The sequence below is a fragment of the Perognathus longimembris genome, chromosome 1 (genome assembly GCF_023159225.1).
Source record: "Perognathus longimembris pacificus isolate PPM17 chromosome 1, ASM2315922v1, whole genome shotgun sequence".
In the NCBI taxonomy this organism is placed as follows: Eukaryota; Metazoa; Chordata; class Mammalia; order Rodentia; family Heteromyidae; genus Perognathus; species Perognathus longimembris.
In genome coordinates this window covers 65,908,857-66,030,752 of record NC_063161.1, presented here as the reverse complement: position 1 = coordinate 66,030,752, position 121,896 = coordinate 65,908,857, and the positions used below count along the sequence as shown (strand labels likewise).

The 121,896-nt window shown below is 42.4% G+C and overlaps 2 protein-coding genes across 2 annotated transcripts; one reads left to right on the top strand and one right to left on the bottom strand.

The window, feature by feature from the left end:
• The first annotated feature begins 694 nt into the window (after nucleotides 1-694).
• On the top strand, nucleotides 695-39,496 carry Ergic2 (ERGIC and golgi 2). Its single transcript, XM_048366894.1, has 14 exons — nucleotides 695-791; nucleotides 6,502-6,644; nucleotides 8,615-8,723; nucleotides 9,850-9,896; nucleotides 12,089-12,159; nucleotides 14,278-14,318; nucleotides 17,175-17,276; nucleotides 18,273-18,368; nucleotides 22,316-22,371; nucleotides 30,251-30,349; nucleotides 32,772-32,869; nucleotides 36,372-36,534; nucleotides 38,552-38,634; nucleotides 38,749-39,496. Exons 2-14 carry the CDS (start codon nucleotides 6,539-6,541, stop codon nucleotides 38,809-38,811), a joined length of 1,134 nt encoding a protein of 377 aa, XP_048222851.1. The 5' UTR covers nucleotides 695-791; nucleotides 6,502-6,538; the 3' UTR covers nucleotides 38,812-39,496.
• Nucleotides 39,497-46,417: 6,921 nt separating this feature from the next.
• On the bottom strand, nucleotides 46,418-71,948 carry Far2 (fatty acyl-CoA reductase 2). The gene is made up of 11 exons (XM_048366884.1): nucleotides 71,736-71,948; nucleotides 66,322-66,497; nucleotides 65,167-65,346; nucleotides 63,841-64,018; nucleotides 62,399-62,443; nucleotides 61,118-61,236; nucleotides 59,451-59,518; nucleotides 58,118-58,289; nucleotides 53,117-53,246; nucleotides 48,953-49,080; nucleotides 46,418-47,742 (listed from the first exon to the last, which is right to left on the bottom strand). Exons 1-11 carry the CDS (start codon nucleotides 71,922-71,924, stop codon nucleotides 47,580-47,582), a joined length of 1,548 nt encoding a protein of 515 aa, XP_048222841.1. The 5' UTR covers nucleotides 71,925-71,948; the 3' UTR covers nucleotides 46,418-47,579.
• Between the last annotated feature and the right edge of the window lie 49,948 nt (nucleotides 71,949-121,896).

The window sequence follows — 121,896 nt, the reverse complement described above, 5'->3', positions numbered from 1 at the left end:
TGAGGCCCTGAACTCATATTCTAGTAACTGAAAAAATGTGAGGAAACTTTGATCCTCTTATTGCTTAGAATCAAGTATCGTTTTGTGTGTGTGTGTGTGTGTGTGTGTGTGTGTGTGTGTGTACCAGCATCGTGGCTTGAACTCAGGACTTCACCCTCTTCCTTGGCTTTAAAAAACAATTAAGGCTGGTATTCTACCACTTGAGTTGCAGCTCCATTTCCTGCTTTTTGGTAGTAGTTTTATTAAGTCTTTATTAAGCCTTTCTTGCCCGGGCCGGTTTAGAAGCATGATCCTCAGATCTCAGACTCATGATTAGCTAGGATTGCAGGCGTGAGCCACTGGCGCCTGGCTGTTCTTCATAGGAAAAAATGAGATGGCAAAGGCAGAGGACCGAGGTGTGCAGGCCCTGAGGTGGCATTTCTGTGCCCAAAGCTCTCACCTGTGTGGGGAGCTGAGTTTGATTCCGTTCCTTTTTCTGCTCCTGTCACCGGGAGGGAAACTTTCACATCCCAGTACCAGTGTGTGACTCTGGACCATAGTCGAAACTTCACGGCCACACAGCTCCGCCCACATCCATACTGGCCACGCCCTTCCAGCACTGACCACGCCCACTTAAAAATAGGGCTACGCCTCTGGCTCAGTAACCCTTACGTCAGCACAAAAAATACCGCGAGAGCCACTCCGCCGCTCCGTGATAGCCTCTTCATTATCGCGAGATTTCCAGGTACACGGGAGCCCTGGCGACCCGGGCTCCTCTGAAACATGGCGGTCGGCTGGGGCCGCACCACAAGGTAGGAGGACAGGAGCCCCTGCTAGGCGCGGCCCGGCCTTCCTGAGCTCCTGGGGCGGGGAGTGGCGGCTCAGGGTCTGGCTGGCCTTCCCGTCCCACTGTGGTCCCGAGTGGCGGCGGACTGCGGAGAGCGGACCCTGGCCTTCGCCGGCGGCGTGAACCGGCGGGGCGGGCAGCGTGTCCACGGCCGGCCCCGCCCCGCTCCGCCCCGGGCTCGGGTCTCCGTCCCTCTCGTGCCCGGAGGTGTTCCTCCATCGCCCAGTGCCCGATGTGGGGTCTGGTGGCGGTGGCAGTCCGGTCCCCCCAGGTGTCTGACTCGCGTCTGGCCTCGGACGGACACCGCCGTGTGGGAGCGCCGTGCTCCTCTTCGCGAGAAAGACCCGGTCCCCTCGGGCCTTGCTGCGTGGTCTCCATCTGGCTAGGGCTCGGGAGACGCCGTAGGGACAGCCGGCCCCTGCGGCCCACCTACCCTCGCAGCGGACGAGCTGTCCCCAGGCCGCCGCTGTGCACGAAGTCCGTGGATATGGTGGGAGGGAGACGAGTGTAGTGTGTGCGTGTGTGAGGCTGTGTGTTTGCTGGGTGTGCGCGTGCGTGTGTTTGCCAGTACTGGGGCTTGAACTCGGCCCGGGCGCTGTTCCGTGGCATCCTCGCCAGCGCTCCACCACTTGAGCTGCAGCTCCGTTTCTGGGTTTTGCTGCCCGTGACTCCCCAGATCTCAGCCTCTTGAGTAACTAGGATGACAGACGTGAGCCCGGCAATATCTCTTAACCTGTATATTTAGACTTTAATGCCCTTAGAGACGGAAGACCAAGTAACATATGTTGCAATATTGCAAGATTGGCTTTCGGGAGCAAAGAAAGATACAGTTACAAGTAGTCTCTCAGTTGAAGTTGTTCAGTTACTTAGCCTGCCTGATAGTGTCTTCACTGAAGAAGGGCTCATAGTTATTTACCTAAATTTGTATATGGCTATTTTGGAATTAATGTATTCCATCTCTGATAGGAAATAGAAACGAAATTACAAGTGCAAATGGAAGTTGTGAGGTCTTTTCCTTTTTGTCAGCTTTGGCTCACAGTTAAGTTGTGATGACAATAACTTCATGCTACAGATTCTTTTTTAAAATATTTGTATTGTTATTGTTAAGGTTTACCGAAGGGTTACTATTTCGTAAGCCAGGTAATGAGTACACTTTTGCTTTCCCTCAGCTTCTCCTGTCTCTTCCCACCAGTTGCACAGTTCATATTCCACATAGTGTATACTGAATTCTAATTCTTAAGTTATACAAAGTTAAAAATATCTACTTACTTATGTATTTATTTGCTTATTTTGCTGGTACTTGGGGTTGAAATAAGAGCTTCATGCTCTTGATTCACTTTGCTCAAGGTTGGCACTCCACCACTTGAACCACATATCCACTTCTGGCTTTTGGTAGTTAAAAGGAGATAAGAGTCTCTCAGGTTTATGTACTCAGGCTGGGTTCAAGCCAAAATCCCCAGATCTTAGCCTCCTGAGTAGCTAGGGTTACAGGTGTGAGCCACTGGCACCAGCATTTAAAAGATGTATTGAAGGAAATTAGACCTCTGGTGAAACAAAACAGCCACAGGCTTCAGAATTGTCCATCTCCCATTGTTCCCCTCTCCTCCTCTGAGGTTACTTTTTTGTTTTTGAGGATTTTTTTTTTTTTTGGTATGTTATAAGGCTTGAACTCAAGGCCAGGTTGCTGTCCCCTGAGCTTCTTAGGCTAACCTCTTAGCCACAGCTCCACTTCTGGTTTTCTGGTGGTTAATTGGAGATAAGAGCTTCCCGGACATTTTCCCCTGGGCTATCTTCTGAGCTGAAATCCTTGGATCTCAGCCTCCTGGGAAGCTAGGATTACAGACCCGAGTCACCAGTGCCTAGCTAGGTGTTGCTAATTTATCTTGAAGAAAATGATGGAATTTATTTATTTATTTATTTATTTGCTGGTCCTGGGATTTGAACTTAGGGCCTGGGCACTGTCCCTGAGCTTCTTTTTGCCCAAGGCTAGCACTTTACCAACTTGAGCCACAGCACCACTCCCGCCTTTTTCTGTTTATGTGGTACTGAGGAATTGAACCCAGGGCTTTATGCATGCAAGGCAAGCACTCTACTACTAAGCTACATACCTAGCCCAGAATTTATTTTGAATAGAAATCACTTTCAATCTATGTGTGTGATATATTTTATTGAATAGTTCTTCAGTATATATTTCAATTCTTCCCTTTAATATCAAAATGGACAATTATTATTTAATCCCTTTGTGCCTTTGCTCCCTCACTTATAATAATTATATAATAATATTTACTTGCCAGGTAGGTTGTAAGATTAGATGCTTTAAACCATATGAAGCATTTAGTACAGTGCCTGTTAATAAGCACTGGGAAAGTGTTTGTTAGATGATGCATGGCTGGAGAGAAGGGCTGAACCACCTCTGGGCCATGACTTATCTAGGGCAAGGGCGGGAGGTATGGCCCAGTAGACTGGATGTGATCTCAGAGAAGGGGGAGATAATTGCTTCCAGGTATGCCACCTAGGAAATGCAGGTACTGGGCGCAGACTTAAACAGGTGTGGGGGGGTGGTATCTGCATGGAGCCCTCCCGGGGTGGACCTTACAATCCACTGAATCACAATAATTTAGTAGAATTCCATCATAACCAATTAATTTGTGTAGCCCTACAGGTCCAAGTAAGGCCCATTCACATATACCAGGCGTCAGAGCTTCAGTGTTATCTTTTAGTTCAGCCTACAACATGCATATATCAAAGATTTCTCATGGGCAGATATATAGGTAGAAGTTGACGTAATAAACTTGTGTGGTAGAAGGTAGATTGTGCTTTTTTTTTTTTTTGGTGCCAATTCTAGGTGTGTCTCAGCTTTTTCATTCAAGGCTAGTGCTCTATCACTTGAGCCATAGCTCCACTTCTAGCCCATTATAAAAATATAAACAAGCTTTAGACGTAGAATTCATTATTTTTATTTATTCATTGTGTCAATGCTGAGGCTTAACCTCAGAGCTTTACACTCATACTTGACTTTTGATGCTTTGTCACTTAAGTCACAGTTTCACTAATGACTTTTTGCTGGTTCACTGGAGATAAGAGTCTCATGAACTTTTTTGCCTGGTTTGGCTTTGAACTTCGATTCTCAGATCTTAGTCTCTTGACTAGCCAGATGTGAGCCACCAGGGCCTGGCACACTATTTTATTTCTCAGCAGTGCTGTTCTAGCTGTACCATCCAGTCATTGTCTAGGTGCTTGGATATTCTTGTGAGTAGACAGAACACCTTTCCTGGGGAGCTCATGTGTTTACTTATGGTAGTATGAAACTGTTCTGTGTGTTTCTGGGGACATTTCCTGCCCTTAATAAACATTTGTGAAGACCTGCTGTGCCAGGTATTGGGGACACAAAGATCAAGGTAGATACACAGTTCCCACTCTACCAATCTAGTGGAGAAAATAGAAAATGAAACAAACTATAAGAAATAGTATGATAAGCTAGGCTGGTGGCTCACCCCTGCAGTTGTAGCTACTCAGGAGGCTGAGCTCTGAGGATTATGATTCAAAGCCAGCCCAGGCAGGAAAGTCTGTGAGACTCTGGTTCAACTATGTGAAAACCTGAAGTGGTGCTATGGCTCAAAGTGATTGAGTGCCAGCCTTGAGTGGAAAAAGCTCAGGGACAGAACCCCAGGCCCAGAGTTCAAGCCCCAGGACATCCACCACACACAAAGAAATAGTGTAATAATGGTACTGTATTCCAGTAGCAAATAGGTTTTGAGGGCTAAAGCCCAGAGATGAGTAAACAGGGGACTAGAATACAATTGGGATTAAATGAGAAAAAAGAAAGTGAGTGGAAAATGAGGTTGGGGAGGGAGAAATAGTTTCTCTCTAGAAAAGTAGAAAATATTTCTGGCATATTGGAAAAAAATTGAAGTTTTTAAATTATTTTTTTCCTTGTTACTGGGGTTTGAGCTCAAGGCCTTGCTTTCTTCTTTGGCTTTTTTGCCCAAGACTGGTGCTTGCTTTACACCAGAAGTTTCACTTCTGGCTTTTTTTGTTTGGTTTTGTTTTATTGCCAGTCCTGGGTCTTGAACTCAGGGCCTGAGCACTGTCCCTGGCTTCTTTTTGCTTAAGGATAGCACTCTGCCACTTGAGCCACAGCGCCACTTCACGCTTTTTCTATATATGTGGTGCTGAGCAATCGAACCCAGGGCTTCATGTATACGAGATGAGCACTTTACCACTAGGCCATATTCCCAGCCCCCACTACTGGCTTTTTGATAGCTAATTGGAGATTAACCATCTCATAGACTTTTTTTCCCCCCCATCTGGCTTTGAGCCATGAACCTCAGATCTCCTTAATAGCTAGGATTTCAGCCATGAGCCACTGTACCTGGCAGAGGACTAGTTTTCATAGGTGAGTTTAAATTGTCTTTGGCTCATCTAAAATGCAAATGGAATAGAAGCAAAGAGATAAATGTGTTTGCAGAGAGAATTGGGCTGACCTTGTAGATTTGGGGGAAATCCACGTGCAGACCTAAGCTGAATGAATGGGGAACTGCTTGGAGAGTGAAGGTTGGTAGGAGGGTGAGTGTGCAGTTTGAGAGCCCTTGAGTCTAAAGGAGGTGAGGAAGGTCTTAGAGGCAGGAGGAAAGCCAGGGGAGTATGCTGCAGGCTGAAAAGGTCTTATCTGAATGTTTGGGACTGGAAGTTTTAGATTTTGTCGATTTTCTAGTTTTAAAATACTTGTATAGACATTTCTAATCTGGAAATCCAAAATCCAAAACTTGAGCATTACATGTCTAAGCTTAAAAGTCTTATATATAAAGCTTTTAAAAATATATAATTTTATTGTCAATAAGTGTTATATAGAGGGGTTACCATTTTATAAGTTAGGTCATGGGTACATTTCTTTTTGGACAGTGTCATTCTTTCCTTCACTTTTTCTCATTTTCTCTCCCTTCCTTCCCTGTCCACAAGTTTCATAATTCCTTTCCACATAGTGTTGACTATGTCCCATGTCTGCATTTGCTCACCCTTCCTTCACTTATGTGGTCCCCTTCCCCCCAAAGATTTAAAGCATTTGAAAATTTTATTTTTAGTGTTGCTATTGGGGCTAGAACTCAGAGTCTGGGTCCTGTCAGCTTTTTTGCTCAAGGCTGGCACTCTGCCATGTGGACCAGGTCTACTTCTTTTTGCTGGTTAATTGGAGATAAGAGTGTCACAGACTTCAAACTTTGCCTGGGCTGGTTTGAACCGGAATCCTCAGATCTCAGTCTCCTGAATAGCTAGGATGCCTAGCCTATATATGTATTTTTATTAGGCTATTTTACCTATTGCCGTCCACCATTGGCAATGTGTAATTTTGATCCAGGCATCAACTACGTAAGACAAAATCACACTGATTTTAATTTGTATACTTACATATTTAAGATGTGATTGTCTCTTTGTTTTTGTTTTGATTTGGTATAAAATGTTTGTGCATGTGCAAATTACCTTTGCTTAGTAGTTTTTTTGTCAGGGTGGGAATGGGGAAAGAAGGATGTAGCTAAGTATCTTGTGTTGTTTTGCTTGCTTACTCTTTCAAGGAGACTTGGAAATACCAAGTCATTGTAAGGGAATTTTTCAATTCTCTTAAAATACATGTTCTATCTCTTTGGCAGATTAATTTATTGCTTGCTTTATTTATTCCTTAGCATAACTATATGAAGGAAGAGGAAGGTTTTCCTGAAGATGAGGCGACTGAATCGGAAAAAAACCTTAAATTTGGTGAAAGAACTGGATGCCTTTCCAAAGGTTCCCGAAAGCTATGTAGAGACCTCAGCGAGTGGGGGCACAGGTGAGCTGGTATTAAATTTGTAGGTGGTGCTATCAACCACCATCAGTGACTTGTGCAGTTACTGTTTTTTGAAAATTTATTTTGTTGTTTATTATTATTTTGTGAGTTTGTGTCAGTACTGGGACTAGTACTCAGGGCCCACGTACGGTCCCTTAGCTTTTTCACTCAAGGCTAGTGCTATACCACTTGAGCCATACCTCTCTTCCAGCTTTTTGCCAGTTCACTGGTTAATAAGAATCTCATGGACTTTTTTTGCTCCATTTAGCTTGAACTGTGATTCTTAGTACCTGTGGGATTATGGATGTAAGCTTACTAGCCTGGTGTTTGCAGTCACTTTGTAGGCGGTCTTTTTCCATGTCACAATTTGCCCTGGTTTTATTTGTACTTACGTTCTCCACAGCATCCAACACAGGCTGCTTGGAGTCAGCAGTGCTTATTCCAATGCCACTGATTGGGGAGTGTAGTTTTGCCTCTCTGAAGCTTCAGTATAATGACATTAAAAGATTGTCATACGTAACAGCATTGAGTTTAGATTTTAGATCCAGACTTTGGACTTAGATCCTACTTTTCTTTAATCTGAGGAAATTACTCCAGTCTGTCTGTTAAGTTTCTTCTGTGAAATGAGGACATCTTTATTTGCTTTCTAGGGTTACTGCATCTATTAAACACTTGGATGCAAATGTTTAGAGCGGTGCCTGGTACAGATAGATATATTTGTTAAAGTATTCTTCAAAGACAATTGGTGACATTTCATAGTATTTCTTCTCATGTGATGAATGAGTGCAGAGTTCCAGAGAAGATTGACATTTTGTTGGATACAATGTGCAATGGTATACTTATTATTTCCAGTCCCTAGTGATTGTTTTCTTAATAAATACAGTGAAAATTCTTGTTGCACAAAATGAAGTCAAATTTTTTTAAAAATAACATATGAATGTTTCTTTTTTTGATTAGTTTTTTGGTCTCAATTTATGAATGAGGTAATATATTTAGGAGATGGCAGACTAAAAGAGAATGTTTTAGATTTGGGACTGCTATTTTAGTTCCTGGCATACTGATTATTGTGCTTTTCAAGATGTAAGAGCCTGGGCTAGGAATATGGCCAAGTGGCAAGAGTGCTTGCCTCGTATACATGAAGCCTGGGTTCGATTCCCCAGCACCACATATATAGGAAATGGCCAGAAGGGGTGCTGTGGGTCAAGTGGCAGGGTGCTAGCCTTGAGCAAAAAAGAAGCCAGGGACAGTGCTCAGGCCCTGAGTCCAAGGCCCAGGACTGGCAAAAAAAAAAAAAAAAAAAAAAAAAAAAAAAAAAGAGCCTAAGCTAATGTTTTGTTTTGAATTAGGCTATAAACATGGGTGTGCTTTTTGTTGTTGGTAATGCCTTATTTGCTTTTGCTAGTACTGGGGCATGAACTCAGGGCCTGGGCAGTGTCCCTTAGCTCTTTTGCTCAAGGCTGGTTCCCTACCACTGGAGCCACAGCTTTACTTTCAGCTGGTTAATTGAGGTAAAGTTCCCAGTGGGCTTTTCTACACTAGCCTTTGAATTAGGCATGAGACAATGGCACTCTGGTGGGGTTTTTTTTTTTCCTTAATAATGAAGGAAGTATTTTCAGTTTGTACTGTAAAACATGTTTATTTTCATCATTTATCATGTTTGACACTGGTATGTTTAAGAAAGTGAACAACTTTGTGCTTTGTAAAATTTTGGTAAATCTACTTAGTGAGATACCCTTAAAACTGAAGAAATACAATTATTTCTCAGAATACAAATGTTTTTTGTTTCTTCCTTTTTGTGCTCAGTAAATTTCATTTTTGAGCTGTTTTAGAACAAATCTGTAATACAAATTTGATGGGAAACTTTACTATATGAAGTGGCCATTGTAATAGGCTTTTTACTAATTTTAATTTCACTTAAATAATTTGTGGTTTAATATTTTACAGTTTTGATCTTATTTTTTGTTGTTTTTCAGTTTCTCTGATAGCATTTACTACTATGGCTTTACTAACAATAATGGAATTCTCAGTATATCAAGATACATGGATGAAGTATGAATATGAAGTAGACAAAGATTTTTCTAGGTAACTATATCTTACAATACCTAAGCTCTACTTTTGTTGGGTTATTTTGGTTATGAGAAATTCTCATTTTGCGTATTGAAACATTTTTAACAATTTAAATTCCACTTAAAGTATGAAGCAGATTCTCATATTTACTAGGAACTTGTCTTTCCTTAGTTGTGGATATTGTAGCAAAGTTTGACATTATCTACTTGTTAAACTTCTGGGCGAGCTTAAAAGCAAAAAAGATAATTCTATGAATTATACCTAAGCTTAATTTTGGTATACATGGCTTCACTTGTAAACCTTTGAAAAATGATTAGGAGGCAAAATTTGTATTTATTCATTTTATTGTTGTTGTTTTGGATTTTCATGTCTTTTTTTTCTTTTTGGTGTTGGTCCTGGGGCTTGCATTCAGGGCCTTTGTGCTGCCTCTGAGTTTCAAGGCTAGTGCTTTACCACTTGAGCCACAGCTCAATTTCTGGCTTTCTTAATTGGAGATAAGAGTCTCACTGACTTTCCTGCCTGGGCTGGCTTTGGACTGTGATCCTCAGATCTCAGCTTCCTGATTAGTTGGCATTACAGACATGAGCCATCGGCGCTTGGCTATTTTGGATTTTCTTTTCTGTAGGTAGCAGATTTATAGTATTAGGATTGCAATAGACAGCTTTAACTATGAATAAAACCTCAGCTCTGCCTTTTACTTGCTCCATTACTTTAGTTGTTAACTCACATCTGCATGCATTTCAACCCCTCTGTTCTGTAAGGTAGAAATAATAATGGTAGGATTCTTTCTTTCTTTCTTTTTCATGGGACTTAGCAGGTAAATCAACATTTGAAGATTGCTGTGTAGCCTTGTGCAAGTCATATTAAGGGACTTATCTGGGGCCTTAGTTCCTTTATCTGTAACATGAATATGTTTCTGTATTGCAGTAGTTATTTGGGATTCATTATAGTATAAGGTTTTAAAAATAACCACCAAATAGAACTTTTTAGAAATGTCTTTGTTTTTACTATAACAAAGGCAATCTGAGTTCTAATTAGACCTTTTTTGTTTGAAATCTAAGACTTCCATAGATAGATTGGTTTATATTGCTCATGCTTTTGCTGATTGCTAGGTACTAATGTTTGTCTTTTTGTCTTTTAGTAAATTGAGAATCAATATAGATATTACTGTTGCCATGAAGTGCCAGTGTAAGTACACCATAAGCTTGGCCTATCTCCACTCAGTTTAGAGCTCAGACAATTGCAGTTAGAACTTCAAAACCACTATCTGTGGTTTCACAGTTTTCCCCTAGAATATTTAAATATTTTATCATGTTATTTAATGGTACATGTTGTCTCACTTCAGTTTCGATTCAGTAAATTTCTTAGCCATAAAGAAAGATTTAGCTAGGTGCTGGTGGCTCATGCCTGCAATCTTAGCTTCTCAGGAGGCTGAGATCTGAGGACTATGATTTGAAGCCAGCTCAGGCAGGAAAATCTGTGAGTCTCTTATCTCTGATTAACCACCAGAAAACTGGAAGTGGTGCTGTGGGTCAGAGTGGTAGAGTCTTGAGTGAAGAAGCTCAGGGACAATACCTAGGCCCTGAGTTCAAGTCCCACGCTGACGAGAAAAAAGAAAAGATAACAAAAGGAAGATCTAGCTGGGTGCTGGTAGTTCATGCTGATAATCCTAGCTACTTGGGAGGCTGAGATATGAGAATCAAGGTTCAAAGCCAACCAGGGCAAGAGTCCATGAAACTCTTCTGTTTAATTAACCAGCAATTAGGTGGAAGTGGCGGTGTGGCTCAAGTAGTAGAGCTCTAACCTTGAATGAAAAGGCCAGAGGAGAATGACAGGATTTGAGTTCAAGCTCTAATACTGGCACAAAGAGAGAGTGGGAGAGAGAGAGGGCATGGGGAGAGGGAGGAGAGGGATTTAACATTAGTGAATTAAAATGTAAGAAAACCAGAGGAAATGATTGTCAATGAGATCTGAAGTTAGGCTGTATTTGTCTTGTTGGCATAACAGATGTACATGTCACTTCACAGGCAGAATCCTGTTTCACAGTTTCAGGTGACCACCTTTCATGATGCTTCAGACTGAATAGTGATGAGTTCTTCATTTCATTTCCTTCATTAGGTTTACTTGGTTGTACTGAGGCAAATGGAAAAAATGCTAATGTTTCACATATACACACAAAAGTATTGCTTTCCAAAATGGTGGTACTTTTACATGAAAAGTTTCCTTGGAGTTATTGCTTGAATATTTATTTGAAAGAAGAATTCATATATTCAGGCAAAATATTTTAGTATGAAATAGTTTTACCCAATTAAAGTAATTAGTTTCAAATAGATCTCATCCATCACAGGACACTTATAGCTCTTTTATTTATTTTTCCTTCTGTTAGTAGTTTTAAGAAAAACAGTATTGCCTTAATATTTAAATTTTGAATTAATACTAGTGGTGAATAAATCATATTGCCTTATTTGGATATTTGAATGACGTTACTGTTAGCCTTTTCACAGTAAAATTTATAATGATGTGTGTGCTAGTTCTGGATCTTGAACTCAAGGCCTTGAGCTCTCACTTGATTTTTTTGCTGACACCTGGCACTCTAACACTTGAGCCGTACATCCACTTCCAGTTCTTTAGTGGGTAATTGGAGATGAGAGTGTAAGACTTTCTTGCCTGGGCTGGCTTCAAACTGCCATCCTCAGATTTCAGACTCCTAAGTAGCTGGGATTATAGACATGAGCTACTGGTATCTGGCTTGACTTATTTTGAAAAAGCATCAGCTTAAGATTTCTTTTAACCTCTGAAAATAATTTTTGTAGCTAATATTTTGTTCAGCCATTTAGTACTTGTGATTAGGTTTTTGCCAATTTTTGTTTGGTTTTGTTTTTGTTGCCAGTCCTGGGGCTTGAACTCAGGGCCTGAGCACTGTCACTGGCTTCTTTTTGCTCAAGGCTAGTACTCTGTCACTTGAGCCACAGCGCCACTTCCGGCTTTTTCTATATATATGTGGTGCTGAGCAATCAAACCCAGGGCTTCATGTGTACAAGATGAGCACTTTACCACTAAGCCATATTCCCAGCCCAGTTTTTGCCAATATTTACAAAGCTCTTTAATTCAGTTAAAATGACGCTTTTTACCCTGTAACTCCATGTCATTTATTTTTCAGAGCAAGAAATTTAAAAAAAATAACCATTTTTAACATTTAGAATGCTAAAAATTTAACATTTAGAATGCCAAAGCTGTATAGTGCTCTGTTTTAATTTTGAACAATATATAAAACTGATACTACAGACTGAGTTTTCTATTAGTTGTGTTAATTTGCTTTATATCAGGTATAGTTTTGAGCTGAGCATAGGTTGTGAAACGTTTGTGTTTTTTTTCTGCAGATGTTGGAGCAGATGTATTGGATTTAGCAGAAACAATGGTTGCTTCTGCAGATGGTCTTATTTATGAACCAGTAAGTTTGATTTATGTAGTTTTTGAAATATATGCCTTAGGAATTAAACCCTTGGAGTCATCTTGAATTGCCTATTAGTTTGGTATATGTATTATACATTTTTTTTTCCTATTTCAAAATAATCCATATTCTCTGGAAAATTTAGGTAGAGGACAGGGTTGAGAATTGAGTCTGAAATCAAAGAAATGACTTGTTAGCATTTTAAATAAACTTCAAAGCCAGTTTTATAGTCGTATTTATTTTTTATTTATTTTCTTGTGCTGGTACTGGGGCTGGAACTTAAAGCCTTGCATTTTCTTTTAGCTTTTTCACCAAAGGCCTTACCATTTGAGCCACATTTCCACATGCAGCTTTTAGCGGGTTAATTGCAGTTGAGAGGCTTAGGGATTTTGCTCTTGGGCTGGCTTTGAACTGGGATCCTTAGAGCTCAGCTTCCTTAGCAGCTAGGATTGCAGGTGTGAGTCAGTGGCTTCTGGTTGCCTCTTGTATGGTGCTTTTTTCTTTTTGACTTCCTAATAGTTTCCAGTTTCTCTTTTTCAGTTGTCACGGTGATGAAAATTTTACTGTTTCCTTAGTAATTTGGAAACTCATACCTTATACTGCTTCTACCACATTTAAAGATCTTTTAAAAATATTTGAATTGTAATAGTTGACATACTCAATTTAACATTGTAAGGTACTCCAGAATGAAGGGTGGTCCTTCCTTCCTTCCTTCCTTCCTTCCTTCCTTCCTTCCTTCCTTCCTTCCTTCCTTCCTTCCTTCCTTCCTCTCTTCCTTCCTCTCTTCCTTCCTCTCTTCCCCCATTCCCTTCCCTCCCTCCCTCCCTCCCTCCCTCCCTCCCTCCCTTCCTTTTTTCCCTTCTTCCTTCCTTCCTTCCTTCTGTGCTAATCCTGGGGCTTGAATTTAGGGTCTGAGCACTCACTGTTCCTGAGCTTTTTCTCTTAAGGCTAGCACACTACTACTTAAGCCACAACTCCATTTCAGGCTATTTTGAAATAGATCTTTCTGTAGAAAAATAATTTTTGTTATTAACACTCTAATCCTCCCTTCCTGACTTAGTTTCCCACTGACAAATTTGATTTTATAGTAATTTTCCTATGAAGCTGGTCCCTTCTGAATTGATTGTACTGTTATATGGAAGTTCATGTCTCCATGATGATTATTATACAGATAAACATAGGAAGAATTATTGAGCTGGGCACTGGTGGCTCATGCCTCCCTTCCTACTTACTTAGATGGCTGAGATCTCAGGATCCTGGTTCAAAGCCAGCCCAGGCCAGAAAGTCCATGACATTTTTATCTCCAGTTACCCACCAAAAAGCAGAAATGGAGCTGTGGCTCAAGTGATAGAGCAATGGTCTTAAGTGAAAAAGCTGTACAACAACACCTAAGTTCAAGCCTAAGTACTAACAGACACTCAAAAAAGAATTGCTTACTTTTAACACTGTACTATTGGCTTCTATTTCCTATCATTCTTAGTTTATTTTTGATCATTTTGTGGATTGACTATTGAGACTTTTTAGCAAGAATAAATGGGTTGTATCATCTGGACCTCTGCCATGACTTCCCCTGTAGCTTGGGAAGCATGCTTGTTTGGCAGAGAAAAGGATTCTTTTCTTCCTGTTTCCTAGCGAGAATCAGGGCTTAGCCGCTTGCATTTCATGCTTCATTTTTCTCCTCAACTTTCCTCCATAGTAATTATGATGGCATCATTTAGATTATTTTAAATCCTAAAATATCATTTCATACATGCAATTGATTTCTAGCTTGTATTTGTTCTAATAAATTAGGCAACCAATCAGGGAATTATGCATGCTTGGTAAAATTTATGTTTGAGTAAAATTCCATTAAAATTTATAATTTGGTCTGTAGAAGATGAATGCCAATCAGGTGTATCTAGTTTTAGTAACACTGTACATTGATCTTCTGCTAAGCTACTCAGGAGGCTGAGATCTGAGGATGCTGGTTCAAAGCCAGCCTGGGCCAGGCGCTTAGTTCAAGCCCCATGACCAAGAGACACACACACACACACACACACACACACACACACGAAAGATGTTGTGTGGAAACCCAACAAGATTTGACAGTGCCAGTGACTGTGTTTTCTTTCATTTCAGGTAATATTTGAACTTTCACCACAGCAAAAAGAGTGGCAGAGGTAAAGCTAAACTTTTAGCATCTATAGAAATCTAAATCTTAAATCTTGTTTTGTCATGTAAGCTATTTAGAGTTTAGCATGATTCTCTGGTTGAATTATCAAAATATTAAAAGCTATCAGATGTTAGGAAAGTCATACATAGTCTTCTCTTATTTGAATCAAGTTTTAAAGTGAACTACTTAAAGTGATTTAATTGTGAAAGTAATATGTGAAAATAGTTTATAATTAAGTTTTAATAGAATCATGTAAAGGAACAAGGAAAGCTTTTTTTAAAGAAACTATTATATTGACTGGTTCTAAGTCAGACGTAATGCCCTAGTATAGCTTCCTATGTATTTTCTGTATGTACATAATTTCTTCCTGTTTGTTTGAAAATACACTTATAATCTGTTACTTAATACAAATTGGGTCATTGTATCCATTTGTTGTACAGTTTTTCCTCCTAATGTAATGTTTTAGATTGAAAGTCCATTTTATAGACTGACTTGTTTAATTGTATTGTTATTGATGGACATTTAGATTACTTCTACAAGTTTCATACAAAAATCAATACATTGATACCTAATTCTTTATATTTATTTATTTTTCTTGGCAGTACTAGGGTTTTAACTTGAGGCCTTGAGCTTACCAGGCAGACCCTTTGCCATTTGAGCCAATATGTTGGATACAGTCTTGCATTATAGTTCAGGGCCAACCTGAGATCCTCTTGTCCTCATTGGATCCCAGGGTAGCTCCCCACCACCAGGCTTATTTGTTGAGAGGAGATCTTGCTAATAACTTTTGTTTGTGCTGGCCTTGAACTCATCCTCCCAAGCCTTGCTTTCCAATTAACTAGGATTCTGGTCAGAAGCCATTGTAGTCAGCCTCTGAACCCAATTCCTTATGTACATGTTCTAACTACATAAGTATGGAAAACTCTTAGAAATTGACATTTTTGTTTCAGATGATAGCTCCTTTAATATTGTGATACATAGTGACATATATCCTCCCAAATATTCTTTTACTTATATAGCTTAAAGCCTTATGGGCCCAAATGAGTATAACTAAATTTAAAAATTTGTTTTTGCAGCTAATAGGTAAGAATTATTATCTGAGTTAGCATTTCTTTATGAATCAGTTGAATATCTTCCAATCCCCCATTGGGATTTAGTTCTTATGCAAGTACTTGATCATGCTGTAAATCAATTTAGCTTAGTTGCTTTCTTCTTTTAAAACTGTTTTGTGTTTAAAAGCACACACTCTTGCCATGTGTGCTGGCTCATGCCTGTAACCCTAGCAATTCAGTGAGCTGAGATCTGTGAATCTTGAAGCCAGCCCAGAACAAGGAAGTACCTCTGACTCTTTATCTCTAGTTAAACACCAAAACACTGCAAGTGGAGGTGTGGCTCAAGTGGTAGAGCACCAGCCTTGAGTGAAAAAGCTAAGGGACAGTGCCCAGGCCCTGAGTCCAGTACCAGCACCAAACAAATATTAATTTCTAATATAAGTTCACAATATAAGTCCTTTTAAATTTTTAAACAGGTCTATTTTACCTGTGTACTAATTGTGTATTTTATTTCCTACTTACATTTCTACAAAATGCTTAATGTATATTTTTTTCCAAGTTGTGTGGGGTGTGTGTGTGTGTGTGTGTGTGTGTGTGTGTGTGTGTGTGTGTTACTGTGTTCTTACAGAAGAGTTGAGCAGAAAGTAGGGCCCATTCACCTCTCATTATGGACATTCTGCCCCTAAGTGGTACACTTATAGTACAGCAAACTCCATGGTTTATGTTAGAGTTCATTCTTGGTGTAATGTGTCTTGGGAGTTGACACACAAGTGATATCATGTATCCATGATTATCATCCTATCAGCAATACAGTCACTGCCCTGTTTTCTCTGTTTTTCCTTCACTGTATAAATTTATACTTAAAGATACATAATTATTTAAGATACACAATTAAGTGGGGATTGACAGGGCAATGGAGGGGATGAGTTTGATTGGGGTGCTTTGTATGCATATGTAGAAATACAATGAATATTCCCTTCCCACATGTGCAACTAATCAATACTCTTAAGTCTTTCTTTTTAAAAGATAATATTAAGGGAGCTAAAATGTATATTTTGCCTTCTATGTTCATTCTCTTTTTAAAATGTTCATTCTCTTTTTAAAAATAATAAGAAACACCAGGTACCATTGACTCTTGTCCCTAATCCTAGCTACTCAGGAGGCTGAGATCTGAAAATTGCAGTTCAAAGCCAGTCCAAGCATGAAATTCAGTTGAGGCTTTTATCTATAGTTAACCAGCAGAAAGGCCAACAGTGGAACTGTGGTTCAAGTGCTAGAGCTCCAGTCTTGACAAAAACACCTAGAAATGGTGTCTAGCCCTGAATTCAAGCCCTAGTCCCAGCATACATACATACTCACACAAAATGATCAGAATTCTTAGAGTTTAGTGGGACAGCGGCTGCTTCAGTGGCCTGGTTGCTAATGGGAGTCAGATGCTTGTGAGGCGGTGTTTCCCATCAAGTCCCTCAAGCCTGTAGTATGGCCGTTACTTTGTCTTATTCTTTTTATTGCAATGCCTGGTAAAATGTAAGGATTTAATAAGTGTATCTCGATGTGTAATTGGTGAATTTAACTACTTAGATAAGCCCTTTCTACATGTCCAGTACCAGTGAACCTGACAGACTTCTGGAGCCAGTTACTAAACTGTCCACCCCTCTTCTGTTTTCCTGCTTTCATGGAAATGACCATAGAATGAAATCCTATAACCATAAGCATACTGTTTCAACCAAACCAGCTAACCATTGTGTCTGAACCAACCTTGGCTGTCTCTAGACATCTCCATTCTGAATTATAGTTTGTATCAAATTTAGGATGCTACAGCTGATTCAGAGCAGGCTACAAGAAGAACATTCTCTTCAGGATGTGATATTCAAAAGTGCTTTCAAAAGCTCATCCACTGCACTTCCACCCAGGTGAGGTGCCATGGAAATGTTACCTGTTTGTTGGTCCCATTTTCTGTGATCTTAAATGTGAGCTCATCTACTTGCTTTTTAGTATTGCTTTAATTTTATGAGTCTGTTTTTCTTTGAAGAAGAAAGCAGAATCATGTTGTACCACGACAGTGTTTTAGTTCATAAATTTTGTGATTTTTAAAATCAGGATTATTATGAGTATATTTCATTTTTATTTAATTGCCTTTTTTTTTCTTGGTGTCAACACTAGGATTGCACTAAGGGCCTGGATGTTGTCCCTTAGCTTTTTTTGCTAAAGGCTGGAGCTCTTCCATTTGAGCCTTAACTCCACTTCCAGCTTTTTTGGTGGGTAATTAGACAAAAGAATCTCACAGACCTTCCTGCATGGTCTGGCTTTGAGTCATAATCCTCATATCTCTGCCTCCAGTGTAGCTTGGATTATGTCTGTGAGCTACCAGCATCCAGCCAGGATAATTGTTTTGTTTTCATTCTTTCCCTTGACTTAGGTCTCTGGATAAAGTGCTGAAAAATTTTAGATTTGTATGAATATATGTGTAGCTGTGTAATCATGATATAAAATCTTGACATTTTATAGAAGTATGATTCTAATAACTAACTGTAAAGTTCAGGCAATGGCTGTTCCATGGCTGCCTTTCAGGACATTGTCTAAAAATTGATCTATAGGACCTTTTTTTTACCTTTTGTGGTATGCAGTGTTTGCAGCATAGAATGGTAACTTTTTTTTTTTTTTTTTGGCCAGTCCTGGGCCTTGGACTCAGGGCCTGAGCACTGTCCCTGGCTTCTTCCCGCTCAAGGCTAGCACTCTGCCACTTGAGCCACAGCGCCGCTTCTGGCCGTTTTCTGTATATGTGGTGCTGGGGAATCGAACCTAGGGCCTCGTGTATCCGAGGCAGGCACTCTTGCCACTAGGCTATATCCCCAGCCCCAGAATGGTAACTTTTGAATGTGTTCAAGCAACATTAATGTGTCTTGTAGGGACGACGACTTGTCGCAGTCTCCAGACGCATGCAGAATACGCGGCCATCTCAACGTTAATAAAGTAGCAGGGAATTTTCACATAACTGTGGGCAAGTATGTCCTTTTCCCTTATGAAAGTTCCTAGATGGGGCTGCAGCTTCATTAAAAGCAAATTCTTTCCTAAACAGATAACATGCAGCTAACTACTAAATGTGTGCCTAAAGTGATGTGTTTTTCTGATGTCTGAAGATTGAGATTTGAAGTGTCAGGTTATTTTGTATACTAAGGTAATGATCTGCAGGCACATATGAATTAAAATCTGTTCCTTGGTAAGTTTTAAAGGTAGCTAGAGAGCTCTTACCTCAGTATTTCATTAGTGTTCATTTTCTCATGTTATTAGGCATTTTAAAATTAAATTTTTTATTCTAGGTTTTGGTCTTGTCCAACTTTCTTATTCACATCAAACTACAGTTGCTGCCTAGCTTTAGATGAATATTTTGATAAAGTTAGAAATTATTGGTGTCTAGTATGAAGTTGAATTAGGTAAAAGTTATGGAAAAAATATCAAACACTGTTTTCTCTTTCCTTGGTACTGGGATTGAAATCTTGACCTTAATCATGCTAGAGAATGCTGTGTACCACTTGACCCACACATTATAGGCCTCTCCTGTTTTGTTTTTTTCTTGAAATAGAGTCTTGTTAACTTTGCCTGGACTGGATTTGAACTTGTCATTTCCCTGCTTCTCAAGAAGGTGGGATTACAGACGTATACAACACCTGTGGCTCAGAACCCTTTATTTTATCTTACATATGTATATATATTATATATTTAATTTTATTGTCAAGGTGATGTATAGATGGGTTACAGTTACATACGTGAGGTAGTGAGTACATTTCTTGTCAAACTTATTGCCTCATTTTTCTTCTTTATTTTATATTTGTGTATCAGTCCTAAGGTTTGAATTCATGCCTGGGCACTGTCCCTTACCTTTTTCACTCAATGTGTTCTACCACTTGAGGTATACCTCCTTTTCTGGCTTTTTTTTTTTTTTTTTGGTGGTTAATTGAGGATAACAATCTCACAGACTTTCTTGCCCAGGCTGGCTTTGAACCGTGAACCTCAGATCTCAGGTAGTTAGGACTACAGATGTGGGTCACCTGTGCCTAGCTCCACCCCTACCGCTTCTCAGAACAGCCTGTTCTCCACTGAAAAGTCCCTGGGGCTAGATTTCCAATCTGATGGGTTAGCCATACAATGAGCAAGAAAATATCTAGATGAAGTCTGACCATTTGGCTTCATCCTGAAGGATATTAACAAGTGTCAGAACTATAGAGTGATCTAATTTGAATTTTAACTTAATTTTTTGAAATAGTTAATTTTTTGAGATACTTGTTTATACTGCTATTTCCCAAAGCTTTTTTTTTTTTTTTCTGGCCAGTACTGGGGCTTGAACTCAGGACCTAGGTGCTGTCCTTGAGCTTGTTTTGCTCAAGACTGGTGCTCTAGCACTTGAGCCACAGATCTGCCTCCAGCTATGGTTAACTGGACATAAGAGTCTCCTGAACTTAAGTTGCTTTGAACCATGATTCTCAGATCTCAGCCTCCTGAGTAGCTAGGGCTGAATGTGTCAGCCACCAGCATCTGGCTTATTTCCTAAATAACAAGAAAACAAGTAAAGAGAAAAGGTGTTATTTAAAACAATTATCTATTTCTCTCTGAATAAAAGGGAGACCATTGGAGTCAGACATAATGCTGTAATTTGATGATGTAGGTAAGATTCCTGGGAAGCAGGAGTCCTGGGGAATGAGGGGATCAGTAGGGACTTGGGTAGCCTGTGACAAGGTGTTCTTGCTAGTGGTGAGTCTGAGGCCTTACTAGACTTTGTCAGCCTAAACTACCCATCACTGTATGGGAAGCATTACTGCACAGGACTCTAGAAGACTTTATGTTGGATGGGAATGCACTTCTCTAATGTTTGCATGTTTACATGAGAGTTTCTTTTTGTTTGTTTTTTGATGCCTCTACTGGGCCTCAAGGCCAGTGCTCTACCACTGCACTTCTGGCCTTTGTTGGTTTCTGGGAGTTGAGTCTCACTGACTTTCCTGGCTGGGCTGGCTCTGAACTCTGATCCTCAGATCGCAGCATCCTGAGTAGTTAGAAATACAGGGGTGAGTGCCTGGCCATAGCCATTAAATTTTTTAGTTTTGCTCTGAGCCAATGGTTCATACCTATAATCCCTAGCTACTCAGGAGGCTGAGATCTGGAGATCACGATTCCAAGACAGCCGGGGTAGGAAAGTCCATGAGACTCTTATCTCCAACTAATCACCAGAAAACCAGAAGTGGTAGAGTGCTAGCCTTGAGCTGAAGAGCTCAAGGACAGTGCCCAGGCCCAGAGTGAAAGCCCCATGACAGACCAAAAAAAAATTTTTTTTTTAAATTCTTAAGTGCTTGTTGTACAGTATAAGACATTAAGGGCCTACTAGGAGAAACACACTATGAAATTTAGCAGTTGGCAATTAGAAAACAAAGCAGATAGCTGATTGTTTCCCTCAACTTAGGCTGAACTCAAATTCTGTACAGCCAGTAATGAAATCTACCATGGTGAGTTCTAACTGATCCCAGGAAAGAAGGCTTGCTTGAATGAATTTCCAAGCTGTGTAAAAACGAAGTGTTTAAAGCCTTTGCTTATCCATTTTTCATTAGCAGTAGTTTGTAGAAAATATTTGAATGTATGGTGTATTTTTAAGTAGGACCCAGTGATTTCATTTGCTACAGTAGAGTTATATATTGTTATTTCCATGAAGTTTTGTTAAAAATATAGTGTGGATGATCCAAACGTGTCCAACTCAGTGCTGAGATGGATATTTTTCTGAATAAGGAAAACATAAACCACTGTTAGTAAATAGTAAATACTGGTATCTTTGGAAATTAAGTTTTGTACATTCTTCCATAATGTTTCCGAATGAATTTGACCTAACATTATGAGACAAAGGCAGTGTTTATGAATGAAACTGATATTTTGTTGAAGTTATTTCAGTAACAGTGTTCAGTGACTTTGAGTGACAGTTTTATGTTGTTCAAAGTTAAAAAATGAGGGGCTGGGGATATAGCCTAGTGGCAAGAGTGCCTGCCTCGGATACACGAGGCCCTGGGTTCGATTCCCCAGCACCACATATACAGAAAACGGCCAGAAGCGGCGCTGTGGCTCAAGTGGCAGAGTGCTAGCCTTGAGCGGGAAGAAGCCAGGGACAGTGCTCAGGCCCTGAGTCCAAGGGCCAGGACTGCCCCCCCCCCCCCAAAAAAAAAACAAAGTTAAAAAATGAAAATGTCCACTCTAGTTCTTGGTAATCTTTTTTTCTCCTGAATCTGTGCTTCAAGTGATTTTGGACCTTGAATCTGGTACAAATGGAATCTTTATTTTCCAAACTCACTAACAATGCAGTGGAAGAAATTCTACCTTTGCCGAAAGTTAAATCTGTACTGTAAGGACATCGTTAATAGAGAGTATAAGGAAGACTCTTATAGACTTGAAATGTCTTCCAAGCAGTAAATGTATTCCAATCAAACATTCATGGATTAACTTTTTCAAAGATGATATATGTAAAATTTAATTAGTGGTCACCAGGAAACAGACAATAATTAGAGATCACTTTTGAAAACAGAAATTCGTAGATCTGAGCCTCAATAAGCAAAATGTGCTTTTCCTGCAAAACTGATGACTGTGTCACACACGATTGTCAGTTACTAGTTTCTGAGTTTCTTCAGTAGAAGGTTGTGAAATCTGTGTTGTTCTTAGGAAACTGTAATAGTCTTGATTTTGTATTTTGACCCACAAAGCTTTAAGATAGTGACTATCTGGCTCTCTACAGAAAAAAAAAAAAAAAAAAGCCAGTCACTGCTTTATGATACTGCTGTAGTGACCTGCAGGGAAGAACAAGCCCTGCAAGTTCTTATGTTGTACTCCAAACCATGTGCAGCTTAGGATGCACAGCCACTTTTGCATGGGAATTAGTTGTACATTAAATGTTATTACTTTAAAATCCTTTTCCTCCTTTCAGGGCAATTCCACATCCTCGAGGGCACGCACACTTGGCAGCACTGGTCAACCATGACTGTAAGCATGAGAAATGCTTCTCTCAGTGTGGATGGCTGTGTGTGTGTGTGTGTGTGTGTGTGTGTGTGTGTGTGTGTGTGTGATATAATGGAAAACTTTAAAAGTAAGCTATTTGAACATAAATGTCTTATTCCTTTAATTCTTTAAGCTACCTGTATTTGCATTTAATTTCAGTTCCAAATTGCAAAGATTATGAAAGAAAATATTTTGTTCTCCCTCGTGGATGGTTCAGTGAAGTTTTGTAGATAATGAAGAAAGTGTGTCAGAGTTTTATTTCTGCTTGTAAGCCTAAATGTACATATTCCCATACCTACATGAAATTAGTTTGGTGTTATGATGGTCTCAAATTTTTATATAATGAAGGGAATATGTTGGAGGTTTACTTCAGCTTATACACCTAAATGTGGACATTACTGCCATATACACATAGTTTGATATAATGATGGTTATGAAACTTTTGAAGATTTACTTTAGAAAATGAAAACATTATTATTATTATTATTTTGCCAGTCCAGGGGCTTGAACTCAGGGCCTGAGCACTGTCCCTGGCTTCTTTTTGCTCAAGGCTAGCACTCTACTACGTGAGCCACAGTGCCACTTCCAGCTTTTTCTGTTTTTTTTTTTTTTTTTTTTTTTTTTGCCAGTCCTGGGGCTTGGACTCAGGGCCTGAGCACTGTCCCTGGCTTCTTTTTGCTCAAGGCTAGCACTCTGCCACTTGAGCCACAGCACCACTTCTGGCCGTTTTCTGTATATGTGGTGCTGGGGAATTGAACCCAGGGCCTCATGTATATGAGGCAAGCATTCTTGCCACTAGGCCATATCCCTAGCCCCAGCTTTTTCTGTTTATGTGGTGCTGAGGTATCAAACTCAGGGCTTCATGCATGCAACGCAAGCACTCTATCACTAAGCCACATTCCGTCCCAACCATAAATTTTATAAAAATCACTTTGGTCATAGAGATGGTGTGTATTGAAAGTATATGTGATCACTTTCAATATTTGCTATGTGAATGTTGCCTAGTTATTCTAACAACATTCCTGTTCTTTACTGTATGGTATTTTGGATTAAGAAAGGTTTTGATTTTTTCTTGGTATCAGGATTGGATGCTACATCATTTCATAGAACCTAGTTTGTATGTAACTCTTAACATTTGAGACAGCATTTTAACCAAACCTATTCTTTTACTTTGAATTTGCATACATTAATCCAATGAGAGGGTTTCATTATGAGAATTCCCCTAGGTGAACAGTTCACCCCTTCCAGTATGTTTCCATTCCTCCTTTCCTCCTCCTTCTATCAGTGTTTGGTGGGTTTCATTCTGCTATATTCATACGTAATATGAAAGATAACTTGTTCCTCTTTGTATTCCAGTAATCTTTTCTTGTCCCCAGACAGTCCCCCTTTTACTATTATGATAATCATCATTGAGGCCTAGGTTTCACAAATGAACAACAACATTAGATATGTAGCTTTTTGAAGTTGGATTATCTTACTCAACCTGATACTTGTCAGTTCCATTCAGTTTTGTGCAAATGACATATTCATATTTCTTTATGAGTAATATTCTATGGGTGCATATATATGCATATGTAGTGTGTGTGTGTGCATTTGCAGTACTATTTTATCCCCTCATTAGTTGTTGGGCACCTCAGCTGATTCTACAATTCAGCTGTTGTGACAGAGCTACCATAAACATGATGTGTAATATATAATGATGTACTGTCCTTAGAGAACTAGTATACTGATTTCTATAATGATTACACTAGTTCATGTTGCCACCAACAGTGTATAAACTTTTACCCTCATCCTCTACATCACATGTTGTTTTCTTGATGATTGTCATTCTGACTGGGGTGAGGAGAAATCAGTGTGGTTTGATATGTGTTGCTTTATGGCTGAGGGTATTGAGTATTCCCCATGTTGTTGTTGGCATTTCTGTTTCTTCTTGTGAGAGCTGTCCTGTTCATTTGCCCATTGGTTTGGATTGCTTGTTCTTTTACTGCTAGTTTCTTGAGCTGTTGTTATGTTCTGGATATTAATCATTTGTTCATTAACATGCTAGTCTGTGGGTTGTCTTGATTCTAGTAACTTTTTGAATGTGCGGAACCTTTTCCAAAATGGATGGAGTCCCATTTATCAATTCATGCTCTTATTTGCTGGGCAATTGGATTCTCACTCAGAAAATAAATCCCTGTGCTGGTGTCCTCCAGAGTTTTCTTGTAGTTGTCTCAAGGTTTCAGATCTTGAATGAAAATCATTGATCCATTTAGAGTTAATTTTTGTTCAGGGCAAGAGACAGAGGTTTAGTTTTAGTATTCTGCTTGTAGATAACCAACAGTGTTTGTTGATAAAACTGGCTTTTCTCCAGTGTATGTGTTTTGGCTTCAGATCAGCAGACATAGCTGTGTGGCTATATTTCTGGTTCTGTTCCATTAGTTTTTGTGTCTATTTTTGAGCCAGTGCCATATATTTTTTTAATTTCATTTTTTTAAATTGTCAAAGTGAAGTACAGAGGGCTTACAGTTTCATATGTAAGGCAATGAGTACATTTCTTTTAAAAAATTTATTGTCAAGGTTATGTACAGAGGGGTTACAGTTATGTAATAAGGTAATGAGTACATTTCTTGCCGTATTTTTTACACCCTCCTTCATTTTTCTTTCCCTTCCCTAGCTCAGATAAACATATATACAATATCCAGTGTGCCAAAATCATGTACAGTGACCACAGGGGGTATGCCATAGGAAATTCACCTAGTACATTGAACATAATGACAACAGTAAAATCCTTCTGTTTCCATCTCTTGGAGTTCATTTTGCTTAGCCTCTTCTTATATAATCATATGTACGTAGCTATTGAGCTATTGTGATCCTCTGATAGGTCTATCCTAGACATTTTTATGTTTACTTAGTAATTTTTTGGTTTTAGAGACATGATGTAAAGTTGCTGACCAAAACATGTGGAAATACCATTTGAAAAAGAAGCTTGTTATTTTACAGACACCATCTCTACTGTTCTCTTCCCTCCCTGTCGGGATCTGAATGATCCCTTTCTCCCCGATCTCCCGGGGAGAATGGTGAACCCCAAAATCTATGAAAGAGCACTCAGCCTTGCCTTCCGCTGGCAGAAGGCCAAAGGTGTACTCTCATGGACTTGTGCTAAGTTGAGGAAAGGTTGCTGAAGCCTCCCCTCCCCCCAGTCCCCTCACATGTTACCGGGGGCGGAAAGAAGGCATCAGGGACACACTGCTATGGTGGGATGCGTCTCAAAATCTTTAATAGGAAAGGAACTTATATAGAGGCAATGGCAGGAAAGAAAGGGGGCTGGCCAAAGGGCCGGTCATAGGCTAAGGACCATGTCCATCAAGTGATATCATGAAACTTCCTTTGTGGGCGGGACAACCCCATCATGGTGGCAGGCAGGTGTTTGCCTCCTAGGGAGGCTTTCTTTTCCGGTTGAGGCCAGAAGGTGGGAGGGACTTCCTCCCACACTACCCCAGAGCTGGGGGGGAAGGGCAGCATCTTGGGAGCTCTGTGCCCTTCCCCCTTTAAGGCCGAAACTGAAGCCCAACACCTCCCCACCCCCAACATTCACATATCAGTGGGATGGTCTGTGCCTTTGTTCTCTGTTCTAGGCTTGTCTTGCTCAAGATCTGACCATTTCTCTTCAAATGCCATTATTTTGTCATTTCTAATTGCAGCGTAAAATTCCATTTTGTACAAGTACCACATTTTTTGGATCCATTCATCTGTAGTGGGGCATCTGGGTTCCATATTTTGGCTATTGTGAATTGTGCAGCAATAAACATGTATGTGCAGGTGTCTTTGTGGTATCCTGGATCCTGTTAAGGATGGATGCCTAGGAGCGGTATGGCTGGGTCATAGGGTATGTCTATGCTGAGTTTTTTGAGGAACCTCCATACTGTTCTCCAGAGTGGTTATAGTAGTTTACAATCCCACCAGCAGTGGAGAAGGGTTCCTCTTTCCCCGCATCCCCTCCAGCATTTGTTGTTGCCTGAGTTCAGAGTATAGGCCTTTCTAACTGGGGTGAGGTGGTATCTCAGGGTTGTTTTTATTTGCATTTCCTTTACTGTCAGGAGTGTTGAACATTTCCTCATATGTTTCTTTGCCATTTTTATTTCTTCTCCTATGAAGTCTCTCTTTAGCTCCCTTGCCCATTTAATAATTGGTTTACTGGGTTTGGAGGGGGTTAGTTTCTTGAGTTCTCTATAGATGACAGATATTAGGCCTTTGTCTGTTGCTTTGCTGATGAAAATCTTTTCCTATATGATTGGCTGTCTTTAGTTTACTGGCTATGTTTTTAGCTGTGCAGAAACTTTTTATTTTGTAGTAGTCCCATTTGTCGAGACTCTCCCCTATCTGTTGTGCCCCTTGGACTCTGTTCAGGAAGTTCCTGCAGGTGCCTATAAGTTCTAGTGTCTCTCCTACTCTGTCCTTCAGTAGTTTCAGGGCTTTGGGTCTGATGTTGAGGTCTTTAAATGAGTACATTTCTTATTCAACTTGTTACCTCCTCCCTCATTTCTCCACCCCTTTAGTGCCATGTTTTTTGTTACTGTGAAGTCTGGCATTGTGACACTTCCAACATTGCTCAGGATTACTTTTGGGACCTGAGCTCTTTTTTGTTGCCATATGAACTTTAGAACTAACTTTCCTATTTCTGAAAAGAACGACTTTGAGATTTTAATGGTCTTTGCCATCTGTAGATGGCTTTTAATAGTCTGACATTTTCATGATGTCCCTGGCAATTGGTGAACGTGGCAGGTCTTTCCACATCCTGTTCTCTTCTCTAATTTCTTCAAGATCGATTTTGTGCTTATTCGTTGTAGAGATTTTTCATTACCTTAGTAAAGTTTATATGTAGGTATTTTATCTTTTTAGGCTATTGTGAATGGAATTATTTTTCTCATTCCTTTCTCAGCCTGGCCAATGTTAATAAGTTATTGATTTTGGTATGTTGATTTTTTTTTTTTTTTTGCCAGTCCTGGGGCTTGGACTCAGGGCCTGAGCACTGTCCCTGGCTTTTTTTGCTAGCACTCTGCCACTTGAGCCACAGCACCACTTCTGGCCTTTTCTATATATGTGGTGCTGAGGAATCGAACCCAGGGCTTCATGTATATGAGGCAAACACTCTTGCCACTAGGCCATATTCCCAGCCCCTGGTATGTTGATTTTATGTCCCCTTACTTGGAGGAAAATATCAGATCTAGGAAATTTTTGGCGGGATCTTGAGGGCCTTTTAAGTGTAAAATTATATTATCTGAGAATGGGGATAATTTACTTCTTTCCTGTTTGAATCCCTTTAAAATTTTTGTCTTGTTTTATACCTCTGGCTAGGAATTTCAGTATTCCTTAGAGTGAGGAGAGTGGACACCCTTGTCTTGTTCCTGACTTTAGAGAAAATGATTTCAGTTTTTCCCCATTTAGTATGATGTTGGCTATAGGTTTGTCATAAGTAGTCTTTATTATACTGAAATATATTCTTTGTATTCCTAGTTTTTTTTTCTGAGATTTATAGTAGAAGGATATTGAATTTTTTCAAAGGCTTTTTCTACGTCATGTGAAATGCTCATGAGACCTTTGTCCTTGGTTGTTTATGTGCTATGTTACATTTATTGATGTGTGTGTATGTTAAAAAATCAAACTAAAAATTTCAGAAATGAAAAACTCAATAATACCAATAAAACTCAATTGAATGCCCAAACAATAGAATGGAACAAGGAGTGAAGGTAAATAAGAATTAGTTTGTGTTAGTCAAAAGACAATGGTGAGTGTATCCAGTAAAACTGTTCTTCATAATTTGAAATAAATAAATACCTTCCACAATAAATGAAAGCTAAGCAAATACATGACCCCTAAAGTAGCACTGCAGAAGATGTTTGAAGGAATCTTACATGCAGAAAACAGAAAATACAGGAAAGAATAAACTCCCACTATTTGAGTAGATTAGCAGAGGAATAGGAAAGAAATGAGCCTCTTACAAACTGATATGAAATATGATGTAACTTTCAGTATTAAACTCCAAATGTTAATGGTGTTAACTCTCTCATTCAAAGGCATAGAGCAGCAAGTTGGATTAAAAATAAGATGCAAGCCAGCACCAATCGCTCACATCTGCAGTCGTAGTTTATCTGAAGCCAGCCTGTGCAGGGAAGTCTATGAGACTCTTATTTCCAACTAACTACCAAAAAAACCCTGGAAGTGGAGCTGTGGCTCAAGTGCTAGCTAGCCTTGAGCACAAAACCTTACAAACAGTACCCAGGACCTGAGTTCAAGCCTTAGGGCACACACACACACACTCAAGAGTTTGCTGTTTATAAGAAACACAATCTCACAGACACAAATATAAGCTTAAGGTGAAAGGAGAGAAAAAATTATAAGGAAAGAGCCCTGAAAACAGACAGGGGTAGAGTATTTATGCTTATAGTTGTTAAAATAGACTTTAAACCAAAATTGATCAGAAAAGACAAGGCTACTTCCTGTTAATAAAAGCAAGAATCCACAAAGTGGGGATAACAGTTGTTAACATGTGCACACCAACTAGTCCACATAAGTTCATTAAACAAATATTGGAAGACTTCCATACCCCTCTTTCACCAACAGACAGATCATCCAGACAGAGTCACAAAGAAACCTTGGCACTAAATGACATTCTGTATACTAGATGTCTTAACAGACTTCTGCAGACTCTTGTATTCAGCAGCTGCACAATGAACATTACCAGTAGCTTATGGAAAAATGTTCCATAAGCTAATCTATTTTAGCACATAAAGCAAGATGTAGTGAACAAAGTTAAAATAACGCCTTTTCTATCAGATCTTAATGGAATTAAACTAGAATTCTACAGCAAAAGTCACTGCAGTATCTATAGATATAGATATGGATATATCTAGATAGTATATTTAATATATATCTAATCTTTGTATATTCAAATGCATATAGATTGAAAAATATACTATTGATAGTAAGAAACAGTGTAGAATTAAGGACCAGGTTCTAAAATGTTTTAGAATCTGATGAAAATACAATCTACCAGCACCCTTGGGGTACAGCAAAGATGTGGTCTCCAGTGGTCTGTTAATGCTCTGAGCTGGGACAGCTTTTGGGTGGAGATGGAACAGGTCACTGTCTACCAAGAGCCCTTGGTAGGCGTGTATTTACTTGTACCCACAGGGCCAGGTAGTGATCTTTGAGTCTGGCAGTCCCCAGGACATGTGCCAGTCACAGGCGCTGTGTGCTCAGCTTGTTTTCTCCAGGGCCATCCCAGAATAACATCCACTGGCTGTTTTCCCCAACCCCTCCCTGTATGGTCCCAGCTGTGCAGCCCTTGGTCAGATTGTTGTGCCCAAAGTCCCTTGTGGATGCCTGTGTACCAGTGCTGCTGGCTGGGGGAAGTCTCAGGGCTCATCCAACTCTTGAACTGCACCTGAGGCACAGCTCCAAGTGGCTCTCTCCAACCCTGGCCCTGTCCTGAATGTGCAGACCTTGGGTCAGCTCACTGCTGGTGGGCCGCTGTGTTTACTACCACCCAGTGCTCTGGTGGGAGTCATAGGGATCCACTGGTCACAGGAAAGGGCCCAGTCCCCCCTCTTGTGCCTCTTTGGTTGCAGAGCCAAGGAGCTGCTTTGTTGTCTCTGTGATAGAGCTAAGGTTTCATCATACATCTAGACAGTTACTGTGCCAGTGTTTAATGTCTACCTTTCTGTGTGGGCAGGTGCCCAAGTGTTTTCTCCTCAACATTATGTTTGAAGTACTTTTTATTTCATACGTGCAGATGTAAATGTTTTCACTTAGAACAGGTGAATTGAAGGCACTTTTGAATAATAAAATTTCTTTGCTCAGTTGTCTTGTTTTTGCCTCTTAGCCTACAACTTTTCTCACAGAATAGATCACCTGTCTTTTGGAGAGGTTGTTCCAGGAATCATTAATCCTCTGGATGGAACTGAAAAAATTGCTGTAGATCGTAAGTATTGACTGGAATCTACATATGTGAAATTGCAATCAGAACCTTGCTATTAGTATATTTTAGACACTATCCTTGTAAGTTGAATCTTAAGTGGCCAGTCAATGAGCTGTGTGTGCAGAGAGAAGTGAAATTTGCATATTCAGAAATAAGTCTTAGCCAGTTAATAATCCTGGTTACTCCGGAGGCAGAGATGTAAGGATCCAGTTCCAAACCAGCCTGGGCAGGAAAGTCCCTGAGAATCTTTTATCTCCAGTTAACTACTAAAAGCTGGAAGTAGAGCTGTGCCTCAAAGTGGTAGAGCTTTACCCTTGAGCACAAAAGTCCAGGGACAGTGCCCAGGCCCTGAGTTCAATCTCCAGGACTAACACCAAAAAAAGCAAGTCTTTGCCATATTTCTTAACCCTAGTTACTCAGGAGGCTGAGATTTGAGAATCATGATTACAGTACAGCTTTGGCAGGAAAGTCCCCAGGACTCTTTAACTCCAATTAACCAGAAACAAAAGCCAGAGGAGAACTGTGGTCAAGTAGTGGAGTGCTACCCTTGAGAAAAAAAAGCTCAGGGATAGCACTTATAGGCCCTGAGTTCAAGGGCCAGGAGAGGCAAACAACAACAACAACAACAACAACAAAACAAGTATTTCGAATTAGTAGTTAACTAAGCAAGTCTTATAATTATTTAGTATATAATAATTAGCACATTAAAAAGCAAGTCTAGTGTGTATCCTTGAAGCAAGTAAAATACATTAAAAAACAAATCATAGACAGAGTAAAGGAATTAGAAGTAAAGACAGGCAAGAGAAAGAATTTAAATGTTCTAAGTATATGAAGAATTGGACTCTTGGTAGGATCGTGGTTCAAGTGGTAGAGTGCGCATGGCTGTTGTCAGAATTGCATCTTTCTAGCCAGCTTGTCCATTTGGGGTAGATTGCTTTGGGGGAAAGGCCCTGGAGTTTTAATTTGAAGAAGCTGTGTAGGTGATTTTATTTTAAAAAAAGAAAGGAAAACTACTGTCATGTCCTCTAATGTATTGCACGTGTTTGAGTTTAAAAGTAGAAAAGGCTCCTTGCTTACTTAGATGAAACTAAACATTTAGAATATAGACTTACAGAGTGAGTAGATTTTCTCTTATATGAACTGTTGTTGGTAACTTGTTAGTATTTGTAAGTTATAATAAACTACAGATGCCTAATGGCTATAAAAGAAAGAGCACTTTTAGGGCTGGGAATATAGCCTAGTGGTAGAGTGCTTTCCTCATATTCATAAAGCCCTGAGTTCGACACCACATATATAGAAAAAGCCAGAAGTGGCACTGTGGCTCAAGTGCTAGAGTGCTGACCTTAAGCAAAAAGAAGCCAGAGACCATGCCCAAGCCTGCATTCAAGCCCCAGGACTGGCAAAAAATAAAACAACCCCCCAAACACTTCTTATCACCTATCCTTTGCTCTAGTACCCATTCCTAGTATTTATTCAGTGTTTGGCGAGCTCCATTTTAGTTTACTCGTAGAAGCTGAAAATTGTGTTGGTTACTGGGCGCTGGTGGCTCATGCCTAGAATCATAGCTACTCAGAAGGCTGAGATCTGAGGACCCTGGTTTGAAGGTAGCTGAGGAAGGGAAGTCTGTTAACACTCATATCTCTAGTTAACCAGCCAAAAGTCAGAAGAATTGGAGGTGTGGCTCAAGTGGTAGAGCACTATCTTTGAGCAAAAAAGCCAAGTGGGAATGTGACAACCTGAGTTTAAGCCCCAGTACCAGCATACATTAAACATCATGATGATTGTACTACTGTAATTTAAAAATATCTTTTATCTTTTTAGTATTTATACTGTAGAGAAATGCTACCTTTATTTTTCCATATAAGGAAGTTAATGATGTAAAGGTAATCAAACTGAACCATGGGTTCATTTTTAACATCTTATGTGTGTGTGTATGTGTGTATGCATGTGTATGCATGCATGCATGCATGCACGTGCACATTCCTATTTTATACTGATGAGGACCTTGTTTTACCAAGTGCAATTATATCACTGGTATCCGTTCTTTTCACATTTATTTATTTGTTTGTTTGTGATTCCTGGGGCTTGATCACAGGGTCTTGGTGCTTTCCCATAGCATTTTCCCTCAAGGCTAGTGTTCTACCACTAGATCCACAACCCCACATCTGGCATTTTGCTGGTTCATTGGAGTTTAACAGTCTTTCCTATCCAGGCTGCTTTGAGCCATGATTATTAGATCTTGCTTCCTGAAGAGCTACAATTATAGACGTGAGCCACTGGCACCTAACTGCTTCTCCTTTTTTTAATCTCTCATTAAGTGAGATATAATATTAAATGTCAGGTTTAACTTATGGGAAAAGGATATGTTTGGCATTACTATTGTTGCTACATGACTGACAAAAGCATTTTTTTCTTCTTATTTTAGACAACCAGATGTTCCAATATTTTATTACAGTTGTGCCAACAAAACTCCAGACATATAAAATTTCAGCAGAAACACATCAGTTTTCTGTCACAGAAAGGGTAAGGCGAAACTGATAAAAACAATTTTTATTAGCATTTTATAGTTGTTCAGCTGTAAGATAAAGTTGGACTTTAAGTTGGTGCCATCTTCCATTTAAAACCTAGGACTCACTAAGTGAAGTGAGCCAGACCCAAAGAAACATGGACTCTATGGTCTCCCTTATTGGGAATAATTAGCACAGGTTTAGGCAAGTCACAACAGAGGATCACAAGAGCCCAATAGCTATACCCTTATGATCACATAAGATGATGCTAAGTGAAATGAACTCCATTTTATGAAAATGATTGTTATATCAGAGTTGTAACTACTTTCAACATCCCATGTGTATCTGTAGTTTCTACTATTGATGATGTTCATGTATCACCTTCTTGTGATTGTATCTACACTATCTCTGTAATCTTATCTGAGTGTATGGGAAACAGTGTGTACTGGTATTAGAATTAGGAAATTCAAAGGGAATACCAAAATTGAGAGACAAAGGGTAAAATACGAGAAACAACAACAAAAGCAATACTTGCAAAACTGTTTGGTGTAAGTGAACTGAACACCTCAGGGGGGGATGGGGAGGGGGGAGGGGGGTATGAGGGACAAGGTAACAAACAGTACAAGAAATGTATCCAATGCCTAACGTATGAAACTGTAACCTCTCTGTACATCAGTTTTATAATAAAAATTAAAAAAAATAAAACCTAGGACTCTTGAAATGAATTGTCATTTAAGTAGAAAAAAAATAGAAGTGGGTATTAATATGTTCTAGGGCAAAAGAAGTAGATTTAAAAAATCTGAAGTGTTCCTATTCACTTAGGACTTAAAATTGTTAAACTATGATTATATCAGTGATCTAATTAGTGTCATTATTTTTTTGGTTTGGGTACTGGGGCTTGAACTCCGCATTGCACTCTTTTGGCTTTTTCACTCAAGGCTGGCACTCTACATTTACCAGAGCTCCACTTCCAGATTTTTGGAGATCGATTGGAGATAAAGACTGTCCTACCCAGGCTGGTTTGGAACCATGATCCTCACATCTCAGCCTCTTGAGTATTTAGGATTACGGGTGTGAGCCAGTGGCTCCTGGCATAGTGTCATGGTTTTATATCATTCTTTGTCTTAGATTACAGCAGAGTTTTCTAATATCTGTGCTATCTGTTTTTCGTGGACCACATGAGGTTATTGAAGGTGAGATAGCACCTTTGGTTCATGCTGTGCATTGTCTGATAGATAGAAAGTGTTTCACAACCTCAGGACAGACAGGCAGATCAGTCAGTCAATCATCAAAGAAGAAAGTTTTATAGTTAGATGATTAATAGATATCTCTTCTGAGTTTTGTTGTTGTTTGGTGTGTTTAAGGCTGATAAATAATCACTAGTATCTGGAAGAATTCCAGGACACATTTTAAGTTTTTTGTGTTAAATCTGTATTCTTCCATATGTAGGTTTCTTCTACTATTGTTATAAATTATTATGACTAGGTTCTCATATATACATAATTTTCCTTGTTCTTCTGAGATTAGGTATTATTTTAAGGATGTATTGTGAAATGACTAACTTTTCATATGGTTTGAGGGGGAAAAGCTATCAGTATAGATAATTGTATATGTATGTGTGTGAGTATACACAATAGTACATAGAAACTAGGTCAAGCATATGCAAATGCATACTCTGCTTTTTCACATTTTTGTGAAGTTAGAGAGCATCTCTTTTCTGTAAGTTGGCCAGCATCTGAAAGATAGCATGTTCAGTTGAATGAAACAGTCTCTGTAAGAGACTCTGGCAACATCTGGAAAGTGACAAGCACATCACCATGGATGCAGTGATCTCTTCCCTAGGACATCTTTCCTGAGATATAATGGGATAAGTACAGAAATAGTGTGTTCTTGCTAATAGTGGTAGGAGACTAGACATATCCCAAGTTATGTATGTCTACAAAGGAAGAATAAGAAAGATGTCTCTGTCCTTATATGGTATTATGTCCAGGATTTATTTGACAGGATATATTAAAAAGACAAAAGTTAGCTTGGTCCCAGGGGCTCACAACTGCAATTCTACCTACTCAGGCAGCTGAGATCCAATGATTGAGGCTTGAAGCCAGATTGGGCAGGCAAGTCCATGCGATTCTTATCTCCAGTTAACCAGCAAAAAGCCAGAAGTGGAACTGTGGCTCTCGTGGTAAAGTATTAGCTTTGATTGAAAAAGCTAAAGGAGAGAGTAGTCCAGACCCTGAGTTCAAGTCCCTGTACTGGCACAAAAAAATAAAAATAAAGTAGTACAGTTCCAGAGCATTTACCTTTGAGGCAGGTGTTTGTGCTGATAAGTAACTAAAATAGTTATGCTTCATTTATAAAAGAAGAGGAAAATTGATTTGATACAGTGAAGGATGAGGAGGCATGGAGGGAAAGGGCTGCCCTTTGTAAAACTCTCAGTACCCCACATAAGTCATTATTAGTCTGCTTGTGCTACTTGAGATGTCCCAGTCCCTACTCAGAGGCATCCGTCTCTACTACAAGTGATGCTAGTGTAGTCATAACTTGCGGTGCTGAGCATGTCGGGGCAAAGCGGAGCTGCTCCTGGACCCTCAATCAGTGGCTTATGTGGGCCTATTGCACTAGGAGTAGGGGAATAGGTTTCTTACTACAGCCAATGAAAATGTTCTAGTTTTCTTTTAGTAGTTGTTAAATACCAGTAACTTCATTATTAATATTCCTAACACTTGCACTTTACTTATAGCTTTGTCAAATTAGTTAGACTCTGGCTCAAAAGTTGTAATTGAATCATAGTTTGGATCTATAATAGCAATCTATCAGAAAGTTTGGGAACTCGATTGCTGAAATATAGACAGGATAGAATGAAATAAAAGTGCTTTTTATCCATGTGCACATTGTGGTAGGTAGTTCTAGTTGAATTCATTAATTTTTTTCTTTTAAAACAAAACCAGTAGCTCAAACATTTATATCTTTCTACTTAGTGCATTAATTTTTTTTCTGTATCTCCCATATAGTTTAAATAATAGACAGTGAAACTAGTTGTTTTTAAATCCAATCATTTAAGTAGCAAGTGTTATTCTGTTGTGAATTCCTAAAAGAAATAAGACTCAATTTTACCAGAATATTAGTTTTAATGGATTTAGTCATTAAGGAACATGCCATAGAATTAGTTGCGAACTTATGGGGTTCAGTAGAAAAACCTGAAAATGGGACAGGGTCTCATTGTATAGCCCGGTGGTCTCCTCTGTGCAGTTCCTCCTGCCTTGTGCCTCCTGAGTGCCGCGATTACAGGTGCGCACCCCCATCCCTGGCTGCATTTTGTTGTTTAGGTACTTCGGAAAGCTAACCTCACAAGGGATATTCACTAATTGTCTTGTGAAGAACTTCACATGTAGTAGTTGATAAAGAATTTGGGATGTTTCCTTGTACTGCAGAGCCATAAAGCTAAACGTGGAATCTCTGTGTTAGTAATGAAGTAGCAAGAATTTGTTTTTCCTCCTCTCCTCTCTCTTTCCTTTTAGGAGCGTATCATCAACCATGCTGCGGGCAGCCATGGAGTTTCTGGAATCTTCATGAAATATGATCTCAGCTCTCTCATGGTGACTGTCACTGAGGAGCATATGCCATTCTGGCAGTTTTTTGTAAGACTCTGCGGTATTGTTGGAGGAATCTTCTCAACAACAGGTCAATATGCATTTCTTAATCTGACTTGGAGAAGTGTCCATTCCGCTTGTGATGCACTTACTGGGCTGGGGTGTGGGTCAGTGGGAGAGTGCTTGTACACAATGCATGGTCCTGGGTTCTGGGTTCAGTTCTCAGCCCTGCAAGAAGCTGCATCTGGGAGGGGGAAACGCATCTATACACAGATGTTTTAAGATTTGAATTATACTCACTAGCCATTAAACGTAAGTGATTTCATGTTGTTTAGTAGTTTCAGGGAGATGAAATGGTAAGCTATATGTATCCTGGGCATGGATAGCAGACAAAACTAGACTTGACTTCAGCTCGGCCATTTGTCTGCTGGGCTATCTGTTTTGTCTGGAATTTTCTCATCTGTAAAATTTGGAATCTAATACCTAGCTTGTGTGTTGCAGGGTTAAATGAGAAAATGCCGAGTAATAATCACTTCAATGTTAATTTTGCTTTCCATTTATGGTTCTTTTAGCGGTGCAGCATATAAAAGCTAAATAGCTCATGCTACACTGAATTTAGATCCAGTGCTTTTGAATTTTGGTCTGAGATTTTGGGATGCACTAAAGATTGTTAGGAGAATTGTAATTATGAAAATTTGAGAATTAAGTCCAGTATATAAAGAAACTATTCCTGTTTTATTTCAGTCCCTGTTTAATGTTTACACACAGTTGGGTAGTTCACATATATGAAATCATATGTTTTTTTTAGAATTATAACTTTGGAAAGAATGAATAGCTTTTCTTACAGAATTTTCTGTTACTATTTCCTTTCAATTTATTTGAATGTATATTGTGAATATCATTTGGTTTAAAAAGTCTGTGAGCTGGGGCTGGGGATATAGCCTAGTGGCAAGAGCGCTTGCCTCGTATACATGAAGCCCTGGGTTCAATTCCCCAGCACCACATATACAGAAAATGGCCAGAAGTGGTGCTGTGGCTCAAGTGGCAGAGTGCTAGCCTTGAGCAAAAAAAGAAGCCAGGGACAGTGCTCAGGCCCTGAGTCCAAGGCCCAGGACTGGCAAAAAAGTCTGTGAGCTAACCTTGAAAAGATTGTGCAAGGTCAGGAATTATTGTTGACTTTGTGATTTTGAAGATGTTTTTGTTAATATCTCTTGAGGGTTTTTTTTGTTATCTTTAGGTAGTTGTACAAAGGGATTTCAGGGCTGGGGATATAGCCTAGTGGCAAGAGTGCCTGCCTCGGATACACGAGGCCCTAGGTTCGATTCCCCAGCACCACATATATAGAAAATGGCCAGAAGCGGCGCTGTGGCTCAAGTGGCAGAGTGCTAGCCTTGAGCGGGAAGAAGCCAGGGACAGTGCTCAGGCCCTGAGTCCAAGGCCCAGGACTGGCCAAAAAAAATAAATAAATAAATAAAAACAAAGGGATTTCAGTTCAACATGTCAGTTTATGACTACAAGGCATCTTGATCAGTGTGGCCTCCTTCCATCATTTTCCCCTTGTCTCTCACTCCCATTCATCCCCTCAAGTTTTACCTGGTTCCTTTTTCATATATGTACATTGAAGATCTCTCTCTTTCTCTCTCTCTCGCTCTTTCTCTTTCTCTCTGTGTCTCTGTCTGTCTGTCTGTCTGTCTCTGTCTCTCTTTTTCTTCTGTTGGTTGTGAGGCTTGAACTCAGGGCCTGGGCCCTGTCCCTAAGCTCTTTTGCTCAAGGGTAGTATCTACCACTTTGAGCCACAGCTCCACTTCTAGTTTTTGAGTGGTTAATTGGAGATTAAGAGTCTGTCTCATGGGGACTTTTCTCCCAGGGCTGGCTACTAACTGTGCTTCTTAGATCTCTTACTGAGTACCTAGGGTTATAGGTGTGAGCCACTGGTGCCTGGCTGTACTCTGATTCACCAACCCCCATCCTTTTGAGAATTTTAAACAGTAGACATAAATAATGCAAGCCAATTGGTTTCCTTTCTTAATGTAGTCCATTATGATTGGTGAGTTTTAATTATAGCAGTGACAGAAGGACTTAAAGAAATCTGAACTTATTTATTGCAGGCATGTTACATGGAATTGGAAAATTTATAGTGGAGATAATTTGCTGTCGTTTCAGACTTGGATCCTGTAAAGCTGTCCATTCGGTGAGTGGTGTGGCAGGCCTGGTGTCCCCCTGAAGCCCAGTGCCCTGGCCCCAGGGCAGCATGGTGTTAGAGAATAACACTAATGCTCTGGTCTTTCTTCCCCTTGTCCCCTAGGTTCCCTTTGAGGATGGCCACACAGACAACCACTTACCTCTTTTAGAAAATAATACGCATTAGCACCTCCTGAGGGGAAGGAGAAAAAACTTTTTTTTTGCCTGAGATCTAAAAACCTTTTTTAAATAATCAAATATTGTGCAATATATTCAAAGAAAAGTATGAATGAGAAACTGGGAACATACTTATTTAAAAAAAAAAAAAGGAACAAAAAAACCCCAATGTGAAATCCTGTTGATATTGTGTCTGTCACAAGTGTCCTAGAAGAGACAATGCCGCGAATCAGTGACGGTGCTGGCCGGATGCTGGCGCCAAGATGAGCTTCTACTCTCACACCTGGGGACTCTCCATCAAGAAAACCGCAGCTAAGGAAAAGGCTTTTTTAAGTGCAAATGTCACCTGCTTCTGTTTTTACAAACCTGATGTAAGAATAAAAGGTGTAAAACATAATGGACTAGTCTAGACTTTGAAAAAACAAGTGTCACCAGGTCACTCTTAGTAAAGTCACTCGGCCTAGGTCCTTCTGTAGCCATACATTAAGCTATACGGACAAGACCACTTGTATCTAAACTTTAGTCTTAAGGCAACTGTTTGTCTTTTGAACTCTGGCTATTGACTCTTCTAACTGTCGCAGGTAGAATCTTAGAAGACAAAGGTGAAATCAAACACTTGGGTAAGTGTTGTGATACAACATAGCTATCACAGATTTTGCAATGGAGACCCTATTGTGTGAAGAAAGCATGTTTTTAAAAAGACAATGCTAAAATTTCCTAATCACAATATTATTAGGATCTCTGGGAATAGGAATAAACAGATCTACCTCCTGTGATGACAATATCAGCTCCTAAATTCTTAAAGGGGAAAAAACTAGATAGTAAATACTTTTACACATGTGGCAAGGGGGAAGGGGGCAGCTAACTGAAGCAGCGCAAGGCCTGCAGTTTGACAGTGCCCATTACACAAGAAAAAGGATTAGGAAAGAAATACTAACTCCAGTGTGTCCTGAAGATTACTGATACTGAACTAGGTGGTGCTGGTCTCATTTTCATACCCTTGGTTTGAAATTTCCTTAGTATAAAAGATTAAAATAAGCTATGTGCTGGTGGCTCACACCTGGAATCCTAGCTGCTCAGGATCTGAGAATCATGAGGATCTGAGATCTGAGGATCATGGTTCAAAGCCAGCCTGGGCAGGATTCTCCTTGAGACTACCTCCAGTTATCAAAAAGCCAGAAGTGGAGCTGTGGCTCAAGTGGTAGAGCTCTAGCCTTGAGCCAAAAGCTCAGGGGACAGCACCCAAGTACTGAGTTCAAGCCTCAAGACCAGCACCAAAAAAAAAAAAAAAGGAAGAAAGAAAAGATTAGATTGATGGAAAAGAAGAATGACCACTCAGGTACCATTGCAAACTACTTGGAAGATGTGTGCCAGTATCAGCTTTGCTTTTGTAACAATGGCAGGAGATGAGCCATCCACCCATTTCTATGGTTCTAGTCATTAGGGGAGTACAAAAACAATACCAAGGAGATGAGACTGAACAAATAAAACTTCATTTACAACTAGATTTAAAATGATTTTAAGCCTTGGGCTTAATCCCAGTACTGGCAAAACAACCAAGCAGAAGTAAACAAATTAAATGGTGGCTGTGGAGAATGACATGTCACAAGCTATTTTTTCAAAATACTTTTTACTAATTATAAAATTCTTGGAAGAGTAGATAATGGTGAAAGAAATTATGGTGGAAAGACCTTGAGCTGAAGTTTATGTAGAATGTTTTGTATGAATTTTATAGAAAATACTGACGCTTCCCTGGGTAAAAATATATGGCATCATTAAGTACTGGTAAGGTGAACCAATTCATGTGTTTTTAAATTTTTTTTTGAATCAGGAAATTCCTAATATAATGATGTAGTCTTCTCTGAGTTTAAATTTTTCCCCCCAGATATTTGCAATGAAATTAGACAAGAAATGAGTAGAGCACCTCAGTTTAAACTGGAGAGAATCACAATGAAAGACTGAATATTGTTCTTCTAAAGCTACTTGTTAGGAAATGTGATTCATTGGATTTTTTGTGTTGTTTTGTGGGAGAAAAAGTATGCTAATTTAGGATTACTTTTAGGATTACAGCTGTCAAGTATCTTTAAAATCATGTTTTGATACTCATGATTTTGAATTATTTCATGTTTTCTAAATACAGTGTTAAAATTTTATTGAAATGAATCTGTTTCACCAAAACTGATTATATAGAAGAAGTGATTTTTCTTTTTTATAGTATTGGGGCTTGAACTCAGAGCTATTTTTGAAAAATCTATTTTATTATTTTTTGTGTGTGTGCTTGTCCTGGGACTCAAACCCAGGGCCTGTCAGCTTTTTTCTCAAGGTTTTTGCTCTACCACTTGAGCCGCAGCTCTATTTCTAGCTTTTCTGGTTAGCCTATTGGGTATGAGTCTCACAGATTTTCTTACCCAGTCTGCTTTCAAACTGCAATCCTCAGATCTCAGCCTCTTGAGTAGCTAGGTGAGGCATGAGCCACTAGCACTCAGCAAACTCAGAGCTTTTTACATTACTAGGCAGGTGCTCTACCTATGAGTCATGCCTCCAACCTTTTTTTTTGCCAGTCCAGGGGCTTGAACTCGGGGCCTTGGCACTGTCCCTAAGCTTCCTTTGTTAAGGCTAGCACTCTACCACTTGAGGCACAGTGCCACTTCTGGCTTTTTCTGTGTATGTGGTACTGAGGAATCGAACCCAGGGCTTCATGCATGCTAGGCCAACACTCTACCACTAAGAGATAGAGTCCACTTACCTTTTGTCCAGCTAGCCTGGACTGAAATCCCGCTGTTTACATCTCCTGTGTAACTGGGGTGTCAGGCATGTACAACATGCCCAGCTATTGGTTAAGATGGTGAAATAGGGTCTTATGACCAGGCTGGTTTTGAACAACAATCCTCCAATCTCAGCCAGCCTATGTAGCTAGAATTACAGGCATGAGCCACTCTACCTATCTGTAAAATAATTTGTTTAAAGCAAAATCTTGCTTTGACATTGATTTTCATTTTAAAGTTTTTCCATCTTCAAATAGAGTAATCATTAATGAAAAAATTCAAATATGGAATAGCTTTTTAAATATAGAAATATACAGAATGTTAGAATTTGTTAGTTTTTGTCCTCAACCTGTCTTTCTTGTTTGTTCCTGGCAGTAGGTCATGAACTGCCTATTATGCAGCTTTTCTTTCAATCCTTTCATTTTACTAGAATATTTAAAATATACATGAATGTTCAAGCCTCCATATTGTGTGTATTTGTGCACCCATGTGCCAGTTAGGCCCTGAACTCAGGGCCTGGACACTTAGCTTTTTTGCTCAAGACTGGTGCTCTACCACTTGAGCCTTAGCTCCTTTTCTGATTCTTGTGCTGGTTCATTAGAGATGAGAATCTCCTGGGTTTTCCTGCCTGGGTTGTCTTCAAACCTAAATCCTCAGATCTCAGCTTCCTGAGTAGGATTATAAGGTGTGAGCCACCTGTGCCCAACTATTTTTGGGGGGGGTGGGTGGTACATTCAACTCACTTTATTAGCAATATTCTAGAGCATTGGAAAAAAATAGCTCACTAAATCCCCAAGTGGATTTCTTAACAGCATAAAATGGTATCAAATTCTTGTAAGGTTTATCACAGTAAAGTGACATTTTATATGTGGATAACTGATTTTTTTTTTTTTCTCTGCTGTGGAGTTTTAGAAAGCATATGGCAAGTGAAGAATGTCATGGGCTGTGTGGCAGTCAGAAGGCTGCTGGGTGTACAGTCCCGCTCCTCCCAGTGTTCCCACAGGACAAAGCCCCTCGTGTGCTTAGCAGGGACGCCATGGCATTGTGATGATTCCAAGCCCTCAGCGCTAAGGGCTTGTCTTTACTCTCCGTCAGTAATTTGGGTCTCGTTGATGTTAATTTAAGAGTTAGTGCCAGCTGGGTGCCAATGGCTCATGTAATCCTAACTTCTCTGGAAGTTGAGATGTGAGGATTGAGTTTTGAAGCCAGCCCAAGCAGGGAAGTCCATGATTTATAAACTATCCCAAAGCTGGAAGTGGAGCTATAGCCAAGTGGTAGCATGCTAGCATTGAGGGGACAAAAAGCACCCAGGCCTTGAGTTCAAGTTCCAGGATCAATACACGTACACAAAGTTCACTGGAGCTTGGTTCTTTTCCTCGAAAACTCAGTTGCTGTTTATTGCTTGTCACTGCACTTGTCATTGCTGCGTAGTTGTCACAGAACGAGGCAAGCAGAGGAGAAGCAGAATTGATGGCTGGAGTGGCTAGAAGTCTTCAGACCCTCCTTGAAGCCACGTCTTCCCCTTACGTGTGGGATTAGGTGATAAAGTTGTTGTTTGTTTTTTTTTTGTCCAAGACTGGACCTCACTATCTGAAGCTTGCTATCATTGCCTGGCACTCTACCACCTGAGCCATACCTCCAGCCCCTGGTTTTCTTTATAATTTTAAAAAAATTTTAAATTGCTATATAAAGGTGATGTACAGAGGGGTTACAGTTACGTAAGTCAGGGAATGAGTACATTGCTTTTGGGACAGTGCACCCTTTATTACTTTTTTGTGAATTATTAAGTGGTTGTCCAAAGACATTACTGTTCTGTATTCAGGTTTTGAGTACAGTGTGTCTTGATCAGTGCCACCCTTTTTTGCCTAGCTGCATTTTTCTTTCGCTTTTGAACTCTAGTAGACCTTTAGGAAGTCAACCTTTTCAAAATCAACCTTTTTCAAAATACTTATGTGCTCCCTCTTGATAGAACACTTGAGTAAGTAGCCTTTCATCCTGTTATTGTGATGATGTCATCAGTTTTCCTTCCTTTTATGAAGTATTTCTTTACTGCTGGAATCACCTCTAGGTGTGTGCATATGTGTGTGCTGGTAGTAGGGCTTGGACTCAAGGCTCATACCTGGCTTTTTCTCTTTAGGAAGGTGCTCTACCACTTGAGCCATACCTTCATTTTCAGCTTTTTTGCTGGTTCATTGGAAATTAAGAGTCTCTGATTTGTATACCTGGTCTGACTCCAAACCATGATCTCAGCCTCCTGAGTAGCTAGGATTAGGTGTGAGTGTGTCCTCCCACCCACCCCTTTTCTAGAATTGATCCAAGTTTCCCTCCCATACATTTGTCTACCCAGAGCCAACTCCAGACTAGAATCAGCATTTCAGATGAAATTGCTCTATACCTACAACATTTACGTGCCACCAGCTCCAGAGTAGAATCAGCTTTTTAGATGAAATTGCTCTATACCTACAACATTTACATGCCACCAACTCCAGACTAGAATCAGTATTTCAGATGAAATTGCTCTACACCTACAGCAATTATGTGCCTGCAGAGATTTGGGCCATTCTGTGTCACATGGCTTCCATGCAGGGATTACTCTGAAACTACCCACATACACAAGTCACTAGTTGCCAGTTTAAGGAACTATATTCTAGAAAGTAGGCAGCGAGCACTTATACTGGGCTTGCATGTGGAGTTAGCACAGAAGACATAACCTCCAGAGAAATAGCCGAGTGGTCATGTGCCTGTGATTCCTGCGATTCCTTGGCGCCTCTGCGGGCTTCAAGGCTGCACTTCCCAATACCGTGTTGTCTGCTTCCTTTAAGATCTAAACCACAGAGGTGGAGGTGCTGTCAGTTTATTACTAAATCCAGGAAGTGCTTTCCTGAGCTGTGCTCACCTACCTTGGCTTTGTTTTCCTCCTAGTATTTTCATAGGTAGAGACTGTCTTGTACTTTGTATTAAGCCATCGTATGGGTGGAGACAGATTACCAGTGGAGACAGATTACCAAGAGGCGTTTAAACCTTTATGTATTGAGGATTCAAGTAATATTTTTTAATTTAATTTTATTGTCAAGGTGACACACAGAGGGGTTACAATTTCAAGTAATTGTTAGTTGGTCTTGCGGGCCATCTGCTTGGGGTTTTCATGTAGTTACCTACTTTGATTATTTACTCTTCCCAAGGGAGCTCTATTGTGACAAATTTCCAATGCCACAGATGGGACCCTCATTAAAAACAGCCCTAGAAACAAAGCTAGGCATGTGTGTTTATGTTCACCTGATTCCTGGGATTTGCTCTGATGTACAAGTTCTTTAGAAGGCTATCTCCTTTTCCCTGGTGGGGTTGTGGAGTGTTCAGCAGGCAGGACCCTCAACCAGTAAGCAAAGATGCAACAGCAGAAGACAGGCAGAAACAGCTTTACATTAAAGATCACTCAATCAAAAGTCAAGTGGGAATGGGACAGTTCTTGAATTGATGAGATAGGATCATTGAAACAAAGAGATTCTTAGAGCTACAGATTAAACCAATCCTGTATCTCAACTTCATGGACATAGCTGCTGTCTTGGGAGAACTAAAGGTTTACAGAACATGCAGAACTGTCTGGTGGAAAACAGCCTCACCTTTGGACCAGATTAGGACAAACATTAACCCGGAAGATGCCCTGTGTGGAGGTCAGGGGTCATAGACAACGCTGGTCAGAGGCTGCCTTGCACAAGCCCTGCTTATTTATTACTAGTTAATTGTTCCAGAAAGTGATCATAAATATACTTGCTACTCTGTGTGTGTGCGTCTGTGTATGACAGTACTGGGCTTGAACTCAGGGCCTCAAGCTCTGGCTTGTCTGTCTCAAGGGTTGGCACACCACCCCTTGAACCATACCTCCATTTGTGACTTTTTGCTGGTTAATTGCAGATAAGAGTCTCATAGACTTGCTGCCTGGTCCTGAGCTCTCAGCCTTCTCTATGGCTGAGATGACAGGTATGCGCCACCATACCTGGCAGATACTTGCTGTTCTATACTAGCCTTTTGTGCCTGTTTAATTGTCACCAGCTTGTGTGACCTCAGCTCTTAGGTTTTAATAATATTCCATGTTGCAATGCAACATACCCTCATCTCTTAAACAATAAGGAACAGTTATGTAGAAAGCTAAAGACAGAGAAAGTTTAAAAAATTTGTATTATGTATAAAATATTGAAGAATAAAAATTACCCTGTTGTCTAAACTTAGAGGTAATGAAATCCACTTGTGCCGTGCTTTGTACAGTTACCCTGGTAGGACTGGAATGAACAAAATTCTGGTAATCCTCATGATCATAGAGAGTGATCCCCTCAGTTTGATGTAAGAAGCTGGGGTTATGTAATCACATACACATTCTAGTCTAGGCCTTTCTCCTGACAGCCACTCTGCAAGGCCTGAGGGGAATAAAGTATCAGGGCTTTGCAACACTGTTGAGCAAGAAGGAAGGCCCTCAGAAAAATTGATTAGAAACTTTTGATTGTTGTTGAAATTCTGAGGCCTTAAAAGCATATAATAAGCTATAGAGAATACCTGACTACAGTAACAGTTAAGTTCTCATAAACATCATTGTTGACAATTCTTCATCTTTTTTTTTTTTTTAATAGGTTTAAAGAGTGGATATAGGGGCTGGGGATATGGCCTAGTGGCAAGAGTGCTTGCCTCGTATACATGAGGCCCTGGGTTCAATTCCCCAGCACCACATATACAGAAAATGGCCAGAAGTGGCGCTGTGGCTCAGGTGGCAGAGTGTTAGTCTTGAGCAAAGAGAAGCCAGGGACAGTGCTCAGGCCCTGAGTCCAAGCCCCAGGACTGGCCAAAAAAAAAAAAAAAGAGTGGATATAATCCAGAAAAAAAAGGTAAATAGGAGTCCCATTTTTCTGCCCCTGATGTATAACATGGAAAATTCAAGGAGGAAAGACATTTCTAGTGGGAGGTTATTTCTCTTACAGCATTTGTGATTCTGAATTGTTTTCCTTAGTATTCCAGAATGGTAACAAAAGCCGTACTTTTTTTTTTTTTTGGTGTGATTGAAGTTTGAACTTGGGGCCTTCCCCTTGCTAAACAAATGCTCTACCATTTAAGTTACCCCTCTCTCTCCCTCTTAAGCTAATTTTCAGGTAGGGGGTCCAGTTTTTGCCTTGCCAGCCTGGACTGTGGTCCTATCATTTATTCCTCTCACATAGCTGGACTGTGATCCTCTCATTTTCACCTCTCACATAGCTGAACTGTGATCCTCTCATTTTCGCCTCTCACATTGCTAGACTGTGATCCTCTCATTTTCGCCTCTCACATAGCTTGACTGTGATGCTCTCATCTGTACCCCTCACGTAGCTTGACTGTGATCCTCTCATCTACACCCATCACATAGCTGGACTGTGATCCTTGCATGTACTCCTCTCATATAGCTGGACTGTGATCCTCTCATTTTCACCCCTCACATAGCTAGGCTGTGATCCTCTCATTTATACCCCTCACATGGCTGGACTGTGATTCTCTCTTTTACACCCCTCACATAGCTGGGATCACAAACTATATAGGACTGACGTCCCACCCAGTTGGACCTTGAACTCTGAGTACCTAATGTTATGGGTGTAAGCCACCAAGCCTTGGCCAGTACGGCATTTCCTTGTCTCATTTTGCTTTCTACCAAGTCTTCCTTGCCTATTGAGTTGACTTGATCCTCACGGGAAAAAAAGGTAAGCAAAATGCAGAGAGATATGGGCACTTTCATGCTTAATATGCAAGAGCTTAGAGGAGGATGTTAGGAAATAATTCAGAAGGTTCGCTCCCCTCCCCCAAATATGTGAAGATATAGAAACTATAGCTTTCCTTTGTCACTGGAATAAAAAGAATATACAGTTAACAAGTGGGAATGAATGCATAACCATTTGACTGCTTTGGTCCCTTCTTAATTTCCTAATCTGAAGAATCACAGTTGGTTGATTTAGAGGTATCTGAGGAGAGGACCCAGAGAAAATGTGGTCCTTGCATGTGCTTAGGCCTTGGGAGAGCTGGAGGCCCTGAAGTGAGAGAGGAACTTGTAACAGAAGCTCACGATGAACAGCCAGATGTTCCGTGCTATCTGAGACCGGGCAATGAGAAGGCGCCAGATGATAACAAATAGAGCTGTGTTGAAGAGGTAGTGAATATTTCGGAGCCTGGAGGGAAAAACAGACACAAAATGAACATGGTATCCAGAAACTGACGGTACTATATTAAAGCGCACATGTCTCTTGACTGCCCAACAAATGTTATATTAAGTAGCACAATGCATGGGACTTGAACTCATGGCCTTCATGTCTCATTCCCAGACCATTACTACTAGAGAATCATATTTCTACCACATTCCCCTGACTACTTGTTCTTTCTCCTCTTCCCAACTTGAAATTATTTTACAAGCATAATCAGCTTCTCTTTTAAAAATGTACTTTGATGTTTGGACCATGTCTTAAACTTCTGGCTCCCATTAACTAAAGAGTAAATTCTGAAGTTCTCAGCCTGGATTTTTGCTTCCTCCCTGTCTGTGATCTGTGTATCCATCCTTATCATTCCCTGCATGCTACAATTCCCTGTCCCTCTGGATTTGTGACTAGAAGAGCCGTACAGAGGTGGAGGTTCTGCTGCATGGTCTGCCTGCGTCCTGCTGCTGTGTGATAGAAGACAGGAACAAGTGTTTACACAGGGGTCATGGGGGATCTACTCCCTTTGTTGAGCCTAAATATTTTCTGTGGTAAAAATAAAACCGGTAAGGTGCCAGTGGCTCACACCTGTACTACTAGCTGAGATCTAAGGTTCCCAGTTCTACAAATCCAAGAGATTGTTGCCAGCTAACCAGCAGAAAGCCAGAGGTGGAGAGATGGCTCAAGTGGTAGAGTGCCAGCCTTGAGCAACTACACAAACTATGGAAGTCTGCAGTGTTCTAAATTTGAGCCTCTTTACTGGTGCACACACACAACACTCACAACAAACAGAAGAACTCCTTGGGGCATAGTGAAATCTGAAGGAAACTATATTGTAGTGAATCCCTTAACCTCAAATTTTGTGTAGTATAAGGTCAGATGAAAGAAGGAGGGCTCTGGAAATATTCCCTGGAATGATTAGGCTCATGTTTTTCTTTTCTTTGGGTTGATCCTGGGGCTTGAGTTCAGGCTCTGGGCACTGCTCCTTAGCTTTTTCAAAACTCAAAAGCTAGTGCTCTACCACTTGAGCTACAGCTTCATTTCCTGCTTTTTGGTGGTTAGTTGGAGTTAAGAGTCTCCCTGACTTTCCTTCCCGGGCTGGCTTTGAGCTGTGATCCTAAGATCTCAGCCTCTGGAGTAGCTAGGATGGCAGGCGGGAGCCATCAGCACCTACATTGATTACACTTACCTTCTTAAGTGTTGCCTTGCTTCTGGGATCCTAGCCATGTCTTCTTTCAATAGGTACTTCTTAACTCCCAAGACGTAATTTTCAGTGTATTCCAACCAGTCCAGCTTGCGCACATCAAAATTAAATATCTGCAAGGAGGGAGAGCCAGAATCACATTAGTGGTGGTGATTACTGAGCAAGCACCTTCTACAGAAAGGAATATTTGATTTGGGACACAGGTTGGCTTGCCTCCAAAGAGGAGATTCGGGTGCTGTTATTTCAAAGCTTACTGACAATAACATGGGCCAGACCCAAGCACTTCGCATTTAGGAAATCATGAGGGAAGCTCAAGGGAACCAATATCAGTCTAGTTCTTTTCTTTTTTGCTACTAGGGATCAAATCCAGGATATTGCACTTGCTAGGCCCGTGCTTCGCCGCTGAGTTGCATCCCAGCCCATCATTCCTCCTCAGCTTCACAGCTGTTCCCTCAGTGGACTCTTCCACTTTTCTCATTGCTCGTGTGGTGAAGAGTGAACCTTGGGAAGCAAAGTCCTAAAGAATAGCAGAATTTATATTGACAATGCCAGGGCCCGGTGGTGAAGGAACGAGACTCCTGAAAGGGGACGGGAAGCAGCCACAATCACGCCTGTAATCCTAACTACTCATGAAGCTGAGATCTGAGGATCTCAGTTCAAGGCCAGCTTGGCACGAGGAAAGCACAAGAGACCCTTATCTCTTACTACCAAAAAGCCAGAGTGGTGTGGCTCAAATGGTAGAGCACCAGGCTTGAGTGAAAAGCTATGGGCAAGTGCTCAGGGCCTGAGTTTAAGTCCCAGTTTTGGGACAAAAACGTTTATGGCACAAAAAAAGAAAAAAGGTTCTTGTGCTTTCTAAACCTTACTGAGCAGAGAGTTTGTCTAGGGAAACCTGGCTCTTCCCTTCACGCACTTTCCTCCCTTCTTAAACATTTGAACTCTGATCATTTTGCTGTTAAAAGCTTGTCAGAATTTTCCTCCTGTGGTTTGAAGAGAGTTGCTTGAGGAGACTTACTTGATTAAATTTCTACAAGAAGGATTTTCATCTTAATAGCAAACAAAACAAAACCCAGCTGAGTGTGAGTAAATGATATTAGCACAAAGGAGGCATTCAATAATAAATATTTGCTAAATGCATGAGAGAATCATAGACTTCCAAGTTAATGTGTGTGTGTGCACGCGCATGTGCGTGTATGCACATGGGGGCACTGGTCCTGGGGCTTGGACTAGAGCTGAGCACTGTTTTGAGCTTATTTGCTCAAGGATAGCACTCTACCACTTGAAACACAGGTCTATTTCCAGCACTTTTTGTGGTTGTTTCATGGACTTTCCCTGGCTGACATTGTACTGTAATCCTCAGATCTCAGTCTCCTGAGTAGCTAGGATTACAGGCATGTGCTACCAGCATGGGTACTGTCTCTTAGCTTTTTTGCTCAAAGCTAGTGCTTTACCACTTAAGCCACAGCTCTACTTCTGGCTTTTTTGCTGGTTAACTGGAGATAAGAGTCTCATGGGCTTTCCTGCCTGGGCTGGCTTTGAATCATGTTCCTCAGGTCTCAGCCTCCTGAGTAGCTAAGATTACAAGTGGGAGCCACCTGTGCCTATCTCAAATTAACTTTCTAATGTTAATATTTATTTTGTGTGAAGGAAGGGGTGTTATTGTGCAAAAGAGAAATGTACTCATCTGAATTGTGAAATGGTAACACCTCTATACACCTCAATAGTAACAAAATTCAATTAATTTATTTTTGTTTTGAGGACTGCTAGAGGTGAACCCTGAGCTTTGTATAAGCTAAGCCACATACTCTCCTCAGTTACCTTCCCAGCCCTTAATATGAATTCTTGTTCATTCTTAATTTTAAAAAAGTTTTTGTGCTAGTAACTGGGGTTTAAAATCAGAGTCTCTCATTGTCCCTTAGTTTATTTATTATTTTGTTCAAGGCTGGTGCTATCCCATTTGAGCCACACCGCTACTTCCAGCTTTTTGGTTGTTAATCTGAGGTAAGAGTTTCAGGCTTTTTTGCCTGAGCTGGGTTTGAGCCTTGCTTCTCAGATCTCAGCCTCTTGAACAGCTAGGATCACAGGCAGCTCTGGCTGGCCTTGTGCCTCTGCCCCCACTCCCCCCCACTTTTGTTTTCTTTTGTTTATTTTCAGGTAGAATGTTAATTCTACTTAGAACTTTTTGCCAAAGCTAGCCTTCAGAATATGGCTGTGCTCTTGGGCCTTCCCCAAGTAGCTGGGATTATTAGATGTGAACATTCATCTGCTCCTTCATATTTGTTTTTTTTTTTTTTTTGCCAGTCCTGGGCCTTGAACTCAGGGCCTGAGCACTGTCCCTGGCTTCTTTTTCTCAAGGCTAGCACTCTGCCACTTGAGCCACAGCGCCACTTCTGGCCGTTTTCTATATATGTGGTGCTGAGGAATCCAACCCAGGGCTTCATGTATACAAGGCAAGCACTCTTGCTACTAGACTATATTCCCAGCCCTCATAGTCATTTTAAAAGCTAAAAGTGTCTTTCTTATTTCATAGCAATTCTATTATTTGGTGTTTATAAAAGATGCATGTGGGTATGACCTCATTAAACTGTTTTCTTTGTACAGAGCTAGTCTTTGATGGAGGATTAGATTGTACCAAATAAAAGAGACATTGTCAGATCCTAAAAGCCAATTACCACTATAAGTTTATCCTCTTTAAAACAGGTGCAGGGGGCTTGGAATATGGTCTAGTGGTAGAGTACTTGCCTCATACACATGAAGCCCAGAGTTTGATTCCCTAGTACCACATATACAGAAAATGGCCAGAAGTGGCGCTGTGGCTCAAGAGGTAGAGTGCCAGCCTTGAGCAAAAAGAAGCCAGGGACAGTGTTCAGGCCCTGAGTCCAAGGCCCAGGACTGGCCAAAACAAACAAAACCAAAAAAACAAAAACAAAAAACAACCAGGAACACTACTTTCTGAGAATGTCTTGTGTTTATTTTATAACTTGCACCTGTTTTTTTTATGATTGACTATTTCCTTTTACCCAGAAAATATTAAACTAATATAATTAAGTTTGATACCTTAAAGATTCAGTAGTTCTCTAGAGCTATCTATTTTGCTCTTTTATATGAAAATAACTGTTAAATATTAGTCACTAAGAAGCAGTCATATACCAAAGAAGGAAGTGATTAAATATTAGTGGGCTTGTCTAATATTTTGGGCATTCAATAAACATTTATTGGTGGCTCATGCCTATAATTCAGGAGGCTGAGTAGCTGAGAATCATGGTTCAAAATCAGCCCGGGCAGGAAAGTTTATATGAGACTTATCACTGGTTAGCCAGCAAAAAGCTGGAAGTACAGGTGTGGCTCAAGTGGTAGAGTAGTAGTCTTGAGCAAAAAAGCTAAACAAGAGTGTGAGGCCCTGAGTTCGAGGCCCAGTAACAGCAGTTTAAAAAAAGATGGGTTAACAGGAACTGAGGGCTTGCTCAAAAGATAAATACTGAGAGTTTACTAATTGAACTGCAGTGTATAAAATATGAATGCAGAACAATAATGAAAATTTAACCAATGTCCAAAATGTAGGTCTCTTTCCTATATTTAACTTGTTTCCTGTAATTGTAGATAAACATAGCCTGATTATTTTTATTTTTATTTTCTTGCCAGTCCTGGGGCTTGGACTCAGGGCCTGAGCACTGTCCCTGGCTTCTTTTTGCTCAAGGCTAGCACTCTGCCACTTGAGCCACAGCGCCACTTCTGGTCATTTTCTGTATATGTGGTGCTGGGGAGTTGAACCCAGGGCTTCATGTGTATGAGGCAAGCACTCTTGCCACTGGGCCATATTCCCAGCCCATAGCCTGATTTTCTTAGCTGACAAATAACTGTATAACCAAAGCTTCATTTGTTCCTTTCTTCCTTTCCTCCTCCCTTTGTGCCAGTACTGGGGCTTGAACTCAGGGCCTTGGCATTTCTGTTCTAGGCTAGGGCTCTACAGCCCTAGCCACAGCTCTGCATCTTGCTTTTTGGTCGTTAATTGGAGATAGTCTCATGGACTTTTCTGGCTGGTTTTGAACCTTGATCCTCAGATTTTTATCCTCCGGAGTAGTTGGGATTTCACTTTCCCCAGCTTTACAAGTCAAATAATTCCAAATTCCAAGTGAGAGCTCTCCTTACCTTCTGGTCTTCAGGACTTAGCTCTGACATCAGCATTTCGGTATTATTGGTGCTCCACTCCCAGCTTCGGTTGATAAAGTACTCCAGCATGGAGATAGTTCTCAACAAGCGATTCATGAGCTTGGTCATCCTGACAGCAGAGAGGAGGAAGTGTCACTGAGAGTGCCAGGTGAGATGTATCCCTCTTCTTCCCAGCTCCTCATTAGAACTTCCGCCAGATACCTCAATACCACCAGGTGCCTCTTCCTTTCTATTATCTCTTAAGACTAGCAGATTATCTATCTATCTATCTATCTATCTATCTATCTATCTATCTATCTATCTATCTATCTATCTCTACCTACCTACCTATCTTTTTGAGCCAGTACTGAGATTTGAACTGAGGGCCTCTCACTTTCCCTTAGCTTCTCCCACTCAAGACTAGTGCCCTACTACATGAGTCATACCTCCTGCTGGCTTTTTGGTGGTTAACTGGAGAGAAGAATCTCAGAATTTCCTGCTAGGACTGGCTCAGAACCACAATCCTCAGATCTCAGCCTCTTGAGTAGACTGTATGACAGGTGTGAGCCACCAACACCATGCTTTCTATCCCCTTTCTATGGTAGCAGAAGTTGGAATTTAGAAAGAGGACGTGATTTTATGGCTAAGTGACTGAAACTAGGATTCAAACTTCAGAAGTCTGCCTGCGAAATCCACATTCCTGGGCCCAACCACACATGTACCTCTGCTTGTATTATAAGGCTTTTTATAATGAATATGTATATGTATAGCCACATATATGAAAATTCCTGCGAGATGTACAGAGATGCATGCAAACTCTTGCAAGTAAGGGAAAACAAATGGAAAAACAGGCGATTTGCAGAGAACAGCTTAAAATATACAGTGAATGAAACTCCAGCAATTTGGAGAATAAAAATAAAAACCAAAGGAGTACAATTCCTATTTAGGAATGTGACAATTTAAAAGATTGATTTGTCAAATATTAATGTGAATGAGTAAAGCATATTGTTTTGAACCTTCATGCATTTAGGGTAGTGAAAATTGAGTGGAAAAATTGACAGGAGCTAAAAGATTTATCTCCCAACTAGGTGCTGGTGGCTCACATCTGTAATCCTAGCTACTCAGGAGGCTGAGATCTGAGGATTGGGTTTGAAGTCAGTCTGGAAAGTTCCTAAACCTTCTCTCCAATGAATCACTAAAAAGTCAGAATGGCACTGTGGCTCAAGTGGTAGAGCCTAGCCTTGAACAAAAAGAACTCAGGGATAGTGCCCAGGCCCTGAGTTAAGTCCCAGGACTAGCGAACACATGTGCGCATGCGCACCCTCCTGCCAACACCCAAATCCAGAAATCTCACTAAGCATATGGCAAACATGGCAACACGCTGCAGTTATGCACTGATTTTGTCACCTCATTCTTGATAGCAGTAGAAGAAAAAAGCTCCCTGGGTGGAATGTCTCAAAGCATGACCGCATTAATCCAGGCCTTGTTGCTGACACACAGAGACAGAGCAGAAAAGGCCTGGCGGGGCAGTCAGGGCAGGGGCTGTCCCCAGAGAGGTTCTGTATCCTTACCATAGCTGCAGCCCAGTCTGCGGAACATTGCCTCTAGAAGACTTCAATGTGAACACTGAGCTGATTGGACCTCAGAGGTTTGTACCATTGAACTGGGTATCCAATCAGAGGGGCTAAAGTGTGCATGGAGAGTTCATGTGGACTGTGGAGCCTCTGATTGAATCTGGGGACAGCCATGGCCCACTGGCTGTCCAGTGATCTTGAGAGTCACAGCCCTCTCCTGGAGACACAATGTTAGCCCTGCATACTGCACCCCAGGTGGTGCCCTCTCATGCCACCCTCTTGTCTAGCAGGAGCTCTGCTTAGCTTTTTCTCCTATAAGTCATTGTGGTTTTACTTCTCTGTCTGTGCACTCATTGTTCAAGACCAACAAGACAAAGGCTCTGATTCAGGTGTTGCAATTTGTCAGTATCAAACCCAGGATTTAGGATTTTAGCTTTTCCTTCCATAAAAGTCATTGTTAAAAATTTCTGTCAGAAAACAGAACAGCTTCTTTTTCAATGCAACTTAATTTCAAGTAAACAAAATACACACAGACTGCTTTGGGTTTTCCCTCTTGACTTTGTTTTTCTTTTTTACACATCAAACTTAAATTCTTTTTATCCCCATCAATTTCCTACTTGGAAGACTTTCGCATTCCTGCCTACAATGCTTGGTTTTTTTCTTTATTGTCCCCCCTTTTTTCTTTTGTAAATCATGGGGCTTAAACTCAGGATCTGAGCAGTCCCTGAGCTGCTTTGTGCAGGGCTAGCACTCTACCAGTTGGAGCCACAGCTCCACTTCTGGTTGGTTTAGGGAGATGAGTCTCAGTCTTTCTTGCCCAATTAGCTTTGAATCAAGATCCTCAGATCTCAGCCTCCTAAGTAGGATTATAGGCGTGGGCCACTAGCACCTGGCATGCCCATCTATTTTTAATAAGCCACATTCAAATTGTCTTCCTACAGTCATATAATTTTCTCTTAATCTTAAGAGCTGAAGTCTGTACTTTAAAGGAGCTCCCTGAAAACATGGATTAGTTTAATATGGATAAAAAATGTTCTGAAACAAAAACTTCCTCTTTTCTAAAGGGGCTAGTTAAAAAATCATATTCACATATGATTTATGTTCTGATATTCTCTCTCTCTTTCTCTCTCTCCTCCTCTGTGTGTGTGCATGTGTGTGTGTGTGTGTGTGTGCATGTGAGAAAGAAGAGAGTATATTGGACCTGGAATTCAGGGCCTCACAGTCTTCTTGCTTGGCTTTTTTTGTGTGTATGTGTGCCAGTCCTGGGGCTTGAACTCAGAGCCTGCGTGCTGTCCCTGGGATTTTGTGCTCAAGGTGAGTGCTCTACCACTTAAGTCCTGGCTCCACTACCTGATTTTGGGGGGCAATATTATTGGAGATAAGCGTGTCTTGGCCTTTCCTGCCTGGGCTGGTTTAGAACTATGATCCTTAGATCCCAGCCTCTTGACTAGGATTACAGGTATGAACCACTGGCACCTGGATGGATGTTCTTAATAGGAAAAAATGAGAGCACAAAGTTCAGAGGACTGGCCCATGCAGGGAGGGAGGTGAGCAGGCCCTGAGGGGCCCTGGTTGTTCATTGGAGATAAGATTCTCAGGCTTTCTTGCTTGGATGGCTTTGAATCTCGATGCTTGCTTGGATCACAGCTTCCTGAGCGGCTTGGTTTACAGGCATGAGGCCACTGGTATCCAACCTCTAGTTTGGCTTTTTTGCTCAAGGCTAGCATTCTACCACTTGAGCCACATCTTCATCCTCATTTTGCTGGTTAACTTGAGATAAGTTTCTAGGATTTGTCTTCTCAGGCTGGTTTCTAACAGTGATCCTCAGATCTCAGCCTCCTGAGTAGCTAAGATTACAGGCATGGGCCACCAGCGCTAGCTACATGCCCTAACTCTTAATGAGGAGAATTTCCTGAGGTAATTACAAAAGTGACTAGAGTTGAGTGAGAATGAGTTCAGGGATTTGTTCCAGGATCCACCACTAGATGGCAGCAGAGCTGCCCAGGCACCAGTGCACCTTATTCTCTTCAGTGGCATCAAGTGGAGTTCCTAACACTGGCGTGGACACAGTGCTCTCCATCTTTTCCCGTCACTTCCTGACCTCGTTCACACTTGTTCCCTGGCTTTTCCCCCTTCACTGTGCCATATTCTTAGCCCTGTGTGGGACCATTAGGATTGTAAAGTTTAAAATTGCCCCCTATTCAGAAAATCCCAGTGACAGCCTCATTTGCTCTTCATCTAAATGACTGCTTTCTAAAATTTCCCAGCACATTTATTTCTTTTTGTCCTCCCTTTCTTCTCATCCCTTCCTGCCTCTGTTTCCCTCCTTCCCTCTCTCCCCTCTCCTTTTTCTCCCTCCCTCATTCTCCCCTCTTTCCTCTCTCCTTCCCCTTCCTCCCTCCCTCCTTCCCTGCCTGCTTGCCTTCCTTCCTTCCTCTCACTTTCTTTCTCTCTCTTTCCCTTCCTTCCTTCCTTCCTTCCTTCCTTCCTTCCTTCCTTCCTTCCTTCCTTCCTCCTTCCCTCCCTTTCTCTTTCTTTCTTCCTTCCTTCCTTTCTTTTTTCTTTCTTTCTTTCTTTCTTTCTTTCTTTCTTTCTTTCTTTCTTTCTTTCTTTCTTTCTTTCTTTCTTTCTTTCTTTCTTTCTTTCTCTTTCTTCCTTCCTTCCTTTCTCACACTTTCTTCTCTCTCTCCCTCCATGCCATCCTGAGGCTTGAGCTCAGGGTCTGGGCTCTGTCCCTGAGCTGGTTTTGCTAAAGTTTGGTGCTCTACCACTTGAGCCAGAGCACCACTTGCTTTTTTGTTGTTGTTAGTTAATGGAGATGACAGTCTCATGGACTTTCCTCCCCGGGCTGGCCTCTAACCATGATCCTCAGATCTCAGCTTCCTGAGTAGCTGGGATTACAGGCACAAGTCATCTGTACCCAGGTAAAGGAAATCAACATTAAGAAATTTGCTTGAAGCTACGTGCCAGTGGCTCACACTTAAAATCTTAGCTACTCAGGAAGATGAGATCTGAGAATCATGGTTCAAACCCAACACAAGTACACAACTCTAGCAGGCTCTTGTCTCAAATTAACCACTAAAAACTGGATACAGAGTTGTTGCTCAAAGTGGAAGAGCACTAGCCTTGAGCAAAAAAGCTTAAGGACAGCCCTTAAGGCCCTGGGTTCAAGTCCCAGTATTGGTACACACACACACACACACACACACACACACACACACACACACACACTCTTTTATATTATAAAGAGCACTGAGGGAAAGAGTGGTTTGTTGCTTGTCATTACTGGGGTTTTATTGTGTTCCTCATGTTGTGGATGTGGATGTGACTTGCTTGTCTCCTTCAACCATGGGCTTCAGGGAGAACTAATGACCCCCGATGTCTCTCATGCAAGGCCTCCCTCAGCCCCATAGACCTGGCTTCTCACCTGGGTTTCCTTCCGGTGAGTCGAAGGTAGACGTCATAGATGATGGCCGGGCCCCAGTGGCTCACGGCATTCCAGTACTGCACTGTGAAGCTATTGGTTGCAAAGTCAGCATATGGTCTTCTGAAAGCTTTCTCAAATGGGATTTTCTCAAAGGTTGCCAAGACTTGGAATCCTGGGGGCAGGAGTGGGGAATAGAAAAAGTGTGAAGCCTTAAAGCTTACCAGCCCATTCTATTGGAAGGCATTAGCAATCTGTCAAGTAGAAACAACTGAGGATTTGCTAGAATGCAGGTCACCCTAGCTATGCAGGAGGCTGAGGTCTGAGGATCTTCATTTAAAGTCAGCCTGAGTAGGACAGTCCATGAGACTCTTATCTCCAATTAATCACCACAAAGCCTTAGGTAGAGCTGTGACTTAAGTGGTAGAGTGCTAGCCTTTAGCTCTGGGACAGCACCAAGCCCTGAGTTCAAGTCCCAGGACTGATGGGGAAAGAAAAGCAATTTCTTCTAGGCACTGGTTACTTTCAAGCTTACACTTGCTTCAAACATGCAAGAGAGGAGTGAGGGGGCTATGACTCAAGAACAAAAGAGTACTATCTTCTGATTTCCTAAATTTCCTTGGCCATTGGTCATTTCACATTCTTTGCAATACACCATGAGGGAAGACCCTTTATCTTTTATACCACAATTCCATTGACTTCTTTCTTTCATATACCACAGTACATTCTAGTGAATTATAACAATTTATAAGTTACAATTACTTTTTTTCCTCTCTTTTATTTTTTGGCTGGTCCCAGGGCTTGAACTCGGGCCTGGGTGCTATCCTAAGCTTTTATGCTCAAGGCCAGTGCTCTACCGCTGAGCCACAGTTCCAGAATAGCCTTTTTAAGGTTTATGGAGATAAGAGTCTCACAGATTTTCCTGTCTGCTGGCTTTTAACCAACATCCTTAGATCTCAGCCTCCTGAGGAGCTAGGATTACAGGTGTGAGCTGCCAGCACCAGCTCTTTCTTGTGTGGCTTGAACTCAGGGCCCATGTGCTGTCCTTTAGTGTTTCCAGTCAATGCTGCTGCTCTACTATACCTCCACTTGTGGCTTTTTGCTGGTTTATTGGAGATAAGAGTCTCACAGACCTTCCTTCCTAAGCTGCCTTCAAACCACGACCACTGTATGTCAGCCTCCTAAGTAGGGGTAGGATAATAGACCTCCAGTGTACTGTCTCTCTACCTGTTGTTTTTGTTTTACCTCATTAGCTTTTAATTTCTGTGAGTCATTCTAATTTTCCCCCTGAGATAAGCACTCGTAGCCCTGCAGTTCCACTGCCAAAAGCACTCACCCATCTTGACCCATTGACATGGATTGAGATTCCCGGATGTACAGTGGTAGATCAATGTTGTCTTAGGTCTGGAGGATGACATAAAAGTTAGAAAAATTAAAACAAAATGGGGAGGGCGTGAAAGACAGAGAAGAGAAAGTACCATTAAGACAGTGCAACTCAGCTGGGCACCAGTGGCTCTGGCCTGTAATCCTAGCTACTCAGGAGGCTGAGATCTGAGGTTCGAGGTCAGCCTGGACAGAAAAGTTCATGAGACTCTTATCTCCAATTAAACACCAGAAAACCAGAAGTGCCAGCCTTGAATACAAAACCTCAGGGAAAGCATCCGGGTCCTGAGTTCAAGCCCCAGTACCAGCACAGGTACAAATCGTGAATACAACAACCTGTGAAACATTCCATTTTCAAATCCTTTTTTGTGTTAAAACGCAAAATGGAAAAAGACAAGCAAAAGTGTGTGTGTCTGTGTCTGTGTGTGTTCATGTAAGCCAGCAAACAAGTGAGACACATTGTAGAGCACATGTATTTTAGTTCACATAAGAACATTTTAATTCTGTGTATCATTTACAGATGAATACAGAAGTCACTATTTTTGTGCTGGTACTGGGGCTTGAACTCTGGGCCTCCAGCTCTCTCTCTCTCTCTCTCTTTCTCTCTCTCTTTCTTTTTTCTTTTGCTCAAGGCTAGTGTTTTATCACTTGATTCCCTACTTCCCAAACCACTTATATTTGGCTATTTTCCTACATGTGGTGATTTAAGCTTGGCACCTACCAAGAACAACAAATGAAAAATACTATGCATTATTTTATTTATTAGTTGAATAAATACAAAATATCCTGTTATTTCATCAACTTTCCTCTCTTTTGAGTTATAAAAGGAATCTGTTTTTTAGGTAACTGATTGGAAAGAAAAGCTTTTTTGGTTATCAAGAATATTATATAATCAGGTGCCAATGGCTTATGCCTGTAATCTTAGCTACTCAGAAGCTGAAATCTGAGCATCAGGGTTCAAAGCCAGCAAAGTCCATGAGACTCTTATCTCCAGTTAATCACCAAAAAGCCAGAAGTGGCACCATGGCTCAAGTAGTTGAGCAGAAGCCTTAAGAAAAAAAGCTCAGAAACAGCATATAGGCCCTGAGTTCAAGCCCAGGACCAGCACCAAAAACAAACAAACAAACAAACAAACAAACAAAAAGAACCCAAAACAAAAAAATTAAATACACAAATAAAATATTATCGCTTAAATGATTCCTATGGTATATTACCTAAGGATCAAAGCAGAACCTAAGCAACAGTTATACAACCTAATACAAAGATGATAGCATATGGGCAAGTACATAAAATGTTGAAACAAGGGACTGGGAGTATGGCCTAGCAGCAAGAGTGCTTGCCTTGTATACATGAAGCCCTGGGTTCGATTCCTTAGCACCACCTTGATAGAAAAAGCCAGAAGTGGCGCTGTGGCTCAAGTGGCCGAGTAGCTAGCCTTGAGCAAAAAGAAGCCAGGGACAGGGCTCAGGCCCTGAGTCCAAGCCCAGGACTGGCCAAAATAAAAAAATTTAAAAAAAAATCTTGAATCAAACACACTGTCGATTTTGCTGTCTTCTGCAACAAACCCCCCTTACTTTGCCAATGTATGGTCCCATCCCCGCTGGCCACTCGCATACTCACCTGTGGACGGCCGTGTACCAGCCTGCAGCGAGGGTGAGATTCACTACCGTGTCCACCGGAATCACGTCAGCCACGGCCTTGGGGTTCGCACGGATTGACCGCAGAAACCCTTTTCCAGCCTTCGCAGGATGAGGCCAGAAAACATCGAACCATGACATTAAATATGTGCCAGAATAACATGAAGCCACACTATTAAACTTAACCATAGTATTTAATATGAAGCCATGATATTAAATATTAAACCTAGCTAGGGCTAAATTGAAATTCTACAGCTAGCACCAGCGCTGTCAGGAAAATAGCCACTTTGACTTATGGCTTCCTAAATTCCTGTGTGATGTCTGTCAAGTTTATAGCAAGAGCCAACATTTCCATGAACACTACTGCGTACCAGATTTCTTTAGGCAATTAAGTGTCTCAAATTTGGGAGAAATCAATGTACTTAATTAAGGAATCAACACCAGGACTAGGTTTTCACACCTGAAAAATTAATTCATAAGAATCATGAACTCAGGGCCTGGGCGCTGTCCCTGAGCTCTTTTTACTCAAGGCTAGCAGTCTACCACTTTGAGCCATGGGGCCACTTCTGGTTTTCTGATGGTTCATTGGGGATAAGAGTCTCATGGACGTTCTATCCAGGCTGGCTTTGAACCACAATCCTCAGGTCTCAGCCTCCTGTGTAGCTAGGATTACAGGTATGAGCCACCAGCACCTGGCTTCATAAGGTATTTTAAGAATTAAGGATTCCTGTCAGGTGCTGTGGCTCACGCCTATAACACTAGCTACTCAGGAGGCTGAGATGTGAGGATTGCAGTGTGAAGCCAGCCCAGGCAGGAAAGTTCTAAGACTCTTATCTCCAGCAAGAAGCTGGAAGTGGAGGTGTGGCCCAGTACTCAATGGGCCACAAAAGCTAAGGGACAGCATCCAGGCCCTGGGTTCAAGCCTATAACAACAACAAACAAATAAGAACAAAATAAAAAATCCAAATGAAAAACAGAAATAACCCCCATTTTGTGGTAAGGAAAGGAAAATTCTCAATGTTCAAACTCTTTGAAAGACTAAAACTTTGCAATTATCACCTTTTTTCAGTGTATGAGCAGATATGGAAGCTCTCACAGAATAAAAGCAGTGGCAAATCAAGATACACTGCTCTAATTGTTACTACAGTGACATTTATAGTGTTTCTTTTTTTTTTTTTTGATTCATGAAGTTTAAGACCAGGAGACTGTAGTCATTCCTTCTCTACTACATTACAAACAGTTATCTCCTCCCCGTTATACATACAGCAATGATTATTCCACTGGGCCCATTCAGGTTATCAACCCAACCCTAAAAAAGAAAGGGAAATTTCTATCAGTTACACATTTCAGAAAAGTAGTAACCACAATAGCTGTAGTGATTATATATATTTGTGCTTGTACTGGGGCTTGAACTCAGGGCCTGGGCACTGTCCCTGAACTCTTTCACTCAAGGCTAGTGCTCTACCACTTGAGACACAGTGTCCCTTCCAGTTTTCTGGTGGCTAATTGGAGATAAGAGTCTCATGGACTTTCCTGCACTGGCTGGCTCTGAACCTCTGAATCACAATCCTCAGATCTCAGCCTCCTGAGTGGCTAGGATTACAGGCGTGAGCCACTGGGCTTGGCTGCAGTGCACTCTTGCTAAGATGTTGATGAGACTGCTGAGACCACAGAGCAGACTACTCACTAAATCTAAATACCCAAATAGCACCAGACACAAAGTACTGGCAAATCTTAACATTTAACTGGGCTGCAAGAATAAAAATCTTGCCAGCAATGATGTTCATGATCTGAGGTATGAGTGGCTTCCTGGATTATTATGATGGTGATGATTATTATGATCATTATGCCTTGTCTTACTACCATAATCGTCTAACAAATTCATCAGAAATACTTTTTTCCCTCAAGGGTCTGATTTTCTCTTCTGAACAGAACCCTTCACTCTGCTGGCTCATGCTGAAACCCTACTTAGGAGGCTGCGGTCTGGAGGGAGGGAGCCAGCCTGCTGGAAATGTCTGTGAGACTCTTCTCTCCAGCGAACCTGCCAAAAGCCAGAGTGGAACTGTGTGAAATGTTCCCTCAGGAAGAAAGCCGAGTTCTGTGCCTGTGGCTCCTGGGGCAGTTACAATACTTTCAATTTGGCCGTGAAGAACATTCTGGGGCAGTGCAGTGATAATGAGAAGCACAAGTCATGAACAGATGGGAAATTTGAGATGAGAATTAAGATCTCCAACTCAACCCTAGGGAAGTCAGAGTAGTATTTATTTGTGCTGGTCCTAGGGCCTGAACTTGGGGCCTGGGTCTTTTCTGTCTAAGGTTGGCAATCTACCATCTGGGCCATAGCTACACCTGCAGCTTTCTGGTGGTTAAATGGAGATGAGATTCTCTCCAGTGTGCCTGCCCAGGCTGACTTTGAACTGTGATCCTCCTATCTCAGCCTCCGAAGGAGCTGGGACTCCAGGCACAGCCTCCTGCTAGGAGCAGTCGGAGCACTCCCAACGGAGCCATCACACAAGGAGTTCCCATTTGCTCTGCTGTGCTCAGCTCTTAATCCAGAGAAGCCAGGGTTGGCAGGGGGTTGGGAGAAGAGAGGGGTGAGGGAGAAGAGAGGGGGAGGGGAGGGGGAGGAGTGGAGGGAGAGGAGGGAAAGGAGGAGGGATGGGAGGACGAGCTGCCCCGGAGGAGCCCCTGGGGAGGAGGGCGCACCGGGAAGGGCTCCTGCCAGGAGGCGCCCACGATGGATGGCCGGATGATGGCCACATTGAGGCCGCGGCCCTCCTGCTGGATGACCATCTCCCCCAGAGCCTTGGTGTAGGTGTAGGTGTTGGGCCGGTCCCCGATGAGCTTGGGGGTGATCTCCTCGATGATCTTGTCGTCCAGCCACCTGCAGGGACGGAGGGGAGGGCTGGGGACCAGGTACCGGCCCAGGCTGGCTTTGAACCGCGGTCCCCAGGTTCTGGCCTTCCCAGGAGTTGGGATTGCAGGCGCAAGGCTCCAGCGCCAGCCCCAGCACCTTCCCATCAAAGTTGACTGGAGAACTGAGAAGTTCCTTCCACTACAATGTGTGTGGAGCCCTGGCCTGAGTGAGGGGCCAGCAGAGGCAACGGGTGGCCAGGGGACGCAGGGCCGCCCTGATCTTAGGAGGGGACGGCCTTCAGGGTCTCAGGGGACTGGAGCCAGGCCCCAGAAGACGCTAAAACCAATGGGTGCTCAAGTCTCCTACATAAAACGACGTGTTTAATTCTTTATATTTTAAATGTAAGTCTACTGTTACTATGAAGGTGTTGGATAGAGAGGTGACCAGTTCGTAAGTCAGGAAATCAGTCCATTTCCTTTCTGGACACTGTCGCCCCTTCCTTTGCTGTGCCCCAGGCGCCCCCCCCCCCACCAGCCCTGCTCATGAGCCACACAGTCCGCTCTTCACACAGTGCACACTGAATAGCACGCCTGCATTAGCTCACCCTTTATTTTGTGTTTGAGACAGGCTTGGCTGCGCTGGCCTCACACTCCTGCCTGCCTCTGCCTTTGAAGTAGCTGGGATTATGGGCACACACTACTATACCTGCTAGACTACTTATAATGGAAATCTTGTACAATGGAAATGCAAATACTTGCTATAGATAATCTAATAAGGGATAATGACAATAAAAATCTATACATGTTAGTAAAGGAATGACTTCTCATTTTTTAAAAATAACATATATTTTGTGTGTCAGTACTAGGGCTTGAGCTCGGGGCCTGGGCGCTGTCCCTTTGCTTTCTGGCTCCAGGCTGTCACTCTGTCAGGTGAGCCCCGCTTCCAGCTTGTTGCTGGAGACAATAGTCTCACGATGGGTCGGCCCGGTGGCTCTGAAGCTGCTTCCAAGCGTCCCACTCACTTACTTTATTAATGAGGAATCCAAAGACTCAAAGAGCAGGACAGCGCCCTGGCCCCGCCCATGCCTCGGCCCCACCCACGACCCGCCCAGGCCCCGCCTCCTGTCCACGCCCCACTCCCTCCCCACCCGGCCTCCCCCAACTCCCTCAGCTTACTCCATGGAGTCAATGATCTTCTTGGGCTCCACTGAGCATGGGTAGATGACCTCGTCGATGTGCTGCAAGTTGCAGTTGGAGAAGGCGGTGGAGATGTGGATGAAGGCCTCGAGCTTGGGCATCTGGCCGGCCATCTGCAGCAGCAGCTGTGTGGCCGTGACGTTCAGCTGCACGGCATGTCTGCAGAGGCAGAGGCAGGAGACGCAGCGGGCCTCAGCTTCCCCGGCTCAGCTTCCCTGGCTCCTCGTCCGAAGACGGGAAGAGCCTCAGGGCCTGCAATCTCGGCTGCTCCGGAGGCTGAGATCTGAGGATCACAGTTCAAAGCCAGGCGGGGCAGGAAAGGCAGGAGGCTCTTATTTCCAATGAACCACCAGGGAACTGGAAGTGGCGTCGTGGCTCAAGTGGTAGAGCACCAGCCTTGGACAAAATAGCTAAGCAAGGGTGCAAGGCCCTGAGTTCAAGTCCCAGTTCAAGCATACACACATCAAAAAATATTCTGAGGAATTTATGAGTTTCATTTCAAACAGTAAAAATGAATTGGTAAACTAATAAGCTTAAACTGTTAAGTAACTGTTTAATAAGTTATTGCTAAACAATGGTTAAAATGATTGTTAAATAAACTATTAAATGCTTCTAAAGACAATCCATACGAAATACATGAAGCTACTCTATCTTCATGTTTACCTCACTCTCTGGTAGTAGTCCAGTAGCATTGTACTCAAAGTTGGCACTCTACCACTTGAGCCACAGCTCCACGTGTGGCTTTTTGGTGGTTCTTTGGAAATCAGTGTCATGGACACTTCTGCCCAGGCTGGCTTTGAACCATGATGCTCAGAGCTGCCACTGTAGTTATGATTTCTTTTTTTTACAACAGTGCTGAAACTGGCCATGTGCAGGCAGGCGCACAAAGGTAGGCACATGCAGGCAGGTGTGCGAGGAGGCAGGCGTGCACAGGCAGGCAGGTGTGCACAAGCAGGCACGCATGCAGGCACGCATGGAGGTAGGTGCATGTGCAGGCAGACAGGCAGCTCAGAGGCGAGCACGCACAAGTAGGTGCGGGCAGGTAGGCATGTGAAAGAGGGCACGCACAGGTAGGCACATGCAGGCAGGTGCACACAGGTGGCCACAAGGCAGCACATGTGGAAGGAGCCTCACCTCAGGCTGTCGTCAAAACGCACGGTGGCCGCACAGTGGAAGATGATGTTGGTGCAGGACAGAAGCTCCTGCAGGTCCTCCTTGCTGAGGCCCAAGTCGCTGTGGTTGAGATCGGCAGAAATTGGCACGATCTTCTCGTGAATGTCAGGACATGCTTCTTTCACTTTCTCAAAGAGCTGGAACAACAACAGAAATCCATGTGCAAAAAGCACGGCCTTATCATCGCCTCCACTGGCGGCCTGGGCCTTGTGGGATTGTGTGGCCACTCTTGGATCGCCCAGGGAAGGTGTTTCTCCACTCAAGCCTCGCCTGCTTCCCGTCAGGTACATAAAATCATTCCGGCTCCTTTTATGTCAACAAAAAGGTTAGTTCTACTAACCAACAGCCTGTGCATCGTGTGTGTGTGTGTGTGTGTGTGTGTGTGTGTGTGTATACATGCTGTACCAGTACCTGAGGCTTGAACTCAGGGTAGCCTAGGCTTTGTCTCTGAGTATTTTTGCTCAATGCTAATGCTCTGTCACTTGAACCACAGCTCCATTCCCACCTTTTTGGGTGGCTACTTGGCCATGAGAGTCTCATGGACTTTCCTGCCTGGGCTGTCTTTGGACTGTGATTTTTGGCCTACGGAGTTCCTAGGATTACAGGTAAGAGCCACTGGTGTCTGGCCAGGCTAGTACTTTGAACACATCTGACCTTGATCCACACAGGGGCTGGAATTCTGAGACTCACACTGTTGCTCAGCCTGCTGCTTAAGGCTGGTGTTCTACCACTTGAGTCATACTACCAGCCCTGGTTATTTTGAGATGGAGACCTGTTTGTCGTGTGCTGGCTTTGAATGATAATCTTTCAGATCTCAGCCTCCCTGAGTAGCCTGGATTACAGGTATGAGCCTCCCACCAGTTTCATGTTTACAATGGTGATAATTTCCATTTCTATTGAAATAATTGCTTTCAAACAAAATTATCATCCTTTCCCAGAAAGCCAGCATTTTGGTTAACTGGCTCAGATGTACAAGATGTTTTAGCAATGCAAACATAATTAGAAAAAAAATTAAAAATCAAGCAAGCTTTAAGGAGTAAAGCTAAAATTCTATGGATTTTCACTGTCACATAAAAGGCAACTAGTATTTAGTATAAGACCTGATTTTAACCTCTGAGCATAACACTTGAGCCAGGAACTCGTGGCTTATGCCTGTAATCCTAGCTACTTAGGAGGCTGAAATCTGAGGTTTGGAGTTTGAAGCCAGCCCAGGCAGAAAAGTCCATGATACTTATCTCCTATTAACTAGCAAAAGAGCCAGAAGAGGTATTGTGGCTCAAGTGGCAAAGCAGTAGCCTTGAGGGAAAAAGCTAAGTGTGAGTGAAGTCACACACACACACACACACACACACACACACACACACACACACAGACAGAGAGAGAGAGAGAGAGAGAGAGAGAGAGAGAGAGAACACCTGCCATTAATTCAGACCCTTTCCCTTACATTTGGTAAATCTCTTTAAGAGGGATAAAGTACTTTAAAAAGTCACAGATAGGAAAATAAATCCAGGATGCTGGGAATGTGGCCTAGTGGTAGAGTGCTTGCCTCATACACATGAAGCCCTGGGTTCGATTCCTCAGCACCACATATACAGAAAAAGCTGGAAGTGGCATTGTGGTTCAAGTGGTAGAGTGCTAGCCTTGAGCAAAAAGAAGCCAGGGACAGTGCTCAGGCCCTGAGTTCAAGCCCCAGGACTTGCAAAAAAGAAAGAAAAAGAAAAGAAATCCAGTTTTCTGGTTCTGTATGACCAATGGATTTAAAAATGAACAGAAAACAAGAGAGGAAGGAAGGAAGGAAGGAAGGAAGGAAGGAAGGAAGGAAGGAAGGAAGGAAGGAAGGAAGGGAGAAAGATAGAGAGGAAAGAAGAAACTTAGTAGGTAGGTATATCCAGCAAATAATAATTGAATGAATAAGTTAAACACATGATAGGTTATCTCTTTTTATCTAACTCTATACCAAATACATAATTCTTTATGGATCTTCTCATTTCTGTTTCTCGTTTGTGAAATCTGCCACTATGTGCATGAACTGTGGGCTTTCCTTCTTCCATAGCCTCTGAGCCAACCAACAACTGACTCTAGGGCCTGGTATAGTGGCACATGCCTGTAGTCTTAGGTGAATAAAAGGTATCAATAGGAAGACCACAATCCAGATCTGGATCTGGAGGGAGAGGGAAGTTACAAGACCCTAGCTGAAAAATACTTCAGGCAAAAAAGGGATGGATTGTGGCTTAAGAGTGGAGCACCATCTAGTGAGTATAATGTCCACTTTATTTTTTTATTTTTTATTTTTTTAACATTTAAAAGGCAGTTTTATTTAGAGTCTATAAAATTACTTAGAAAATATTTTTAGGAACCTGCATGATAAACACGTTGTATCTGGTATCTAATTACATTATTTGTATGTATCTTTCTCTTTTTTTTTCTTTTTTGGTGGTAGTAAGGTTTGAACACAAGCCTCATGCTTGCTAGGCAGGCACTTTTCTGTTCAAGGCTAGCACCCTACCACTTTGAGCCACAACTCTACTTCCAATTTTCTTGTTGGTTAATTGGAGATAAGAATCTCACAGACTTTCTTGCCTGGGATGGGTTTGAACCACAATCCTCCAATCTCATCCTCTTGAGTAGCCAGGATTACAGGCACGAGCCACCAGCTCTTGGCATTTTTATTATTTTCAAATAAGGTCTCACATTTATGGCTGGGTCAACTTGGATCTCAATCCACCTGGGGAAATAGGTATATGCCACTACACTCAACTTTTTATTGATTGGGCTGGCCTCAAAAGTGGTTAGGAATACAATCTTGGCCTAGACTGCTTTCATATTTCTTTTTCTTCACTTTTGGTGGTACTGGGGTTTGAATTCAGGGCCATGTGGTTACTAGGCAGGTGCTGTACCACTTGAGTCATGCCCTTGCCCCTACTTGAGTGTTTAAGTAGTTTTCTACCTTATAAAGAAGGGTAGAGATATAGCTCAGGAGTAGAGAACTTTCTTAGCATGTGTGAAGCCTTGGGTTTGACCACTAATACTACAGCCAAAAAAGTTTTCCAGCTACTTTACATAAGGGACACTACTGACAATACATTTAATTTAAATTATAAACATATACTATATAAACAAAATAACTAGATACTCTTGGCTCATTCCTATAATCATAGCTACTCAGGAGGCTGAGGATCATGGGCAGGAAAGGCTGCAAGACTCTTCTCTCCAATTAACCACCAGAAAACTAGAAGTGGCAAAGTGGCTCAAAGTGATAAAGCACTAGTCTTGAGCAAAAGAGCTGAGGAATAGTGCCCAGGCCCTGAGTTTAAGTCCTATGACTGACAAAAACAAAAACAAAATCCCTAAAGGTAAAAATTTATTTAATCCAGCCTTTCTTAAAATAACAGCAATTCTATATTCATGTAGCTTCATTACAATACTGGTAGTTAGTACTGGTAGCTAGTAAACAACACACTATTTCAAGTAGTTCAGCTGCTTGGAAGGCAGAAACTAGAAGGATCAAGATTCAAGGGCATCCCAGATAAAAATTTAATGAGGCCATATCTGAACCAATAGCTGGGAAATGCATGTTATCCTAACTACCTAGAAAACATAAATAGGAGGATTGTGGTCCAGGCTAGTCTGGGCACAAATGCAATACCTAAGGGAAAGCTTTGGGAGATAAGGTAGAGGAAGGGGTGAAGGAAGTGGATAAGTAGAAAACCAGACCTCTTTACCTAGCTGTGAGTCTCTAAATAATCCCAAAGAGTCACAACTTGTTGATCTTACATATGTAGCCCTTGGCAGGTCATCATGTGCTTTTTCTCTGTCATATAATGTCCACTTTAAACTCTACTCACCAAATGAACTAATCAACTGGCAGCAAATAAACAGCAAACCTACCCTTAAACCTGAACACATCGACTGGTTCCCAGCCTCCAGAATGAAATCTGAAGCTGTAAGAAGGAGAAGAGCACATTCCTCAATACTCACCACCTTCTGACAGTTCTGGAGGGAAAAAAAGAAAGAACCTTCCAGAAGGTTCCAGAAGGCTGGAGCCATTAATGACAACCCCCAAAAATGACTGTCAAAAGAGAGGCTCCCTCTTCATTGGAGGCTATGTAAGGAATTGAGAGGGTCTGCTTAGCCTGTGTCAATAGGATTTCCTAATAAACACAACTCAGGGTTATGGCAAAGTTTTCCTGCTTGCTGTCTGCAATTCTGCATTTCTGAAGGAAAGGCTTGTTTTTTCCATCTCATTTGTTTTATTTATTCATTTTTTTTGTGTGCCTCTCCTGGGGTTTGAACTTGAGGCCTGGGCGCTGTCCCTGAGCTCTGTTGTTCAAGGCTAGTGCTCTACCACTTTGAGCCACAGCACCACTTCCAGTGTTTATGGTTAGCTGGTTAAACTTTCCTGCATAGGCTGGCTTTGAACCATGATCCTTAGACTTCAGCTGCCCCATTATAGGTGTAGGATTACAAGTGGGAACTACCAGTGCCTGGCAAGTCCCTGAGCTTTTTGTGTTCAAGGCTAATGCTCTACCACTTAGGCCGTACTCCACTTCTAGGTGTGTGTGTGTGTGTGTGTGTGTGTGTGTGTGTGTGTGTGTGCATATCTGCCTGTTCTGGGGCTTGAACTCAGGGCCCAGGTGCTGTTTCTGAGCTAGTTTGCTCAAGGCAAGTGCTGTATCATTTGACCATAGCTTCTCTTTGTCTTTTTGGTGGTTTAATTGGAGATGAGAGTCCCGTGGACTGTCCCTCAGCTCTCAACCTCCCCCCCACCCCAGTAGCTAGGATTGCAGGTGTGCGCCCCGGCCCCTTGCTATCAGTGCTATCTTTACCTCCATGGTCTCTGTGGCCTCTAGACCCTTCAGCTGTAGTGAGTACTTCAGGAAGTTTCTGGAGTGTCCATACAGCCACGGGCAGTGTTTTAGTTGTTAATTTTTGGAGCAAATATTTTTAACATTTTTTTTTTTTTTTGGCACCAGTCCTGGGCCTTGGACTCAGGGCCTGAGCACTGTCCCTGGCTTCTTCCCGCTCAAGGCTAGCACTCTGCCACTTGAGCCACAGTGCCGCTTCTGGCCGTTTTCTGTATATGTGGTGCTGGGGAATCGAACCTAGGGCCTCGTGTATCCGAGGCAGGCACTCTTGCCATTAGGCCATATCCCCAGCCCTATTTTTAACATTTTAAAAATTAAAATAAACTGTAAATTTTGTTACATTTTCCATAGCTTTGAACAATTTTCAGTGAATGAGTGTTCCTTATCTCCCCTGCTCTCCGCTGAGGAGAGTGCCTCTCCTCCCTCCTCCAGGCCTGGGACTCTGTGGGAGCCTCGGGGACTGGTTCTGCTCCCCTTGATGCTGTGACCGGCGAGGCCTGCAGGGCTCACCTTGCTATTGAGGATCTGGAACGTTCTCTGCTGGAGGCTCTGGCCCGCCTTGGGTCTCACGAGGATGTAAATGGCTTTGAGGTCGGGGCTGGTGCGCAGCAGCTTCTCCATCAGCACCTTGCCCAGGAAGCCCGTGGCCCCGGTCAGCAGGATGGACTTGTTGCTGTAGAACTCTGCAATCATGGACATGCTGCCTCCTTGCTGGTGCTGGCAGATCCCAGACGATGCTCCTAGAGCGGGAGAAACACAGTGCTCAGCAGCTGAGCTTCTCCACTTCCAGGTCACTGGCAGCGAGGTGAGGCTTCCAGAAGAGCTGGTGCAGGAGGAAAAGGCCTGCAGCAGGCAGTGCACTCAGAGCGCAGGCGCATGCAGCTCTAGGCACAACAGCTCTCCAGTTTATCTTTAAGTAGTTGTACAAAGGGGTTTCAACTCAGCATGTCAGTTGATGAGTACAATGCATTTGATCAGTGTCACCCCTCCCATCATTCTCCCCCATCCCCCCTCCCAAGTCACCCAGTTCCAGGTTCATATGTTCACACATGTGCACATGTGCACTCACCTGCTTTCCTTTCTGTCCACCCCCCCTCCCCACCACCACCTTGACCTCACTCCCTCAAGTTCCAGCCTCCTGGTACTGTTAGACTGCAAGTTAGCTGCTCAAAGGAGTTACACCATTGGAATCCTTTGGGTGTAGACCATGCACAATTTATTAATTTGTGTATGTATGTATATGACTCTGCATATGTTTCCATACATGTTTATAATTTAGACCTAACTTCCACTTATGAGAGAAGCCATGCATCTGTTGTCTCTCTGAGCTTGACTTAAAGTCTTTTTACCAGGTCTATCCATTTTCCTGCAAATGACATAATGAAATTCATCCTCATGGATGAGTAAACTTCCAATCTGATGTGTATATATGTGTGTCTCTACTGACTGATCAATTGAGTGAGTGATTGATCTGAGATGTTTCTGTAACTGGGCTATTGTGAATACTGAAACTGTGAACATGGGTATGCAAATCTTTATCCTGACTTGTAATTTTTTGGATGGTATGGCTGGATCATAAGCATAGTTTTTTGTTGACTTTTTGAGGAATCTACATATTGCCTTCCACAGTGGGTGCGCTAGCTTCCATTCCCACCCACAGTGCAGGGGGGCCCCCTGTGTCCCCACATCCCTGCCAGCACTTGTTATTTGTATTCTTGATGATGGCCATTCTTTATGATGTGAGACAGCTATCAAAAAATAGGATGTGATCAGGATTTCATTGCGGCTTCACCTAGAGATACTGTTGGTATGATTGACACGAGTCCCCTCACAGGGCCATGGGCAGAGTGTCTGTGACATGCTCTCCCTGACCAGGACCAGGGTTGCAGTGCCGCTCCTTGTGGGGAGCCCTAGAGGAGGCTGACGGAGGAGGCCGGATCGCAGTGCTGGGGCTCAGGCGGCCACAGCCACTCAAGCTCACATACCGGGGCACAGCACCCTGGGTCTGGGGAACACATGCAGACTATGGCTGCCACAAAAAGGGGCACTTACTGGAGAATGGGAACCTCCAGGGCCTTGTCTGCCCATAAAGCTGGGGTAGCTGAGGACTGGGAATTGCAGGCAGGAGCACATGGCTGGGACCAACATGAAGCTGGAGTGGGAACAGAATGCTCTCTCTCCACAGCATGAAGTCCTTGCCTGCCTGCCTACCTGCAGATGCAGCCCAGGGCCTTTAAAAGAGAAAAATAACAAAAAGCAGAAGAAAAGAAAAAAAGCAAACACCCTGCCTGTTTAACTTTGGTCAAAACTCTTGTCAATGCTGGTAACTCTTCAAGAATGATGATTTCTTAAATTTGGTCATGGGACTTGAACTCAGGGCCTGGGTGCTGTCACTGAGCTTTTTCAGTCAAAGTTAGTGCTCTACCACTTGAGCCACACCTCCGCTTTCAGCTTTTTTGCTAGTTACTTGGAGAGAAGAGTCTCACAGAAATTTCTGCCAGGCTGGTCTCAGATCTCAGCCTCCTGAGTTACCAGGACTTCAGGACTGAGCCACCGGTGCCTGGCTGCAAGGAACAGATTTTTTAACCAGTTTTGTCAATGGATTCCACAGCCACTGAATTTGTGTGTCACTCTTGACACAACTTCTAAGGCATGGACTGACGAGGTCTCAGCAGCTTATCGTCATAGACTATCAGTCCACATCACTGGAATCAACATGCGGCGTTTATGCTATAAAATGAGAAAACTAAGAGAAACCAGTTTGCTTCCTCATAAAAGGTAACTCCACAATCTTTAAATTCTCCAGAGCTGTTGTTCTACTTACTGCCACAAAAACACACATCTGAGCCAGGTGCTGGGGGCTCACGTCTGTAATCTGAGCTAGCTGGGAGGCTGATACCTAAGAACCATGGTTCAAAGTCAACTGGAGGTATGGCTCAATTGGTACAGCACCAGCCTTAAAGCTAAAAAGCCAAGCAAGAGCACCAGCCCTGAATTCAGCCTCAGTATCCCCCTGTCATGTGTATGTCAGTTACCTGTTCATCAAGTAGTGAAAAAGAGAATATTTTTCTTTTTCTTGTTCTCATTTCAGAGAGTACCACTTAGCAATCTTAGGTTCTCCTCACTGGTAAGCTTATTATAAAAATTAGGGTTTCCGTTGGAAAACATGGTTGAAGAATACGAGTCCCCAGGGCCTTGTGTGGATTGGTAAGAATAGGCTTCACTAATTGAATTAGCCAAACTCCATAGTCAAGAAAAACCAAACTGGCAAAAATCCCAGCTGGGAAACATAATCCAGGCTGGTTTTAAAAAGGCCAAATTTAGCAAACGCTCTGATATATTCTTCCTATGTGATTTCTGTGAGCTCATTAAACTTTCCAAAAACAAAGTCTACGAGAGATTTAATCAGCATCATTGATTAAACACGTTTTGAGTACCTTCAATATGCTATAGACTGTTAAATATGAATAATGAATATGTAAATATCCTTGCTAATTGGGAAAGCACAGTGTTATTATTGTTCCTAAGAAGTTAGTGAGACATTAGTTCCACATTAAGGATTATAAAATGATAATCTAGACCACCATCTTGTATGCCCTACTTCCTCTGGATAGTTAAACAATTGAGTCAGCTCACAAATAAAAGCTCAGTTGAGCATTTACACAAATAGAACAAGAATGACACCTGGTGTCTAAGAAACACAATGCTTTTTACTAAGAAGTAATGGGTTTTGTGAAGTGATGACATAGGTTATCTTTCTTGTTTGTGTGTGGGGGTGGTGGTATGTACTAGGACTTGAATTCAGAGCCTTGTACTCTTGTGTGGCTTTTTCACTCAAGGCAAAACACTCTACCATTTGAGGCACACCTCCACTTCTGGATTCTTGCTGGTTTACTAGAGAAAAGAGGCAAATGGGCTTTTCTGTGTAGGCTTGTTTTGAATTGAAACCCTTAGGCCTTTGTCTCCTGAGTAGCTAGGACAACAGGCATGAGCCACCTCGTTCAGTTACCTATCTACTAATTTATAGAGTTCTCCAGAAAAACCACCAGGAGGAGTTTTGTGTTTACTTGTAGTTGCATGTGTCTGTCTATGTGCAGAGACATAGTCAAAGAGAGAGACAGACAGACAGACACACAGAGACATAAAGAGACAAAGAGAGACAGAAGCAAAGAGACTGACAGGCAGAGACAGAGGGAGACAGACAGAGAGACAGAGACAGAGATATTTTAAGGCCCCTGCTCCCCTATTCACCTGCTCCCAGAATTCTGAGTGCTTGACAAATCTAAAGCCTGTGGGATGGAGACTCAGACCAGATCTGAAGCCAGACCCCATAGCTCTTTTTATTCTAGAAGGTGTGTCTTTATTCCACTGAGACCTCCAATGCGTTGGGTGAGTCCCATACACATTCCTGTTTTGGAGGGATAATCTGCTTTCTTCACACTTTAACCATGCAAATATTCATCTCACACTAGCAACATCTCCACAGAAACATCCAGAAGAAACATGGGACAAAATATCTGGGCAGACAAGTAGACACCAAAATTAACCATCACAAGTTCATGCCTTAGTAACTTGGTTCCCATGTGCGTCTCTTGAAATCAGGTAGAACCTCCATTCAAACCATAAAACCGGGCTGGGAATGTGGCTTAGTGGTAGAGTGCTTGTCTAGCATGCATGTAGCCCTGGGTTTGATTCCTCAGTACCAAATAATCAGAAAAAGGCAGAAGTGGTGCTATGGCTCAAGTGGTAGAGTGCTAGCCTTGAGCAAAAAGAAGCTCAGGTACAGTGCTCAGGCCTTGAGTTCAAGCCCCAGGACTGGCCAAAGGAAAAAAAACACCCAAACAAAAACAAAACCATAAAACCAATACAGGGGTCCCAGTAGGCAGGCTTTCACAATCCCAAACGCACCTCACTTTTCCCCAGAAAAGGATACAAATTACAAATTAGGTTTCCTCTTTTCCTTGGTAATTATCTAATTACTAAGATAGAAAGTTAAGGCTAAAATACCGCAATGTGACATCATCAATACATCTTATGCTATAAGGTAAGGAAAAAAAAGAGAAAAAGGAAAGCAAACAGATATTTAAGCTGGATGCCAGTGGCTCATACCTATAATCTTAGCTACTCTGGTGGCTGTGGTCTGAGGATCGAGGTTCAAAGCCAGCCCAGGCAGACAAATCAGAGAGACTCTTATCTCCAATTAACCAGCAAAACGTAGGAAGTGGAGGTGTGGCTCAAGTGGTAGAGTGCCAGCCTTGGGTGGACAAAGCAAGGAAGAATGCAAGGCCCTGAGTTCCAGAACCTAGTTCTGGCACAAAATAAAAATTGAAACAAGTGGATATTTAAAAATCTATCAAGATAAATTTAACTGAGGAAATATGATTAGGATGTGTGAAGACTTTAATAGGGTCCTAATTAAAGGATTTAACATCATTGAAGGATTGATTCCTGCCTCATTCCCAAGGTCAAGCAAGACAACAAACTCAACCACATGCCTGTCTACAGGCAGTTATTCCAATCTGGGCCGGGCCAATGACGCCATCCTTGGTCCCCAGGTGCAGCATTCCACTGTGGGCCTGGCCAAGGACATCGCCCTGCGCCCCTAAGAGACCATAACCCATTTTCTGTTTTCTACTTCCTTGTTAAGCCCTATATAAACCCACACCCAAATCCAGCCCCAGGCACAACCTCCAATTGGGGGGGAAGGTCTGTGCCTCTCACTGTTCCTCAATAAACAGTCCTTGACTGTTGACAATCAAGTCCAGCCTATTCCTATTCATTTTCTGTTCTCCTTCATTTCCCCAACAATCATTAACCCAAGAGACTATTGACTCATAGAATAACACCCAAAAATTGCACAAATTATTATTTTTACAAAAGACTATAGTACTTTACATATAAAAACATACTGGGGAAGGGGTGCTGTGGCTCAACTGTTAGAGTGCTAGCCTTGAGCAAAAGAGCTCAGGGCCAATGTCCAGGCCCTGAGTTCAACCCCTATGCCTGACAATAAACAAAAAAACTTGTTTTTTTGCAGGTAGTTGGTTACCAGAATTTATTAATGCCAATGACAAGATAATTTGTTAACTGTATCAATCAAAAGAAAATCTTGGGTAGGTATGTTGTGCAGTGAGATTCTAGGACATTAGCCATTGCCACATATGAATAATTTTCTTTTTCATTTTTTTGTGCCAGTCCTTGGGCTTGAACTCAGGGCCTAGGCAATGCTTTCTATAAGTTTCCAAACTCAAGGCTACTGCTCTACCATTTGCGTCACAGCTCCAGTTCTAGCTTTTGGTGGTTAATTGGAGATAGGAGAGTCACAGACTTTCCTGCCTGAGCTGGCTTTGAATCACAATGTTCAGATCTCAGCCTCCTGAATAGTGAGGATTACAGGTGTAAGCCATCAGCATCTGGCTTTACTAATTTGTGTGTGTGTGTGTGTGTGCGCGCGCGTGTGCGTACACACACATATATATGCTAGTACTGGGGCTTGGATATACTTTGGTAAAGTAGAAATCATTTTTTGTTTTTGTTTTGTCTGGAATGGGGCTTGGACTCAGGGCTTGGGCACTGTCCCAGAGCTCTTTTGCTGAAGTTTGGATTTTGTATCCTATTTAAATGTATATTAACTTCATTTAGGACTTTCTTTTATAAAGCTAATTAAGACAGACTTTCCAAAGACATTTTAATGGCATTTAGGAACTAATGATCTAGTTTTCTTTTTGCCAGTTTGGGGTTTGAACCCAGGGCCTTGTACTTGCTCAGCTTGCTTGCTCAGCTGGTACTATACCACTTGAACTATGCTTCCAGCCTGGCTTGTTGCTGGCCCATTAGCGATGAAAGACTCTTGAACTTACCTACTCAGGCTGGTTTTGGACTGAGACCCTCCAAGGTGCCTGTTGACATCCCCCCATTTTTGACCCACAGCTCAGCACTGACGTCTCAGTGACTGTTCTGGGGACAGGGGGATGAATGCTTTGTATGGCTGTCCTCCATTTCCCCACATAACTGCACTGTAATGAAGTCTTTTCTTGGCCGAACCCAAGAAACGGAATGGACAAGCCAGGAGCTAAGATGAATCATCATAAAATAAAACCTTGACCTATAATTCACAGCAACCAGTCCAAGAAAACAATACTTATCTTTTAAAAGATAAAAAACTCAAGTGGCCAACTTGTTTAAAGTCAGATTGGAGGAAAGCCAGATGGCTAGAATTACTAATAGCACAAGAAAATAAACAAAGGAATCCTGTAGTAAGTGGCCCCAATTCAACTCAACAATTATCACCAGCTAAGCTTCTTAGTTTTGTGCTCACTTTCAAATTAGTATTAACCACAGAATGTGGATGATATAACACCTAACCAATCCCACGGCTCTCCCAGTCAGCCCACTGAGGCCTTTCTCATTTCACTACCCAGCTTCCCTCTCTGCCTGCTCACATGTGAGTCTCTAAAATACAAGTGCAGGAAGTGGAGCTGTGGCTCAAGTGGTAGAGCACCAGCCTTGAGTTAAATAGCAAAGCAAGAGCGGGAGGCCTTGAGCCAAGCCCCAGTACACACACACACACACACACACACACACTCACACACACACTCACACACACACATGCTGGAGGTACCACATTTGGGTGTGAGAAATTCTATATACCCCCATGATGATGGGAAAGAGGATGCAATCTGCATTAATGAGAGCAACAGGTCAAGTCCTGACAGATTCAAATCTGAACTAAAACAAGGAGGTTAAATACATAGGAAGCTTTCAAAAACTTAATGGAAAAATGAGGAAAAAGGGAAGCAATGGAAAGAAACAACCATAATGGGAGGAAAGAAGAAAGCACAAAACAATGTGGTAGCCAGGACCGGTGGCTCATGCCTGTAACACTAACTACTCAGGGCGCTGAGATCTGAGAATCACTGAAGCCAGCCCATACAATGCATGAGATTCTTATTTCCAATTAACTCACAAAAAGCTGAAACTGGTTTGGCTCTGATGGCTTACATCTGTAATCTTAGCTACTCAGGAGTTTGAACTATGAGGACTGCAGTTTAAAGCCAGACCAGGCCGAAAAGTCCATGAGACTCTTATCTCCAATTAACCACCAAATTTTGAAGTAGAGCCTTGGCTCAAATGGGAGAGCACTAGCCATGAGCAGAAAAAGCTGCATGAAAGCAAGAGGCCCTGAGTCTAAGCCTCAGGATCACTGTGTACACACAGACACATAAAGATGTGGGTATATTCATGAATTGCTTTGTTAAATGGCAACTCCTTTCTTTGTATAGCTAACTCCTTTCTTTGTATAGTATTGTTAAAGACAATACTAAAAAATTTAAAAATAGGCAAAATTTGAAAAATAATTATAAAAGAAAACTTACCAAAATAATAATATGAGGGCAGACAGATAACTAAAAGTTTTGCTACCTGGATGCTGGTGAACTGCAGGGAGCAGGCGAGCATTGTCTCGGGTTGTGAGAACGGTGGGAAGCACAGAGGGGTGCACAGGCTGATTTTTCAGAAGGCTGGTGATCAAATATTGCCAGATTTTAACCCAAGGTCACAAGCCACCAGGTCAAACTTCAGACCTTCATTGTAGGTGGCAAATGGCAATTGTCTCCCTGCAGGCATGAATTAAATGATTCACATTCTCTCCTTGGAGACTCCCAACACTCGTGTGTGTGTGTGTGTGTGTGTGTGTGTGTGTGTGTGTGTGTGTGTGTGTAGTACTGGGTCTTGAACTCAGAACCTGGGTGCTACCCTTAGCCTTTTCTTTCAAAGGTGGCACTCTACCACTTGAACCACAGCTCCAGTTTCAGCTTTTTGCTGATTAATTGGAGATAACAGTTTCACAGACTTTCTTGACTGGGCTGCCTTTTAATTTAATCCTAAAATGTCAGCCTCCTAAGTAGCTAGGATTACAGACATGAGGCACTGGCACGCGACCAAAGGATTTTCAACCTAGAATATGAAAAAAGAAAACAATTCAGATGGGGTTAGAGTTGTGGCTCAGTTGGTAGAATGTTAGCCAGTAAGCGGAAGTGTCAGGTACTGAGTTTAAGTTTCAGACTAAAAAAAAAAAAAAAAAAAGAAAGAAAGAAGACCAAGTCCAAGGATGATCTCCTCATCTGTGGACCAAGACTTTCACAGGTCAAAACCTTGATTTACTGAGCCGGGATGGCTGGAGGAACATGGAACAGGAGAATCACTGGTAGTTCAGGTTCAGGTTTGGAGACACAGTAAGTGAGGAACAACTGAGATGTGCCAGTCCTGTGCCAGGACCTGTGCCTGGATGGCTTGGATCAATTGGAAGAACACAGGGTCTAAGCAAAGCAAACTTTTTGAGATCATATTTTGTTTATTATGCTAAAGAGGCCAGGCAGCAAGGCTGCCTTTGCAGGTCTGGGCCCATGGGATGCTATTGAAGTACTGAGGAGCATTTCGGGTTAGCTGGCTCCTGTTTCCAAACTGATCCCAACTAAAATCTGGCAAAGTCTTGGAGGGAAGAATGGATGTGAATGTGAACACAGGAGTACTATGGAAGAAACACAATAGTCTAGTTAAAACTCAGCCTAATTAAGATTAGAAGGAAGAGTCTACTGTAGATTTAGGTCATGGCAAATCTAGAAATGCAGGCATCTAAAAGATATTCAGAAAGTGTTAAATATGAGGACTTGGAAATGGGGGAAAATGGAAATGAAAAGGAGGAGGCATCAGAGGCAGCTCTTGGTAGGGGCTCAAGCCTGTAAACCTAGGTACTCGGAAAGCTGAGATCTGAGGTTCATGGTTCCAGGCCAGCCCAGGCAGGACAATCCATGAGATGTTTATCTCTAATTAACCAGCAAAAAGCCAGAAGTGGTGCTGTGGCTCAAGAGGTAAAGCACTAGCTTTGAGCAAAAGAAACCCAGGGACAGCGCCCATGCCCTGAGTTCAAGCCAGGACTGGCGCGCGCAAATTCCCTTAGTTCTACCTTTGCAGGATATCCAGGATGTAACATCTCTTGGCTTGTTATCAAACTGGTCCAAATCATGACTGCAAAAATCTTGAAATAGTTCTTGCTGCCCCTGCCCTTGCTCTGTTGTTTTGTACATGTCTGTTAGTACTTGCTAAAAATGCTCACTCCTGTAATCCTCGCTACACAGGAGGCTGAGATCTGAGGTATGGGGTTCAGAAACAGCCCTGGCAGCAAAGTATATGAGACTCTTATCTCCAATTAACTAGTAATAAACAAAACTGGAAGTGGAGCTGCAGCTCAAGTGGTAGAGCAGCAGTCTGGGGGAAACAAAGTCTAGGTCCCAAGTTCAAGCCTCAGGACCAGCACACAGAGACAAAACAAAACAGAAGTTCTCTAATATCAGCCTTTTCTACTTTTGTAAAACACACTGAACTGTGGGGTCCTGTTACCTCTCAGTCACCAGTCCTCACAGTACTCCTCGTCCCCCTGAACCATGCATGTGCTCACGCTCCGGCCCCAGCACGCCCAGCTTCATGTTGTGGCCCTTCTCCACCCTGGGCACTTCTCCTCTGGTCACATGACTTACTGACACCTCTCCTCTGGGTCTCAGCATCAAGGCTGCTTGGAAGGTGTCCCTGTGTTGTTCTTTTTTGGGAGCTTGCACTGAACTCTTTGTGTGCTCACTTGGTTTTTTTCACTCAAGGCTGGTGCTCTACCACTTGAGCCATGTCTTCATTTTCAGCTTTTTGTTGGTTAACTAGAGATCAAAGTCTCTCAAATTTGTCTACCCAGGATGGCTGTGAACTATGACTCTCAGCTCTCAGTATCCTAAGTCACTAGGATAACAGATGTGAACCACCATACTCAGCCCCCAGGTTGTTTAACCTAAAATTATCTCACCTTCACATTTTCTATTCTCTATTCAGGCTTTAATTTTCTTCATGATATTCATAACTGACTGACATAGTTTTTAATCTTTTTTCAGCATGTGTGTATGTATGCATGCATGTGTGTGTTCTATTGCAAGGCTTGAACTCAGGGTCTCTGCACTGCTCCTGAGCTTTTTTGCTCCATGCTATCACTCTACCACTTGAGCCACAGCTCCACTTCTGGATTTTTGGTGGTTAATTGGAGATATGAGTGTCACAGACTTTGCTGCCTGAGCTGGCTTTGAATCATATGTCAGCCTCCTGAGTAGCTAAGATTATAGGTGTGAGCCACCAGTGCCCAGCTCTATACCATTTTCTGAAACACTTTTCTTTTGAAAGTTAAATTATAATCTCCACATGAGTAGAGGAATGGAGGTCACTGTTATATCCTAAGCTACCACAGCTGAATTACAGGTGCTGAATTACTACTTCAAGAAGACCGTTCCCTTTTTCTGGGAGTTTTTTTTTTTTTTTTTTTGGCCAGTCCTGGGCCTTGGACTCAGGGCCTGAGCACTGTCCCTGGCTTCTTCCCGCTCAAGTCTAGCACTCTGCTACCTGAGCCACAGCGCCGCTTCTGGCCGTTTTCTGTATATGTGGTGCTGGGGAATCGAACCTAGGGCCTCGTGTATCCGAGGCAGGCACTCTTGCCACTAGGCTATATCCCCAGCCCCATTTTTCTGGGAGTTTTAACCAGCCATCTTTGTTTCATTAAGTCCCCAGGACCCTTAGATATCAGCCCACCTATAGCTTCTACCAAGGAGATGTCCCTGATCTTTGCATTCTACCTGGGAATTTGAACTGAGCTCTTCGCATACATCCCCCCTCCCCCTGTCAACATTGGTGTTAATTATTATTCATTGCGGTGACAGAAAATCTGTAGCAAATACAACTAAGGGAGCATTATTATGGCTCCCAGGCTCAGAAGTTTCGATCTAAGTTCAATCTGCTCCATTGTTGGGGCCCTGTGGGGAGGAAGAACATCATGGTCACAGGAGCGTGGGGGCAGAGGAGTTGCTCACCTCATGGTGGCCAGGCAGAGGAAAGAGGAGAGGAAGGAAGGAAGGGGAGAAAAAAAGGGAGAAAGAGGGAGAGAACAGGAAAGACAGAAGGGGAAAGAGCAAGGGAGAGACAGAGGGAGGAGAAAGGGGATCTTCAGAAAGAGGAAGAGAAGGAGAGGGAGGGAGGTGGATCTTCACAAGGAGGAGGAGAAAGGTGAGGAGAAGGAGAAAAAGGAGAGGAAGAAAAGAAAAGGAAGGAGGAAGAAGAGGAGGAGAAGGAGGAAGAAGAAGAAAAAAGGGAAAGTAGGAGAAAGAGAAGGAAGAGAACAAAAAGGAGGAGAAAGAAGAGAAGAAAAGGAGGAGGAGGAGAAAGAGAAGGAAGAAGAGGAGATGTTTTAGAAGGAGAAGAGGTAGCGGAGGACAAGGAAGAAAAGAAGGAAAAGGAGAAGGAGCAGGAGGAGACGTTCAGAATAAGGAATAAAAAAAGGGGAGAGGAGAAGGAGAAGGAAGAGAAGAGAAAGAAGGAAGATCTTGAGAAGAAAGAGAAGGCACTTTAGAAGGTAACTTTCAAAGGCACTCGCCCCTTGTGACTCTTCTAACATTTCTACCACCTTTCAAAATGGCACCCAGCTGGTAGGCAGGGTTCTCGCCCACGGTCCTGTGGGGGTCATGTCATACTTGGGTCATGAAAACACTTACCACTGGCTGTGGCTTATGTTTGTCCACACGATGTACTGACCGCAGCTGCCTGGCACTGGACTTGGCACTCTGCAGGTAGGAACACCGTCTGCTTTGTCAGTGGGTTTTTAGAAATGAGTGGAGTCAAGCACTGGTGGCTCACGTCTGGCATCCCAGCTACTCAGGAGACTGAGATCTGAGGATGCAGGTTCAGAGACAGCTGGATAAGAAAAGTCTACGGGACTCTGACTTCCAGTTGGAGGTGTGGATTACATGGTAGGACACTAGCCCAGCAAGAGCTTTCAGGACCTGGGTTCAAGTCTTAGTACTGGCAGGGGAAAACAAAAAGCACTCTGATGGGAAAATAGTTTAAATACAGCCATCATTGATCTACCTTCTAAAAACTGTCAAACTACAGAAAGAATGTGGCTGTTTCTGCATAGGAAGGAGAATGTTTTCCTTCATATCCTTCTGTGGATTTCACTCAACTATGCAGAATGCTAGTCAACAATATCTGCCCTGCAGGGGAGATTCTTGCTGGTCAAGTATGATAGAAATGTATCCTTATAAAAAATTTCATAGCAAGTTTCCACAGGAAGTTTGTTTATACTTGAAAATAATAATTTGTTAAAAATATAGGTCTTTAAAGTAAATTCTAAGGGAAATTCCATTTTCTAAATTCCATATTCTAAAGCAAACCAAAAAATTCACTTTTAAAAAATTACTTGTATTCTATTTTGTTTGTTTTATTTGGAATCAAAATGACTAATGTGTAAGGGTGATTTCAGACTATTAAAGTATTTTGCTGAGCAGAATGTAACTCAGGTGAATAACTGAAAGTTTGAAAAGCATCATTTTTTTAACAAAACAAAGGAAAAAAAATTATTTTAACTTTAGCAAATTATTTGGTTCTAGTAGAACAGAACAGATTTTATTTTCCCTAAGGAACTAAATGCAACACAAATATTCTTAGTTGAGTTTCATTTTCTTTTGAGACATTTCCCCCACAATGCTTTGAAAATTGGTTATTAAAGACAATGTGCCTGAATAAAATAGCCTAGAAACAAACAGGTATAATATCTCAAGTAAGAGGATGACATAGAAAACCTTGGCACAAATGCTAATGCATATCAACAGTTGGTTAATCGATAAGAAAATTAGGAAAAAAAAGAGAACTACTTCTTATTCACAGTTTTTTTATTCAAAAAAATTTCTTTATTCCTGGTCCTGGGGCTTGAACTCAAGGCCTGTGTGTGCTATCCTTGAGTTTTTTGCTCAAAGCTGGTGCTCTACCCCTTGAGCTACAACTCCACTTCTGGCTTTTCTGTTGAGGCTGGCTTTGAACCTCAAACCTCAGATATCAGCCTTCTAAGTAGCAAGGGTTTATAGGTATGAACCACCAGTGCCTTAAAGTTTTTTTTTTAATTATCATTAAGTATCTTTAAAAACTATCTTTAAGTAATTATCTAAGTACAAAGGAGTGGGAGGTAAATCAACATGCCAGTTCCTAAGTGCCTCACATCAGACCAGTGTCACCCCCTCATCGCTCTCTCAGCTCTCCCAGCCCCGCCCCTCCCCTCATGCTATGCAGTTCCATTTTCTGATGTGTAATTTAGTATTATGACTATATTTTCCCATCCTTCATCTTCCCTTCCTCCCCTTGACCTCAATACAAACACCATCCACCAAGCACAATAGTAAAGGTCTGGAACATTGATGAGGCCTGACTACATTGTGAGAACAACCCATAGGTTCTCAAACAACCTTCAAGGAGGTGGTGGGTGGGAACACTGCCCCCGGAGTGTGAGCACTTGGTTAAGAGTGAGAGTGAGAGAAGCTGAAGGGCAGCCCACAGGAACTTTCACCTCTATGCCTTGCTTCTGAGTTTGGAAATAAGGAAAGCTGCAATCATTTTTGGAACTGAAACAGTGGGAGATCTTGAGATGCCTGGAAGTTCACTGATAAGACTATAGTTGGGCAAAGCAGGGGCAGAACATTGAGACACTCTATCACTAACTTACTTATGTGTCTTAACGATTTCCACATCAGCATTTGTTCCACTGTCCTACTGGGCTGCCAGAAAGGGAATCTATATGGGTTTTACACATATGGAACTGCAGAATAGTCTATGTGAGTTCTACTCATACAGAACTGCACAACAGTCTACATGAGTTCTATTCCTTCTCAGAGACAGTCATACAAGAACTCCAGAACACCAGTAATCCTAGTTATTCAGGAGGCTGAAATGTGAGCATTGAGGTTCAAAGCCAGCCAGGGCAGGGAAGTCCATGAGACGCTTATCTCCAATGAAGCACTAAAAAAGCCAGAGGTGGAGCTGTCTAAGTGGTACAGCACTAGTCTTGAGCATGATAGCTCAGGGACAAGCCTCAAGACCATCACTGAAAAAAAATTCCAGAGTAGTATAGAATATTCCAGAGACTTTTCATTCAAGCAAAAACATTTATGTGGGGCTGGGGATATGGCCTAGTGGCAAGAGTGCTTGCCTCATATACATGAGGCCCTAGGTTCGATTCCCCAGCACCACATATACAGAAAATGGCCAGAAGTGGCGCTGTGGCTCAAGTGGCAGAGTGCTAGCCTTGAGCAAGAAGAAGCCAGGGACAGTGCTCAGGCCCTGAGTCCAAGCCCCAGGACTGGCCAAAAAAAAAAAAAAAAAAAAAAATTTATGTGAATGACTTTGGCCTTGAAGTAACTAGAGCTGTCCTGAACTTATAAGCTTTGATCAACAATAATGGCAATGTAAAAGGAAGCTAGGTAACTTGAAGGGATGGGTGGGGTTGGGACTAATGGGAGGGAGAATCAGTGGTGATACTGACTAAGATGCATTGTACTGTCAAGTACTGGTGGCTGACACCTGAAATCCTAGCTCCTCCGGAGGCTGAGATCTGATTCAAAGCCAGCCCAAGCAAGTAAGTTCATTAGATTCTTATTTACAATTAACCAGCAAAAATCCAGAAGTAGAGCTTTGGCTCAAGTGGTAGAATGCTAGCCTTGATTAAAAAAAAAAAAAAAGCTCAGGGACAGTGCCCAGGACCTGAGTTCAAGCCCCATGATCAGTATACACACACACACACACACACACACACACACACACACACACACACTGAAAGGGCAGAGGTAATAAACATTCATTTGGTTAATTAATATTCCCTTCAATTGCTCTGGATAAACAACTTCTGTACTACTGTACTAATTCCATTTTTTTGTGATTTTAAAGCGCTACTACTGCTTTTTTGAATTCTCATAAATCACAGTTTATGGAAAAAAAAATCCATGGAGAAACCAGATGAAGAAAAACAAAGGAAGTGGAATATTATAGAAGAAGGAACTGTCCCAACTTCTCTATACCCCACACAGAAGTGGAACAATTTGCCTTCCAAATACTTTAAAATCAGTTCATTAATAAACCCAAAAGACAAAAAAAATATTTCCCGGTATGACTGAAATATATAATCTGTGCTCTGAGAATAAAAATTCAGTGCTGCTTTTTTTTTTTTTTGCCAGTCCTGGGCCTTGGACTCAGGGCCTGAGCACTGTCCCTGGCTTCTTTTAGCTCAAGGCTAGCACTCTGCCACTTGAGCCACAGAGCCACTTCTGGTCGTTTTCTATATATGTAGTGCTGGAGAATCAAACCCAGGGCTTCATGTATACCAGGCAAGCACTCTTGCCACTAGGCCATATTCCCAGCCCCAGTGCTGCTTTTTAACTGATGTTTTTTCCTAGGCAAATTCAATAATAAAATGATGTAATTGCAATCCCGTGGTCTTCCCTGGAGTGCTCCAGCCTGCTCCTCCTTTCACCTGTGTGTGAATCCCAGCTATAAACCTTCAGCCTGGGCTTACCACTGGATGCCTTAGAGCCAGATTTGGGGATCCAGTGCTAACAGCAGAACTGAACTGCAGAATCTGTAACCTCTATTCCTTCCCCACCCCGTTCTCCAGTCCCCTCAAAAAGACTCAGCTTTTCCTGGGTGCTGGTGGCTCACACCTGTAATTCTAGCAATTCAGGAGGCTGAAGCTCTGAGAATAGAGTGTCAAAGCCAGCTTGGGTAGGAAAGTCCCTGAGTCTCTTTAATTTCAATAAACTACCAAAAAAGAAAAGCTGGAAGTGGAGCTGTAGTTCAGGTGGTAGAGCAATAGCCTTGAATAAAAAGGCTCAGGGACAGTGCCCAGAGCCCCAGTTCAAGCTCCAGGATGAGCACAAAACAAACAAAACAACAACAGCAATAGCAACAACAAAGCACCAAGGATTCAAGCAGCTATCATGTCCTTTTCCAATTTCATTTTTATTCAAATGTTAAATCTTTTGCCACAATTATTTTGCTTGAACTTCACAGCTCAAGGGGACTAAGCATTCTTGTTTTCTTATGCCTGTACTGGGACTTGAACTCAGGGCCTTACATTCTCACTTGGCTTTTCTGCTCAAGGTTGGCACTCTACCACTTGAGCCATATCTCCATTTGCTTGCTAAATGGAGTTCCACAGACTTTCCTGCCCAGGCTGGTTCTGAACCTGGATCCTAAGATTTCAGCCTCCCAAGTAGCTAGGATTACAGGTGTGAGCCACTGGCGTCTGGCTCCGAGTACTCATTTTTAACCCATGGAGAAGATTACACACTTCTTGATTTTTGCTTCCCAGGAAATTAGCTATTGATTTCTTAGGATCAATGAGCTCTGCTGAGCTATGATGGATTGAGTACAAGTGTAAATAAGATTTAAAAGAAAACAACACCAAGCCCAAGCCGGTCTCTTGCCCTGGAGATACATCCGTTTTGCCAGTTCTGTGTTTACAGTGTTAGTCACACCAGACACTACACTTCTTCCTTGGTTTTTCTCTTACCTTGTCTTCTTTTTTTTGTTTTTGTTTTTGGTGGGTTTTTTTTTTGCCTTTTGTTTTCCTCCCCCGTTGGCTTCAGTTTTCTCTAAGACTAGCAGAAATGAGCAACAGCTGGACAGTCACAGTGGCAGAATTTGAATCACTTCCTCAGCACAACGGAGACGCTCCCACGCGACTCAGAGCAGCGCGTTGAAGGAGAGCTCTGCAGCCTCCGTGAGAAGGGCCTGCTGGACAGTTATATCCCTGGCTGGGAGGGCTGCCCCTGTGCTGAGCCCGGAAGGCAGTGTGGGCCGTCCTCCCCCACACACTGCAATCACCTTCACGTTGTGACACCCCACTTGTGCCACCAACACAGCACACACACAAGTGTGAGAAACACAACACACACAAGCTTGAGAAACACAGCTTGGTGATCTTTAGGTGATCAGAAATTGAGTACAGAGCTATGTGGCAAATCCAGCCTGTTATTTAACCATATTCTGTGCTAAACTCACACAAAAGATTGCTGGTTGGGCAGTTGTAGTTTGTGCCTGTAATCTGAGCTACTCAGGAGGCTGAGACCTGAGGATCAAGGTTCAAAACCAGCCTAGGCAGAAAAGTACATGAGATTCTTATCTCCAACTAGCCAAAAAGCTGGAAGTAGAGCTGTGGCTCAAGTGGTAGAGCACTGGCCTTGAGCAAAAAGCTCAGGGACAGTGCCTAGGCCCTGAGTTCAAGGCCCAGGACCTACACACACACACACACACACACACACACACACACACACACACACACATCACCTTCTTAGGTTCCAGTCCCAGCTCTGTTATACATTAATTGGGCTCTGTGCTTCAATGTCTCTGTCTGTAATCCTGGGAAAGAGGTAATAAAGTAATTTCCCTCAGTAGATTTTAGAAAGAATCAAATGGATTAGCATATGTAAATGACCCAAATAGGGACCAGCAAGTAATTGGCTCATTAGAAAAAAAAGCATTTCCTCACCTAAAAATGATAATCAGATTTCCTAGAAATGTTTTGAAATAAATTGTCTGAATATAGTTGTGACTTGGCTGAGATATTCTGCTTGTTGAAGACAGTGGCATTAGCCATTATGAATAATGATGAAGCTTATTTTTTCTGGGGTTACGGAAGAATTAGTATGCCCCTCAGATTTTTTTCAACAGTCCTTCCTTCCTTCCTTCCTTCCTTCCTTCCTTCCTTCCTTCCTTCCTTCCTTCCTTCCTTCCTCCCTCTCTTCCTTCCTTTCTTCCTTCCCTTCTTCCTTTCTTCCCTTCTTCCCTCTCTTCTTTTCCCTTCCCTTCCCTTCCTTTCCCCTTCCTTCCTTCCTTCCTTCCTTCCCTTCTTCCTTTCTTCCTTTCTTCCCTCTCTTCTTCCCTTCCCTTCCCTTCCCTTCCCCTTCCTTCCTTCCTTCCTTCCTTCCTTCCTTCCTTCCTTCCTTCCTTCCTTCCTTCCTTCTTTCCTTCCTTCTTTCCTTCCTTCCTTCCTTCTTCTTCTTTTCTCTTTTGTGCAGGTCCTAGGCCTTGTTTTGTGCTCAAGGTTAGCACTCTACCACTTTACCAACAGCTCCACTTTTAAACTTTGTGGTAGTCAATTATAGATAAGAGTTTCATGGACTTTCCTGACCAGGCTGGCTTCAAACTGCGATCCTCAAGTCTCAAGTCTCAGCCTCCTGAATAGTTAGGATTACAGATGTGCACCAGAGGCACACAGATAATTTTTAATACTTGATAAAACATCTTGATAAAATACATCTTTTATAACTAAACCAGCACAAGAACAACACCTCTACTAGTCTTAATTGGATGAATTCTAAAAAAAGAATTAAGAATTAAGACAATTGAACAAACTTTAGCCAAGATTCCCTGAACTCTTTTCTAAGTTAGGCCTTGACTCTGACCTGATGAGCCTGGTTTTTAACAGCAAATCCTTCCTCCCCCCGTTATCTACCCAATTTTCTGTCCTGCATCGACCTGTTTGGTATCTTAAGCCAGATCTTTAGTAAATTTCCATCTTCTTCTCATTGGCTCCAATTCTCCCTTTGTCCTCTGTCTTAGATATCTTGATTCATAGTTGTCTTTGAATAAAGACTTCTTTGTGATTTTAAAAACAGAGGCATGATAATTTCTCTTTAACAATTCGAAAATCAAGCAATGCTGGACATTTCTGACTCACCCTTGCAAGCTTATTCAGGAGACTGAGATGTAAGGATCAAGGTTCAAGATGAACTCAGGCAAAAAAATTCCTGAGACTCCTGTCTCCTACTAATCAGCAAAAACCAGAAGTGAAGATGTAGTTCAAGTGGTAGAGGGCCAGTCTTGAGTAAAAAAAGGCAAGCATGAGGCCCTGAGTTCAAGCCTTAGTACTGGTGCACACACATACATACACACACACACACACACAAACACATGTGTGCGCGCACACATATATCATTAGGATTAGTAATAAATCTGACTTATTCTATACATAGGGCAGTAGGGAAATTTGGAAAAAAGTTAAAAGGGATTTTCTTATGGTAGGAGGGGATGAGTATGAAAAGAGACAGATTACAAAAGCAAGTAGAGAGAATTCAAATGACTTTTGATATATTTCCCATTAAAAAATAAAAGATTTGAGGTCAACCTTTTTCTGAAATAGGTTGTATTAATAACAATATCTCACTCTTACTTGTATAATTATCATGATTGGCTATAGGATTAAATGAGAGGGAAAAAGTGTCTGCGAGACATATCCTTTAGCCAGAAAGCAACTGTCAAAAATAACTTGACAGCTGGGCATGGTGGCTCATGTTTGTAATCCTAGCTAGTCAGGGGACTGAGATCTGAGGATCAAGGTTCAAAGCCAGCTCAGGCAGGAAAGTCCATAAGACTCTTAATCTCCTTACTAGCAAAAAGGGAGAAACGGAGTTGTGGCTCAAATGGTAGAGCATCTGCCTTGAGCAATAAAGCCAAGTGAGAGCATGAGGCTCTGAGTTCAAGCCTAAGTAACAAAACTAATAGGTAAATAACAAATAAAATAAAATAAAATAAAATAAAATAACGTGACAGACTGAGAAGGCAAAAAGAAAATCAGATATATGGTGTATTTAAAATAATGAAATTTCTGTGTAGCACCATTATGGGTACAAGAAAGAATTAGTAAGTAATTATAATATTTGTATTTTTTTCCAACTGAAAACAATTGTGTGGTCAGAGCATATCATCCTGATTCCCAAATCTTGACTTAGTATATGAAGGAAGATGTGGATACTTTTCTCTCTCATATTGTTGAATAGGAAAACAATGAATTTACCCCAATTAGCATAAATAGTAGTTTGTCATTTACCTTTTTTGTGTGTGCCAGGCATCATGTTCAACTCTTTTCTTTTGCTGGTCCTGGGGCTTGAACTCAGGGCCTAGGCTACCCCTGAGCTCCTTTTGCTCAAGGCTGGTGCTCTACCACTTGAACCACAGCAACACTTGCAACTTTTCCTGAGTACTTTATTGTAGATAAGAATCTGAGGGACTTTTTTGCCTGGACTGGCTTCGAACTGTAATCCTCAGATCTCAGCCTCCTGAGTACTAGGATTACAGGCCTGAGCCGCCATTGCCCATCTACATTCAACTTTTTGGGCTAGAGAATCCAGATTATGTGAAAAAACACAAACATTTGGGCACTGTGCTGTATGTAGTAAGAAAGTAGCAAATTATCTCCATACAACTGACTTTTTATGTCTATGCCTTTTGAGTAGTTTCTAAAGTATGTCACCTGTTAACACAAAGTTTACATTTTCCGTTAGGAGATCTTAAAAAACAATCACATGCTATTTCTCATAAAATCACAGAGGTCTTCCAAAAAAGATAAAATGGAAGCCCTCTGGCTGAGTGCTGGCAGGTCACACATGTAATCCTAGCTACTCAGGAGATTGCAATCTGAGGGTCAGGATTCAGAGCCAGCCCAGCCAGGAAAGTCTGTGAGACTCTTATCTCTAATTAACCACCAAAAAGCTGGAAGTGGTGCTGTGGCTCAGGTGGTAGAGTGCTAGCCTTGAACAAAAAAGTTCAGGGACAACACCCAGGCCCTGACTTCAAGCCCTAGGATTGGCACAAAATCAAAAAGGTAAACCCTCTGGATCATCTGTTTTTATGCTTTGTTTTAGGATTTGTATGAAGGATTGTTTTAAAAGAGCTAAAATGAAACATTTTTCATTAAAAATGACCATAATTAAATTAATTTGATAGTAAAATAACTGCTAAGAATGTCCAAGTGTGTCAAAGAAGCTATTTGAGCTGCTGAATTGTGTGTGTGTGTGTGTGTGTGTGTGTGTGTGTGTGTGTGCCAAGACTGGGATTTGAATTCAGAGCCTCAAAGAGCTCACTGATGCTCTACCACTTGAAGAATGCCTCTGTCTCAGCATTTTGCTAGTTAATTGGAGACAGAGTCTCACAGACTTTTTCTGCCAAAGCTAGCTTTGAACCATGATCCTCCAGAATAGCTCCAATTAGCCAGCCTGGCCAATTCTCTTTCTCAAAAGAGAATCTGAAGCATTGCTTTTCGTTAGTGTCTAGAGCAATCAAGAAGCTCCTAAGGCAGTCAGTGTGCTTTTGTTCCTTCAGTGTCTTCTAAATACACACCATCTGCCTTCTCCTGCCCTTGAGTTGTACTGAACGAAAACCTTGCTTCATTTATACATAGAACATCTAGGACAAGAGAGCAAGTCAATTATTTTAGGAGAATGAATAATTCATCAGGGAAATAGGACTAGAATGTAGCGCATATGCATTCTTCCTTTGCCTAAAGGTACATATTTAGGTTCTTAGATTTCTTGAGCCAGAAAACAGTTCTCATTCGTGACTGCAGAATTACTACAGGTGCTCACAAAGGACTCAGCAGAGCTTGCTCATTAGTACCAAGGGCGAATGGCATGGTCATCTTTGTATATATCTACACAGAGGCACAGAACATCTATTCACACACACACACACACACACACACACACACACACACACACGAAACCGGACCTTAAGCTCACATTTCACAGAAACACTCTCATGCACTGGATGATTTCTGCTTCAGAATCTGTATCATAGCTATTAAAGTAGTTTTTACTTTAGTATTAATTTTAATTAATTAAAAGTAACTGTGTGTGTGTGTGTGTGTGTTTGCACATTCCTGTGCACCAGTCCTGGGGCCTGAATTCACTCTCAGTTTTATATCTCAAGGATAGCTCTCTACCAGTTGAGCCACACCTGCACTTTGGGCTTTATTGTGCTGGCTAACGAGATAAAAGTCTCAGACTTTTGTGCCTGCTTGGCTTTGAATCTTGGTACTCAGATCTCAGTCTCCTGAACAGTTCGGAATAGGTATGCACCACTAGCACCCAACTCCTGGCCCACTCTTAAAAATGAGAAACAACAACAACAAAACAATGGGAGAAATACAAACATGAATAAAGCAGCAAGCAGACTGATGCCACAATGATGATATTTGTAATTCTGGAAATGCCAGATTTCTTTCTCTTCATCCTGCTCCATGACAGGGCAGCCTTTGTGGGGCCTCCTGGCTTTTGCTTAGGGAAGATTTCATACAGAGGCTGCACTTCATGCTTATAAATCCCATTCTCATAGGAATCACTAAGACCCTGAGAGAAGCAGCACTTAGTGTAATGTTGTATACATTACTAAAGGTTCCAAGAAGGGTATAGACTTGAAAAGTCAAGCGGGATATAACAGTGAAGAAATTCTGTCTCTTTCCTTCTCTTCTACCTTCTTTCCTTTGTTTCCTTCTTCCTTTTCTTTTCTTATTAGTCATGTGGCTTGAACACTGGGCCCAGGAGCTGTCTGTGAGTTATTTTACTCAAGGATAACCCTCTCCCACTTGAACCAAAGCTCAACTTCCAGGTTTTTGGGAGTTCATTGAAGATAAGAGTGTCACTGACTCTCCTATCTGGGCTGGCTGTGAACCACCATCCTTAGATCTCAGCCTTCTGGATAGCTAGGATGACAGGTGTCAGCGATGGCCACCTGTCTTCAGACAGGAAATTCTTAATCCTTCAGCTGCCTGAAGTGTGGGCTATGGCTGATGTTATTTCATTGTTCTGGGCAGAGAAAATAAGAACAGAAAAGGGCCTGTTCAGCAATCAGGACAAAGGCTCCTCCCACAGAGGCTCTGCACTCCTCACTATTGCCTGGAGCAGTCCTGTGTGCAGATGCCTGGACATCAAGTCATGGCACCTTGTCCCTAGAAGACATGCACATGAATCTAGGCTGATTGGACCCAGGAAGAGTGTGCTGGAGCAGGCATCCAACCAGAACGGCTGAAGGACCCATGGCTCCAGGGACTGCTGCAGCTGCTGGCCATCCAATGACCTGAGAGTCATGTAGCTCTCTCCTACTGTCACCTTCTTAGCTCTGCACATCACACCCCACCTCCTGTCTAGTAAGAGCTCTGCTTAGCTTTTTCTCCAATAAATTTTGACTATTTCGCTTCTCCCTGGGTGTCTGTGGACTTATTCTTTGAGACAATGTAACTGATCAAGTGTTACAGGGTTTTAGTATCAGAAAGTTAGCCAAATGAGTTGCCCAGATCCCTTTTTATGTTTTTCAAGGCTGTGAAAAAAACAAAAAAAAAACAAATTAAATCTGATTTTCTTGCTTTCTTTCTCTTCTCCCTTCCTCAAACAACAACTTTCGACCACAACCAAACAAATCTTATTTCTTGCTTTGTTTTCCATCTTTGGGACCCTCATTCCCCTCATACATATAAAATTACATTTTTGATAAAGATAGAGAGAGTGGGGGAGGGATATAAAGTCTGGCTAGTTTAAATCTGCCTGTCATTTGGAAATCCCCCCCCCAGAGGGATGTCTTGCCCATGCTGAGAGCCACTGACCAGTTCCAGCCTTGAGTGCTAGCTCATCTGTGTATGATGTCTGTGTGCTCCCCTCTGAATGCCAGGTGTGCCTCCCTCCACAGATCATCTGTGGTTGTGGCTTACATAAGGCCTTTCAACAAAGTCACACATTAAAAAAAATTCTTTATCTTCTTTTATTCTGATCACATCCTCTATCCTTTTCCTTCCTTACATTTTGATAGGTCTTAATTCCTCACAGGCAGAAATCATAAATGCTGATCTCTATACCTCCTATGTAATTGGGGGCAGGTCCATAAACATTTTGGATTGTCTGAATGATTCAAAGCTATGAGACAAAGCCAGACTCTCCATTCACCCACGACTGCAGAGTTGAACTGTGTGGGGCAGGTCACACACCCCACGGGGATGGAGGTGGTGCTCAGGGTCTGAACCTCTTGCCAAGTTGAACAAAAGCCCATGTTTAGGAAATCCCAGAAGTTTCTCAATCAGTCTTAGTCCTAATGAGCCAATTATTTGTGCCAGGTAAACCTTACTGTCACTTTTGGAGTACAGTATGTTAATTGATCCTCATATCAAATCTTATTTGTAAAGCTTATTGTGTGTGTGCTGGCACTTGGGTCAGGGCAATCTCTTTTAGCTTTTTCGATGAAAGTTGGTGTTCTCTACCATGTGAGCTACAGCTCTACTTCAGGCTTTTTGGTGGTTAACTGGAGATAAGAGTCTCATGGGCATTCCTGCCCAGGCTGGCTTTGAATCTGGACTCTCAGATCTCTGATTGTGATGATCTCAAAATAAAAACAAAATCAGTTAAGGTAGAGGGAAGAAAAACCACAATGTAGGATGAGCTGCTTCATTTCAATTCTGCCCAAAGGTTTGGACTATTGGCTCCTTAAATAATAGTTACCCGTGTCTTTCTTGGGAAAGCAAATCATGTGGCCATTTGGGGGTAGATTTGTCTCATTGGCTTCGGGTGCCATCTCTTGCAGAATCCAAAGTACATAGCAGCTCCGTTGAAGAAATGGAATCATTCTTATGCTTCTACTCCTCAGTGAAGATTTTCAGAAACTTAGATTGTCTAGCCCTTAATCAAAGAAAAGATTTGATTTTTTTTTAAAAAGCTTGTTTTAGCTGGGCACCAATGGCTCATTCCTATAATCCTAGCTACTCAGAAGGCTGATACCTGAGGATTCAAAATCAGCCTGGGCAATAAAGTCTATGACACTCTTATCTCCAATAAACCACCAAAAAAGTTGGAAATGGAGCTGTGGCTCAAGTGGTAGAGCCCCAGCCTTCATCGAAAAAGCTAAAGGAGTCACCCTGTTCAAGCCCAAGTACCAGTGCATGCCTACACAAAATACACTTCACACAACTGGCATCTGGAAGTCACACCCATCAATGTAAAAATGGAGGGTTTTGTTTTGACAAGTAGAACCAAAAGTCAGCCAAGGACCTCTGTAATATTTAACATTAAATATGTATAGCCTCCTTCAATGTCCAGATATTTGGTACCATCTCCCTAAAACAAGGGGATTCTGAGCTGCTAGGATGCTAAAACTCTTTCAGAGCATACAGACAATTTCCATTTCTTCTCCATGAGGACATGTGTGCATTTAGTCATCACTGTTACGTTGTTCAGAATCAAATGGTCACTGGAAGCTTCTCCATATCTCATCCTCAGAGCTTGCACTGGGCTTTGGACTTACCAAAGTAACAAAACCATAAAATGTGGAATTGATTTGAACGCTTACATTTTTTGAAAAAAAACTTTTAAGTTGCCTTTAAGTAGTTGTCCAAAGAGGTTTCTGAGTACAAGGCACCTTGATCAACCTTACCCTTTCCATCCTTCTCCCCCATCTCTCCCAACCACACCCACCCCCTCTAAGTTGCCTGGTAAGTACTTGAATTTTATTTATTCATTTTCTCTCCTTTTCATTTGATCATTCAATCAACACTGTGAAGTAGGTGCTTTGTGCCTTCAGCTTGGCAGGACAGGTAGGTAAAAAGGCACTGGTTGCATAACATTTAAAAAAAAATTTGCTACTATGCTCAGATAGTAGAAATAAGTGGCTGGGAGTTGAATGTGCTGTTTACCAAGTTAGTGATTACAAAATCATGTTAGGTCTTCCTACTTTGAAACCTTTACATTTTGAAACAATTACATTTTATCTCTGACATTTACCTCTCACATCGAAGTCACAATCTTCTGCAATTGTTGAGCTGCTAGTGGTTATCAACAGCCCCCTCATGCCTATAAATCTTTACTCCTAATCCACCCTACAGTGTTTATGTATTTATTCTGAAGGTAAAGTAATACTATGCAAAGTTAAAGCTCTTCAGTGACCTCAAAGGTAGATGAATAAAACAACCCAAATTCCATTGTCACACTTTTATTTACTTATTTCTGTGCCGGCACTGGGCTTGAATTTAGGACCAGAATGCTCTCCTTTAGCTTTTTTCACTCTAAGCTGATGCTCTACCATTTGAGTCACACCTCCACTTCTGGCTTTTTGGTGGTTAATTGGAGATCAGTGTCTCATGGACTTTCCTTTTCTGAGCTGGTTTTGAACTGTAATCCTAAACTCTTAGCCTCGTAGGATTATAGGCATGAACACCAGTGCCCGGCTTCCACTACCCTGACATTCAAGTGTTCTTGAGCCCACATGTAAGTAGGCAGAAACTTGCTATGCATTAGAGTTCATAGAAGGCCTTTACTCTGGGATGATTTCCTCAATGATCCACAAAACAAAAAGAACCTCTTGTCTCTGTAATTCTGCTTTGGAAAAGAGGACATATTTACTTCTTTGCAAAATACTAAATGGTAAGTTATCATTATATTGAATAATAGCTCCTCCTCCTCCTCCTCTTCCTCCTCCTCCTCTTCCTCTTCTTCCTCCTCCTCTTCCTCCTCCTCCTCCTCCTCCTCCTCCTCCTCCTCCTCCTCCTCCTCTTCCTCCTCCTCCTCTTTCTCCTCCTCCTTTTCCTTCTCCTCCTTCCTCTTCTTTTGTGCTTGTACTGGGGCTTGAACTCAGAGTTCTTTGGCTCAAGGTTGGAGCGCTACCATTTGAACCACTTCGCCAGTTCTGCTTTTTGCTGGTTAATTGGAAATAAGAATCTCTAGGACTTTTCTGTCCAGGATGACTTCTAGTTGGGGTCCTCAGATCTCAGCCTCCTGAGCTGCTAGGATTACAGACATGAGTCATTGGTACCCAGCCTGGAATATTTATTTTTATTAGCAAGGTCAGCATTATTAAGTAAAAATATGAATGATCCCATTATACATTACTAACCAGTTCTTCTGACCACATATCTCATTACAAACCTATTAGGAAATAGTTTTTTCTCTTGATAAGTCTATCATTTGACTTATATTTATGCTCCTAACTCTAGGCTGTAATGAAAAGTCATAAGTCTTGTTTGAGGTAAGGGGCTAGATGGTTTGGTTTGATTATTTGAAATCAGGTTAATTCAATTTTTCCCTTCTCCAAAAAGATGATAGCTTAGACAGAAATGGAGGTGTGGCTCAATTGGTGGAGCACAAGCTTTGATTTGTAAAAAAAGGCAGGTGAGAGACAGAGGCCCCGAGTTTAAGCCTTAGTGTTGACATACAAAGATGGTAGTATATGAGGGAGGTTTAGATTTCCTTTAATGCCTCATTCTAAAGGAATTTATATTCAAATACTAATGTATGTGCCCAAGTGCACATACAACAGGGGGCAACAGGAATTAGAGAATTGTAGTCGAGACTGATTGGCTTTGTGAGTAAAGCATAATCGTCAATAAATGTTTATTATAATCTTTCTCAAAGGAATATTATAATGTCAAGTGTGTCAAGTAGAGACCGTTGTGGCTATGAATAGGCTGGGATATGATGGGAGGAAAACTGTATCAAGATTGAAAACAAGAACTTAGAAAGCCATTAAGCATGAGGAAAATAGAAAGACAGGGACATACAGTGCTGGGCATTCCCATGGCAGAAGGTTGGGAGCTGGATAGTGGTGAGGACTAAAGCATCTTCAAGAGAGAAGCTGGGCACTGGTGGCTCATGCCTCTAATCCTAGCTACTCAGGAAGTTGAGATCTGAGGATCGAGGTTCAAAGCCAGCCCAGGCAGGAAAGTCTGTGAGATTCTTATCTCCAATTAACCACCAGAAAATTGTAAACGGAGCTGTGGCTCAGAGTGGTAGAACACTATCCTTAAGCAAAAAAGCTCAGGGACAGAGTTTAGTCCCTGAGCTCAAGCCCAGTGATTGATAAAAACAAAGAGGCAGGAGAGAGCAAGCATTTGGGTTTTAGATTAGCAAATCTTTTCAACCACATTCATTTGACTTTGAGTCACATAGTTGTGATGCTGACCATTTCAACTTGAAACTGTTCTTTGTATTGGTATGATACTACTTTGTTTCTTATTATCTGCCTGGTGTTTTTTTCTGAGTCTCTTTCCTAGTTGATTTTTTTTTCACTAGTTGACATAGTTCTGGGCCACACAGGGTGTCCATCACCCTGCACATGTCATTAACTGACCCAAACTAACTTGACTTTGTAACTTACTCAATAAAGGCATTCTGCAGATCACACAAAGGCAACCTATGGTCCAGAGGCACCCCATTTGGTCCCCTAAGAAGGAAATACTTTTCTTTAGGATCACCATAAGCCATTCCTGGTTTTCATTTTAATGCAATCATTGATGGTTTCATTCATACTCATGCATCACTGAAGGCCCTTAGTCTGTTCTAATATCCATAGCCCAGACTTCTTTCTTTCTTTCTTTTTTTTTTTTTTTTTTGGCCAGTCCTGGGCCTTGGACTCAGGGCCTGAGCACTGTCCCTGGCTTCTTCCCGCTCAAGGCTAGCACTCTGCCACTTGAGCCACAGCGCCGCTTCTGGCTGTTTTTTTCTGTATATGTGGTGCTGGGGAATCGAACCTAGGGCCTCGTGTATCCGAGGCAGGCACTCTTGCCACTAGGCTATGTCCCCAGCCCCCAGACTTCTTTCTTGAGCTCAAGATTTATATTTAATTGGTGTTTACCTACTGCCTCAGTGTACCACTAACACAGCATATAACAAGTGCATTAATCTCCAACCTTGCTTAATGTTTCCTCTAATAAGAAACCATTAAGCACACACCCATCTGTTCCCTGAAGCCATGGACATGGATATTATTTTACCACATTCATTCCTCACATGAGATTGATCTGTGCATTTTAGAAGTTTTGGATTCTGCCCGCATCAACTGTTTTGTGCTTCTCCCTGATCTGTTCTTACTGTACTTGCTTGGGCTCTACCAAGGTCTTCTCTAACAGCCTGCTATCTTTTATGTAAATCTTATCCCTTCTGTGGCCATATTGCTCCCTGGGGAATCTTTTTCAAAATTCATTCATTACCATGCCAACCTCCTGTACAAGTTTTTCTGAGTTTTTTTCTTTTGATTCCAGTCCTGGTGTGCAAACTCAGGGCCTGGGCGCTGTCCCTGAGCTTCTCTGCTCAAGGCTAGTGTTGTGCCACTCAAGCCACAGCTCCACATCTGGCTTTTTTGGTGGTTAATTATAGATAAGAGTCTCCCGAGCTTTCTTGTTGAGGCTGGCTTTGAATTGTGATCTCAGCCTCCTGAGTAGCTAGGATTTAGGTATGATCCACCAGCATCCAGCTTCTAATTCTTATACTTAGTGAATGCAGTGATTCTGGTTAAAATATGAATTCCTAATTATGGCATCCAAATAGCCTATTTGTGTATGCATTTCAAATAATTTTCAACTTTGACCACTTTTCCCAACACAGGTGTGTTCTTGGGTCATACCTATTATGTTTGGCTTCCTTAGCAAGTCCAGCTGGCAAAGACCAGGTAAATAGTCTTTTCCTTACAGTGTGGTATTTGTCAAAGACTTGCAAGAGTTTCCAAATCTTCCTACCCCTTCAGACTTTCACTACCTTGATAATAGAGATATGATATTATCTCTGTATCTCTACCATCTGCTTTATGCCTCTGCTCAGAATAAATGTCTGACAAGAGAAGGGAAAGGGAGATAATTAGCAAGGTTCAAGAGCAGAAGAAATGGTTGTGATGCAGAGCCTGTAGATGCAGGGAAAAGTACAGTGTGGACTGCTTCATTCTTTGACAGATAGTATTTTTATGTATCCTTTAAAAAATAATCTATAATTGGGCACTGGTGGCTCACAACTAAAATCTTAGATACTCAGGAGGCTGAGATTTGAGGCTCCCAATTCTCAGCCTGGGCAGATAAATCTGAAAGAATCTCACCTCCAATTAAGAAGCAAATTCACAGAAGTGGAGGTGTGGCTCAAGTGGTAGAGCAAAAAAGCTAAGGGAGAGTGAGGGACCCTGAGTTCAAGTACCAGTACTGCCACACACACACACACACACACACACACGAATTGTATATTTTGGAAGCTTTCATTGAATATTTTCAATGTAATGTACATTTGAGGTAGAGGAGAATTGCTTCATGTGAGCCTTCTCCCTGGCTTTGGGTTCAGCATTCCCCCGCAGGTTCCCTAGGAGTCTACACAGAGCATGGGCCTTTCACCTAGACTGTTACAGCCACAGGGTCTACACTGTAAATCCACTTACAAGTAGTTTGAAAATAAACATTTAGCCAGGTGCCTAGGACTCATGCCTGTAATTCTGGCTAGTCAGGAGGCTGAGATCTGAGGATTAAGGTTCAAAGCCATCCTGGACAGACAAATCTGAGAGACTCTTATCTCCAATTAACCAGCAAAAAGCCAGAAATGAAGGTGAGTTCAAGTCCCAGTACCAGAAGAAAAAGAAGTAAAAGAAGTAAAGAAATGTGATGAGATTCCTTCTCTTTCCTCTCTTTCACACCATTCTCAGATCAGCTGATGAGGCCTTGTCTGTTCTCTCAGGAAACTTCAGTGTGGAAGTCATCAGTCTTGAACATTCTAGATGTGTGATGAAGTCACCCATGGAAACCCCCATTAATTTTGGGTAGGCAGTCTGTTCCAACTCTACAGAATGGCCACAATATCAAGTCAAGATGGTCATTTAGAAGGTAGAAACAATCATTTTGGTACCTAGGGAGAACCCTGCATTTATAAGAAACTGAATGAAGTGAATTCTAGCTGTCAAATCCATTTTCTTAAGTTTGTATATGGAAATCTATCCCATCAAATCTCATCAGTGTTAAGGCAATTCCAAAACTGAATTTCAAGGAAGTGGAGGTATGGCTCAGGTAGTAAAGCACCATCCTTGAGCAGCAAACCTAAGGGAGAGTGCCCAGGTCCTGAGTTCAAGTCTTAGAACAGGTACAAAACAAAACAAAACAAAACTCTATGACTGAATTTCAGAATCTGAGATGTTGAAGATGAGATTCTGTAATTAGATACCTCCTGTGATGGACTTGATAGCGGAGGCTTTCACTGTTTTCCGGATGTGTGTGTGTATGTGTGTGTGTGTGTGTGTGTGTGTGTGTGTGTGTGTGTGTGTGTGTGTGTACACCAGTGCTAGGGCTTGAACTCTGGGCCTCTCATTATCCCTTAGCTTTTTTCTCTAGGATGGCTTAGGTTTGATTGAGTTGGCTTTGACCATCACAGTGATCCTCAGATCTCAGCCTTCTGAGTAGCTAGGATTACAGGGGTGAGCTGCAGGAATCTGGCTGTACACTGTTCTAGAGTTCTCCCTCCATACCTACTCAAATGCCTTAGATCCAGAGCATAGATGCCATTGAATGTGGAGGAGGATGTGGAGTAACAGAACCCTTCATCCATTGCTGAAGGGAATACGAAGAATGCAACGTCGCACAGCTCCATTAGTGGTTGCTTACCAGGTGAAACATACGCTTAATATATGAGTATGCCCTCAAACTTCTTAGTATTTACTCAAAGGAGCTGAAAACTTATATCCATGTCCAAAGTAAAAAGCCACGCACATAAATGTTGACAACAATTTTGTTCATAATTGCTCAAACTTGAAATCAACCACAATGTTATTTTAGTGAGTGGATAAGCAAATTGTGGAACATCCAGCCAGTGGAATAACATGTAATGCTCAAAAAGGAATAAACTCTCAAACCAGGAAAAGACATGGAAGGCACACAACACTAGCACATCACTAAGCAACAGGGTCAGTCTGAAAAGGTTCCATGACACATGGTTTCACACAGGGGACACTACAAAAGGGAAAGCCCAGGAGGAAGTCAAAAGAGCAATGCTGGGCTGGGACCATGAAGGGGATAACTCAGGATTGTAGGTGGGTAGTGAAAATGATTCCAAATGACATCATAATGATGATACAGATGTTATTACATCTGTAATAACTTGCAGGAAGTACAAAACCAATGCTGGTCCCCAATATGAGCAACTGACTTCCTGAGGAACCCTCAGTGGCTAGCCTTGGAAAACTCTGCCAGCAAGCTAGCTCAGTGGAGGTACACAGAGGTGCTGGGAGTGTCTGAGATTTGGAAAGGTTTGAATCCCTCAGCTTCAGTACAAGTTAATTCTCCCTTAAGCCTAAAACAAAGCCACTTTCAAATGCCAGGTGAACCTGATGGCCTGTTAAGATAATGCTTTGACTGAACTTGTAAGTGAATCAGAGATGAAGTTTCAGGTGCAGTTTTCATAGCAATGGTAAACTCAGCCACTCGGCATTTCCATGGCAATGGTCCTTGAGTCCCTATCAGCTGAAGCAGCTTTAGGTTTGTTTCTCTGTGTTTGTTCTGGATATAGTGTTGCCTGTGTTGTCTGGCACGTCTAGACAAATTGGTGTTAGTGGCTCATCAACGAGTTGCTCAGGATGACAGGCTGGCTACGTGTTGTCTGGTATACCGTCCATTTTAACTCATAGCACCACACGTGTACCCTGAAATGAGCTCAGATGGCTCATGTCTGTAATCCTAACTACTCAGGAGGCTGAGATGGGAAGATTGTGGTTCTAGGACAGATCAGGTGGGGTAGTTGGTGAGACTCTTCAATTAGGCACCATAAAAGCTGGAAGTGGAGCTGTGACACAAAGGATCCTGTGATCATTTAACTTACTTACAGCTTGTTTATTTAAAGTCTGACCTAATCTCACCCCAGAACTGCAAATTCAAATTGATTTCAGTGACCTGGATAGACAGCAACCCCAGCTGAGTTATGTAAGGTTCTTTATGGAGGAGAAAAATCAGCCTCTCCGAGATTTATGACCTTTGTGTTGGAAGTATTACATCATGAAATAAACCACTTAAAAACATACAGTTAATTCAGTGACATTTAGTAATTCACTGTGGCATTCAACCAAATTAATCAAGCTCCCAATCTGTGTTATTATGTGGAGCAAGGGTTAAGAAGGGTATTTTAAAGATGTTTCCTCATGAAATGAGATGAGATAGCCTGGAAATCCAAACCTCTCGGTAATCATTCATTTTCAACTAAACTTAGTTGATTAAGACATAAATGAGAGGCTGGGAATATGGCCGATTGGTAGAGTGCTTGCCTCATATGTATGAAGCTCTGGGTTTGATTCCTCAGCACCACATATATAGAAAAAGCCAGATGTGGTGCTGTGGCTCAAGTGGTAGAGTGCTAGCCTTGTGCAAAAAAAGAATCCAGGAACTACTGCCCCTGAGGTTTAAGCCCTAGAACTGGCAAAAAAAAAAGAGACATAAAGAGAAAATTAAATTTATGGGCTCCATACACAAATGATAATAAAATTAACGGTAATAAATAAATTTGTGTTATTGCTAACCAAGGTAAAAAAAATTATTTGCCAGTCCTGGGGCTTGAACTCAGGGCCTGAGCACTGTCCCTGGCTTCTTTTTGCTCAAGGTTAGCACTCTGCCACTTGAGCCACAGGGCCACTTCTGTCCTTTTTCTATATATGTGGTGCTGAGGAATTGAACCCGGGGCTTCAAGTATACGAGGCAAGCTCTCTTGCCACTAGGCCATATTCCCAGCCCCCCAAGGTAAAATGTTGAGTGGAGGATGTTCTGGTTTAGCTTATGGAGAAACAAAAATATGTTATATTCTGAGCCAGGTGCTGGTGGCTCAGAATATAATGTAATTCTTGCTGCTTGGGAGGCTGAGATCTGAGGATAGCAGTTCAAAGCCAGCCTAGGCAGAAAAGCCCACGAAATTCTCTGAGACTCTATGAGACTACTGAGAGAGCTGGAAGTGGTGCTATAGCTCAAGTGGTAGAGGGCTAGTCTTGAGCAAAAAAGCTCAGGGACAGCACCCAGGGCTTCAGGGCTGGTGCATGCACATGTGCGCATGTGCACACGTGCACATGTGTGCACGTGCACACACGCACACAGTGTTATATTCTGAAGCACTATATGTGCATTTTAAATCAAATTTGATTACTGGAAACTACAGATGATTCCATCTTTAGTGGGAATTTTGTACATGAACTTCATGAAAACTAAGCTAGAAAGTCTCCCATTGTATGTGGTGGTGGTGGTGGTGGTGTGTGTGTGTGTGTGTGCTAGTAGTAGAACACTGGGGCTAGAACTCAGGACCTCTTAGTCTTGCTTGGCTGATGCTCTTCCACTTGGGCTACACCTCCACTTCTGTCTTTTTCCTGGTTAATTGAAGATAGACTATCAGATATGTCTGCCCACACTGGCTTTGAACCACAATCCTCAGATTTCAGCCTCCTGAGTAGCTGAGATTACAGGTGTGAGCCACCTGTGCCTAGCAAGTCTCCAACTATTAACATGATATATTTGAAAATTCACAAGCATAATGTTAAGAGGAATGCTGATTACTGAGTAAAGTAATAAACATACAACTATGTATTTTTCTGACAATTACATACCAACCAATGAAGGCTAAGGGTGATGAAATCCATCAGTAGGTTTTGATTATGTAAATATATAAATGCACATAAAAGGTAGAGGAAAAAGCTTTCTTCTTTTTCTCCTACTAAAAATGTTGAGGGAAGATGTGCCACAAGCTGGTTCTCTTCCTTTTCAGAGTAATAATTAGTAAATGGAAGAAACAAATGCTTTCGCAGGAAATTCTGAGGATTACAAATCTTTGTATTTTTGTGGGTATAAGTGGAGATCATGGGTGGTTTTACAGTTGACAGAGAAGTTAAAAACTGGATGACGGATGTATGCATGCATGGATGTACAGATGAATGGGCACATGGATGCATGGATGGATGGATGAATCGATGAACGCACAGATGCATGGGGAACATGGAAGAGTGGATGGATACATGAATAGATAGATGTATGGATAAATGAAAACACAGATGAATGTATGGATGAATGGATAATGCATGGTTGCCTGGATGCATGGTAGCTGGGTGTAGGCATGTTTGTATATACGCATGGATATGAGAATGTATGGATGCACAGATTAATGCATGGATAAATGGGTGCACAGATGATTGGAATGAATGATACATAGATGGACAAATGAATGGTGCATGGGTGAGTAGATGGATGTAAGGATGCCTGGATGGATGCATGGATAAATGATTGCATGTTGGATGGATGCATATGTGAATGCACAGTTGCACATGTGCCTCTATGCATAAAGCATGAGTGTGTGCATTTATAGAGGGAGGGTAGATGCATGAAGAAATGCATGGATCCATGAGTGGATGTATGCACAAATGCATGTGTGCATCGATGGATGGATGGGTGCATGGATGAATGATAGATACATGGACTGCTGTGCAGGTGCATGCATAGAGGCTAAATGACTGCAGAGTGGATGCCTTGTGGGTGTATGTTGCATTTGTACATTTTAGTATAGAGATTCACAACCGCATATGCATGTATGGATATATGACTCATCTAAACATCTATGGAGGGATGACACATGCATGTATGAATGCGTGGGTTTATAAATGGAAGGGCACATGAATGTACTTATGGATGCATGGATCAGTGTAGGGATGGTCAATACATGGATGGATGCATAGATCAGTGCATGGATGGACACATTGACTAATCATTGCATGGGTGTGGGTGTACATATAGATGCATGGTTGCATTTGTGCATTGGTGCATGCTACATATACTAATGCCTGTGTGTATGTATGTGTGCACAGATGTATGTATGTATCGTCCACCCACGCATTTATGGAGGAATGATAGATGCATGAATGCATGGGTCCATGAATGGATGATGCAGGGATTAATGGATGGATTTGTGAATGCATAGATCTATGCATGAGTGCATGACTGGATGCATAATAAATGACTGCACAGTTACTTGGGTGCATGCACAGATGCTTGGTTGTATTTGTGAACTACTAAATAGATTTCATACATGCCTATATACCTGTATGCATGCATACATGGATGATACTTGCAACCACACATGAATTCATGAGTGATAATAGGTGCATAAATGAATGTGTGGACACATGAATGGATGTATGCATGACTAAGTATATAGATGCTTGCACAGATTTATGGATGATGGATAAATGCATGGATGGAGGATGCATGATGCATGGGTGGATGATGCATGCATGATGGACAAATAGATGCAGAGATTCATGAATTGATGGATGTATGCATGTGTGGATACATGGATACAAACATGTGCAGATGGGCAGATTCATAGCTGCATGGCTGCATGGCTGGCTGCATCAATGGATGGACAAATAAGTGGATGGTTAGGCTCATGGAATAATACAGGTAATACTCTAAGGAAAATACATGCGATTTGAAGAAAGGAATAATGATCACATAAAATATCTTTAACAAGAAGGCCTCCTGGGGCCTGAAGATACTATCAGAAGATAATAAAGCCTGGTTAAACTGTCACTGTGTTCTGGAAGAGGGTCACTTATCAGATGCTCAATCTCTCTCTGAATACTTTCTAACCAAAGCCTAAAGCAGTGACTGAGTGCTCTCATGTGAGAGCCTTAGATTCTCTGAACATATATTATGGCTCTGTGTGTGTGTGTGTGTGTGTGTGTGTGTGTGTGTGTGTGTGTGTGTGAGAGAGAGAGAGAGAGAGAGAGAGAGACAGACAGACAGAGAGACAGAGAGACAGAGACAGAAAGAGAGAGACAGAGAGGCAGACAAAGAGAGGCAGAGAGAGGGAAAGAGAAAGAGTCTGGGGCTTGAATTCAGGACTTTCCTTGCCTTTTCCACTCAAGGCTGGCACTCTACTACTTGAGCTCCATCTCCAGTTCAACTTTTTTGCTGGTTAAATGGACATAAAAGTCTCTCAGATTTGTCAGCCTGGGCTGGCTTCAAACTGTGATCTTCAGGGCTCAGTCTCCTGAGAAGCTAGGATTGCAGGTGTGAGTCACTGGTGCCTGACTCTTAATCATAATTCAGTACAGAGTAAGCTCATCTCTCTCTCTCCCCAGAAGTGAAGAGATTGGAATGCCATTAGGATAACCGAAACTTGTCAATTGACACTGGTGAAAGTTTTCCCTGGTACATGCACAGTATCATAAATATCAGCAACATTTGTAACAAAGGGCTCACCTACTTGTCTTCTTTCCTTTTATAGAGCAAACATAAAGTTCAGTAACTCCCAAATGGTCTCATGATAAACACAGCAAGAAAGACTTCTCCCTCCCTCTCTCCATCTCCCCCTTCCCTTCCCCTCCGCTCCCCCTCCCTCCCTCCATCCCTCCCTCTCTCCCTCCCTTCTTTCATTTAGTTCTAGGGGGCATGAACTCAGGGCCTGGGCCCTGTCCCTTAGCTTATATTGCTCAAGGCTCTACCTTTTGAGCCATATCTCAGTTTCTGGCTTTTTGCTGCTAATTAGAGATAAGAGTCTCATGCATTTCCCTGCTCTGACCTTGTATTTCAGCCTTCTGAGTAGCTGAAATTTCAGGATGCAGGATCTATTTATTTTCAACTGACGAATCATCAGGACCCCACCCACTGGCACTTCTGGATACTTTGAATACACAACCATCTTGTATTTCATCTATGACAACATGCACATTGATTTCCTCTTCTTTTTACTGGTGATGCATTTGTGATCTCTTTAAGAATCTCGTTATTAGCCAGCTAATGATGCCCATGCCTATAGTCCTAGTTATACAGGAGGCTGAGATCTGAGGATCCCAGTTTGAAGCCAGCTTAGGCAGGAAAGTCCATGAACTCTTATCTCCAACAGACCTTCACAAAACCAGAAGTGGATCACCAGCTTTGGGCAAAAAAGCTGAAGGAAAGCAACTAGGGCCTGAGTTCAGGCCTCAGTGTCAGCACACACACACACACACACACACACACACACACACAGCTATGGCCTGAGTTCAGGCCTCAATGCCAGCACACACACACACACAACACATGTCGTTTCTAGTAACTAATTATGAGGACTTTCATGACTACTACTGCCATCTTTTAGAGTTCTTGTTTCTTCTATGAAGTTTACCAATTAGGGATCAAATATCCATTATGTTGGTTCAAGCGGGAAGTTATGTCATGCATTCATTAAAAGCGAACTACCTTGTTCAGCAAGTCACCACACACATCACCCAAGAAAGTCACCAAATAACTCACCACATTAAGTGTCAGGACAACTCATGACCTGTGAGTTCACTGTAGACAACTCTGTGGACTCATAGATGACCTGATCTTCTCTCTGAGAGACATTTAATTATAAAGTGGAAATGCTTACGTAGGAACAAGAATAGAAGGTTATAAAAAGCAGAGTGTGAGGGCTGGAAATGTGGCCTAGTAGTAAAGTGCTTGCCTTGCATGCATGAAGCCCTGGGTTTAATTCCTCAGCAACACATAAACAGAAAAAGCCGGAAGTGATGCTGTGGCTCAAGTGGTAGAGTGCTGGCCTTGAGCAAAAAGAAGCCAGGGACAGTGCTCAGGCTTTGAGTCTAAGCCCTGGGAGTGGCAAAAAAAGAAAGAAAGAAAGAAACGAAAAAAAAGCAGAGTGTGAGAAGCTCATTGGTTTGTTAGTGAAACAAGATACAAACTAGAAAAAAGGGATGAGTAAGCTCGTGTTGGTGCTCACGCCTGGAATCCCCACCACTCAGGAGGCTGAACTCTGAGGATAGCAGTTCAAAGATAGCCTGGGCAGGAAAGTCCTTGAGACTCTTATCTCTAATTATCCAGCAAAAAGTTGGAAGTGGAGTTGTAACTCAAGTGGTAGAGTATTGGCTTTGAGTGAAAAAGACAATCAAGAATGCAAGTCCTTAAGTTCAAAGCTCCAACCCTGACACACTGACACCCACACCCACACACAAACACACACACGTCACCATGCCCTTGTGAACAGTCACACTTCAAGGTTTGGGAGTGGCAGTGGAAGGCAGTGCTACTTGGCTGGCTTGGCCTTGGCAGCAGATTTCCAAGTGGGGAGGTCTGGGTGCCCCACAGGCAGCTCACCCAGGGACAGGACCACCCCAGCCGGCCTGGGGCTGCCACACTGGCCAGGACAGTGCTCTCAGAAGTTGGAAAGCCATGGATCTGTGAGAGTCAGATACTTCCTAAGCCTCAAGGAATTTTCTAGAAGGGCCATAGGAGGGAGCAGGGGGAAATCATCCAGGTCAGCGAATCCTCAGCGGACCTCATAGAGTTGTTCTGGGTCTCAGGCCAGTGCTGGAGGCTCACACTTGGAATCCCAGTTACTTTGGAGACTGATATATGAGGGTCAATAGTTCAAAGCCAGTTCAGGTAAAATATCTGTGAGGTTCTTATCTCCAATTAACGAACAAAAAGCCAAAAGCAGAGCTGAAGCTCCAGTGGTAGGGCACTGGCCATGAGTAAAAAAGCTCAGGGAAGGCTGGAAGCTGGTGGCTCACACCTGTAATCCTAGTAACTCAGAAGTTTGCGATGTGAGGATCGTAGTTCAAAGCCAGCCTGGGTAAGAAAGTCCATGAGACTTTTTTTTTCATAATTATTTCTTGTTTCAAATTTAATTTTATAGTCAAGGTGATGTACAGAGGGATTACAGTTACACACATAAGGTAGTGAGTATATTTCTTTTTTAAAAATAATAATTACTTATTTATTGTCAAAGTGATGTACAGAGGGTTTACAGTTTTATATGTGAGGCCGTGGGTACATTTCTTGTACTATTTGTTACCTCCTCCCTCATTCCTCCCTCTCCCTCCCCCCTCCCCTTCCCCCTTCTTCCATCCCTCTCCCCCTATGAGTTATTCAGTTGGTTTACACCAAGTGGTTTTGCAAGTAATGCTTTTGGAGTCTTTGTCTTTTTATCCTTTGTCTTTCAATTTTGATATTCCCTTTTACTTCCCTGGTTCTAATATCAGTATATACAGTATCCAGGGTACTCAAATGAGATACAGTGATAGCTCCAGGACAACCACAGGAAGGGGATACAAGAGGATCATCAACAAAAGAAGCTACGGTTTCACTCCATGAGACTTTTATCTACAATAAACTACTAGAGAATTACAAGTGGGTCTGTGGCTCAAAGTGGTAGAACACTAGCCTTGAGTGAAGAAGCTCAGGGGCAGCGCCCATGCCTTGAGTTCAAGCCCAAGCCCCAGGACTGGCACCACAAATAGGAAAAATAATAAAAAGAAAAGCTCAGGAATAGTCTCTAGTCTCTGTTCTCTCTCTCTCTCGCTCTCTCTCTTTCTCTCTGTCTCTCTCTCTCTCTCTCTCTCTGACACAAAAGCATATAATACAAACACTTCAGTATTTTTCTCCCAAAGGTCTGAGAGAGAGCTCGTTGGGGGCTTGTTTGAAACCACAGATGAGGAAGTTGAGTATGAATGGTGAAAGAAACGGCCGAGCTTCTGGAAAAGCTGTCTACCAGGTATCCGTTGGCGTGCTGATCTTCCTGTCTAACAACCCAGCTCTGCGCACCTGTTGACTGTCCCCTGCCCTGTTTCCACAGTGACTGCTGCACACTAGAACATTAGGACTTTGGAAGCTCAAAAAAATTGCCTTTGCAAGGGGGCTCTAATTCACACCTAATTTTGTCCTCAGACACCAAATATTTATCTATTGGGAGAACTATCTTCCAATCTGGCTCTTAAGTGTAAAACCAAAGCCCATGACTTAGCTTCTGAGAAAGTTGTTCATTTAAAAATAAACATCGAGTCAGGCACTGTGGGTCACAACTGTATAATCCCAGCTACTACTCAGGAGGCCAAGGCCTGAGGACTGAAGTTTCCTGCCCAAGCCAGTCTGGGCAGGAAAGTCCATGAGACTCTTAGCTCTAATGAAACACTAAAACGCTGGAAATGGAACTGTGGCTCAAGTGGTAGAGTCCTAGCCTTGAGCAAGGAAACTCAGGGACAGTGCCCAGGCACTGAGTTCAAGCCCTGGGACAGACAGACAGACAGACAGACACACACACACACACACACACACACACACGAAAGAAACATCAAACTATTTCTTTCACTGATGGTTTTTGGTCAGGCAAAAAAAGAAAAGACACTGATCACTGATCTTCATACAAGCATATGTAATCTAGCCAAAGAAATTGTTTTGTGGGATTGTTTTGTGTTTCATGTTTTGTTTTTTGCTTTGATCATAATGGGGTTTGAACTCAGTTAACAGGGGTTTGAATTGTGCCCGGCAGGCAGATGTTCTATCACTTGAACTATGCTTCCATCCTCAAATGGGAATGTTTTAATACCAAGGGCATTTGTTTATTTAATTAATTTATTTTTGTGCCATCAGAGGGCCTTGAACTCAGAGCCTAATGCTCTCACTTGGCTTTCTTTTACTCAAAACTGGCTTTCTACCACTTGAGGCACAGCTCCACATCTAGCTTTTTGCTAATGAATTGGAGATAAGTGGAGTTTTCCTGCCCAGGCTGTCTTCAAACCATGATTCTCAGATCTCAGTTTCCTAACTAGCTAGGGTTACAGGTATGAGCCATTAGTGTCTAGCTCTAAAAATATTCTTCAGTTCACTTCTCAGAGTAGACTCTTGCATTGAAAGTTTCTCTTCACTGAGGTGATGCTTTGACAAGGATCATGTTTAATCCTTTGCATCCACCTCAGAGATATGTCCTCATCTTCTCGGGCCTTAGATGCCACCTGTGTGTAATGTGTAAGCCCCAAGATTGAGGTGATCATTGTTTTTGTACAGAGCTGTGCACTTGTAAAACATCCACTAAGCAATAAGGGTGGTTTTAATCACCTGACTTCTTATCCAGCAGCCGATTACTGGAGATTTCCTCTGTTCCTGTGTGTGCTCCTGTCACCAGTGCCACACTCAAGAGAGGAAGTAGGTTGCCATGAGCTTGTGTCTGAAACCACCATCGACCTAAGAAGCGCTCCTGGATTGAACAGCCTCACCCATGAACCCCAAAAGATCTCAGAAGGCTGAGATCCGAGGATCTCAGTTCAAAGTCAGCTCAGGCAGGAAAGTCCATGAGACTCTTACCTCCAATGAACCACCAGGAAACCGGAAGTGGTGCTGTGGCTCTACTGATAGAACACTAGTTAAAAAAACAAAAAGGCTCAGGGACAGTGCTCAGGCTCTGAGGTCAACCAACAGTTTCTCATTGAGGAATTTCTCCTTGAAGGACTAGCTGCCTAACCAAGGTCTTATGGCTGCTCCAGCCAGAGAAGAAGAAGGTGATTCTTGATTAAATTTGGTGCAAAATATTCCGAAGAAACAGACTAGTGTCCCACATGAGGGAGGCACTTGCACAGCAGTGTGTGTCCTCACCGCCGTCAGTTGATGGCAGGCCTGGGAAGGGGCCGACGCAGGACCCACTCCACTAAGCCACAGGAAATCAACACCCAGTCCCACAGACCAGCATGGCAAGGGCACACAGTTCAATCCAAGCTTCTTGGCACATTACAGATGAAGGAATCAGAAACAGAACATTTTAGATCTGCTAAGAAATTTCCTGGCCCAGGAAATCAGGTTTCTAAAGGCAGTTCTTATTTCATTTCTTCTTCTTCTTGCTCCATTACTGAAAGATGTGTCCCCTTCTCACATGAAGATGACAGAAATACAAAAAATGGCTGGGTGCTTGTGGTTCATGCCTGCACCCTAACTACTCAAGAGGCTGAGATCTGAAGATAACAGTTCAAAGCCAGCCCAGGGAGAAAAAGTCAAGAGACTCTAATCTCCAATAAACCAGAAAAAACCTGAAAGTGGAAGTGTGATACAAGTGGCAGACACCAGCCAAGAGTGAAAAAGCCAAGCGAGAGCACAAGGCCCCCCAAGTTTACAGATGGTGAACACACACAGATGGTGTGATATGTGCCAACACTGAGTAAGCCTCAGAGTTCAGGTCAGACTAATTCTAAAAAGTTTCAAAGTCTGTTCTAAAAAAAAAAAAAAAAAAAAAAAAAAAGAGGGCTGGGGATATGGCCTAGTGGCAAGAGTGCTTGCCTCGTATACATGAGGCCCTGGGTTCAATTTTCCAGCACCACATATACAGAAAATGGCCAGAAGTGGCGCTGTGGCTCAAGTGGCAGAGTGCTAGCCTTGAGCAAAAAGAAGCCAGGGGGGCTGGGGATATAGCCTAGTGGCAAGAGTGCCTGCCTCGGATACACGAGGCCCTAGGTTCGATTCCCCAGCACCACATATCCAGAAAACGGCCAGAAGCGGTGCTGTGGCTCAAGTGGCAGAGTGCTAGCCTTGAGCGGGAAGAAGCCAGGGACAGTGCTCAGGCCCTGAGTCCAAGGCCCAGGACTGGCCAAAAAAAAAAAACAAAAACAAAACAAAAAAAAAAGAAGCCAGGGACAATGCTCAGGCCCTGAGTCCAAGCCCCAGGACTGGCCAAAAAAAAAAAAAAGAGACCTAAATTTACCCAAATCTGGTCCTGTACCCAACAACATTCACATAAGCACTGTGTTGGCAACACTGGCCCAAAATAGTAGGAGAGAAAAAAGGAAGAGGCCAACAATCTTATAATCTTACTAAAGGAAATAGTCCTGACAAGTACAGGGTGCTACTCGTTTTGGTTGAGAGCAAGGAACATGTTCAAGCCATCAAAGGCTCCTGCTGCTTTGAAAAAGCTTCCATAAATGGATTTCCAGGCTCTGAAAGCTCCTTGGGTGAAAGAACAAATGTCTATCTTTGCGATCACAAGCTTATCTGCAGGACAGAGTGTCCTGAAGTGCTCATGTAAACAAAACACAATTGTAATAAGGTTGAATTCACAATGAGAACATGGGTAACTTAGAAGAGAAAGAAAAATACAAAGATGCTGGGTGCTGGTGGTTCATGTCTATAATCAGAGTCACTTGGGAGGATGAGATTCCGATGAGTGGATCTTAATGAACAATAAATACCTGGATTTACTGCCAAATGCATGTCATTTTAACTTCATGGGAAGCATAAATAATAGGTAGATGGTGGTCTACATGAATGCCCCGACAGATATAGAAAATGATGACCAGCAAGGGCTGGGAATATGGCCTAGTGGCAAGAGAGCTTGCCTTATATACATGAAGCCCTGGGTGTGATTCCCCAGCACCACATATATAGAAAATGGCCAGAAGTGGTGCTGTGGCTCAAGTGGCAGAGTGCTAGACTTGAGCAAAAGGAAGCCAGGGCCAGTGCTCAGGCCCTGAGTTCAAGTCCCAGGACTGGCAAAAAAAAATGACCAGCAAAGAAAGGGGGGGCAGAAGCAAGAGGCATGGTTCCATAGTAGAGTGCTTGCCTAGCAGACACAAAGAATTGAATTCAAATCCCAGTATTGTCAGATATAAAATTCAAATGACTATCTTCAATTCACATTTGTCATCTGTTTTTACATATGGCACTGTTACAATGATGCCAACAACAAGTCAAATTATCTGTTTGCATATCTAGTCACTAATGGATCCATCAAATGAAAAGCAAAGTCATTAGTATTACCAGGGACTGGTGAATTTAGTAACCCATTTTGTTGAAAGGATCAGAAGGTACATCTACTAGGTTTTGAAGTTCATAATTACTCACAATTCCGGGAGCTGGTGGTACATGCTATTCAGTAGGCTCAGATGTTCAGATCAAGGTTTGAAGCCAGCTGAGGTAGAAAAGTCTGTGAGGTTCTTATCTCCAATGAACCACCCAAAATCCAAAAGTATACCACGGTCCCTGAAGCTTATGGTTAACAGAGAGCTGTGGTGTTAAAAGTTTCATCTATTAATATAGGGCAGCATTTCCCACAGGTGGCTGTGCCCAATGCTGATTTCATTATATAACAGAATAAGAGCATCTCAAGGTCAAAGGAATTTGGGAAATGTGACATAAAATGTGTGTCTCTCTCTTTTTATAACGATTCTAATATGCATTTGTATAATCAAAGGCACTGACAATTCCCTAATAAACCTGATTAGGTTAAATCAAGTATTTTTTCAGAATTATATGTTCTGGGAAGCTTTTCTGATTCACCTAACCAACAATGAATAGCCAAAGAAACTAAGGACCACAGAGTTTGAAACATGGCTGTTGATAAGGAAAGGAGAGGCTGGATAATGGTGCTCCTCCCTGTAATCCCAGCTACTCAGAAGGCTGAGATCTGAAGACTGAAATTCAAGGCCAGTCCAGGAAAGGTGAGATTCTTACCTCTAGTTAACCAGCAAAAAGCTGGAAGTGGATGTGTGGCACAAGTGGTAGAGCTCCAGCCTTGAGCAAAAACATCTCAGTTCAAGCTCCAGCACTGACACTGAGAGAGGGGGAAAGAATGTAGGAAAAAATGTTTCCCTCATAGTGTTTTCTATACTGTTTAAATTTTATTTTATTTAAATTGATTCACTGGGGGTGGGAATATGGCCTAGTGGTAGAGTGCTTGCCTCATATACATGAAGCCCTGGGTTCAATTCCTCAGCACCACATATATAGAAAACAGCCAGAAGTGGCACTGTGGCTCAAGTGGCAGAGTGCTAGCCTTGAGCAAAAAGAAGCCAGGGACAGTGCTCAGGCCCTGAGTCCAAGGCCCAAGACTGGCAAAAAATAAAAAAAAAATTAAAAAAATTGATTCACTCATTTATTTATGTATTCATTTATTTTTGGGTTGGTACTGGACTTTGAACTTAGGCCCTCATGTTCTTCCTTAGCTTTTTTGCTCAAGGCTGCTTTTTAAATCTACAACTTAAGCCACACTTCCATTTCCTGAATTATTATTATTATTATTTTTTAGGGATGATTGCATTATATGGCTTTTTAAAGTTATCACCACTACTTTTTTATTTTTTGCCAGTCCTAGGGCTACCACTACTTTTTAAGCTGCTCTTTTTGGGGGGATGAGGGGTGATCACATGGATGGAATTTTGGGTAATTCCTTAAAATGGCAAAACTGGAAGAAAAGTCCGACCCTCCCAGAGAGACTGTTCTGAGAGATCTTCGTTTCCTGTTCAAAGCACTCCACCCCCTTCCTTAACTGATACCTTAATCATAGGATTAATACCTAATTAATAAATGCTTTCATTACTTAAAATCCTAATTAAAAATTGATAGTTCTGTTAAGGCCTGCTAGAGACCCGTTCTGGCTTGAGAGTAGAGTCTCAAGGTCATTGCATCTGGGGCCACTGGGCTGTCATCCTCTCAGGCCTCCATTATATGACCCCAAAAAGGAAGTTTCCTTCAGTTCCTTTCACCTCATCTGCAGACCCAGAACCTCCGAGGCATGGAGGCATGGCTCTCTTGCTGAAGGAAAGCGGGGTGCAGGGAGGTGTAGGAGGAGCCAAGGGCTTGGAGGACGAGTTTGAGTGTTCCAGGCTCTTCCTCACTGGTGCCAGAGTCATGGAGCTGAGGAGAGCTCGGCAAGGGAGAGGTGGGTTTTATATTGATTAGATATCTCTTGGATATTTCAAAAGGTGACTTGAGTAAGACTTTGAACATACAATTTACTCTGTGTGCTGATACTGCGACTTGAACTCAGGGCCATGTACTTCTGCTTGCCTTTTTCACTCAAGGCTGACACTGTGTAACTTGAGCCACACCTTCACTTGTGGCTTTTTGTGGGATCCTTGGAGCTAAGTCTCCCGGACTTTTCTGCCCCAGGCTGACTCAGAGCCGGTGTCTCCAGACCTCATCCTCCTGGGTGGCTAGGAGCCGCTGGAGCCTGGCTCCTGTAACTTCAAAAAAAATTAGATGAAGCAAAGAAAACTTCAACCATTGACTTGTTCCTCATTGCTCAATTTATCCGTGAATTAGGTGAAATGCTAATTTAATTTAGGAAGTATATTTGAAACCTAAGAAGTAATTATTGACTTAGAGTTACCAGTCTGGTCCAGATGATCACATTGAAGGAATCTTTAAAATACTGACTATGCCTTCTCTACTTTGTGTTTGATTTTCCTTCTACTAAAATAGAAGGGTTATGTGCACTTGCCAGCAGCTCCCAGATGTAAGCCTACCTACTTGGAAGGCTAAAAACTGGAGGATAATGAATGGTTCTAGGTCAGCCCAAGTAGACAAGTCCTCAAGACTCCATCTCCCAAATAACAAATTAAAAGTTGAGCAGGGAGGATTGCTCAAGTGGTAGAAAGTGCTTGCACAGCATTCTGTCTCTGACTCCATCTCTGTCTCTGTTTTATGGACTATAAAGGTTCTGCAATTCTTCTCAACCTACTTCTGGAAGATGGAATAGAAAGGTTAACAAATTAGCACAAAACCATACAATTATTATCCCCCCTTTTTTTCTTCAGAGATAATACAACTAAACAAAATGGAATATATTGTGTGTGCTTTGTTTTCTCAATGGGGAAACTGAGATAAGGAAAGGCTTTATGGCCAGTCTCAGGACACTTGAGTGATGTGAAAGTTCCAGTTCCTGCTAGAAAACTCATCTGGCTCACGCCTGTGGTCTGAGCTACTCAGGAGGCTGAGATCTGAGGATCATGGTTTGAAGTCAGCCCAGGTAGAAAAGTCCCTAAGATTCTAATTTCCAATTAACCAGCCAAAAGCCAGAAGTGGAGGTGTAGCTCAAGTGGGAAAGCACCAGCCTTGAACAAAAAATGCCAAGTAAGACTGCAAGACACACACACACACTCTCTCTCTCTCTCTCTCTCTCTCTCTCTCTCTCTCTCTCTCTCTCTCTCTCTCTCTCTCTCTCTCTCTAAGAAGAAATAAACCCACAAAAGCCACAATGCCAGAAAGTATTAGCAGGATCACACATGTTAGCCATGACTTTTTGGAAAGAAGTGAGCTTTAATGACCACAGGAAATTAACTAAAAAACAAAAGATTCTTAAGGCTGACCAAATATTACCACTAAATGAATCTTCAAGAAAAAGGAAGGCAAGTTGGGGCTTGCAGCTCACACCTGTCATCCTTGCTATCAGGAAGCTCAAATCTGAGGATCTTGGTTCAGGGCCTGGGCAGGAAGGTAGATTTGATAGACCCTATTTCCAAGTAACCAGCAAAAAGCTGGAAGTAGAGGTGAGGCTCAGGTGGTAGAGCACCAGTTTTGAGAGAAAAAGGTAAGGGAGAGCATAGGGCGCTGAGTTCAAGCCCCAGTACTGGCACAAAGAGGGGAGGGAAGGGGAGAGAAAGAGAAGAGAGGGAGGGAGAGAAGGAGAGGACAGAAGGGCAGAGAAGGCAAATAAGGAGATAGATGGCCAAGATAACATAAAATAATAATAATAATAATAATAATAATAATAATTCTTATTAAGCTTGTTTGCCTGTCTCAGGACTTGAACTCAGGGCTCGTGCTTGCTTGCTCACATGTATGTATAAATATTCATATATTCATCACCCTACCCACCTTAAATGGTGACAGGGCCTGGGAGTTGGGACACATTCTTCTGGTTTCTAGAATAAGGTTTTTAATTGCTTCCAATTGCCTTTCTTCACTCACAGGTGTGTGCACGCGCGCGTGCATGTGCAAGTGTGCGTGCCCGTATGTGACACCTTCCAGAAGGACCCTTTCTCCTTCACCCTCCCCAGATGCGCAGACCGTGGAAGGGTCCGGGCCCCCGCGGGAGGAGCGCTCTGCCAGGTGGGTGCCCCGGGCTCAGGCGGGGACGGCGGGGACTGGGCGCGGGTGCTAGAGAACGTGGACCCCGGGACCGGCGCGGGCGCCCCGGAACTGCCCGGGGGCCAAGATGCCCTCAGACCCGGCCCGCCGTCCGTGGCGGGGGGAGGGGGGGTGTTGCGGCTCCAGGGATCCGGAGTTCCTCAACTCCAGGCGGGTCCCGACCCGGCTCCGACGCCCCGAAGGCGCCACGGACACAGAGCGAGGGGCCCGAGCCTCAGCGGAGCCCCCGTCTCCCCTGCCTGCGCCCCACGCCCTTCCCTGCGTGCCGCGGGATCCGGCGCCCGAATGCGGAGGCTCCCGTCCGTCCCTCACACCCCCGTGCGGAGGCTCGCTGCCCAGCGCGCCCTGGTGCTGAGGCTCGTTCCCCGGGGTGCGGCGCCGCATGGACCCCGGCGTACCTGCTCCCTGCGTGGGGCGATGGGATCACAGCTCGCGGTTCCCGGTCCGCTCGACGCCGATGTCCTGAGGTGCGGGAGGAGCTCCGGGCCACCGGGAAGCGGCTCTGCTCTGGGGCTCCCCAGTGACTCTATATATCCTCCGGCGGCCGGGCGTGGGGCGGGGAAGCCGCCGCCCGCGATCCTCCGCGCCGGGCCGCTCGCAGCCGGTGTTCGCCCGGGCGGGAGGAAGGCGCAGAGTCTGGCCGGCCTCTCCATCCGCGGCTAGGGCCACGCGGCTGCCACGGGGGTGGGGCTTCGGGGCGGGGGAGAGGAGGGCAGGGAGGGAGGGGGAGGCCAGGGGCTCCTCTGATCTCTGGGAGGGCATCCATCCCCAGCCTCCCTCCTAGGACCCTCCTAGGGAGGGTCCCCTGTTGTTGCTGCTGCTGTTTTGAATCCATTGCACACCCCAGAGAAAGCTGCTCGGGGATACTGACCAGGCACCTGAACTCATCCAGGAGCATAGGACTACCCCGGGATGGAGACGGTGGGGAGAGGGTTTTGGAGGCAGAAGTCAGGCTCTGTGCGCGCCTGGGAGGGTGCTGGGGTGGGGGGCTGTGGGAGCAGCAGCTGGCCAGCTGTGCTCAGCCTGCTCCAGTGTGAGAAGGTGGCCTTTGTTCAGTTTTTAAAGGCACACCTGGAGCTGCCACAGAAGACTTCGTTAGAGACACACCAGGCATGAAAAGTAGAGCCATTTCCCTAGACCATGTGACAACGTCAGTTTCCATATAAATATGCAGTATTAAGGAAAATCAGCAGGACACTAGAATCCCAGCAGAGGCAGAGATAGGCGGATTCTGGCTCTAAGCCAGCCCAACTATTACTGACACCCTTTTATGAGGCAAGCACTCTTGCCACTAGGCCATATCCCCAGCCCCTCTGACACCCTTAAAAAAATAAATACAGGTAATTAATTAGTCTGGGGTGGAGCTATATCTGAGCATCTCCATACATCCCCACAGCTATATCAAGCTGAGCATGGGTGGCACCCACCTACAATCCTAGCTACTCAGGACGCTGGGATCTGAGGATTCAGATTCAGATTTGTCAGCCCAGGCAGACAAAGCCAAGAGACTCTGCTTGCCAATTAAGTAGCAAAAAGCTGGAAGTGGAGCTGTGGCTCAGGTGGTAGTGTGCCAGCTTTGAGTAGAAAAACTAAGCAAGT

Bases quoted from the DNA above. Each gene is read 5' to 3' on its own strand.
- Ergic2 (XM_048366894.1), top strand. From the start codon at position 6,539: ATGAGGCGACTGAATCGGAAAAAAACCTTAAATTTGGTGAAAGAACTG. The intron at 14,319-17,174 runs GTAAAGCTAAAC...TATCAAATTTAG, and splicing joins CAGCAAAAAGAGTGGCAGAG to GATGCTACAGCTGATTCAGA. The intron at 30,350-32,771 runs GTAAGTATTGAC...TTCTTATTTTAG, and splicing joins TGAAAAAATTGCTGTAGATC to ACAACCAGATGTTCCAATAT.
- Far2 (XM_048366884.1), bottom strand. From the start codon at position 71,924: ATGTCCATGATTGCAGAGTTCTACAGCAACAAGTCCATCCTGCTGACC. The intron at 61,237-62,398 runs GTATGTATAACG...CATCCTGCGAAG, and splicing joins CCAGTGGAATAATCATTGCT to GCTGGAAAAGGGTTTCTGCG. The intron at 47,743-48,952 runs GTAAGTGTAATC...TTTTCCCTCCAG, and splicing joins GCAAGGCAACACTTAAGAAG to GCTCCGAAATATTCACTACC.